The 144179-nt window shown below is 36.2% G+C and overlaps 1 protein-coding gene across 1 annotated transcript; it reads right to left on the reverse strand.

Annotated features, from left to right (window-relative positions):
- Window positions 1-18970: 18970 nt before the first annotated feature.
- Window positions 18971-116702, reverse strand: LOC111718583. Its single transcript, XM_023494503.2, has 17 exons — window positions 116613-116702; window positions 112847-112978; window positions 82467-82553; window positions 72606-72779; window positions 69364-69500; window positions 67766-67936; window positions 63774-64248; window positions 62472-62634; window positions 48603-48714; window positions 39342-39432; window positions 36003-36089; window positions 33933-34085; window positions 31044-31173; window positions 30925-30957; window positions 25943-26046; window positions 24829-24912; window positions 18971-19212 (listed from the first exon to the last, which is right to left on the reverse strand). Exons 1-17 carry the CDS (start codon window positions 116700-116702, stop codon window positions 19096-19098), a joined length of 2340 nt encoding a protein of 779 aa, XP_023350271.1. The 3' UTR covers window positions 18971-19095.
- Between the last annotated feature and the right edge of the window lie 27477 nt (window positions 116703-144179).

Genomic DNA, 144179 nt, shown 5'->3' on the forward strand with positions numbered 1-144179 from the left:
ACTCCCACTTGCCACAATCATACATCTGGTGAAGTTATGGCAATCCAGCTTTTGAGGGTCCCTGACTGAGGGGACCTATGGAAGCTATTCAGCCTACAGGATTCAACAATAGATCCTTCCTCCTAACATCAGCCTGTGGCACTCTGTGATTCAGTTTTTAAAAATCCCTCTCTGCATTTAGAAATGCCAGAGAGGTGCCAATTAGACTGGCCCTGCTAAGTTTTTTTGGACTTACTGCCATTCTCAAGCTCCCTTGAATACAATAACTGACTGTGTCATCTTTGTTAAGCTTTGAGCAGTTTGTCCTTTGATAAGGGGAGCTCAAAAATGGAAATAGAAAGAATCAAAGACAATTTTCTTTTCCTATTTCCCTTTTTGGGTTTCTTAATTAGCTTAATTTCTGACAGCCAAGTGAAATGTCAGCCAGCTTCCAAATGACAAGGCAAGCTCATTTTTAAAAAGTTGAGATTAAGCAATCATAATAGAAATTCAAAATGTTTCCTGAAGACATGATGGGATAGAGAGAGCACCATAGTTGGAATCAGAAGACCCGGATTCTAGCCTGGATCTCCTACTTATTACCTGTATGATATTGGAAAAGTCCCTTAGACCCATATGCCCTTAGTTTTCTCATTAGAGAATGGACTAACGGAGAAGAATGGTTTAAATGACCTTAAAGGCGTTTTCCAGTTCTAAATCTTTGATCCTTTGACATAGGGCCAGGAAGTAGGATTTAATGGCTTAGGAGGTAGCTTGTATCCTTCTTGCGGGTCATTATCATGCTAAGGAGCTCTTGAGTCCAGACACTTTTCACTACCTGACTAATTTTATGTAGCAAGAATTGTGGGATTATTTTGATTTTGTTAATTGTTAATTGGTTTAGCTTCAGATAGAACTACTCATAATTACATTTATATTAACACCTAAGAATTTACAAAGCACTTTCCTCACAACAAGCCTCTGAAGTAGGTAGTATAATCATTTTACAGCTATTTTATGATATACACATTTTATAGACAAGTAGACAAGAACAAAGAAATCAAGGAACTCATACATGACCAAACGGGAAGGAAGATAATTCCATCACTAAGCCCAATATTCTTTCTAGCACATCATAATGTCTCACAGAACAATGTTTTAGGACTTATAAGGCAGCAGATTTCAGTTCAATATATTCTCATTAACCACTAAAGCTCTGTTTGAAAAATAAAAAGGATATGGGTTATCTTGTGAGGTATTAAGTTTTCCCATCCCTGGACACCAAGTTGAAACAAGATGACCATCTTTCAGAAATATTGTAGATGGAATTTCATCAAGGAATTTGAATACAAATAACATGTTGAGAGAATTTCTAGCTAAACTATATGCACAACATTACAACAGGTGTTATAGAGGTGATTTCTACTTTAGGTAGGAATTTAGAGTCAAAAGGAATCTCAGAGGTCACTTAGTCTAAGAAACTCTCAGCCTATGATTTATTTTTCTTTGTCCCTCATGGAAGATGAGGACACCCTCTGGTTTTAATGCCATTCCCACAAATATTAGCAATGTGTCATTTCCAGGTTGAGAGAAAAGGGAATTGAAACATGAGAGGGGGGAGAAAAGATGCTTATAATGAGAAAATTGTACAATGAAAAAAAAGCAATTCTTGAAAAAAATAGAATAAAATTCATTAAATAGTTCCAGTTATTTTTATTTTTTAATAGCATTTGAATATAAAAGTGCTTAGGGTAACAATGATATTTTTATTTTGGTAATAGTTTGGCAAGACATTAACTCAGAAAATAATATCTTTGAGGATTGTCTTTCTGGCCCTGGCTACCTATCTCATTCTGGAGGGAAATACCGTTTGGCCTTTTAAATTTATGAAAAGTGGTCCCATGCATTATTTTTCCCATTGTAAGAACTAAGTGACTATGGAATTCTTTACAAACTGATCTAGGTATAAGTGGAAAACAGAGAGAGGTCAAATATGCTACAGAGAAAGTCTCAGCAAAACATGAACACTTTCTAAACCGTCATCAATAGCCTTCCCCTTTTTAGCAATGATCAGTGAAATTAAAGTCTAGTTTAAAGAAATATCCCTTGGAATTGGTTGTAATTAAATTTTATTTTAATGAGTTTCTGTGCCCCCAAAATTCTTCACCTATGGTGGAGAGCATCCCTGAATTGAACTAGTATGTTCTTTGGATGGCAAACATATGTCCATTTTTGAGTCTGAAATAGAAAATGTTCAAGTCTGATAAAACCTGCCAGAGCCATCAAAAATGGATACCTAGAATGGTATTTTAGCAGGAAGAAAAGAATAGTAGTGATACTTGTGATATCTTTTCTGACAAAATCCTTACAGGAAAAGAAAATATTATTATAACCCCATTTTATAGATAAAGAAGCTGAGACTTAAAAGAGGTTAAGTGGCTAACTAAGTCATGCAGCTAGTCTCAGAGGCAGGATTCAAATCCAGGGCTTTGTTAATTGGTTTAGCTTCAGATAGAACTACTCATAATTACATTTATATTAACACCTAAGAACAAAGGTCCAACACTTTGTTGATCTTCGTTGGAGGACTTAGAGTAAAAAAAAAAATGTATAGAGAGGCTTTAATTTGCATCATCCTTGGATCCCCTTCAGTCCTTTGTTCTGTACTTTGTATCCTTAAATATAATTTATTATATTTAATCTGTGTTGGGTTTTATCCAACTACTAGATTTTAAACTCCATGAAGACAGTAATATAAACTTGCCTAAACTGTGTATCTCCCTCATTGTCAAATCCAGTGCTCTGTAAATACATTTAATAGATGTTTATTTAATGAATAGATGGATTAATCTATGGATGGTGAATAAATTGATGAAATAATCACTTCATATTTATTAAGCTCTCATTTTCTAACAGCTATAGCTGTACACCAAAATATAAAGGTAAAATTAAAATAGTTCTTGTCCTTAAGAAACTCAGGTTCCAATAGTCCATGTGTGTATATATATAAATGTAAACTAACAGAATTGTTCTAGCTCTGATAAACTTTATTAGGTAAAAAGATCTCTATTAAGTCAATCAGAGACATTAAACTAATATACTTCCTGTTATGTCATATATTCTTTATAATAATTCAATTCAAAAACCAGTATTCAAGCATTTAGAAAGTTAGAAAAGAGTATAATTCCAAGCAAATTCCTGAAGGGAATTGTTTAAAGCTGGAGATAAAGAATCTTTTTCTCTTCCTCCTTCTTAACTAAAAAGATCTACTTGAACTTTATGAAGTTCATTGGTATCTCATCAGTATCTATAGAACGCTAGCCAGAAACAAACTAGATACATTGAAGAAAGGCTTCTACAGAACTCTAGGAGAAACCCAATAAAAGCTACAATATGCTTTAAGGGAATTACACGGGAGTCCCATGAAGGGAGTGAAGGAAAAGACAGCCACTAAAAGGATTTCTAGGTGCCTTGTTGCCCATTCTACCACCTAATATAAGCTTCAGCCCACTTTCCCATGGATTCTTTATATACTTATAGGAAAGAATTTCTGTTTTGAGGGATGCTTAGACCAAAGTTGGAAATGTTGGAATGGTTAGAAATGAGTTGGAAATGCCAACTCATTTCTATAATGCCATAGTAAATAACTGTTTCTAAAAGTTAAAGCTGACTGGTTCCATGAAATCCATGATATCCAAGGAAAAACACATTGGGTGGGGGGCTTATGAACTATGGCATTAAAAAAAACCTGAAACTACAAGGTCCCTTAAAATCTTGAGTTTAGCAACTGCTCTCAGAGCATCCAACCTACCATTCAAATAGAGATTAGAAATAGTTATAGTGTATTGCTACATAAATAAAAATATACATATATACACATATATACATATATAATACACATGTAATATGTATGTGTGTATATATATGTATGTGTGTATATACAAAACGCTTTTGTAGCACTATGTGCCAGACATTGTGTACCACCTAGCCATCTATGTCTCACATACATTGTATATATGTATATGCATCTCTGTGTGTACATATAGTCATATGTGTATGTTTACACATATATATATATATATTTTAGAAGATAGTGTGCTAAAAGCTAGAAGGATCAGGAAAGGCTTCATATAGAAGATGAATAAATGAATGAACAAATGACATCTATGGAAATTACACACATGAAATAACATATTTCATAGCATCCTAACTTAGTCTATTTAGGTTGTTTATTACTCATGAGAATAATACATACTTTAGGTCTCTCAGACCTACCTGGTTCCAAATTTAGCTTCCATTCTTAGTGTAGGGACATGATTCATTTCTAAACCTGTATTATTCTTTAGTCTTTGATAATCCTTAATAAGTTTCACCAACAAAGTTCCTTTGGTTCATATCACTCCTTCCTTTTGCGGCTAAATTCTTTGAAAAAGTCAACAAAATTGGTGCTTCTACTTTCTTTCTTCTCATTTTCTTCTTAACTCTCAACATTCTGACTTCCAACTTCATCATTCAAAAATCTCCAAAGTTATCAGTGCTCTCAATTGTCAAAACTAATGATCTTCTCAATGAGTCAATGCCCCTCAGTTGGGGAATGGCTGAATAAGTTATAGTTAGTATATGAATGTGATGGAATATTACTGTCCTAGAAGAAATGATGAACAGGCTGATTTCAGAAAAGCCTGGACTGACATGAACTGATTCTGAGTGAAGTGAGTAGAATGAAGAGAACATTGTACACAGTAATAAGATTATATGATAATCAACTGTGATGGACTTGGCTTTTTTTTTCAACAATGAGATGATTCAAGGCAATTCCAATAGACTTGTGATGGAAAGTGCCATCCACATCCAGAGAAAGAACTATGAAGATTGAATGTGGATCAATTTTTGTTGTTTAAACAGTCAACAACTATAGCAAAACAGTCAACAACTATAGCAACCTAGTCTACAAACCCAAAGACCCCAGCTTTTGGGATAAGAACTTACTGTTTGACAAAAATTGCTGGGAAAATTGGAAACTAATATGGCAGAAGCTAGGCATTGATCCACACTTAACACCGTACACCAAGATAAGGTCAAAATGGGTTCATGACCTAGGCATAAAGAATGAAATTAACAAATTAGAGGAACACAGGATAGTTTACCTCTCAGACCTGTGGAAGGGGAAGGAATTTATGACCAAAGAAGAACTAGAGATCATTACTGATCACAAAATAGAAAATTTTGACTATACCAAACTGAAAAGTTTTTGTACAAACAAAACTAATGCAGACAAGATTAGAAGGGAAGCAACAAACTGGGAAAACATTTTTACAGTCAAAGGTTCTGATAAAGGCTTCATTTCCAAAATATATAGAGAATTAACTCTAATTTATAAAAAATCAAGCCATTCTCCAATTGAAAAATGGTCAAAGGATATGAACAGACAATTCTCAGATGAAGAAATTGAAACTATTTCTAGTCATATGAAAAGATGCTCCAAGTCATTATTAATCAGAGAAATGCAAATTAAGACAACTCTAAGATACCACTACACACCTGTCAGATTGGCTAAGATGACAGGAAAAAATAATGATGATTGTTGGAGGGGATGCGGGAAAACTGGGACATTGATGCATTGTTGGTGGAGTTGTGAACGAATCCAACCATTTTGGAGAGTAGTTTGGAACTATGCTCAAAAAGTTATCAAACTGTGCATACCCTTTGATCCAGCAGTGTTACTACTGGGATTATATCCCCAAAGAGATCATAAAGAAGGGAAAGGGACCTGTATGTGCACGAATGTTTGTGGCAGCCCTTTTGTAGTGGCTAGAAACTGGAAACTGAGTGGATGCCCATCAGTTGGAGAATGGCTGAATAAATTGTGGTATATGAATATTATGGAATATTATTGTTCTGTAAGAAATGACCAAACAGGATGATTTCAGAAAGGCCTGGAGAGACTTACACGAACTGATGCTGAGTGAAATGAGCAGGACCAGGAGATCATTATATACTTCAACAACAATACTATATGATGACCAGTTCTGATGGACCTGGCCATCCTCAGCAACGAGATCAACCAAATCATTTCCAATGGAGCAGTAATGAACTGAACCAGCTCCGCCCAGAGAAAGAACTCTGGGTGATGACTAAAATCCATTACATTGAATTCCCAATCCCTATATTTATGCACGCCTGCATTTTTGATTTCCTTCACAAGCTAATTGTACAATATTTCAGAGTCTGATTCTTTTTGTAGAGCAAAATAACAGTTTGGTCATGTATACTAATTGTGTATCTAATTTATATTTTAATATATTTAACATCTACTGGTCATCCTGCCATCTGGGGGAGGGGGTGGGGGGGTAAGAGGTGAAAAATTGGAACAAGAGGTTTGGCAATTGTTAATGCTGTAAAATTACCCATACATATAACCTGTAAATAAAAGGCTATTAAATAAATTTTTAAAAAATTTTGTTGTTTGCTTGTTTTTTTTTTTTAATTTTCTCATCTTTTTTTCCCTTTTGATCTGATTTTTTTGCGGGCTCAGCATGACAAATATGTAAATATGTTTAGAAGAAATGCATACATTTAACCTATATCAGATTACTTGCTATCTTGAGGAAGGGGAAGAGGAGAGAAGATGAAGAAAAATTTGTCACACTTTTTGCAAAGGTGAATGCTGAAAACTATCTTTGCATGTATTTGGGGAAAAAATATCATAAAAAAATTAATAATGGTCCTCTCTCCGTACTCAAACTTTGTTACCTGTCTGAAGCCTAAGACACTATTGATCACCCTCTTCTCTTTAATTTCTTCTTCCTAGATTTTTGAGTCTTTGATTCTCCTTTAATCTATTGGCCATTCCTCCATCTCTTTCATTTGATCTTTATGTCATCTCCACTAACCTTGAGTGTTCCCCAAGCTTCTGTCCTAGACCCATTTATTTCTCTAAATTATTTCTCTTGGTTATTTCATCAGCTCTCATGGATTTGTTTCATCACTATATTAATGATTCTCAGATCTATATATCCAGACCTAACCTAACTTCCAACCTCTAGATTCTCAAATGCCTATCAATATCTCAAAATGGATATCCCATGAACATTGTAAGCTGTTCAATATATCCAAAACTGAGCACATCTTTCCCCCTAAACCTCCCCTCTTCTTAACTTTCCCATTACTCTCAAGTTACCATAATTTTTGCAATCATTGAGGCTCGCATCCTATGTGTGATACTCATTTCCTCTCTTTCTTTTGCACACTATCTCTATACGATTCTTTACCTACTAGTTCAAACACAAAACCTTCCGTTTGATGTTCATAATCTGGCCCCCTATCCTATCTTTCCAGTTTTCCTCTACCTTAATCCCCTCCACGTAGTTTGTGATTCACTCTGGCTTCCTTTCTGCTCCACACAAAATACTTCATTTGCTGACTCTGATTTTTCACTAGATATACCCCAAGCCTGGATTTTTTTTCCCTTCTCATCTCTGTCCCTTTTCTTTCCCTGGCTTCTTTCAAATCCCAGCTAAAATTCTACATTTTATAGGGAGTCTTTCCCATCATTCTCCATTAATTACCATCAGTTTATCCTGTATATGTCTTATTTGTATCTGGTTATCTGTAAACTGTCTCCTCCTTTAGAATGTGAATTCTTTGAAAGTAGGGGCTGTTTTGTACTTTGCTTTGTATCTTCAGTACTCATCATCTTGCCTGGAACATGACAGAAACTATAAATGCTTGTTGATTGACTGATTGGGATGCACCTATTTTCAAGTCTTGTTACAATAAATAATCTGACAGATAATCCTCCCTTGAATGTAATGAGTTCAGGTCTGCTTGTTAACAAATCAAAGCAATTGCTCCCATTTTCAGGGTTTTGTAAGTATTTGTGGGCTCCCCTTTGTTTTCCTTGTATAGCTCCCAAACTGATTTCAAAAATTATTCCCAGCCTTGATGCTTTGTGGTCACACTTTTTTGTTTGTTTATTTGTTTTATTCAGCACAGATTGGTTCAATTTTCTCAACAACTTTATTCACAGATTTTATTCCTCCAAGCACACAGATTTCCCAGCATTGATAAGAGTTGAATAGTTTTCTATAGGCTCTGAAGACATCTCCAAAAGAGGAGTTCCAAACAATTCCGAGCAATGAAAGCTTCTTTGAGATAAGCATAAAGTCTCCCAAAGGGGCTATTTTGAAGAGGTCAATGCTCCTGTAGAAGTATAAATGTTCAGGCCTACATTTGACGGGATGTGTAAGGGGCCCTGTCTGACACAATGAAGAGAACAAATTTGAAGCAACTTAGTTTAAATGCTCAAAATCATCTGAGAATGTTTATTTTCAAAGCACATTTCCCCATCCTGTACGTGTTCCTAGGCAATGCTATTTTAAGGCACTGAATGTATTTCCTGGCTTCAATAACATGTGCTATGTTTTTTTTTTAAGAGCACCCACAGATCACTGAAGAAATTCATGAATACTAAATATTGCTCGGCTGCATCTCTCTCTTGACAGCTCACTCCTCTGGTGCCACTCACTACAGTCTTTTATTTCTTCACTGAATCGTGTTATTGCATTGTCTTTGACTTCTGTATCTAATTTCACAATGAAGCCATGAATGGGAAATACTTGTAAGACATTCCCCTCTATCTCTGTCCTTCCCTGATGGGGAAAAAAAATCATTCCTCAGCTCTTCACTATATAAATTTTCTGCAGAGCTCAAATCAGTTCAATTAGTCACATTATTTAAGAAATAACTTGTGAAATATAACTTGATCCAAACAACCCCAGAAATGATTTATACACTTTAACTGAAAGGAGCCTTAAGAAACCAAGCCAAAAATTGCTGTCTAAATTGTATGGCCAAATACGTAAATTTTAAAGCTTTGATCATTCAACAAAAGATATTAACAGTATTATCAGAGGAAAAGCCTGAAGGTCTAAAACTTTCAGGAGCTTCTCACCTGCTAGAAAGCTTACCTAAAGTAGATATTTTTTGGAAATATGATGCTTTATGGGACTTTAGAGGTCATAGAATTTAGAAATGGAAGCAATATTAGATATTATGTAATCTAACACCAGTTTCTAGATGCATTTCATGTCTTTGTAGCCAAGCAGGGATTTGAACTCACATCCCTTGGTTTTGAAACTAATAATAAAGTAATTTTATAGTGGAAAAAATACTGAATTTAAAGGCATAAATCTTAGCTCCACTCCTGCCTACAATATTTCCTGGAAAATAATAAGTGCTTAAATGTGCTAGTTGATTGAATAACTGTGGGCAAGTCACTTGACCCAATTTGTAAAGTGACATATTAGTACTTCATACTAAAGTATTATTTGTAAATACTTCAATTCAACTCAAAATAATTCAATTCAGCAAGAAAGAAGCTTCAGCAATTTTAAAAATCAATTACTCCATTTCTGGAAAAAAAAATTCTTCTATGTTATTGTTTGAATGGGGAAAATGCAAATCTAAGTGAACTGAGCAACCATGTTGCTTTCTACTTATTTTGAAATTGGTCAATAGAAAAAGGGGGAAAAAACTACCAAACCATTCAGGGATTGATAGTATTTTTATCAAAGACAGAAGGAACTCTTTCTGAATATTTTTTCCCATTGGATACCTGACATACCTTGGTTTCCCAAAATAGCTTTTAATTTTTTTTTCTAAACTGCTATAATTCAAATTATTCCATTAGATTGTGAACTCCACCATTAAACTGTGAGCTACTTTAGGGCAAGAACTGTTTTTTGTCTCTTTTTATATCCCCCGTGCTTAGCATATAGTGAGTGCTTAATATGTTGATTGATGTTATCACTACTAGAGTGAAAAGCAATGTGCTATAGTGATTAGAAAGCCAACATTGACAACAAAAAAATTGGTGTTCAAGTCTTGTTTTCAACACACATTAATTGTATGACTGTGGGCCAGATACTTCTTTTAACCCAAAAAGATTCTGTAATAGGGATCCTTCATCTGGTGTCTATGAATTTTTTAAAATATATTTTGATAACTATTTCAATGATTCATATCAATCAATGAATCATTGATCATTCAATGAAATGATAACTATTTCAACTATTGAAATGAAATTCATTCATTTATTGATATTTATGATATTCGTTGAATATAATGATTCAATGTAAATGTTTTCTTTACAGTACAATGTATTTTCTACATTTTAAAACATGTTAAAACAATAATTACAGTAACATCCTACAAATGGGCCCATAACCTTCTCTAGATTCTCAAAAGGGACCAAAAAATTGATTGAGTTTCTAAGACCAACTTTTAGTGAGCTGCTAATAAGCATCAGTGAAGGAAGATTCTGGACTAAAAGTTCCTTACCATGATGAAATTAAGCCACTGGAGAACATTATTTCATTTGGAGCTATCATCTATTTGTCTAAAGTTAAAGCAAATAAACAAAAACAAAACAAAACAAAACACCACCATAACATAGCATACCAGTAATGAGGCTTTGGGCTTCATCATGTACTCACAGGAACCTTATCATCCTGAAATTGATCTTCCAAACCTCAAGCTCAAGTGACCCTCTCCTAATATTGGATGAAATACAGAGTTGCCCCAAAACCTTCATTTAAAGAAGATACCTTTTGCCAGCTGGTCTCATTCCTTTAGACATCTTTATCTTTCCTCCAGCTGAGTACCTTCCCACCTACAAGTACCTTTTTTCAGTTTCCTTTTGTGTGTTCACTTTCCCCTTTAGACTGTAAACTCTTCAAGGGCAGGACTTATTTTTTTTTTTCACCAGTACTTATATCCCCAACATTAGTGCAGTGCCTGGCTTTTAGTATATGCTAATTAATGTTCATCGACTGTCTACTTTTTATGATATTCTCAGACAAGTCAGTCAGATACTGGTTCAAGTCTGCCTCTCAAAAAAATAAAATAAAATGCTAAGTCATGCTTTCAAAATGAGATGCACAAAAAAATACATAAAAATTAGTGAAAGTTAAGAGCTAAATGCAAAGACAGCTAAATGTTAGGTTATGAATCCTGAGAGCACCTTAATATAGCCAGATTTCTCTTTGAGATGTTACTTTTTCTTTTTCAAAAACTATAAATTTTTATTTGTTTTATTATTTTTTTTCAATTTATACTCTGCTTTTCCTCTAAGGACCTTCAAGAGACTCACTGTGCAAGGAGTCTTTAAACTGTGAATACTCTTTAAACCTTGCAGCAATAAAAAGTAATAGGGGGAATAAGAAAGAGAAACAGTTTAAATAAATCAAGGTTTTTCTCTCTCCCTAAAAGCCTTTCCAATGGGTATGGAGTTGAGTATATTACATGACTAAATCAGTAACCTCAAATTTCGTATGACTGGACTATTCCTGGACCTATAAATTCCATGAGTACTTTTTTGTATACTTGTACCAGACATCCAGAGACAAAGACAAAAATAAAACAGTCCCTACTTTCAATAAGCTAACATTTTATTGGAATGTTATTTATTCTCAATAGAGACTACAATCATATGGTAGGATTGAATTACCTATTCTTTGATCAATTGGCTATTTTTACCAATTCTACCACTAGTATTAAAGCAACTGATCCAGTCACTCATAGGATATCCAATTCATTGATTAAAACTTTTAGCATAATCAACCAGGAAATATAGTGGTTGGGAATCTCCTGATGCCCCTTTATCAACATTGTCTCCCAACTTGGCACACAGGTGTTTACTTGTACAATATCACACTACCACCATTAGCAAACTATTGAAAAGAGTAACCTTATTGTAATTTACAAATTTCTTGAAGCCATCAAAAAACAATTTTTAAATGTTCCCAATATTGTATATACTGCAGTGCTTCCAATTTTAGCTAAAAAGATTGCAATAAGAGGGGTTTGAATGATGAAGGTGAAGTCAAAGACATCCAAGAGACTCCTAGATGTTGACAAAAAGTGATGGGGAAAATGGAAGGCTGCCTGCACATCAGCTGCAGTAGAAAGCACCAATTTGTTTTCTCTAAAGGTCTTATAAGGCCTCTCCATAAAGGCATCCGATATATAGACTTAGAATGAATGCATAGGAGAATATTAAAAAAATACATAAATATTGACTTCTAAGGTGAAACTTTTTTTCAGCCATCCAAAACATGAAATAATGAAGACCCATTCAAAATTGATAAAGTTTACTCACATACACACATTTTTTGCATACACACATTAAAAACAAAAACTTTCAAAAAATCTCTCTAGCACTGGGAGGTCTTCTACTTTTAACTCAAGTTAAATGAAAGGTAGAAAACAGAAAAATTGTTATGACCAGCACGAGTGCTGTTTGGGGACTCAGGGATCTGGATACCATGGAAATGGCAATTGTGTTCAAGGCTATTTTACATGATCCTCATATCAATGAAGAAGGTTCATATTTGGGGAATTTAATGATCCACAGAAAATTGCTCACATGTTTAAAAAACGGTAGCATTGAGTATTATATTGGATTTCTCCACAGTTCTCAGTTTGATCTCTTCAGGGGAGGCACCAAAGAACCAATGCCTGCTCCAGTGAGGTTTTAAGGCTGTTTAAAGGCAGAATACAAGAATAAGGCCAGCACACTTGGAATTACTCTCTAGGATCCTGATATCCTTCTGTTTTTTTTTCCGAGTTAGCTCATTTTGATTTCATTCCATTCCTTCTTTTTTAAAAAAAAAAATGCATTAAGCTCTTTGTTTTCCACTTCTGGCTGCCCTTACTGCCAGGATTTTCTTTTGGATTATTCAGTTCTAGTCAATTCAACAAATATTTATTAGTGTTTGTTATATGTCAAGCTTAATACTAGAGATACAAAGACAGAAACAAAACCATTCCTTTTTTCATGGAGTTTATATTCTATCAGGGGAGACAATATGTGCTCTGATATTGAAAGTAGTCTTATAGAATTATACATAACTATTCTTAGGAGGAAAAAAAAAGAATACTTCAAATCTATCTCATTGGACCTCTCTCTTTTCCCTGCCACTTTTTTCTCCTAATTATGATCCAGTTCAGTTGTGCTTCATTTGAAAACTAGGACCACAAATTCTACAATCCATGAACTCTATGCATGAAACTGTCATGTAGCAATTGGTTCTGGCAATACTATTTCTCTACATTATTTACCACATCTACCCATGACTGCTAAATCCAACAGTTCCCATTCTGTTTTAATTAGGCAGAAATTATGCAAAAATCTACTATTAAATCAAATAACGGCTCTGGCCTATTACAGTGAGTTATGTTATAAATAAAGCACATTTCTTCCACCAACCTAAAGTAATACTTGAAGTTAAAAGTCAAGTAAGTTGATGCTCCCTAATCTACCATTAGTAGAACAAATGATTTGAGTGTGTTTCTAGGACAAATATGATGACCATAAGGTCTGATTTCCCAGGACAGTTTTGATTTCTAGGAAATATATATTTTAGGAAGATTTTACTAAAGGAATATCCTTATATTAGATGACATGTTCTTAGTTCTAAACATGTGGCTGCTAGTAAATATAGTTGTGTTTTCCATTATTAAATTGAAGTAGAATTGTTTAGAAAATTATGCGATTCTTAACTTTGTCCATTTAAATTTATTGACATACCTTTGAAATAACTAGATTGTGAAAAGATACCCAAGTGTTACAACAATAACCTAGTGTTTGAAGTGCTTGCAGTTGTTTAATTAAAGTGTTTTGTTTTGGTGGGAGTTTTTTTTAATTATATGTGAACCCTAATTTTTGTAAACATATAATGGCAGTCCATAGATGGAAGGGAAAGGAACTAAGGCAGAGACAACTTCAGATTTTTTTTTATTTTCAATACTGCTAAAATTTAAAGTCTAATTTTGCATTCAAAACTAGGAAAAAGAAAAAGTAAAGAGATATTAAATTCATATGCTATAAACAACCTGAAAATATACTATTAAAATGCCTTTATGAAATAAAGAATTTTTGTAGTATAAATAATTATCCTTCCTACATACACAATCTAGCTATTTGTTTATGTCAGACTTTCACTTGTATTTTTTAAAGTAGGATCTACCTCAGTGATAAAGAGTTCCATTCATATCCTTGTGGTTTCCCCTTGTGATCAATGCCAACATCAGTGAGGTTGATTGGTGTTATGGATACAGTCTTTGTCTATTGATAGAATTTTCCTCTGCAGGCCATTAATTAGCCTACATGGGGATCAAATCCATGACCTTGCCCTTATTAGCACTGAGCACAGACTGGGCTAAGTAGACAAAGAATATAATGCAGGAGTGTAGGAAAGCAATATCCAAGGCACTTTGAAAAGGTAATGACTAATGCAGGAAAAAATCATTAGGAGAATAATAAATTGGAATATATTTTGATTGTCCTTACTGCTCCTTCTCCTACTTCAAAGTATATGGATTAATGTAATCTATATTAAGACTTTTACACACTGAATAAATGTAAGCCTGGGATATCTCAAATAGGAAGATGATACACTTGAAGAAAGAAAATTAAAGATTTTTTTATTACTTAAAAACATGTAGCTTGAAAGAATATAGAAAAAAAGTATAATTCAAAATTTAGACTTTTTTCCCTTCAAACCAAAAGGTGATTACAAATAAAACATACTGTCATCTCTTTTCTGAAGATGACAGAAAAGAGACCTATTGGGATGAAAAGGAACCACCACTGTAAGGAGGCTTGACCAGCACCTGCCCACCTCACCCTTTGTCCCATTTCCCTACCACATGATGGGTGGATCTGCCTTTGACTGGTGCTTAGCTGAAACAGGGCAGTCTTTATAACTGACCAGACTGAGATAGTCTTTTCTGGCTGCTCTTAGAGTCACAGTTTAGCCATCATAAACTGAACCATGTGGGCATTATGAACAGAACAGATGAGAGGTGAAGGATTTACTTCCCCTGCTCTCCCTTTTACCCCTTAACTCTGAGATTCTTCTTGGTCTGGGAGTGTCTTGTGTCTGTCATATCTTTTGAACTTAGTTTCTCAGGTACTAGATTGTGATCCCCACAGAACCCAAAAATTTAAGTGATGATTATCTTAAAGCCAAGATTCCAAAGGAATCCTGCAACAAGTGTGCCTGCCTAGCAGGGAAGTCCTGAAAACCTAATTCCCTTCCCAGAAGGAAGGTGATATGTGATAGAGATGGGGTATTTTGTGAATCCTAGATGCTTGGGGAAATAAGTTTGTACATTTGTGATTATACTTTTTGAAGTAAATATTCCTTTAGAAAAGCTCATTTAACTCAATGGTAAAATCAGACTTGGGTTCAGGAACATCCCCCTAGACCTGGAAGAACACAATTGATAGATGCTGAAACCATTGATTGGCAGAGAGCCTCAATCCTCCTTACAGGTAACAAAGAACACCTAGCGGAGAGTCCCAGGATGAAATATAACCTACATAGTCTTCAGGCAGTGGGGGTCAGGGTAGTCAGCTTTACACATAGGGCTTGATCTGAAACAAAATTAAGTCCTATGTTTATGAAGAAACCCCTGGAGAGATGCTTCTAGGAGTTTCAATTCTATATATTCTAGACTATGAGATCCTAAAAAATTTGGCAAAAAAACCTTTTAGTCTATAAATGTGCAGTAGATTTATTTTTACCCAGTACATATTCCCTAACTCTGTTACATTAGTGTAATTTTTAAATTTTTGTACTTGTTGATTACTTAGCTATTTAAATATTAATACTTTTTATATTACTGAGTTCTAAATATTGATACATATTGATACATTTTATGTTATTGCATCTGTATAACTATTGACATTTAAGTTTAATGCAAAAAATCTGTATACTAGGCAGAAATGTTCATATTGTTCTTTGCATCAAACAGACCTAGTCCACTGACTTTTGTGAAAGTAAAATACCCTGCAATTTCTAGAGGTGAGAATGCCTCAGCCTACAAAAATTCACAAAAACTGCCATTCTTTGCTATTTCTCTGAGTCAGCTTGTATTGATCTGATAGGTGAACTTGCAATTCCATTTGTTTTACCCTGTAAATAGCAAGAATCCATGAGAAGATTTTCATGTATCCTTTGTAAAAAGAAAGCAGGACAAATAGGACTTCTTTGGGATCAGTATGGTAGAGAAGGATCCCTACAGAATTTTGAAGTGTCCTGGATAGCCTAATACACTGAAAGAATTATTGGAAAAATTTTTACAGGGGATGTTTTTCTCATCTGAGAAAGGGCTGATGATGAATTAAGTCTACAGGGCAAATCTCTGTAGGAAGAGATCCATGTAGTTTAGAAAGTTCAAATCCTCAAGTTAGTAGTACCCGAGTTCAAATCCAGCCTCAGAAAGTTAATACTTACTAGCTTACTAGTAGTAATACTACTTACTAGCTTACTAGCTGACTAGCAAGTCATTTAATCCCAACTGTGTCACAAAAAAAACAAATAAAAGAAAAAAAGAAATGAAAGAAAGGGAAGAAACAAAAGGAAGGAGGAAAGAAAAGGAAGGGAGGGAAGGAAGGAAAGGAAGAGAGGGAGGGAAAAGAAGAAAGGGAAGGAAAGAAGGGAAGGGAGGGAAGGAAAAGAAGGAAGGGAAAGAAAAAAAGAAGGAAAATAGGGAAGAAGAGAGGGAAAAGAGAAGGGAAGAAAGAAAGGGAAGAAGGAAGGAAGGGAGAAAAGAAGGGAGGAAGGGAGGGAGGAAGGAACTTTCACTTGTATTTTTTTTAAAGTAGGATCTACCTGCTTTAAAAGAAGGAAGAGAGGGAGGAAGGAAGGAAGAAAAGAGGGGAGGAAGGAAGAAAGAAAAGAGGGGAAGAAGGAAGGAAAGAAGGGAGGAAGGAAGGAAGTAAAGAAGGGAGGGAGGAAGGAAGGAAGGAAAGAGGGCAGGGAGGGAGGAAGGAGGGACGGAAGGAGGGACAGAAGGAAGGAAGGTACGAAGGAAGGAGGGGAGAAAGGGAGGGAGGGGAGGAAGGGAAGGAAGGGAGGGAAAGGAGGAAGAGAGGGAAAGAAGGGAGGGAAGTTCAATGTAGATCAAGTTTCCATCCAAGGACAAAGCAAAAGTGAAGTAGCTCAAAAGAAATGCAAGATGTGCACAGTTAGAGATTCCACCCTAAATGTTCATATGCACAATTGTGCCTGACCTAAGATAGAGAATTCTGAACTCTGATTGGTCTGAGCAGCCACATTTGGACACACCGTAACTTGGCTCTAACATAGTGATGCCATTTTGGTCTTCTTCAAAAATGAAAGACAACTGAACACCATGTTTCCACCAAAAATAGAAAGCAGGGTACTTCCACATGAGGTGATCTAAGCTCACTCAGGCCTAGTTTTCTTACACCAGTAACAATCCAATATGAAGTACCTGTCCCTGGAACTTCTGTGGAATTTATACTTTTTACCAACTACATGAACATGCACGAGACAATGAGTCAGGATTAGATCCAATCTATTTACTTAATCTATAGTCAAGAGAAACATATCAGAGGGATCACTTTGAAAACTAAATTTGTGGAATTGACAAGACAAGACTATATTGTGTGGGAGCAAAGAAATAATATTTTGTTATTTGTTCCAAATTGACTTTTTCTTTTCAACTCTACATGTACTGCATGCTGAAATAATTCATAGTAAGCAATCAATCCTGCCTCAGATGCTTACTAGCTGTGTAATACTGAGCAAATCACTTAAGCATTTTTTCTGCCATATTTTCTTCATTTGTAAAATAAATGGTTTGGATTTAAAGGCCTATAAGGTCCCTTTATAGTTCTAAATCTATGACCTATGATAATAAATGATTTTAAACTAAATTGGATAATAGAATGGCAAAGAGAAAAAAAGAGTTTGGGGTGAGGTATAGGATAAAGGAAAGTGGAAAATAATATTTGTAATAGCTAAATTATCCTAATGAACTCATCAGAGAAAGAGCTCCACCCCAAGCCTATTTTTAGCTCAGAAGCTTTGAAAGTTGGAATTATGAGTAAATAACACATTCTGTGTTATAAAGTGACTAGAAGAGTACAAAGGGGAAAAGAACAGGGAATTTAGAACATTGACTCAGTCCTTGAGATTACAAGGGGCTATAGAATATATGAAGGGGATACTTTCCCCCACACTCCCTTCTTGTTTCTGTTCTCTTTCCTTAAAATGACCTAATTCTTTTGAAGGGAAATCCCCAGCTGAATTGACCTTTTCTATTTCTTCAGAGAAGTGTATTAAGGACAAATTGGGTTCCAAAATAACAACTCCTGCCTTTAACATGAATCAACCCAAGAAACTACCATCCAATCTATATTTGAAAGCTATCTCCTAAGGAAAAGGGAAGTGCACATTTATTAAGTACCTACTATGTGCCTGGCATTGTGCTAAACACTTTGTAAATATTTCATTTTTACAAGAAACAATCCCTTGAGATAGATACTATTAGTATCTTTATTTTACAATTGAGGCAGGCAAAAATTAAGGGACTTGTTCTGAGTTACCCACTAATAAGTATCTAAGGCCAATTTTGAACTCAAGTCTTCTTCACTCTAGGCCAAATGCTCTACCCACTACACCACCTGGCTGTTCTTTAAGACAGCCCCTCCAGTAGCTGAGCAGCCCTTCTCATTAAGAATTATTTCCTCATATTGAGCTTAAAGATGCCTTATACCCATTAGGCCTAGTTTGGCCCTCTGGGATCTAGAAGAATTCATCTAGTCCCCCTTCTTTATGATTCCAAAGCCTTTAAAGACTGGAAGACAGTAATTATGTAGTGCTTTCTTCTTGGTCTTTAAGGTGACTTTCTTTAGAGACTAACACAGTGTAAATTGTAAACAGCCACAATTAATTATAAAAACTATCTTAAAGGGGACATTTTGTTGGCATAGTGTATAGAGCACCAGCCTCAGACATTCACTAGCTATGTGATCCTGAGCAAGTCATTTAACTCCAATTGCCACATCCCAAAAATAAAAATAAAAACTACCTCAAACAAGAGAACCTGACTTTTTCTGGCCTGCTGATGCTTTTCATTCCTAGTTCAATGAACACAAGAACATTACTGAGGAGAAATATAATACCATCTTAGCAATATCTTCATAAACAGCTGAGATGAAACAGAAGCACTGATGAATCATCCTATAATCACAGACTCAGAACTGAGGAGGAAAAGGAGGAGGACTTGATATGATGGCTACTTTGGCACATGAAGATTCAGATCTGCTTGGGCTTTTCTAAATTCTCTAACAAAGGCAGATATCCATCCAAAGAGCTCTTGGGAGTCCTGGTCTGGTCGTTCCCCAAACCGCTCCTGTGAATGGTAAAGAACTTTGAGGTTAAGCTTTGGCAAAGATTCCCAGACATGATATTTAGACTTTCTTACAAAGTGATTCACATACCATGCCTCACAGGTAGTCATGAGTGTCAAATGAGAGGGATAAAGTTAATTCTATCAACTTTAAAGTGAAGGGAAGGAAAAGGAAAAGTCAGGGAGGAGAAGGGAAATGTTCTAAGTCATAACTAGTAAGTGGGAAATGGTGGCTTTTAAATTTTTGCCAATTAAACTTTTCATCAAATGTCTGACTATAAACTATAATAAAGCTTCCATTTTATTATTCAGTCTGAATAATAATAAATAGGAAGTGGGAAAGTCAGAATTAGAGGCAGTTCTCCCAACTCTTAATTGTGAGAGAGAGAAAGAGGGAGAGGAAGGTAGAAAGAGAGAAAAGAAAGGAAAAAAGGAGATAAAGCATGCTAGAGATAGATAATGATAAAGATAGAAATAAAATTAGAGGTAGAGATTTCCTTAAACTACAAGGAAATGCAACACAATTCAGGATTCCCCTGGAAAAAGTTTAAGGGCTGTCAGATTCAATTCCATAAAGGTCAAAGGATCAATAGGTTAGGGTCAGGTGTCTTAAGAGAGAGGTCTCTTCAGAAAATTCCAGGGAACCACCAAAGGAATAAGATTCGCTTTCTCCGGCTGTAAGTCTTCCCATTAGAGTTAGAACTTCCTGGCTGCTGCCTTATATTTTAATAGGACTGAATTTACAATTCCCAATAAATAAGAGATTAGACATTTCATCACGAAAAACACTGGATTAGGTATTTTTTAAAGTAGTTTATACCTTAAATTGTACTACTCTATATTTGGTTTTGTTAGTTTTAGGTTTTTGTTAAATTACTTTTAACAAAAAAAGTTACCATATGTACCAATTTCAGGACACCTGGGATTTTGTGAAATATGGCAGACCATACTGTCCACATCTTCAGTTTGTTCTGTACTTTGTTCATATCCCTGTAGATTCTACAGAGTTCAAGAGAAATAGTGACCACATAGGAAGCTCTCTAGCTGATGCTGCCTTAAGTAAAAAGAGGGTTTGGGGTGGAGTGGAGAGAGATAAAGATATAGTCACATGCTTGAAACTCAAATTAGCCCAGGAGAAGCTGGAGTACCACAAAACAAAACTACTTTTGAAAATTCTAATTTGATCTCTTTGTCTGTTTTCTGGAACTGAACATTTGTATATTGAAATTAAAAATTTGAGCTTCAAGAAGCCCTCTCTCAGATGAATTTCTGATTCTGTTTTACTTGCGACAACACCTACTTCTCCAAATCACTAACTTGCCTTTCCAAGACAAGTTTTTAGCTTAGTGTGTCATGTTCTTAACCTCCGCCTATCAACTTATCAACTTATTTCTTATCAACTTATTTCTGGGCTTATCAACTAATTTCTGTTCTGTTCCCCAAATAAAGGGGAGTTTAGTAAACTCCATGGACTTTACTCAGCTATGGTTCTTGCCAGACCCCCCAGTCAGATCTCATCTAGAGTCAAGACCAAATCAACCTCCTCTGTATGGGATAGAAATAAATCTGATATAATGCAATCAACATTGGCTCATTCAAGTAGCCTGGCAAACAGACATTTATACAAGCCAGGGTAAAAATACCTCACTTGGACATTATCAAATAGCTCACAAATTAACCTTTTTTTTTTTTTTTTTTTTTTTTTTTTTTTAGTGTTTTAGGGCAAACCCAGCCTAATGGTCTGACATATTGGGGATTCTGCCTACCAAGAGTAGTTATCCAACTATGATACCCCTGTCCAATGATGCATTGTACATTTCACACATTCTCTTTAAAATAAAAAATATAACTAGCTAACAAGCATCCTCAATTATCTTCCATATTAAAAACAAATCTTAATTTGATCTGCTAACCTTTCAAACTATCTTCTTATATTACTCTTCTCTTTCCCTACTAAACTTCTAGAAAAAACTGACTATGCTAGTTGCCTCCACTTAATATATATTGCATTCACTTCTCAAACCCTAATCTGACTTCCAGCTCTACCACTCTACAGAAACTGCTTCCTCTAAAGTTACCAATAATCTCTCAATTGCTCGATCCATTGGCTTTTGCCAAGTCTTCATCCTTCTTGACTTTTCTTCAACATTTGAAAACATTGACTACTCCATCCTCCTGAAAAGCATATGTTCCCTTCCTATATGAACAGTGCTGCCTCATTTTGTAGATGACCCCTTCTCTCTCAAGTCCAGTATCATAGATATATCATAGGTACATATCCCCAGCTCCAGTCAAGAGTCAGTTCTGTTGTCACCTTCCAAAGAAGGCTTTTCTTGATTCTTACCAGTTGTTAGTGTTCTCATTGAATGAAATTAAGGTAGATATATTTTCTGACCCCTTGTCTACATACTTACTATGTCCCCCTCCCACCGCTGCCCGAAGAATGCTCTTTGAGAATAGTGAGTTTTGATTTTACATGTCCATCATAAGTACTTAGAAGTGTAGAGGAAAAACGGAGAAAGAGAAACAGAAACCAACAGACATGCATAGACAGGCAAACCCAGAAATGGGGAGGGGGAAAACAAAACAGCATACTAGATAGAAATCTGTCTTTAGAATAATAAAGTCTTACCTGTGACATAGACTAAGACCAAATCAAGTGTAATCTTCCATGAATGGAATATTACTGGGCAAACTACTTACCCTCCTTCCCCTTAGAAGACCCTCTATGACAATAAGACTATAAACTGCAGACTATGTATTAATTAATTTGCCTGAGAAGAGAGCATTGCTTCTCTAGAAATTCCCCATGTTAATAATATCGCAATTCACAGGTCTGGCACTTAGTAGGCGCTCCAATCTAAATTAAACTGAGTTCTGCCTCACATTTGCTTAGGGACCTCAGAAAAGTTATCTAATTTAATCTTGTGCTTTAAAACAGATAGAACATCCCTGAAAATGATATCATAGCCTTTGACTAAAACTTCATGACAGGGTACCCATTATCTTCCAATGTAGTTAGTTTGCTACATCTTTGGATTATGAGAAATTATTTTCTTTGTATTCATTTTTTTCATATCACAATTTCCAGTCACTGCTACTAGTTCTGCCCTCTGAGACCAAGAAGAACAAGTCTACTCCCTCTTCCAATGTCTAAAAGAATTGCCATCTTTATTCTTTGCCATTAATATCAGAATACTTGTTTGCAAAAGAAAGCAGTTTGTAGTGGACATAAGGTTAGAGGAGGCCAGGATCTGCTGGGGATTAATAAACCTGATTAAGAGATCCCAAGGCTATGTAAATACAGTAAAGTTCCATTATAATACACTCTGTCATCTCTCAAATTATTCCCCTGACATAGCTATACCTCCATAGGATGAGAGCCAACTAGCTTAGATGGGCCTAATCCCCAATTTTAAATATATTTTTTTAAACGTCTCACTTGAGGAAGAAGGGAGAACTGGTGCTTATTCCAGATTTTCATTATCACAGACCAAGAAGCAAAAGAAACTTAATCTGACTTATTAATATGTAGCAGAAAAAATGAGTAACAGTGAAACTCACAGGTTGGCTCTCTGGGAAAGGAATAAACAGCAAGGTATAAAACGAATTTCACCAGAGGTGTATTGCACTGAATCTCAGAGTATGATCCTGTAGGACTTCTGTAAGATCTCTACTGGGGAGGGGAAGAGAAAAAAGCAGGGGAAGGAAAAGGTCCTTCACAGATTCACAATACTTCGGTCTCACCTCATTGCCTCATCTCCAAGTCTCTTGTATGTACTTACTAAAAGGGCTTCATCCATAGGAATAATTAATATGCCTGTGGCAAATTTTATTCATATTCCATTTATGAAAGCAGTAACCTAGACAGAGGGCTTTTCTTCAAGATTAATGGCTCATTGGGGTCATTAGTGGTACAAAGTCACTTCCAGGGGCTACTGGTTCCATCAAACTGATCATTAGCCCCCAGTTTCCAATATAATATATTCCCTACACTCAAGGTATATCATTAGTTGCCTACAATGTGCATGCAGTGAGAATATTTGTTTTCCTACTCGAACACAATGTTTTGGTTTGTTTTCTCAAATTTACCAATGATCTCTTTATTGCCACATAAAGTAACCTATTATCCAAATTAAGACAGACAAAAAGAATGATATAATAACTCAGTCAACTGAGTTATTATATACATATATAGGGTGTGCCAAAAATCTTATTACAGTTTTGAACTTTAACAATTTCAAAAGTAAAAATGCTGCAAACTTACAATAAACAGCATTTGAAAGTTAATTAGATTTATTTTTTTTTATTATTATTATTATTATTATTATTATTATTATTATTATTATTATAGCTGAGGCAATTGGGGTTAAGTGACTAGCCCAGGATCGCACAGTTGTGTCTGAGACCAGATTTGAACTCGGGTCCTCCTGACTTCAGGGCTAGTGCTGTACCCACTATACCATCTAGCTGCCCCCAATTATTTTTTTTTAAATATTTGGTTGATTGTCATAATTTGGAATTTTTTTTCATTAGCCCAGAACATAATGTTTCCAAAGTAAAAGAAGAAAGTTTTAAAGGTGGAAAAAGAGATTGATTTATACTAAAAATGGCCACAGCTAACAAGTCAGTAGAGTTTGGCTTATAGATTTATAAAATGTGTACACTTTAATATGATTCAGAGGATGAATCTTGAATCATTCATTCGACTCTAGGGGCATTTGGGAAACAGTATAGCTTAATGGAAGAAAAAAAGATACAAAGCTAGAAATCAAAATAGTTGGACTCTAGCCATGCTTGAAATATTACATACACATTCTCTGTTTCTGTCTCTCTTTCTCTCATATTCTATCTTGGATGATGAGATTTCAGATCTTGAAAGTCATTTAATCCAACACCTTCTTTTTAAAGATATGGAAACTAAAATTTCACAAGTTTATGCAAGTAATTTTTCTTCTCTAGGCCTTGGTTTACTCATGTAAAATGAGTGGTTTGGGTCTAGATTGTTTCCAGAGTATTCCAGGTCAAAATCCTAAGAATCTCAGAACATATGATTAAGATATTCTTCCTTATATTAAACCTAAAGCTGTGAAGTGGATAGATTTTTAAGTATATACATAATACTAGGAAGACTTCTGTATTTCATTACAATATTCATATTTTTTTAGTTAAACATTAAATGTTCAGATTGTAAACTCCTTTAAACTCTGGTTTTGTTCAGCCAAGGGTCACTTTAGGTCATCCCAACTACATCAGACTTTGCATTCATTTTAATTGCATCATAAAAAGATACAGATTATCAGAAGTAATCATGTGTAAGCTTTTAATTAGTGAAAAAAAGATGTGGTCTTCCTTTTTTTCACATAGCCTTTTAAGTCTATTTGTTCAAAATAATACCCCATGAGATAATGAAAATGCTAATTGAAAACATTTCATTTCTCATATATTAAAAAAAGTGAGACCTAGAATTTGTCATCTACACTAAAATTCTTTCATTATATTCATATGTTAGAAAGAAACTCTAATATTACAATACTACTTCAGATATGTGATGGTATGAACATTTTATGAATTTTTTAATGTATGATTTATTTGAATTATTTTTAATACACCATTTACCAGAATGTCACCATAGAGTTTCTTCATTTCATCACATCTTTTTGACAGCTGACAAAGGTCCCCTTCATATTTCTGAATTAGATCCTGTAATAAAAGTGCAATCTTGACTTGAGACATATTTATGGCATGACCTCAATATCCAACCATAAGCTTATAATTAAGCAATAACATTAATAGAGGGTGAGCTTGTGCTCCAACAATATTCAAAGATTGGAAAGGATTTGAGTATTGCCTGATAGATGAAATATCATTCCAAAAGCCTTTATTAAATGGAAAATCCCTCTAAGTAAGCACTTGCGGGTACATTTCTGTTCTCCATCCCATTTTCTGCCATGCCCAGGTTTAGTTCTCAAAATAACCACAATGAAGCTCAGCTTTTTCTTTCTAATACATTTTTCATCTTTAGGACTAGTGACAAATACCAAAAAAAAATTTTTAAATCCTGTAAACTCTTGGGTGGCATAGTAATTATTCCCAGCATGCAGCTAGGCAGTCTTTATCCAAAAGGTTATAAAAGCAGAACTGGGACTAGAAAGAACAGAGAAATGCCAAATTTTCAATTCTGGACCCTGCCTTAGATTCCCATGCCTTTCTTTTCTTCCAATCTGTATACTGGACAATAAAAATGTCTTAAGAATTAGAAAAAAAAAATCTGGGCTACATGTTCCTGTTGGTTTTTCTTACCTAAATCTTTCCCTCTCTGGGTCCCATTTCTTCTTCTATGTTTTTCTATCAGTTCTGTTGGTGTTTAGATTTAGGGCAAACTCTGAGCGTGTCTAGTAACTCCCTCTCATTCTAAAGATGAAAAACCTTAGTTATGTGATCTTAGGCAAGTTATTTTTTCTTTCTTTGAACCTCAGTCTTCACATCTATAGAAGGAGAGGGTTGGACTCAGTCACTAAGAGACTTTAGTTCTGTTTTCTATGATCTTATGAATAAGAAGCATTTTATTGTTGTTGTTTAAAGATATACTGATAACAGAGAGTAATTTTTAATAGAAATTTATTCTAACCAGTCAAATAATAAATTCAGTAAATAATGCATGCTGCTGAAAAACAAATGAGTGCTTTGCAGTTTGTATGATTGTTCGACAAAGAATTCATTTAAAACTCACCTTAAGATCTTGATGGAACTGGCTCTCCTGTTCCGAAAGTTGGAGAGTCTTAGGTTGGATAATCTTCTTATAGTGAATAATTTTTTCTAATTCTTTCCTTAAAACTAAAGTCAAAATAAGAATTAGCTAAGTATATGAGTGGAAATATAAAAATAATAAATAAATCCTATAAGTTTCTTTTTTGGTGGCTAGTAGGACCTGAGCCATCTGGTATAGCCCACCTTCATGGGGAAAGACTTTTAAATTCTCTCATGCTGTGAACTCCCTCTTCTTACAAGAGAGCTTCACAAAGGACATCTCCAGAGAACACAATGTAGAACTTAATGTAGGAAACTGGACAGAATTTACCCACATTCTTTGATAAGTTGCTATGTCTCTTGTGACCCTGGGAATATGTGATTATTGTAAAAAATTGTCTTAAGAGACATCACTCAGAGTCCCAAGCTTTTATGAGAGATAGGGCAATATTAATATGATAATAATTCCTCGGACTGGCTTATGATGAGAAAGTATACTTAGATGACAAAAAAATAAAAATTTCCCTTTCTTTAGATAAGCTGAGTAATCATGTAATGTTCTTTGAATGATCTCATTTCAGAGTTACCATATATACCATGGATGAATTACTTGTTTTCAAGGAGCCAAAATCCAATAAAATGTGTGTAAAACTCTATTTGACACAATTTCAGTTTTCTTCAATCTTGCAGTATTTTTGTTTCATTTATATTAAGAACTTCTGATTTCATTGGTAAAGCATTGGAAGATGCAATCCATCAAAATCTTGGGAGATGTCTAAAAATTTTCTGAGGCTCAGGGAAATTGTGAGCCATTGGAATCAATATCAAATAAGTATCCAAGGCAGGATTTTAATCCAGGCCTGACACCAAAGCCAATATTTGCTTGAACTATTCCCCTTCATTTTCACTAAGAATATCAACTTAAGTTTCACTTATCAGTTAGCTAGACAGTTTAGGCTGAAATAAGGACTAATAATACGTTTTTAGTTAAGTAGGTAGTATGCTAAAAGAGGACCTGAAGTCAGAAAGACCTCAATTCAAATCCAGTCTCAGATATTTAATAATTATGTGACCCTGGGCAGTCATTTAAGTTTTCTCAGCCTCTATTTCCTCTTCAATAAAATAAGGATATTAATAGTATTTTCATCATAAGCTTGATGTGAAAACTGAATAAGAGAATATAGGTAAACTACTTTGTAAGTGTCAAATGTTAGATTTTTTTTTTGCCATGCTCCAACTAAGGTCTTATTGGCAATAAAAATTTCAGTGATAAGAATGATGTTTGAAAAGCATTTGGGATTTGCAGAATGTATGTCTAGAGATCACTGGCACCATTGGATTCTCCAGACAAAATTGTAGGCAATGGTATAATCATCTCCCAGAACAACCTGAGCAGATTCCCACCAGGAAGTTTAGAAAGGTCTGAGATCGTTCAATTTCCCCTTTCTCCAACTCATTCCTTAAAAATGGAAGGAAAAAATAAAAATCACTCTCCAGGTCACTGGACAAACCCCGTTTCCCCCAGAACTAGTTCTACTCTGTTTACAATGGTCACCATTTTTTACATCTTTCCTCTCTTGAATATATTCACTACATTTATTCTCCTTATGAATAGCTTTAAAAGTCTGTCTCACTAATCAAACCAAAAGAATATCATTATAGCCACTATTTTAGAGCAAGGATAAAACAAGACAAACTTTTTAAGGAGGAAGAAGAGATTCATGAGAAGATGATGTGCACATGATGAGAGCCTTTTGGGGCTCTGCCGCCATTTTTTTTCCAGAATGAGATTAATAGTGAGAGTGAACCTCTGTTTAGGAACAGTCTCATAAGAAAAGTGATGAAGTAGAAGAGACTGAGCTCAAAGCATGGAGCAGAGCAGCCAGCAGGCAGGATCAGCTGGGAGGGGGAAGAGGAGAGCAATCGGTTTCCAAATCCAGATCGAGATGGTTGCCCTGATGGAGCAGGCAGAGATGAGCCAGCATCCTGAGTCCCTCAACTAATCAGACACCAGCCAAACAGGATACTCTGATTGGACGCCCACAAACACATACACCCCAGATATTAACATCAACAACGAGAATGCTAGCTTTTGGTAAAAGCAGCTGATGGGGACATCTGTATGTGAGCCACATCCTGGAACTCTGGCATTGGGAGGGTGCCCATGGACTGGAAGAGGACAATCTGGGTCCAGGGGCCATACAAATCTAATTTCATAAATCTATACTTGCACACCAAAAAGTCTTTGGACTTTTTTAAATTACTTGGTCCCTTACAGATATTAGGTCCCAGTGTTGGCAATCTCACATTCACCTAAGATTGGATACATTTCACCCAACATTGGAGGGTACACAGAGGAAATATTAAACTCTTGATGGTTATCAAAGAGAGGAAGCCTTCTATCTCTTAGCTCTGGCCTTTCTGGATAGCATTGTTTATTTCATTAGCTTGAGGGAGTATCTATTTAAATGGATTTATCCATTTAGATTTTTAGGACTCATGGCTCCCCTCACTAGGAGACTAGGAACTCTTTTCCCTGTTGCATTTCAATCTACCCCACTCACATGAACATGTCATAATAGAGCTGACTGCATAAACATGACTTGGCTCTGTGTGGCAATTTATGCATTCCCATAGAAGTAAAAGGGATATAACAAAAGGTGTTAGGATACTCACCACAAAGGCAGATGTCTGCAATTTCTCCCCCACACAAATTGCCCTTAATGAATCTAGAGGCATTCCCCAAACCCAAAAAATCCAAGATATAAACCAGGAATTTAGATTCAGATCTGCCTAACAATTCTCTCACCAAGAGTCAATAAATGTCCCAAATGTCTGAATAAACTAACCTCTCCAAGTTGCTTTACCACTCGTAGTCTCCAAAAGTTTGATGTCTAGTCACTTAGTTGTAGGATTCAGGACCAGAATTCTCTCAGCTAGTCTCTATCTCTTTCTCAAGAGCAACCACCAGCAATCTAGATTAAGATATCAATACTTCCTGCAAAATATTTTATCATTTGGTTGCTCTGCTTCAGCCATACTTTCTGCACTACCTCTCATGTCATGATTCTATTCTTGCCAAGGGGAACTATCACAGATATTAATGCAGAAAAACACCTAGAGCTAGGTGCACTGAAACATACCTTTAAAACCTGATGCTGGGCTGGGCTGAAGCTGATAGACTGAGTTGGGGAGTTCTGAGCTTGGGGAATGATGAGGTCCTGAATGCTGTGTTGGGCAGAGAGAAAGAATTGATCCCTGAGGGAGGCAGGGAGAAGGCACTGATAGAAATCATTTTAGCTTCGTGATTCCATACTCTGGGGAGGTTGTCCAGTCTGAAATCCAAGTTACGTCAAACCCCTGAGATTCACCATCTAATAGGGGACTCAAGCAGTCTCATCTTGCCATATCCTGTCAAAAATCCTAGTCATGTCCCTGAGGTTAAATTTTCCCTACAAAATCTACTTATGGGCCATTCCTTGGCTGCTGCCTTCCTTTGAATCAATCTACCACAACATTCTGCCTCATGGTGTCTTTCTCCTTCCCTTTCTCCCATACCACATGGTATCTGTCTCTCCTAACTCTACTATGAGTAGAGTTCTCAATCTCACTTCTCCTTACTGCTAACTCTTTTAGGGCGCTAAGTCCCTTTCAGGATTTAGCCTGCCAGATAAGGGTAGGCCCCAACCTCATGGGCTGCTCCCTTTCCATTGGGTAATTGTGAGTTTCTCTGAGGAACTTGTCTTTTATATGCTCTCTCAGTCTGTTTCATATTTACCATTCCCAGTATCTATCTTATCCTTTCATTTGTCTGTAATCTCTTCCCCAAATTTACCTTTTGCCAAAGAGAATGGCCAATGTGAATTCTTCATGTGACTGAACCCCAACTTTTGGTGCCTAAATCACCCATATCAGTAAAACTAAAGCCAATTAGGTATCCAATTTAATCCAGCACCCATATGGTGAGCTTCCCGAAGCAAGGGGAACACCAAGTACTTAAAGAAGGGCAAACAAGAAGAATCAGAAAAGGACTAGATCAAAGATTCTTTGCTGATCACCAGCGAACCAGGTCCATGAATGGCCACTGCACTTTAACCTGGGTAAAATAGGGAAACTCAATTTCAAGACAAAACTAAATAAAATACTTGGACAAGTGCTCTCCCTTTCTCCTGCCCAGTGAGTGAATAAATAAAAGGTTGGATAGATGGATGAATGGATGAATGAATGGGGAAAAAAGCATTTATACAATACCTATTATGTGCCAGATACTATGCTAAGGGCTTTATAAATATTATTTTATTTGATTCTCACAATAACCCTGTGAAGAAAATAGTTTTATTATCCCCATAATAACTGAGAAAACTGAGGCTAAAAGTAACTTGGTCCAGGCTCACCCACCCGGTAAGTATCTGAGGTTAGTTTTAAACTCAGGTCTTCCTATCTCTAGGTTCATCATTCTATTCACTGCAAAGGGCTAATTGATTAAGGGAAAGGGGGGTATATGGGTATTCTTTGAATTAGCACACTTAATGCTCTTCAAACCATCTTTAAATATAGTATTTCCTTTGGTCTTTATAGAGAAGATATAATTATACCTATTTTGCAGATGAAAAAATTGATGGAGAGGCTGAAAAGAGATTTTAGAGCCACAGGAAGCCAAGTGCTTCAATCTTATCTAAACTGAAAGTTGGAACACTAGAAGAAAGAGACCACAGTGCTGATGCCATCTATAGTATATTCCCAATTATTTATTTCTAAATGATAAGCATCCTTTTAAAAACATATTTCTAAATTCCTCCCTGCCACATGGCAAGTTAAACATTGTCATAACAACACCCTAAAAAAAAACTGTGCTTCAAAACTTTCATTCTCCTCAAAACTCCAGACTGAAAGAAAAAGAAAGGTCCAAATGAGAGCCCAGAGTACAAAAAGGCACACATGATTTTAGAAGGTGTATTTACATACCATCCACTTCAGCAATGAGGCCTTTGATAGAAGCTGGAAAAAATGGAAACAGGCATTATGAAGGTGCATACTTTTTCAAGCCCTTTTTTGAGTAGGATGGGAGTTTCTGATCCTCTTACCTCCAGGAGCATCTTCAAATTCCATTAGTTCCTGAGGAAACTTGGCCAAATGGGGCTGATATAAGAGGATCTGCTCCACAAGGGCATGGACCAAGGTGAACTTCTTCTCCTTGCCTCGAAGCAGAGACAACTACATCAAGCACCATAATGAAAAACTACATGATTTTTTTAAATTGGAACTAGCAGGAACTTGATAGTTGCTGGATTCATCTGATGATGACTGACAACACAACAGCCATCGATCCCTCACAAAGACTGGGCTTTATGTGTTCGTGATAAAATTAATTTTTACAACAGAATCCACCTTCCTAACATCTTCCAGCTTTCATTCTCTCTTTGAAGTTTTCCAAAGCAAGGACAACCTCTTAATGGGTCACAACAGATTGGAATTTTACTCACACCAAAAGAGAATGCTACAGGGCATCCTTCTCCCCTGCCCATTTAAAATTGGTACATTTCAGCATCGTGTGGTATTCATGCAGATAGCAAGTTCTTAATAGAATCTGGAAAGATATTCTTTGGCAGAAAATGATTTCATAGACATTTTTCATTATGATAGATAGGGTATTACAGCCGTTATATAAAAAAAAACTTCAAGCTGTGTCACCCAATTGTCACCAGTGTTATAAATCACTCACTCATATATTAAAGTCTGTAGAAAGCAGTAAGGGGAAAAAAGTTCCGGCATCTCCTATTTACAGACCAGGTATAATTTGATAATATTCTTAAAGGTTCAAGGTAGCTTAAAGAATTTGTATTCAGTGCTTAGACTGGGATCAGGAGATCACATTCCATTACTGTTGAGATGAGGAGGAAAACCCTGCTTAGTGGTAACATTTTCTGCCAGTAAATCCTGATGAGACAGGTAAAGAGGCTACCTTTCAAAAGATGGGATGGCAACACAACTGAGGTACAATTTACAAGGTAAGTGAGTTAAGGAACTGGTTATGAACCAAATAAATTACATATTTGAAAGACAATCCCAAGGCCTAAATATAATTAGTTTTATGTGTGTATGCATACATACATACATGCAGAAGTGACCTTGCACATAGTTGGACTAGGTGATTGCTTGATATTAAAAAAGCTTTCATTAATTTCTACCCTTTTATTTCCCAGGCCCTGAGTTTCTATAAAGCCAATAAATACAGTGACTTATCTTAGTTTGCTCTACTAACAAATAAGTGAAAACAGTTGTCTATCTTGCCTGCCTTAAAAGTGAAGATGGAAAATCTCTCTCAAGGCTATAGCCAAGATAATTCTGACCAAAGACCGTGATCTAAACCTCAAGGCTCCAGCAGGGCACACAAACTCCCACAGGGACATGAGGCAATGGGGAGGACTAGACTCATTACAAAAGGTGAAGAAGGCGAGTTAAAACAGACTGTGATGATCCAACTCACTGCAGAGCCAGGGTTAGGGTAGTACTCCTCAGATTAACCCAGCATGTTAGGGATGGGAGGGCAGCACAGTGACCTGGAGAAAATAACCAGCAGGAAAGAGACTTTGCAGAGAATAATCTCTTTGTAGGCAGGAACTGCTTCTCACTGTTCATTATATTTCCTATAGAATGCAGCTGGTGGTACAGTATGTATACTTGCATTCAGGAAGACCTGATTTCAAATCCTACCCAGTATACTAGTTGTGATGGGAACTCTAAACCACCTTAAGAACTAAACCAGTTTATTCTCAGGAATTGCTAAAATGAGCCTTCTGTTACTATTACTAATCAAAATCAGATCAGTTCTCTTTTTTGCATAGAATGACGTGAAGCCAGAATGCATTGTTCATCCATCCATCCTATGTCCAACCTCTGAGACAGTCTTGATATGTTTAGTCAACCAAACTCCTTCCTGGTTTCTCCCCTAACACCCTAGATCCTGCCCCCACCCCCCAAACTTTAAGTCATTTCTCCTCAAAAGCAAGTTGCTTAATCACCTGATTTGTCTTGTTTAATCATGATTGATTAAGTTTTCAAGCTATATCACATAAATGAATGGCAAATTTTTGTAAACTGTGATGGATATCTATGTCATAATTGTTCTGTGTCACTAACCACTATACTCTCCCAAATCTATTTCATATTTCTACCTCATATTATCACTTCTGGTGTCTTTATTTTCACTTCAGCTATGCGACTCCAGGCAAGTCCCTTGATCTCTCCAAACCTCAATTATATCTTCTGTAATATAGGGATAATAGGGGAGCAGAGCCAAGATGACAGAGAGCAGACAGCCTGAGCTCTTCTCTTCCTGCTTTCCCTCAGAATCAACATCAGATCAAGCCTCTGAACAGGTAAGTGTAATATAGGGATAATAATAGCATCTACTCTCAGGATTGTTATGAGGATTCAGTGGGATAAAATATATACAATGCTTTACAAATCTTAAAGCACTATATAAATGTTAATTATGTGGGGCTTCTTAAATTTTTTCCACTCCCAACCCCTTTTTGTCTGAGAAATATTTATGCAATCCCAGATATATAGATATAGAAAACAGGTTTATAAATCAAACATCTACTAATAATAAATCATAATTTTGTGCACCGACCCCTACAATTTAAGAAGCTTTGAGCTATAGCACCTAGCATATCACTGATCCCCTAGTAGATAGTTCATTTAATACTGATTTTAAATCAGTTAATGATTTTAAAATGATGTCAATTAACCTACAGAGCTGGGAGGGTTCTTGAATGATTCTGCAAGATCCTTTTTGACTAGCTTATTCTAAATAGGTAAATATTAGCCCCTTTCTATCACAGAGGCAAGTTTTTACTATTGGATGCCAGCAGCAAAAAAAGATAAGAGCAGAAAGCTCTTTAAAATAATAATGGATTCTAGGAGATCTACATCAATTTCCTGTCACAAAGGGTGAAATCTTAACTTACTTTAGAAAGAGAAGATAATCGAAATCCTCTGGCTTTCTCTTTCCCAGCCTTCTCATTTAAGTAGTTACCGATGGCTAAGAGATATTCTAATACAGCCACAAACATCTGGCTGGCTTTCAACTGTTGGCAGGCTCGGATTTTCTGGTTTAATAGCTGGAACAAAGAAATTTGGTTAAGTTCTACCATAAGCTGTGAATAAAGTGAAATCTTTTAGTCAAAAAGAAATTTCCCCCAGCTGAAGTCAACAAAGCAGATTTTAAAACATTGGTAGTCTCTTACTAAATTCTCAGGGGGTTGTTTGAAAAGACTGCAGATAGTGAAAATAGTGAAAATAATCTTGTCTTTGGAACTTAATATGCCTCTTTTCTAGAGAAAAGATATAAGGAACAATAAATAAGATCTAATTTCATTAGCACACCTGCATAATTAATCATTGCTTAGCTTCCTTCTTACATTAATATGTGGGCTTCCATGATCTGAAGAACAGACTTACTGATGATGTATTTGGGGTACAGTACCAAATAATGAGATTGATGTTCGGGCACCAAATGTTGGGATTTGGTCATGTGAAGAATTCACAATGGCCATTCTCTGTGGCAAAAAGTAAGTTTATTTAGGAGAAGAGGTTACAGACAAAAAAAAAAAAAAATGAAGAGATACAATAGATACTAGAGTAAGAGTACATATGAAATAGATTTAGGAGAGCAACAGGGTTACCAAGGAGTTTGGAAGAATTCATTAAAGGAATACATGAGGTGGGAATACTCCATTGACTGTCAGGCTAAAACCAAAGAGTTAGTTATGAGAAGGAGAAAAGCATAATGAGCCATAGGGGAAGGGGGAGGAGAAAGATACCACAAGAGTCCTGTGGTGGCTTGACCCAAAAGGGGTTCAGCAAAAATGGTGTGAGCCATGGACAGATTTTTAGGGGAAATTAAATCTCAAGGGTTTGACATAACTTGGATTTCTGACTAGCCACCACAAGGTGGGACTACCCACAATCTCCACAGTCAATGAACTATAAGGTTGAACTAATCCCCATCAGTGCCCTTGCTTGCTTGTCTTGGAGAATAATTTTATCAGTACTTCAGGGTCTCTGCAAAACCCACCTAGTAACTGAGGACATCATCACTGAGAAGTAGCAGAGGAAGGTATGTGCATCTAAGGCAAGAAATCTGGCTTTTTTCTCCCTCAAGTAAAGACCACTGAATTAGACCCAGCCAGTCCCTTAAGTGCAATCATTCTGCACTGACTTCAGTAACAAAGGATTGTAGATCCTGAGCAAGAATGGGTAGTGAGGTGATGCTGTGGAAAAGAGCTGGGCTTATAAAGAACTTGACACAATATTTGGTCCATAGTAGGTTCCTTTAAAATGCTTTCCCCCGCCCCTTTTTGTTTCCCCTCAGGATCCATCTACTCTAAATTCCTCGTTTTAGGAGGAATTTCAGGTCTGAGGGCTTAATGAAGGGGTTTATCCAAGGTTACAGTGTCAGGGATTTAAATCCAGGTTCTCTGTCTACAGAGCTAGATTTCATTATGCTGAATAATGCTGCTTCTACAACATAAGAGAGGTACAGTGACATCCTATAAAACGGGCAGGAAGGTAACTTTGGCTCAGTAAGAGATCTCCTGATTGGTAGGGAGAGTATGTCACCATGCCAGAAAGCATTTCCTTGAAGTGCTTGAGGACAAACAACATCAGCATAAGGCTTTGCTCTGGGGTATTTAAAACCTAGTGGCGGATAGCCTGGGCACAATATTTCAAATCCATCCCTTCTCTAAGTTGGTTTTCTACTTCTTAGGAATCCCCTGGCTATAAAAGCTATAAACTGGAGATCAAAACCCTTTTTCACATTGCTTCTGAATAATGCAACAAAATGGCATCTGGAAGATAGGGCTGGATCATTATTGTGTGAACTGGTAATATTCAGGTTGAGGAATTTTTTTCCAAGGAAGAGGCTAATTTCCTTTACAAAGTTTAGGATTTGAATAGGCTCTGTCTGGTGCTTTAATAGAACCTAATTGATGTATTTCAATTACAAAGGAACCAAAGAAAGCCCTTCTACTTACAGGCTGAAGATCTTTCACATACCCTGGAAGTTCTCTTATCATAAGCAAGAGCTCCAACCTTTGGTCTAAATGAGGAATTTTACACATCTGTTCAGAAGATGATTAAAAAGAAATCAGCAAAATAAAGAGAAAAATGCAGCAGCAAGCACCGATTACTTTTAAATAAATCGTGAATTATTCTGGGACAAAAAGAGAGGGTTATTCACTCTTCAACAAAAGGGGACAGCAAATGGGGAACATAAGGAATACAATGCCTATCTCCAAAAATCAATGTTCATTTTCTCTACTGGGGAAACTTAGCAATATTCAAAGAAATCATATGACCTCAGGAAAAAAAAAAAAAAACCCAACTTCAGAAACCATGTAGTCCAACCCATACCTAAGAATATCCTGTGCAACATTTACTTCCCACACTCCCAGTCTAAGAACAACAGTTTGTCTGATTCTGAATAGACCATTCCTCAATTCATTGCTGACTGTCAGATAATCTGTTGGTCAGTGATAACCGACTACTCCTCTGGGCCATAGAATTAACATGTCAATGATAGAAAGCTGGATAAAGGGTTCTTCTCTTTCAAGACTTTGCTAGTTTCTTTTGTAATGGCATTACAAACCTTGACTAGAAAATAGGTTCATGCCCAAACTTTTGAGGTCCCCTTTCCAACCTCAACAATTCTGTTTAATGTGACTAGTGATGGAAAATAGATTACCTTTTAAAAGCAGCCAATTTGACCTTTGGATAGCTCATATTGTTAGAAAGTTTTTCTTCACATGAAGACAAAATCTGATTCTCTGCAACTTCCATCTAAAATGGACCTGGAGTCACAAAGACCCAATTTCAAATTGGGCCTCAGATTCTTTGTAATTAGGTGACTCTGGGCAAATCACTTAACTTTGATCTCAGTGTCTTCAACTGAAAACTGGGAATAGCAATAGCATCTATCTCATTGTTGCTCTGGGATCAAATGAGTATTTGTAAAAGATCTCAGCACAGTGCCAAGCACATTGCTTAATAAATGCTTTTCCCTTCTCTTCCACGTGAAAGCTCTGAAAATACTTGAAGATAGCCATCAAATGTTCTCAAGTCTTTTCTTCTTCACACTGAACATCCCCAATATTTTCAATATTCATTGCCTCATATGTAGATGACTGGTGGCAGGCTCTGAGCAGATTTGCCCCGTTTATACCAGATAAAGACAAGCTTGGACACAGACAACCCCCCCCCAAAAAAAGGATAAAGTATAAAGGCTTAAGAAGCTCCCCTTTTCCTTGCCCCACACTGTTTCTTTGTTCCTTATTTTTTAATCTTAAGCAACATCTGTTTAAATATGTGCTGCTTTGCCCAAAGTTTATCCCTTACCTCAGAACCCCTCCCCACAAATAATAATAAGTACTCATATGCTTTCTAGTCAAATTAAGAACATTTTGGACATTTAAAATACACAATTTTTAAAATCACTTTTTCCCATTAACTCCAACTTGTAGCTGTTACCTTGGGTATTTAAACATCTATGAAATGGGAGGGCGAGATTAGATCATCTATAACTAATGATCTTATAAGCCTGAGACCTAAATGAAGTTGCCAATTTCTCTCCTTATCATGAATATCTTAAGAGGGAAGACTTGTAAGTTTCTGGTATTGATGACACTAGGCATCTGAGTAGAATGGTGGATAGAGTACTAAATTTGGAGTCAGGAAGATCTGAGTTTAAATTTAGTCTTAAATAATAGTGTTGTGCCACAGTTCTCTTTTATTGTCCTGCCTCAATTTCCCTAAATTGTTCTGCCTCAATCCCCTTAGTTGTAATTCCCCCTCCAGTTCATTAAGACTGGTATAACTCAGAGGTTATAAATTGTCAATGTGTGAACTAAAAAAGGGGGAGTCCAGACTTTCTGTCTCCAGCCAGACACTTTCTTAACTCCCAACTTGTTAGAATTTATGGTCCTACCCCCCAACCTGTCAGAACCGGATTGATGGTGCCTACCTGGAGATTCCCGCTCACCAGAGTTTGGATTCCAACCCCCTGCCTTTGTTTAGCTACTATGTATAAATACGTCATTGAGAACTCACATTGACTGCTGGATTCTGGCTTCTTGGAGACAATAGTCTCATTCAGCCCTGGGACCAAACCATGGATCCATTTGGTCCCAGTAAATCTCTCTCTTTCAAATAAATATTAAAAACTCTCTAATCTCTATCTTGCCTCATTTCTCCAGCATTACATTAGCTCTGTGAACCCAAGCCAGTCAGCTTTATCAGCCTCTGTTGTCCTTTTTGTAAAAAGGTAATAATAGCACTTATCTCCCAAAGTTCTTATAAGGAATAAGATAATATTTATAAAGCTTTGCAAATTGTAAAGCACTTCTATAAATGCTAACTTCTATTATTATAATACACCCTACTCTACTACCACAAGGGTAAAACATGTAATTATATCTGGATTCCCTGCTTCAGCCACATTCAGGGGCAGGATTCACCTGAAGATCTCTGATCTTTTTGTGGCCAATCAACACCTTTAAGCCTCCAAAGTATAAAAACAGTCCATAGAAGAAATATCCATTGACTTAAGAACAGAGGTCACAATCTTGCTCACTAAGACTACTCTGTCTAGTTACTTATCTAGACCTACCTGCCTAGGATACTTAGCATTTCCATTTCTCTCTCTATTTTAATTTATGTCTTCAGTTTTTACTCCTTTAATTGCCTACATCTGAAGCTTGTGACATGTCTTTTACATTTGTCTGAACGTCTGATTAGTGATCCATCTGTCCAGTCAGCCATGGACTGCCATAACAAATTATGTTTTAATTCATATCTTGAGCCAAGCAAATACTGAGTCATGTCATTAAGTTGTTCTAGAGAGTAACTACCAGTTCAGAAATATCAGAATATTCCCATGCAGAACTGACTGCAAGTGAATGAGTCACACATTAACTTCTACCAGCCCCTCTTAAACATTCCATTTTGTACTCTCCCTTCTTTCCCCCCGCCCCCCAAAATCATATTCTTTCATTAAAAAAAGCTCACACAGGCAGCACTGTTACTCAACAAAAGTTCAAATGGATCAATTGATCATTCCTTCCTTGATGAAATTGACAATGAAGTTACTCCCAGCCTCCAAAATAAGAAAAAGGAAAAAAAAAGTTCAATTAAAGATGGGACTTTTTAACACCTCATAAACTTGGTACATGAAATTTCCTTGAGATGATAAGCTCTCATTCTTAGGTACTCCAACTCCACTGGTAAGGCTAACCTTTGAAGAAAAGTGAATGACAGAACACAGGTGACCTACGGCTTGAGGGCCCATTAACACATACTACAGAAATACCATAACTTACCTCTAACATAAACTGGTCAACAAGGTGTAGTTCTGAAGAGGATCCCTGATAAGAATGGTACCTTTCAATGTCTTTAATTGTTGGAACATATCTGTGTGTTAAAAAAAAAAAAAACACAAATGGTCTTACCAATTGTGAGCAAAGTAGTATTTGTTTTTTTCTTCCAGAAACTGAAGAAAAGACTTTGGCTCCAGCTGGGAAAGCAGTATGAGACTTGGCAATGTGAACCAAAAACTATTACTTTATCTGACTCCTGTCTGCATGAGAAGCTACATTAGTAAGATGCTGATTTGAATTTAAACATGTATTTTTACTAGGATATTCAGTGAGATTGGGCAAGTTAAATGTTTTATCTGTCTCAGCTCTCTCTATATCTCTCCTGTCTGTCTGTCTTTGTCTCTCTGTTTCTCTCTCTCTCCCTCTCTCTTTTATCGTCCTCTCCTTTACCTGTCCCTTTCTGTCCATATCTCTATCTTTCATTCTCTCTCCTTTATTGTGTAGAAATGACCTCTCACCCCAACCAGTGTTTCTTTCCAAAATAAAAAGACATCCATCCCCATTGTGGATTGTACTCTTCAGGCTGACCCAGTCTTCTCTTTATCTGAGGACAAATTAAAGTCAGAAAAGGTCTTAGGCAGCCTAAAAAACTTCTCCAATGCTATTCTCAGAGAAATTACCACCTTGATTTCCATAGAAATCCAGAAACAGTTAAAACTTTTTTTAGAAAATGTTCATTTTACTTTAAGAAATCTCAAAACTAGAAAGGAGACCATTAATCTATTTCCCCACCTACTCCATTCATTTTATAGGGGGAAAATTGAGATCCAGTAAAGGAAAAATGATTTACCCAATTTCACATAGTAAGGAGTTGACCTGGGATTAGAACTCAAGTTTTCTGATTCCCAACTTGATTTTTCCATTACACAATTCTGCCTTGTATGTCTAGTGAGTAGACAGTAGAGTCAAGTAGAAAGACCACTGATTCTAGCAGTCTCTGATACTAACTAGGATGACACTGGATTATTCATTCTTTTCCTAAGCCTAAATTTTTCAACCATGAAAAGGGGATAATAATGCTTGCACTATCTATCTCCACCTGGTTTTGTGAAAAGCACTTTGTAAACCTCATTATGCTAGAGAAAGGTGAGCTGCTATTGTGACGTCAATTATTTTAAACATTACCACTATTTTCCTAAACCAAATCATCCCCTGGGAATCTGAGATCCCACCAGATCATCTAATGAGAACTAATAATAGAACTAAATCTATAACTCATCTCCAGCTAATGAAAACAGTATTTTCTTTTTATGACAAAATAAAATTCTACATTGTCTGGTCTTGTTTAATACTCTGGGGTTTTTTTGCAATAAATTTTAACTATTGGTGATTCACCTAATTCAATTGAATTCAACAAATACTTATTAGGCACTTAGGTGTGAGGTTAGGTTAGAGTTAAAAGCTAAAATGAGCTATAATCCCAGGGCTCTTAGAAGTTCTAGTCAACAAGGGGGATATGACTTATTTGTATATAACTAGAATATATAATAATACATAAATTCACTAAGTTGGTGCTAGGCAAAGTAATAGAAAGAGCCTGAGAGAAGGTCAGCATTGAGGAAGGCTTCTTAGAGAAGATGGCAAGTTGGATGGGGTTTTAAACGACGGATAACAATTCAATAGACAAAGAACACAGTTCAACAGGAATAAACACAAGCAAAGGCCAGAGTATTCAGGAAAATACTGAATTTTTGCCAATAACTTGCAAAAAATACAGGAAAATATGAAAGACAGAGTAGTACAGGTTGCCCAAAGGTTAAAGTATGTTGGTGGTGGTGATGTGGTGATGATAATGGTGGTAGTGATGATAATGGTGGTGATAGTAATGTTATTGCTTTGTCATATTTATGTAGTACTTAAAAGTTTTCCTAAGTATTTTATATTTTTTATTTCATATGGTATTTGGAGGAATAATAGGAGATAAGGCTAAAAAAGTAGAGTAGTGACTTAAAGAGATGACAAGGACTAGACAAAGCAGTTTTAATGGGGGCAGAGAAATAGTGAAGATTTTTTTGAGCAAAGTATTGAAAAATTTACATGTAATGGAAGATTAATCATACAGCAATATGATAGTATAATAGAGTAGGATCAGCAGGTGATAAAGACTTAAGGATTTTATTTTCCTTTTACCCAAATGACTAAAACAAAACAATCTTTGATTTCAGGACAATTATGGAAAGTCCCAATGAGTCCATGAGTTTGAACGAATATGTTATTCAGGTAATTTCAGAAATGTGACCAGATTTCTTTTCCCAATACCACTAAAAAAATCCCCTAAATCTAATAATCTAAATCTGGAAAATTTCACTCCTAGTGTTGTCTGGTCAACAAAAATGAATACTGATATGTGTCTCAACCCAAACCCTTTCAGAAATTCCCCCAAAAGCCTTCATTTCCTGATATTCAACCAGGGAACCATGGTAACCTTGAGGCTACAATAGATCAGGCCTTGCAACTTTTCCTGCCTATTACAATGAGGAGTTTCTGGCTATGTCCATAAGACTGCCAGGATGATATTAGGTTCAAATGAACCAAATCAGTCCCTGATGACCACCAAAAGGGTTCCAGAATTCTATAATCCATAGAATCAGAAACGTGTCAGCCACACAAGTGAGCCACAATACATTCCTAAATGAATCCTTAAAGTGTACCTGTATGTTTTCCTATTTAAGACTATTTTGAGAAATGCATTCTTGGATTTACTCCTTGATTCCCAACAACAAAAAATGTCCAATGATATAAATTTTATTTCCATTAAGTGGAACCCATGGATCTCTAGGGGAAACAAGAAGATAACAGAGCCAATAAAAAAATAAAACAAACAAAAAACAGCTTCAAAGGTCATTTAAGCAGGGCTATACTTGAATAATTCAAATCAAAATGATTATATTTCCTACTCTGAAAAACCTCCAAGACTGTGAAGGAAGTCTCACAGTTGACTTAGTATTTAGTAGTCTTTTCTATCAAGGATTTCTTTTTTGTCTAACTGCAATTCTTTTTGCTATAATCTAAGCCCATTGGTTCTAGTGTCAGTCTTTGTGAGAAGATGGACACTGTGACTAAAACACTTATTCCCCAATGGGAAATAAGAAAGGGTTATTATTTTCTCTGCCAAACATTTCTGAACTTCCCAGAAGTCTCTGAACTTTGAGTTCTACCATAGCCCAGGCAAGGAGTTTTAATTCCTGTGTGAGGAGTAGTGTTTTGAATCCTTAACAAGATACAACATTTAACATTCTCTCATTTTTTTTCTCTAGCAACAGCTTATTTGACTTGCATCTAATGTGATTAAGCATTCATGATGATGGGTGTACATTTTTATTAGGAATATGACAAGTGATTCAGCAATAATTAAAAAATGGAATGTTTCACAGAATGCCCATTCCACTTAAAGAATAAACCATATATTTTGTAGGAGGATACAGCATTCAGATAAGAGGGGGGAAAAAAAAGGAATGTTTGTAGGGAGAATCAACAGCTATAATAAGCAGCCACCCAAGTTCATTAGCTGTTAGTACACAAATTCAAGTCAAAAACAATTAGGGACCCAAGTGCAGAAGAGAATACCTTGATTACTGGGGAATACTTGACTAAAGAGCCAACTCCACTGGGTTTATGTTCCCTCCTGGCCTGCTCTCCCCTAAAACTGCCCCTCACCTCATTACTACCCTGATCTCTATTTTCCCACAATTAAATAGAAGTTTGACTTGGGTTTTTAACCAAGGCATTTCCTTGTGATGGGCTGGTTATTGGTCATATAAAAAGCCTTGGGTGTCCAAAAGAAGCCTGACTTTGTCAGGGCATTAGCTCTGCCTCTAGCCTAAAAATTTTCTAAATCTGATTCATCTGGGGTAGACTCGATAAGAAGAGGAAATATTGGATAAGGCACATGTAAAGTCCGAGCTAGCTCCCTGGAGGCCTCAGAATCAACCAGAGTCAGGATAAGTAAAAGTCCTTGGTCTTTGGGGGGGGGAGGGGGGGGGGGAGGGAAGAGTGAAGGAGATGGACAAACTGCCAGGAGTTTAGCCAAATATCTCTTCTAGATTCCAAAGCCCAGAATCTCCTCATTTCTCCTCCTTATCCTGACACCAAGTGAGTCTCCTTTGTCTCACCCCACCCTCTAATCCTTGCCTACGATTATCTGTATACACCAAACATTGAGCCCGCCCCGAACAGTGAGAAGTACCATTTTTCCAAACATATGCTAATAGTCATTGTTGAATAAGTAATTAGCCTTAAGTGCTCAGTTGTCTGATTCTAGCACACCTTTTAAGAGTTTCAGCCCATTACATCTCCTGCTTTCTTTTGTTTTAGAACACAGGTCGTCTCCCCCCCTCCCCGACTTCTCAGGGAGCTGAGAACTCCAAAAAGGAGGTGATCACGTCCCCCTGACTTCTCAGGAAAGGAGGTTAGAACACCAAAAAGGAGATTATCTCACACACACACACACACACACACACACACACACACACACAAAACTTCTTAGGAAAAGAGGTGAAAAACACCAAAGGGAAGTGGGGAGTCAAGCCAGATATTGTTAGTGGGTTTCTGGCCTGAAGAGTCTTACTAGAAACAGGTATACACAAACCCATCAGCATGGGAGGTATTACACAAACACAAAACAATAACACAGAGGCTATTAATAGTGACTCTCCCCACAGTCAGTGCAGGCTCGATGTGGTGTAACAAACATGAATTGTACATGTGAATAGTGATATAACAAACAAAATAAATCAACATGGTATTGTAAAAGATTTCCAAAAATCCTAGAAGGAAGGTATGTAAACAACAGTCACGCATATGCCTTCTTCAGCAGCCAAGAGATAGTCTAGAACCAATCTATTGTCCATTACTTTATGTGTCAGGGAATCCAATGATCCCCGCAAGTTTTTGAAGTCCTGCACCAGTCTTTTTATGTGTTAGGGAATCCAGTGATTCCTGCAGATTTTGAAGTCCTGCAACAGTCTTTTCATGCCTCAGAGAATCCAATGATTCCTGAGGGTTTTGAAGTCCAACAATTTTTGATGTCCATGAGTCAAACGCTATAACTGCCACACTCTTTCAGTGGTGGGCACAGTCAGCGATGAAACCATCTGATGTTTCTTGGGTCTTCTTCGTTTCAAGGGTCTGCTCTGTCTCTCACCAATAGACAAGGCAAATACAGCTTGTTGGCACCCATCTGATTCCTTCTTCATCTGTAGAGAGATACAAGCAAACCTTCTCCCCCAAGCAGTTAGCCTATCTGGTCCCTTCCATTCACCACTTTCTGGGTCTCTCTACATCACCTGGCGATTATCTAAAGATAGTGGAGTTGCTCGTACCGGACACTGCCCTTCCAGTGGGTTATAAAACCTGTCTGCCAGAGCCAGTGCATCTTTGTCAAAAATCAAAAAGTTAATAGTATAAAGAGCAATATTTAGAAGTTCTCTAGGGTTACCTATGGCTCCCCCTTTCTTTTGTTTTTGGAGGAGTGTCTTGATGTCTCTGATTCTCCTCTACAATTGCCTGTCCTTGAAGATTAAAGGATATGCCAGTAGTGTGTAAAATCTGATACTGTGCACAAAAGTGTGCAAAATGTTTAGAAGTAGATGGAGGTCCATTTTTATTTCTTGTGGCACACCCATAATTGCAAATGCTTGGATAAGGAATTCAGTGACCACTCATGCTGTGTCTTTGGCTGCTGCTATTGCAAAAGTGAATCCTGAAAAGGTGTCTACCACAATGTGGATAAAAGACAGGCAACAGCCCTTTACAGGCACAACTTCTACTGGGTCACTTACAATTAATAATCAAATACAATGAACTACATTAACACTCTACAGTCAAAATGCTGGTGGAGCTTCACCATGTCGTCAGCATTTTGAAACAACTGCAAAACAATGTTAGGGAATTCTGGGCCAACTCACAGCTGGAAACCTAAACTCTTTGGGTTTTTTGTTGTTGTTGTTTTGTTTTTTGCTTTTAAGAAAGGGGATTGTCATCTTCTGAACATAATCTTCATACTTAAGCAAAATAGAACACTGCAACCTTATTTGATTCTTGGCATAATAAAGGTAATCTAATCTTCAGGTGTCTCAGAATGCAAGAATCATCAAGGAAAAAATCTACCCAGGAAGGAAATTCCCAAATGAAAATTTAAAGTACACACAGCTTTGAGCAGGATTAGTTCCATATCCATGAAAGCTGCTGAGCCCCCAGTGGCACGATCTGCATGCCAAACATGTGGATCTTCCAGCCTTACTTGGACTATATAGACACTTGGTTAAGAAATACCAATCACTTATTAGTGACTAGCTATTGCTCCAATTTGCAGCTACAAAAATTGCTGCATTTATACATGGTACAGCTTAGTTGTGATGCCGTATTACACTCATCTCTTTCACAAACGATATTCATTTTTCAGTCAGTGAAACTTCACTAGTGGTGAGGGCCGAGGTGAAAAAGCACAGTCTCAACTGTGCAGTTTACTAGATGTGGTAGATAGCAACTGTGGCTTGTATGGAGTGGATTCAGAAGACCTCCCGATATGTCAGTCCTATGGAAGTAAATGAATTTAGGAAAAAAGGAAACTCTCCAGGAATTCAATGGAACCTGAAGGATGAAACCCAGTTATATGCATCAGAACTTAAACTCAATGCTATAAGATGGCAAACTGGGTAAACTGAAATTTTTTTTACCTAGTTCAACACCATGCTGTTGTCTATCTGTACCCAACTGTATATTCTTAATTCTGGATTTCAACTCTTGCTAATTTCTCTAAAGTTAGTAATACTCCTGGATTTAAGCTACCTTTTTAGACATCAGATCACTAGCATTCAATCCTATTCTTAGTTATTCTAGTTACTGATCTCAGCAGTATTGCAAGTGAAAACTACTTTCTGGTCCTTTGTTTCATTTCCAAGACCAGTGACATCAGTTAGCTGAAATCTGCTTAGTCAAATTATAGCTCTGCTCCCATTCTTTTCTCATTGTCTGTCCTAGGACATCAGAGCTAAAACCTCTCCCCTTTTTTCCTTCAGCTCAAGAAAGCTTCAGTTAACATCTTGGGATTTCAGTAATGGAACCTAAACAAGCCACTGTCTCCCTAGCATATTCCAAAGTAACAGTATATTTGATTAACAAATAGATAAAAATGACTTATAATTAGCATATTAAGTTTTTGTTTTCAATACCTATAGAAACCCCTGCTTCTATTTTTTTGTTTATTAAAGGTTTAAATCTTATTAACATTATCAATATGCTTTGTAAACCTCATGTTAATAGGTAATTCAAACATCAATCCCGGTCCTTGTCTATGCTCTCATCAATTTCAGCTTATTAGGGTTCAAATTACTAGTTTTACTGAACTTGCCTAGAAAGTCCTAGCTAACAAGTAGCCATATGATGAGCAGGTTAAATATAGGTCCTGCAGATCCCTGAAATCAAACCACTGAGCTCAGGTCTTCAATTTTACTCTACTTGGTATTTTCTGTTAGAGCAGAAATAGGAGCAGAATTAGTGGAGCTTGGTTCTAAGGTACAAAGATTTGGAAGGGTGAGGAAAGCACTTTCAGTCATTCACCAGCAGAGAAATCATTGATTTTAGGCCTCAAGTTAGCACAAATAATTTGTTTTGTTTTGTTTTAAATCTTTCATACTGCTTTTCCTCCTTCAGCAGTAGTTTAGGGATAGCCAAGGATTTCTGCTTTTTCTCCATTGAACTGGGGGCGCATTTCTATTACTTCTTATAGTTGCATTTTGTGCTATCCTTCCTAAATACAAATACTGCTAGAGTTCCAATAGCTGTCCCTTAATTAGCCCTCTAGTAATGCAGCAAGTGGGAAACAAATATCATGTGTGCAGAGTGCCTAAGTGGCTAAGGATAAGCTCTGTAGAAGGAAATAAGTTTAAAGGCACTCGGCAATGGAAGGGAATGCTTTCCCTGCCAAACCTAATTCTTAGGCTCTGGTTTAGAAATTCTGTGCACTCATCTACACTGGCTCCCAGCTATGACTACAAACACCAATTTACATTCCTCATAATCCAGTTGTCTGATCCCAGAAGTCAGCGGTGAGTTAATAAATGTTAACAGCTGGTTCTCCAGAGAAAGACAAAAAAAGAGACATGACACAATTAAGTTTAATATACATTGTTAACATTTTCTTCATGTTAAGTTTAAACAATCAACAAAAGATCCAATCAAGCCTGGATGTGTCGTGTTTGCAGATTTTTAAACACTGAAAATTTAACAATTGCCTCTCACTAGACTCCAACACACCCATGTCCAGTAAAGTCAAGAAGTGTTTATTAATTAAAATAAAGGGGGCACTCAACTAACCACTGGGGACACAAAGAAAATAAAAATCACAAATCCTGACCTCAAGGAACTTATAGTCTAATGGAAGAGAAGAAAGAGGGGGAGAAATATTAAGATATAAATTAGTTAAACACAAGAAATGTAGTATGTAGATAAAAGGTATTAGCATAGGGGTTGGAATGGGAAAAGATCAGAGACCTGTAAGGATTTTGAAGCGCCCAACCCAAAAGGCAAAGTACAGAATGCCTCCTATACATGATGAAGGGGCTGGCTCCTTCCTGCCCTCAGATTCCCCACAGTTTTACTTCTCAGCCAGTAATAGTTTGGGGTTTCTCCCTTTCTGATGTAGCAATTCCTAGTTCCAAATGATGTGTAAGGAGTTTGGCAGCAAATGTTGGGGTTCAGTCATGTGAAGAATTCACAGTGGCCATTCTCTTTGGCAAAAGGAAGATTTATTTAGGAGAAGAGGTCACAGGCAAAATGAAGAGATACAATAGACACCAGGAGTGGTAAATATAAAATAGAGTTGGGAGAGCATATAATTAGCAAGGAAAGGGGTATTAAAAAGTAACAGTGGAAGGAGGCAGAGTCTGTGATAGGTTTAACCCAAAAGGAGTCATCAAAGATGGCATGGACGGGGACAGATTTATAGAGGAAATTTAACCTCTGGGGTTTGACATCACTTGGATTTATGGCTGGACACAAGGTGAAGCTACCCATGACCTCCTGAGAGGGTTAGGACATCCTCCTCAGAGCCCTTCACTGTTTGCCTCAGGGAGAAATCCCATCAATATTTCAGTCTCTCTCTACCAACCCCACCTAGTTACACAGGACCTCATCAAAGAAAACGAACAACTTCAGGAAGAAAAGGAAATATTCATCTAGGATATTTAAACATATAAAGCTTACCTTCTGAGTGTTGTAATATGTTCATAGGCAAGCCCACCAGCTTCTTCATGAAGAATATAGAGTCTTCCCTGTAGTTCTTTAGGTTTTAGGTGAAAATTTCTGAGAAAGATACCTGAGGAAGAAAGTGGGAGATGACACTTTGTATACTCAAAACTTAGATGAAGGCCTGAGAATACTAAAGACCACGTCACAATTGCTTCCCAATTAAGCATCACTGTAAGAACTTTGGACTCAAGAGTCAGCAAGACCTAATTTCAAAACCTGCTTTAGACATTTAACTATGTAACTCTCTAGGCAAGTCCCTAAATTCTCTCAGTCTTAGTTTCCCTATTTGTGAAATGGAAATAATGATGATGCCTGCATTCAAGATGCTAAAATCCTACGAGAACAGCATTCTACAAAACTTAAAGCTTTACACAAATGCTAGCAATTAATAATAATAATTCATATGTCTGGGACTATTCCACATTCTGACAAGACATTCCAGAATATCCAGAAAGCTCCTAGAGCCTTCCCCAAGAGCAGTGGTTTGACCTGTATTAGAACTAGGGGCAAAGTAAAATAGTACTGCAAAATATGTAATAATAAAAATGATAATTTCCACTTGGGATCCTCTAAAAGCTAAGTGAAATACTACAGTGTGTTTTAGTCCACTGTTCTTAATTTTTTTATTGTAAAGATAAAATGGGCGGTCTACTTAGCGTCTATAAAATATACAGCATATTGGATAGGCCTTCTTGGGAACATTAATGGAAAAACCTGTGCAAAAACTCCATAAAGGATGAGATATGAATGGAGACATCCATTGTGATCCATATTCTCAGTGGTCAGGGCAAAAATGAGGGAAGTGGTACAAGATCATTTTCAATACCAACAGATCTACAGAATCATTGCCTCATTTCTTTTTAGATTTGCTCAAGTACAAGATAACAATCACATTAGATTTTTTCCTTCCTGTATACTCACAGTATTGGTTTCTCAGAAATCAAACACAAGAACTCAATAGATTTCACCAGGAAAGTGGATGGTTGGGGTAGGAGGTGGGTAGGGAAGAGCAGGACGTGACAGGCCCAGTCTCATCAGACAGGAATAAAGCTGTTCAAAAAGAACTCTTTGCAACCCAACTGAATGACATCTGATCTGTATAATGGGGAACAAATCCCTAAACATTCTAAGCATCAGGTTTTTCAATTATAAAATGAGATGATAATAATTCTGGGACTATCTTTTTCTTAAGGTTAAGACAACAAAATAAAATAACATCTAGGAAAAATGGTTTGTAACCATAATTGGCTATAATAATAATATAAAATTGTAATAATCATTACATAAGATTTTAAAACACGCAAATGATTTTCTGGGATAAAAGGTAGAAGTTTGGGATATGGAAAAGTACAGAGTCAATGATAATCTGTCTTATTTATCACTAACCTACAAAATTCCCCAATAGGAAAGTGAATATAAAATAATCCTGAAACTGTAGCACTGATGTTTGGATTACAAAAGTTGAGCTCCAGGACTGTCTTGTTCAGATCTGGTACACTTTTTCATAAGACTAAGGAAGAAGAGTTGGGCAGCTCATGCTTCACTAGACAGGGCAGAGAAAAATTGGGTACCTTTTAAAAAACAACTTTTCAACATTGAGAACTGGCTAAGAGCTACTGTCTTATTATTTCTTACTCTTTTAACTAACTCTGTGGCTTTGAAGCTCCAAAAAAAATATCCCAAGAGTCCTACAATGTTGAAGTAACGAATGATGGTAATATACTCAGAGAGTTAAATATCCTTTGGGTTCAGATTAGGGTTTCTCCACTGATGGTTCATCTTTGTCCTCCAGACTCCAGCCAGACATTTCCCAAGGCTCAGCCCACTTCTTATCTCTATTATCTCTCTTTCAGAATTAAGGAATTCATCCATTTATACAGTCTTAATAGCAACCTCTAACAGCTCCCAAATCCTTACTTCCAAACCTGTTTTCAAGTCAGTAACTAGCTTATCTATCTCCAACTGTTTACTGGGTATTTCCATACAAATGTTTTGCTTGCTTCAAAGTGAGCTAGGTTCCAAGCTAAGCTAATGCTGTAACATACACACACACACACACACACACACACACACACACACACACACAAACATTAATAAATAAGATCCTTAGAATTTTGAATTTGTCTTTTATTTTAATGGAACCATTGCCCCAGTCGCTCAAGCATGCAAGATTGGAGTTATCTTTGATTCATTTTTCTCTTTTATCTATTACATTATACTGCACAGTTTATAAACCACTTTATAGACATTTTCTCTTAAGGTCCTTACAACCATATTGAGGTAGGTTAAGAAGCAAATTATCATCACCATTTCACATGTTTCAAAGTATTCTTTAGAATTATCTGTTCAAACTATACACTTGATCCCCACCTATATATCTCTATGTCAAATTCAAACAAACAAGCAAATAACAAAAAAGAAAAATAAACTCAATTTCAAAAGCAAAAGGCATTAAGTTCAAAGAACACAGCTAAGTAAATAAGAAAGAATTGAATCAAATTAGTAAATATTCTGACCATACACATACAAAGTGATGATATCTCCCACACCTTTATGGACATGATCCCCAAATTCCCTTTGATCCCTATACTTTCAGAACCGCAATTCATTCAGTACAAGCTCACCACATAAATGGCAAAGCTTCTTGAATTTTTTCCTCCTATTTTCATCAAAGTAGACTAAAGAGTACTAACTCCACAGGGCTGCTGATGCCTCTTATCATGGCTCTGGAGTCACCATAAAATTGGAAGGTATTAGATTGATGAGGTAGCAGGTTAGCAGAGAAACTTTGAAGCAATAATAGAATTTATAATACTCCCTGGGGAAAGCAGGGAAGGGCTTGGATCTAATCTTCTCAACCTTAAATAGGCCTTTTGTTCTTAAATAGACCTTTTGTTCAAGGGGACTTTTGATTACAGTCTCACCTCAAGTCTTTAGAAACCCCATCTTTACCCGATCAGAAAGCCAAGTTTTTATTTAATTTAAATTTAATTTAATTTAAATTGGCTCTTTTATTATAATTCCCCTATAAAAGATATGCTTATACTGTTGATCTTGGCTAACTTTTCCATGAATTTAGCTCTCTAGTTAATAGCATGTTTCTTGTTGTAGCTAAACTCCTTTTTAGGGTTAACCCTCCATGGTATACTCCCACCTCATGGTGTCTTCTCCTTAATGATGTCTTCTTCCTGGTTACTGCTAGAAAATTTGCTTCCCCCTTGTTAATTGCTAAAAAACCCTTTTCCTTGCTAAAAACTGTTATAGATTTAGCCTGCTCTTGGCAACATAATAAAATCTTTGTCCTTTGATTTGGAGGTCTAAGCTTATAAATTCACTTGAGTTGACTTGGTAAGCTCAACACTTTGGTGGCCTGGTACAGGGAAAGTCTGACTGCACCCCATAACTCAACAACTTCATCATGTGGCTTTTCCTGTTACCCACCATGCTTACAGACCCACTGACGAGTCCCACGTTTCCTTGGTTCTCTCTGTTTCTCCACATGCTTCTTCCCAGTCCTTTCCTCCTCTCCCCCATTACCAATCACTGTTTGATACCACTGTGCCCTTCTTGCTTTCTCCTTAAACATCTAATATTTCCCCTTTACTTCTCATGTGCCTGAGACTATTCTACATTCAATTACAAGTGATGAGATCTAGATTTTGGGATTCTGGGTCAGGGAACCAAATGAGGAGATTAGGGTTCCTGTGGTCAGGGAGTTAAATGAGGAGGCTAGTGGCAGATTTGGGGTTCAGGGAATCAAATGAAGAGGTTTGGCTCCTCTAAATCCCCTTGGGATTCAGCACAAAGTAGAGAGTTTGGGGGAAGCCCCTTCTGGCACCACAGAGGTCCTTAGTAAAGGAATTTATGAACCTGAAAAGCTAGACTGATGAAAAGAGGTTTATTATTGGCATTGGGAAGTCAGCCTTTCCTATGCATGAATAGAAAAGCTGAATTCCTTAGTGGCAAAGTCCCAACAGAGAGATATAAGGTCTTATTAGGGAAATAAGTGAGGGAGATAAAGAGAGGGTAACGTTGGAAGAGAATATTATTTCAGTGGGCAGAGGTCTCCTTGGCATGGCATGTTAGGTCCTCTGTGAGGAGTGAGTTTAAAATTGGCTCTTTTTATAATAGAAGCCTTAGCTATAAGCCGAGGCCTGTTCCCGATGGGGGCTGGTCAGCTTGAGCTGGAATTTGAATAGAATTGAATGGGTTTCTTCAATTCAATGGGAAGCTTATTCAGTAGTGAGTGTTATCAATGGGGGTGGTGCCTGTCTCTTGGGATCTTTTACAGAGTCTAGGATTGAGAGAATCTGTCCTTCAAGGGGCTTTAGAGAGAGGTTCGGGGCTCCCCTTGTCACAAGATACTCCAGAATCCTCACTCCTAGAGCTTTCTCCGTTGATTGGCAGGGGAGCTACAAGCAACATGAAAACATATGGAAAAAAACACATTTAAAAGCAACTGCTTCTACTTTTAAAATTTCATCTTGTGGGATGAGGACGAGTGTGGGTGTGCACATGCAAGGGTATATGCTTTCTTTTTCAACATGGCTAATGTAGAAATGTTTTACATGACTTCATTGTTGTTCATCTTTAGAGGATCAGTAAAGATCACAAAGGTGAGATCTTGACTTGTGACTGAAAGTCATCAGCCTCTCTCTTCCAGAGAGGAGTGGAAAAAGAAAAGACAAGATGACTGGTGATAATCTCAGATGCAGCCTTTCTAAATTAGTCTTTCCCAGTCTGTTTGTCTGAGGCAACGTCCATTCAGGGACTAAGGACTAGGTAGGAGTTGAAACAAAGAGGGCCTAATTCACCATTTCAAAACTACCAGTTTAGGAGGAAAAAACCCTCAAAGTTTTTGGCCAGAACAGAAAACAATTGCTATTTACAATTATTCTATGCCATCAGTGAGCCCTAAAGGTTTGGTTTGGGGACTGTGACTATTCAATGAAAGCAGAGTGATTTGAATTTAAAGTCATAATCAAGTAGCTCTATTTGAAACACAATAAGCTGGTCTAGAGATTCATTGCACTTCCTTAGAACCTTTTTTTTTTTTTAAACCTGTTTTTTTCAGAACTACGTTTCAAGAAATCATAAATGAAAACTGCACAGGGCAAAAGTAAAGTGCTCCAACTTTTAAGGAAAAAAATAAACTAGCCCTCAAGTAGCTCAGTATAATGGGGGAGATAACATGCAAACAAATGTAATGAGACATTGGAGACAAATAAGAAAGAATGAACAGAGAGAAGGCACTAGAATTAAGAGAGACTGGGAAATGCTTTTAGTAAAACATGGGATTCTAGTTGGGATTTAAAGAAAGCCAAAGAGGCAAATAATCAAAACATAACAGAAAGAATATTCCAGACATGGGGAACAGCCTGAGAAAATGCCTAGAGTCAAGAGAAGAGATGGAGTGTCATGCTCATAGAACAGCCAGGAGGTATCTTTGGCAAGGAACAAGGTTTAAGAAGACTGGAAAGGTAGGAGCCGGCTAGGTTATTAAAGACTTTAAGGGCCAAATAGAGTATTTTATTTCTAAGAAACATAAGGAATTGGTTTAATTTACTAAAATAAATATCATATTGCTTGCTTTCCCAGTAGAGGGAAGAGAAGAGAATTTAGAACTCAAAAAAAATTTTAATGAATGTCAAAAAATTTACATGTATTTGGGAAATATTTAGGTATGACCCATTCTCTTGAAGGAAAAACAAATACTATTGGACAATGAAAGGTATAAAAGTTCAGAAATCACTCCCATCTGTTACATTCAGAGTACAGATTTGATTGTCCATCCCTCACCCCTGTTACTTTCTTAGTGTCTGCGCTTGATCCTCCTTTCTCTCTCAACAAATCACTTTTCCAAATTCCCAATATTAAATTGATAGCTGAACTTTAATTCACAGCATCTTTCTGTATTCCTAACTCTCTAACTTTCTTCCTAGTAGCACCTTTCTTCTGAGGACAATTCTTATTTATCTTGTATTCTAGTTTGTTCTTATATACTTTGTCCCTTTTATAAGAAGTCTTGCAATCTTTTGAATTTTTGATCAAAGTAAGCAAATCTTGTTGGTGAAGTTTGGGGTTTTTTTTCCTGCAAAACTACATTTAACCTTGCTATCTGTATTAAAGAAAAGAAACAACTTGACATGTCAAAGACCTTGATGATTTGGTGACTGTCCTATATTATTTATTTTTAGGAATTGTTCTCATTGTTGCTAACTTTTATTAATAAGGGAAAGTGTGAATAAAGTCAGGGTAAAGTTTTGCTTTTGACAAAAGCCCAAAGTAGAAAAATTTTGCTAAACAACTCGCTACGTTAACAAAAGATAATTCCCTGTCTTAACAAAAAATAGCTTCAACAGAAATAGCTTCATTTTTCAACTAAAGTAGCTCAAAATGAGTAGTCCTATTTTCAAACAAAGGCAGCATGATTTGCTAATGGAAATCATCTTGATCTAGATGAAGAGAGGAAGAGAGGAAAAACCCCATGCTTTTAACTTCCTTTATTAATATTAACATTTACCAGAGGGCTTATACACTTACATGCAGTTGTGATGTAGTGGAAAGAATGATGGGCTTGAAATTTGAAGATCTGGTTTCAAGTTCCAGCTCTCTCATTTAACCTTCTGTGTAACATTGGACAAATCACTTCACCATTGTGCTTCATAACCCATGCTTCATAGATAAAGAAACTAGTACTGTACTCCCTATCTCTTTGTAATTAATCTCATTTTATTGACTGACTCCTTCATTGCCCCTTCATATATGTCCATGTCTCTATAAATGTACTCATGGTATCCATGAAAAAATTTTAAAAAAATAAAAACTTACTTAATTGGACCATTCCCATCAGCTAGTCTAGAATTCTACATTTCTTCTCCACTTCTCATTCAGTAGATCAATAAACATTTATTAAATGCCTACTGTGTATTACACATAGTACCAAGTGCTGGGGATACAAAAAGAAGCAAAAGAACAAGTACCCTCAAGGAGCTTACAATTTAAAGCAGGAAACAACATGCAAACACATATATGAAAAGCAAGATATATATATACATATATATATATATATATATATATATATATATATATATATATATGATGAACAAGAAATAATTAAAAAAGGGAAAACACTGGATTTTAAAAGGCATGGGAAAGCTTTACTATATAAGGTGGAGTTGTAGTTGGGACTTAAAGGAAGTCAATGAGGTCAGTAATCAGATCAAAAAAAGGAAAACACTCCAGGCAGGGCAGAAAGCCAGAGGAAATGCCCAGAATTGAGGGATGAAACCTCTCTCAGGCAAATTCTTAAGAAAGCTGTTTATCAAAAAATTGGACATTGAGGGAATTTCCACCATTTGGAAATGGCTGACCAACTTGTGGGATATGATTGTGATAGAATATCATTGTACTATAAGAAATGACAAGCAAGATAGTTTCACAGAAACCTGGCAAGATTTATACAAATTGATGGAAAATGAAGTGATCAGAATCAAAACATTGTACACAGTTGCAGCCACATCGTAAGGATGGTCAACTGTGAATGACTTAGCTATTCTCAGCAATACAGTGAATCAAGATAATTTCAAAAGGCTCATGATGAAAAATGCTATCCACCTCCAGAGAAAGAATTGATGGAGTGTGAACACAGATCAAAGAATATTTTTTTTAAACTTTATTTTTTCTTGGGTTGGCTGTTTGTTTTTGGTCTGTGCTGTATTTTGCAACATAGATAATACAAAAATATGATTTGCATGTCTGCATGTGTATAATCTGTATCAAATTATTTTCCTTCTCAAGAAGGGGAAAAAGAGGGAGAGAGGGAGAGAATTTGAGACTCAATTTTATATACTTATATACAACTTTATATATTATAAACCAATTTTATAGATAATTGAAAAATATTAAAAAATTGTTATTTTTTTTTAAAGCTATCTACTCTTGGTGTCTTTTCTTCTCAATCTCTTTTAAATACTCTGTAGTCTGGATTCTAGATTTATCATTCAGCTAAAACATTTCTTTCCAAAGTTACCTGTGATCCTTTAAGTTGCCAAATCTAACAGCCTTTCCTCAATCTGCAGTCTGTGTCAATCAATCTCTTCTCTAGAATACTACTGTCTCCTCTCTTGACTTTCCTAACAGTACTCTCTCTTGGCTCTCCTGCTGCCTCTATGACAGCTCCTTCTCAGTCTCCTTTGGTTCTTCCTCAAAGTCACATCCACCAATCACGGGTGTCTCCCAAAGCTCTGTTCAGGTTCCTCTTCTCTTCTTCTTCTACACTCTTTTACTTGGAACTCACATCAGACTCCATGGATATTAATGATCATTTCTAAAGATGATTCACAGGTATAGAAACTAAGCCTTAATTTTTCCTCTGAGCTTCATTCTCATATCACCAACTACCTTTTGGATGTCTCAAATTAGTGGCTCCCTATTCCTCTAAAACTTAATGTGTCATCATTTTCTCTTAAGCCTTTCCTTCTTCCCAATATTCCCATTACGTGGAAAACACCACTGTCCTTCCAGTCATCCTCTCAAGCTCCCACCGAGGCAACAAGCTCAGTGTCTCTCAGCTTTTCCCCCACACATCCAATATGTTGTCAATTCTTATTTCTGTTTTCATGACATCTCCCACATTCTTCCCCTTCTCTCAGTTTATATACCTGCACTCTGATATTCACTTCACATTGGGCTTCTGGTTGCAGTCCTAGTCCCTGCCTGCAGTCTTTCCCCATATAGTCTATCCTCCAATCAGCCATAAAATCTTCGCTTTGGCTTTTAAAGCCATACACAATCAAGCCCCTTTCTTGGTTTTGTAATTCTTTATTATCTTCCACTTTATAGTTCAATGACAGTTGCCCTGCTATTTCCTATGTACATCTTTACTCCTTGCCTTTTCACTGATTCTCCCACATACCTAAAATGTTCCCCATGCTCACCTCCACCTATGGGTTCCCCTACTCTCTTTAAAATCTCAAATCCAACCTTCTACAAGAGGCCCTTCTAGTCTTCCCACCACTGCCACCATCTCTATATCTAGAGCTTTTTCTCTGATGCTACTTCCTCTTTACATTGTAAATACCTTTGTCCACGTTGTCTTTCCCAATAGAATTTGAGTTCCTTGAGAGCAGAAACCATGCATTTGTCTTTCTTTGTATCCCTAGTTATTAGCACAATGCCTGGCACATAGAAAATGCTTAATAAATGCCTACTGATTGGCAATTGACTCATTGATCTATTTCCAACCTTCATCATGGTTAGAATAAAAATCAAAAGATATAATGTAAAGTCACAAGGATAAAAAGACAAAGTTTGCAACCTGACTGCCATTTCATTAGCTATTATTATTATTGACATATCTTCTCTTTTTCAAATTTTCAAATTTCAATCAATGCATAAGAGCAGAACTAAAGCTTCTAGATTGGCCCTTTCCATCCAAATATTTCAATTAAAACTTTTTATAAGCTTTTCATGTGCATGGGCTCATCAATATTCATAAAGGTGAGGTCATCACATCTTTAAGCATCTAATTACCCAAAATGAATTGTTCAGTTAACATCTTTAAAGGCCTGGGTATTCTGTCTTTGTGGCAAAGCCTTGCTGATAGAGAAATTAACACCAATTTTGAACATGGATTTATTTCTTACCCTTTAAGAACCACTCTTGAAATAAATGTATGAGCTTCTCATCATCAAATTAGTCAGTTCAAGGTGAAACTATTGGTCCATTTAATTAACTAGGAGACTTCATGCTAGCTCAACTTTCTATTTGTGCTCAAGTGAAAAAAAAAAGCCCCCTCATGTAGCAGATTAGAAGTGGGATGATTTGGAAAATTTGGATCCTAACCCTGCTACTTGCTATCTGTGTGACCTTGAGTAAGTAGTATCACATCTCAGTTTCCTTATCTGGAATTAACACTGTCTATGTTCTTTGTGGACTGGGATTAGACTTGACATTCTCTATGTTCTTTTTCATCTCTAAATCCTATGGTCCTATACTCAATCAAATTTTCACCAATAGTATTCACTCAAGCACATAACTTATTCCTAACCTATGAGAAGTAGATGTTAGATCTATTTGTTAAAAAAAAAAAAAACTAGAAACAAACAGGTCTCTATTTGAAGAATGACTAACAAATCATGAAATATAAATATAATATATTAGTCTCTAATAAATATTGAACATGAAGAATTCAGAGAAATAGCAGAAGATATACAATGACTACCATGATCTAAACAATAAGAACACTAAATAGTAGTAGAACTATGATGAACTATTGTATACAATATGGGTCTTGGAGAAGTGATAATGAAACATACCTCCTTAGCAATGCTGGGTAATATAAGCCAACCATTTTTAAATCCTTTTACTTGACTCCATTCCATTAGAAGCACAATTGTTCAGAAAGAAGTAGGGGATTTTGGATAGGAAATGGGTTTTATGCAGTCAGATCTGATCAACATTTTGGCTAGCTTTGCTTCAATATTTTTCTGTTATAAAAAAGGAAACTACGATGGGGGAAGAGGAAGAAAAGAAAGGAAGAGAAAGAGATTACTATGTAAAAGCAAAAGGCGTTTAAAGATTAAAATAAAACCTACCTAGACCTAGATAATCAGCTCTTCCTACAATCTGTGATCCAGATGGAAAAGTAATTAGAGGTAGAATAATTACATTAGTCTTATTCACTGATTGTTTGGTGCCAAGGGTAAGGAAAAAAATAAACTATTAATAATTGATCCTGCTTTGCAATGACATACCTTTAACTAAGTACCCCTAGCTCTTCCTGAACAGTTTCAATTACATGGAAAAAGACAGTCTGTAGCCCAGTGAGATGAGTCACATCTCAGATCTATGGCAAAAAGAGCTCTGGTTCGCAGGCACTGAGAGGATTCAACTTTTAATAATATCACATAGATGTTCAAGGAGTAGCCATCAGCTGCTGTGCATTGTGATATGTTAAAGCTCCTATCTGCTCTTTCCAGAAAGACTGAATTCCACACTGTCTAGTAGGGAAGTGCCATTACTCTACAGCAAAGCTTCTTAAACTGTGGGTCACAGCCCCTTGGGGTTGTGCAACTGCACGTGAGGGTCATGAAATTAAGATTTATTATTAGTAAATGTTTGATTTATATATTTATTTATATATCTACATATATCTCAGGCAAAAAGTGGAAAGTTTAAGAAGCCTTGCTCTATAGAACAAATATGTGATTCTAATGCAACATAGCTTTGAAAGGGACCACGTTTCAATGGAAAATTTGTTCCAAATCCCAGCTAAGAGACCTTGATGTTGGATGGGACCCCAAAAGCATAAATATTGAAAGGAACAGATGGATTGTTGGTCCCAAGTCAGAATGCATTCAGGCCTTTAAAAATCATAGCATTTATAACAAGAAGGAAATTTAGAGATCTAAGCCAACACCCTCATTTAACAGTAGTAGAGGGAGGATTTGAACCTACTCATAAAGATCAGCAAACCAGACCAAATTGGGTCTTCTTCGACCTTTCTCTTTACAGATTGAGTTTGTTCACCTGTACTTATTAGGGATTATTAACATTTAAAAAAATAATGAGATAGGAGAAGGAACATTCATCTTGGAGTCAGAGGACTTGGGATTGAATCCTAGCTCTAGTGCTTCCACACTTCACTGTGGTCCTACCCAACCTATTTAACCTTTAGGAACTTCAGTTTCCTCATCTGTAAAACAGAAATGTAAGGGAGCATAACATAGTGGTTAGAGAGCTAACATAGTTGAAAGAGAGAGAGGAAGAGTTGGCTATATTTGAGTCCTATCTCTGCCACATAATGGCTACATAACTTGTCAAATCACTTAACCTCCCAGTGCCCCAAACAAATCTGACATAAATTGCAGAATAGTTTTCCCTTCCATATAGCAACTTTCCCCATTGTAGTGAGCATAGAAAATTAAATGGGAATTTTGGGGCAGTTTTGTAGAAGCTAGAGATGAAATGAGAAGACCAATAGACAACACACAGCCTATGACCAAATACTTAACCCAAATTTTACAATAAGATACTGTAAACATCTCCATAAAAGAAAAAAAAATGTTCAGATTTCTTCTCTGGTATGAAGGGAGGATCAAAAAAATTTTACCCAGATTTCCCAGATTGCTGGGGGTAGAGAGGGAAGAAGGGAAGGAATACATAACCCTAATCCCTGCAACATAGAAGGGGTAACTGTTGTTCCCATTGTCCATTGGTAGAGGTAATTTCTTACCTCTATCTACATTTGGAGTTGCTTACACTAATGAAATCATAGGCCCGGAATCCTACATCCTCATCTACCCTAAAAACACAATAATTAAATTACCTTTTAAGGATGCTCTGAGGAACATATTTATATTTATAAAATGATATAAAAATGCAAGCTACTATTATGTCTTCATCTTCAATGATCTGTGATTGTGTCACTGTGTACCTTTCTCCTACAATTTAGGAAACAATCTATGAGAGTTACTGTGACCAAAAATAAAATTTTTAATCATTTTTTAGTGATGAGTCTCTCTTAACTTAGGCTAAACTAATCAATCAATTCATTTTTCAATCATATCTGATTCATTGTGGCTCCATTTGGGACTTTCTTAGCAAAATACTGGAATGGCTTGCCATTTCCTATTCCAGCTCAGTTTACAGATGAGGAAACTTAGGTAAACAGGGTTAAATGACTTACCTATGGTCACATAGCTAGTAAGTGTCTGAGGTCAGATTTGAACTTACACAGATGAATCTTTCTGATTCCAAGCCCAGTACTCTATCCACTTTATTTACCACCTAGCTGCCCTGTCAATCTGTGAACATTAATTAAGCACCCATTATGTGCTAAGCTCTGTGCTAGGTGATGAATGTATACAAAAATGAAATAATGCCTCCCTAAAGAGCTTACTTTTTTTTCCAGGAGAAACAACATATACAAAGATATATCCAAAATATTTACATAATAAATAAAAGGTAATTTGGGAAAAGAAGAGCCAGGGAATGGGGTTGGAGAGAGGGAGTGGACTTTATGTAAAAGTCTGTGCTTAAGTTAAGCTTTGAAGTAATCTAGTTTATAAAAGGCAGAAGTGTACTTTTCAGATACAGGACAGCCTGTGCAAAGACACTAAGATTGAAAATAGAGTATCATATGTGAGCAACAGCAGGGAAAAAAAACCAATTTTACTGAACCATAGAGAAGTGATATATAACACAACTTGGAGAGTAGATTGTAGCCAGTCTGTAAAGGCATTCAAAATCTATACAAAGGAGTTTATAAATGATAAAATTTTATTCTAAAGGCAGTAAGGATCCACCAAAGGTTTTCTGAGTAAGAGAACAACCTGTATAAGAAAAAAAATTTTGGAAGTTGTGGGGCGAGTGAATGGATGAGAAAAGATACTTGAGTTAAGACAGGTCTCTGGATAAAAGACATTCATTCTATCATTGGACTTATACTTGAAGATTTTCCAGCATTGTGGAAAATTCCCAAGTTTGTACTCTATTGTCCTAACCTTCTAGGGCTCATGGACTTCTCTGCACCATGAGGAGCCCCAAGAAGAAGAGAAGTTTAGTAGAGAGAGCTATCTTGATGATTTATTGATTTGTTTCCTTAATAAACAGAAAGAATAAATATAAAGGAGACATCTCTTTTTGTCCAACCAAGGGCTAGATATAGTCAGAACCCAAACAAGGAAAGTGCCACATCTATCTAAAAGAGAAATGATAAGTCACTGGAATCATCACCACAGGTACAATCTGCCAATTGTTGATGAGTCTTAGCAATGAAAATTAGGATATGGGAGGTCAAGCAAATAATTTTTCACTCACTGAAGTTGTGGGCAACTTTGTGATCTAAAAGAAGATGTTGGCTCCCTAATAAATTACTGTTCAACATCACAGGGGTATTCAGAGTGTGGAACTGGTCATAGAGTCTTGTCACATCGATTTTTCTCTTCTGGGGGTCACATGTTGACCAGATGGATTTTTGAATCTGAAAAACATGAGGAAAGGAAAGAAGAAAAGTGAAATCTGCACACAGTGACATTACCAGAAACATGTTCTGACTTCAGATTTTCATTCTCAGAAAGGGCAGCTCTGTCTTCCAAATTCACAGAGCCATTCCAACTCATGTTTTAATGAATCCCTGAATAGTGACAGCAGAAGCATTCAAACCTAAATAACTGGGGCACAGTACTTTCCCAAGGGTCTCTAGAACTAGATTCACTAGGGGGAAGCTGGCTGGGGGTGGGGGTGGGAAGTCAGGGCAGAATTTATCCAGGCCCTTTCCATGCACACCCTGATCCAAAGACATAGGAAAAAGAGATTGGCTGGTAACAGATGTGAGAAAGCCCGAGGCAGAGACTGTCACAAGGAATGGCAGACCCCAATTCAAATATCTGAGATGACTTATTTGAAGAGATATTCCAGCCCAAAGCAGTTTTTTGGTGATAGATTCTCATCTGTCTCTGAGATATGTGGGGCATTTTAGTTCTGAACACAAAACATTTCCCTTGAAAAATTTCTCTTTTTTTCCGATTATACTTCAGAAAATCTCTGAGCTGGGAGGGACCTCAAAAGTCATCTAGCTCAATCCTTATATGAACAAGAATTTCCTTTACTGTGTCCCTAAGCAGTGATCATTCAGTCTTTGTTTCAAGACCTCTAGGGAGGGCAAAGTCAGTACCTCCTGTGGCAGCCCATTCTGGTTTTAGATAACTGTAATTTTTTAAAAATTTACATTGAACCAAAATATTCCTCTTAGTGATTTCTAATGTATCAGTGACTCCAATAAAAAGAACAGGCATGAGTTTAATAAGTAAATCATTAGGCTAACAGAAATAATAAAAAAGACTCAATATCTCTAGGCACTGAATTTTAGAACTGAATAATAGAACTCCCTTTGTGAACTTTGATTCTACTGCTTTATTTACTTAGCAAACCTGTGTCATCTCTGCATCAACCTAGAGCTATGCAATAATTCTTCAGCATCTCCTCAGTCAATAAATAAAAGTGATATCAAGAAAATTTTCTCAAAGATGTAAAGTGAACTGGAAAAAGCATCTCTATTCACTACATCTTTATTTTTATAGTGTAACCCTTGGGTTGAATTAAAGAAGGGGAAAGACTTACCTTGTCATGAGGAACAATATCCCAGTGAAAAGCTTTTGTTCTTTCAGTGGCTGGAATGGGGTTAACAGATGGAAGGCTGGCAGGAAGAGGTGGACCTCCCTGGACTATGGAGAGACACGGTTGGAGATGGAGTAGATCTGAAATATCCTGTGCTATTGAGGTTCTCCTTTGGGATCCCGACACATAATTGAAAGTTGGAACTACATTCAGTGAAGTTGTGGAGGAATCTGCAACCAGCAAAGATACTGATTCTTTCTCCTTTCCTCCTGGAAATATGCCAGGGCCATCTTTACTGATCTCATGTTTGGAGGCCAGGCTGGTCTCTGCACATGAACTTCCATCCTGAAATTTAGACTGATGGTCTGGATAAGTCAGAGAGTATGCACAATACTGGCTGATGAGGGTGACCCATCTGTCCCTCATCTCAGTGACATCCTCCATTTTTCTAATCAGGGTTGTGGCAGGAATTCGGAATCTAAAAATAAAAATACGTGTCTATTTTTCTATGGGTGTAGAGTTAGAACAAAGGGACTATAACAAGAGAGGCTATAGCATTCATTAGGCACATGACTAAATAGGATCCAAATCTGTGAAGTTGGGATAATGATTTGCTTCTTAACCTACCTCAATAGGGTTGTTGAAAGGGTCACATGAGAAAATGTCTATAAAAGCTTTGTAAATCATTAAATAAAATATAAACATGAATCATCATCATCATCATCATGATTATTTGTACAAAGAACATGTTGATACCAAATAAAGAGGCAGTATGGTGAAATAATTAGGGTTTTTGGAGTCGGGAAGAAATGAATTCAAATCTCACCTAAGATACTTAGTAAGCTGTGTGACATTGGGCAAATCATTTAATTTTTTCTAGATCTGTTTTCTCATTTAAAATCTCACCCTTTTTTCTGGTTGAATTTCAGAAAATCTCTGAGCTAGGAGGGACCTCAGAAATCATTTAGCTCAACCCATACATGAACAAGAATTTCCTCTACCTGTGTCCCTAACCAGTCTTTGCTTCAGGACCTTTGGGGGAGTGGGAGGAGAAGTCACTACTTCTTGTGGCAGTCCATTCTGGTTAAAAGAGGAATAGTATCATGGATTCGGCACAATAGTTAAGACCAGAAGTGTAAATTCTGTCTCAGGCACTTCCTTTTTGTATTACCCTGGGCAAGCCACTTAATTTCTCTGTGCCTCAGTTCCTTAGTTTCCTCACTTCCCAGGGTTGTTCTGAGATCAAATGAGTTGACATACATAAAATAATTTGTAAAGCTTAAATTGCTATGTAATTGCTAGCTATTATTGTCATTATTATTAGAAGAAGAAAGAAGAAGAAGAAGGATTCAATAATCTCCAAAGTCTTCCCTAGCTCTTAATATGTGATCATTACATGTATGTATGTATGATTAAATCTCTTCACAGTGATAAGGGAGAGAAAAATATTCTTCCATAGTAGATTCTATTCTGTCTCCCCTCTTCCTCCAGCTTCCATAAACTCCTAAAAAATCCCAGAGCTTAATCAGGCTATGGATCATGTCAGTCCCCTGTTCAGAAGTCTTTGATTGCTTCTTTGTCCTCCAGGATATAATACAAACCTCTCAGCTTGACATTTAAAGTCCTTCCCAATCTGTCTTGGTTCTATCTACCTTTTCAAACTTATAACACATTATTTGCCTTCATATCCTTTTCCATTCTGGCTAAATTGACTTATTTGATATTTCCAAAATCAGGGCTTCCATCTTTCTCCACCATACCTAGCTACAAGCTGGTCCCCTACACGTGGAAGGTTCTGCCTTCTCACCTCTACCTTAGAATTCTTAGTTTTTGAGGTTCAACTCAGGCACTTCCTCCAGGCAGAAGCCTTTTCTGGTCCCTTTAGGAATCATGCTCTTTCACCATCCCCAACTATCACACATATTCTTATCTTTTACAGGTTGTTTCCCCTACTAAAATAAAGAAAATTGAGAGCAAGGATTGTTTCACTTTTTTCTTGTTATCCTCAAAGTCTACCACAGTACCTATAGTACATAGTAGGTGCTTGATAAATGTTGGTAGGATTGATCACATTACTTACTAAATAAATATCTGAGGTACTTTTATCAGGGCTGACAGAACACAAGGAAATTAAGAACTCATGAAACATTTTTAAACCAACCTCCTGCCTTTCACAGCCCCCTATTAGATGTTGAGGAAGATACAAGGTTTATTAAGACAGTTTTCTCATAGAATGTACTGTCTAGCACATATAACAGAAAAATATTCTATAAAATAGCATTTAAGTGTAGAAAAATACAAAAAAAAACAAAACTGGGTGGGATAGAAAGGAGAAAACACTAGTAATGACCCAGATAGAAATCTTCCCAGAGGATAGCTCATTTGAGCTAGGCTTTATAAAGAAAAAGAAATGATTCAGAAAGCAAGGAAAGTATGACTTCATCAAATTATAAAAGGGAAAAGCACTGACTGGAGTGAAAGAATCTGCATTCAAAATCTGCCTCTTATGCTTTATTCTCTGGAAAATCTTAAGAAAGCCACTTAACTTCCTTAGACCTTGATTTCCTCATCTGTAAAATAAGAGGACTAAGTTAGATAGTATCCCAATTCCTTTTCAGTTCTATATCTGTGATTCTGTGTCTCTAAGTCCAAGATGGAAGGAAGAAATGGACACAGCAGAGGATTAACTAGTAAGTAAATGGCTTTTTTTGATCTAGATTTCTTTTCTCCTTCTCTATGTCTATGTCCCTGACAAGGCTTAGAATACGTTGGTGTTGGGTTTAATGATATTTGAAAGGAATATAAATCTAGCTGGAGTTGGGGAGGAAGGAGAGAAAGAGCTGTAAAGATCTCAAAGGAAGAAATCAAGGAAAAAAATGGCTTCAGAGTAAGAAGGTCAAACTTTTCATCTGGGATCCAAAATACCCTAGTTCACATTTTTTGCTATTTTTGGACTCATTAGTCATGAGTTGAGTTTGCATTGAGTTTGGTGGATGCTTTAATGTAGAAAGCATTAAGACATATTCTCAATGTGTAGCATGTCAACAAACCATCTCCTCTGTTTCAATGAAGCAATCCATTACATTTGGAAGATATCTAAAAAATGCAATGGTATAAATAACATCCTGATTAACTTTGCCAAAGATAATTCTAATTTAAACAGAGTTGTTGAATGGCCTAACTTGTCAAGGGAGAATAGCACAGGCTGCTCTGACCTTTTCAAACAAAGTTAATTGCTTAGGTTTTTAAGGTTACAGAGTTGAAATTTTGCCATATATTGATTCAGAAGTACAAATTTTTTCACATCATTCCTCTTTTCCCTTGGGGGGTTGATAAGAAAATTTTCTGATGTTTCCTTCTTACCAATGGGAGAAATAGTCAGAAACCCTTGAGTTTGGGTCAACTTCATTAACTACACAGTCTTCTATGGTAGAGATCATCCAGATCATCTTGTCTCTCAGTTGACCCAAATATGTTTAAGGCATTTTTATTTCATAGACTTTTAGAACTGGATGGTAAATGAAAGTTGATCTAGTCCAATCACCTCATTTAACAGATAGGAAAACTGAGGGCCAGACATGGTAAAACACTTGCCCAAGATCACACAGGAAGCAAATCTCTTCATCATACAACTTCGCTTAAACTTCAATGCTTCAAGGATGCCCGAGTCCATTAAGTTGGATTTTCCTTCCACCAATGCAGACCACAGCCCTTCTATTTCATTAATAAATGGTCTTCATGAATAACTTTGTCCAAAAACTATTCCTCACCAGAAAATGAGGATTCTTCTTGAATTTAACTAGATGGGACCTCGGATAAGATAGCCCCATGGTTACCTCTCAATGATACAGTGGCATTAGAGTAAATCTTGAATTTAGGATAAAGTTTTAAGTCTGTTAAAATGATTATAAATAAAATAACTCTGAAGATGAAGAAAAGAGCCTTTAGTTATTCTCGTGGTGATATCTCAAGATAGAATATATGAATCTACTCACAAATAATTGTCTTTTTTAGCCTGGATTGAAAATTCATCATATTGGTTTTCTTTATGGACTCTCACATCCAACAACTGTACTATTTTTGCCTCCAGATCAGTTTTCTCATTCTCTTCATTGAGGTCAAGAGGATACAGTATGAGTTGTCTTTTATGGAGCTGTACCAAACACCTGAGATAGAAAAGGAACAGCTGAGGTGAAAAATATTTTTTTTCTTTCCACATTTTACTTTTTCCAACCCCAATGATTCTCACTATCCCAGGATGTTTCCAGTAGCTGCTTGGTGGATATTGCCAAAGATACTAGGGCGAAGTTGTCAGAAGAGCCAATTTCCACTCTCACTGTGGAATTGGTGAAACACATTGCAAAAATAAAGCATTAGTTCAGGGAAAAACTGAAGGCTTTTGCCAGAATCTCTTGGATAATAACCAAACTCTCAACTTGACCGATGGACACAATCTCAGAGCATCCCTCAAAGTGGTGGTTGCTTGCTGAGTGTTCAGGTCTGTGCCTGAACACCTTTCTAATGAAGACTTTCACCACTTAACAATGTTGATAAGTAATTCCACATTCAGACAAAGGTGTATCTGTCAGAAGATGAAGGATATGATTATTCCACAGATGTTAATTATATATAGAACACTTTACAAATCCAAGAGAGCCCTGAAGCATAGGATGTGACCAACAACTGACTGGCATCCACCTAGTTAGCGCCAACCTTCCTTTTAAGACTTGCCTGGTCTCCTCCATATCTTGAATTGTCAGTACCTCCCCCAACAGAGAAATAAAACTTAGGAGAAATTAAAACAGACCCTTCTTTGAAAATGATCCACAACCTGGCTTAACCCAATTATATTAATTTAAGACTGAGAATTTATTCCCTCTACCTACCATGAGTCTTTTATTCCAGCAAGAGAAATAGGTGCCGGGCAGCTATACAAAGACTGTGATGATTCTAATTTGAAAGAAAATATTGCAGGCATACACTTCACAGAAAGTTATATCAAAGCATTCCCTCTATGGATTTTAATGGCAACAAGAATGCAACCTTTGTTCCATGGGCATAAAAGATATCATCCAGAAAATGTATGATCCAAAAGGGAAATGGGTTGGTCATGGATCCAGAGAGAGGGATGACAGATGGAGAGCCACAGTGTTTTGTTGTTATCCAAAGAATATTAAGAGGATTTAGAGAAGACTTCCAGGACATTGAATAGTTGCTCAATGTAGGATTTCAAGGAGGACAGAGACAAGAATCACACATGTTTAAGAGGGTATTAATGGTTTGCAATCTATACTAGTACCCCACAGGGATGTGATCACAGATGCGCTGATGTACTGGAATACAGTACAACTTACCCAGTGAATTGGCAGGTAGCAGGATAATGTTAATTGTTCATTTTTATAGTTGATGGATATATTAAGAATGTACATAGACTATTAGCATTCAAGCTTCTCACAAATAGGAATTATTTCATTCATTGTATTTGTATTTCCAGCACAGTGTCTGCCAAAGAATAGGCACTTAAATATTTGCCAGTTGATTGATTATGTGATTGAAGAATTCAACTTTGGTAAAAATTCTAATGCTTTCATACTTGACCCATTTAGCAGCTTCCAGACCATTTTGCTCCAGTTCTAGCAAGCCTTCATGCACAGCTCCATCATGCTGGTCAATCTGTCCCAAAGGGGATTCTGCAGATTTCCATAGGATCTTATCCAAAAGATGCATCAGCTGTACATGAGCAAGAGAAGAGGAAAACAAACTTTGTCAGATGCAAAGATGTTAAGATGCAAAATTCCACATTTAGTAGGAAAAAAATACTTTTTTATTTGCCCTCAAAGCAGACTTCAATGAAAAGGACATGTCAGAAAGTCTAAACAGCATTAAATTTTTTGAAAGAGCCAGGAATCAACTTGCTGATTATATGAAGGGAAGAGTTTCTCTCTGTCTTATGTTTTTAGGTGCAGTCTTGCAGGAAGATTATTGTCACTCGGTCATGGTTAATTTCTTTAAAAAGGCCACTTGCTGTCTGTGTTTAATATCATGCAGGAATTGATATTCAGGTTTAGATAAGCAATTAACTTATAGTCTCAAACTTCTATGATCTGTACATTTGAGCTAACATCTCAGATCAGATAAGAAGTTCTATAATAGCCTCCAGTTATCTATGCAGGATTAGGATTTACAAGGATCTGGGCTCTAATTAAGTGTTCAATGAACCTGGTTGAAGAGAATCAAAAGATGGTTTGGAGAGAGTGATGGATAACACAAAGAGTGGTGAATTTGTAAACTTAATTTTAAACATCAGCTTTGCCTTTTATAAGCTCTAGTCCTCAATTCCTCAATTTATAAAATTAGATGTTTCCTTCTGACTCTTAAGTCTATGATGTTAAAGTCAGGTACATTTTATAACATATTAAAGGAGGACAGATTCTATATCTAATCGAATTATTCTTAGATGTGTGGGCAACTGATATCTTTTATGTATTTTTTAAAATTATTTCCCCCCTCCACTTCATTAGATTGTGAATTTCTTGAGGTTAAGGACTAGAATTTGCTTCTTTTTGCATCCCCAGTAATTGGCATGGTACCTAACACATTGTAAGTGCTTTTTAAAGGCTTACTGACTGACTGACTTCAAGAGGAGAGAAGGGGGACAGCTATTTAGTCAGCTAACTATTGACTAAGTAAGAATATGAATAGCAAATCAAAATCTACCCAGCAAACAAAAGTTTCTTGATCAGCTGAGACCGAGTTTAGGATTGCACAAAAGGAAAATGAGCTACATTCAGAGCATTCAGGTGGGCAAAATCTGGAATGGAGCTATACTGCAGAGAAAGATAATATTCTCAAGTAGACCAGAAGAAAAACAGAGAGTCTACACCCAGTCTATGTCATTCATAATATAGACCTTGTAAAACTTTAGTCAGAAAATAGACAGGTAAGTTTAGATGGCTATCCAATTCATGATGGTTAGTATTGTCTATCCAGTTCATAATGGGTAATGTTTGTTCTGTATATTTATTTATTTATAATAATTATTATTATTTATTCCTTATAATACCTGAAATTTTATTTTTGCTATTTTTACATATTATTCTTTTTTCTCTGTGAATAAATGACAGGAAAGATACTCTTTGGTGTTGAAATATATAGAGATAAGAAGAGAAATTCAATTTAACACTTATTAAGTACTTCTGATATATAGGATACTACTAGGTTAAAAAAAAACAGTTAAGTAATCCCTACCCTCAAAGTATGGTCTAATAAGAGTGACCATACTATATATAAATACAAAGAAATATGATATAAGATAGAATGTGATAGTGATAGAAAGATCCAAGCAAACTCTTCTAAGATATCTGAAGAGGAGAAAAAATGCTTTCATCTGAGATGTTCAAGGAAAGTTTTGTGGGTTAAGCCTTGAAACAAAGGAGGTACTTCCAACAGATGTGATGGGTGATGGGAGGGACAGTCTCTTTCAAGTATGCGTAAAACCATGAGCAAAAGAACAGACAAGGAAGAGGGCACAATTAAAATGGGAGATAGAGAATGGTCCAGTTTAACTGATACATCCTACATGTGAAGATGAATCATGTGAGATAAGTCTATAAAGAGAGTCTAGAGACAGATTGTATAAGACCTCAGAGCCAGGGTCAAGAGTTTAAACTGTATTCTATAGAAAATGAGGAGTCATTGAGGAAAGATGACATAACCAGAGCAGTCAGTATGGCAGAGAGATTATTTAGGCAACAGAATGAAGAATGACTTCCCAAGGTAATAGATTCAAGACAGGAAGAGGAGTTAAGGAGATTCTTAGAATAACTTAGGAATGGAGGGAAAGAACTCCAGCAAGAATTTTGTAGAAGTAAAAATATTTGGCAACTTCATGAGACAGATAAATGGATTAGAATCAAGCATTAAGATACAGAAGCAGCAGAAGGCAGACACAGGTATAGCTATAAGTATAACTAAGGTAAAATGACCAGGACTTAGCCTTAGAGTACTGGATTAGAAAGCGTAAAATTAAATTAGTATTAAAAGCATATGTAGTCCTTTAGGTAGAAACCATATAGCTTAGCTTCTAGGGAGAAAAAAATAATCAGCTAAAATAAGAGGTTACCAAATAGTAAGCTATTCTCTCTACTCTTCCATTCTCCCCCATGTATACTTCCTACCGGTTTCCATGGATGTGGTTTCTAGTTATAGCTCTGTATATAACAACTCTTTGACCCCCAAAGAATCAAAACTGTCCAAGAACATGAAGCTCAAAAGGCTCAAAACTTCAAGTTAGGTTTTTGTGGTTGTTGTTCAGTCATGTCTGACAAGTTGGGATTTAGAAATAATCAAAGTTTTGAGTGGAGTCCAGTGGATGAATTCTTAGTTGAGTCCCTGGGAGGCTGATGTGATAAGGGAAGACCATAGCTTAGAGTTTCTGCCTTCACCATGCTGAGGAAAAACAAAAGAGCAACTTCTTTCAAGCCCAACAAGCATTTTGCTTTAGTTGTGTAGCATTGATTGGTGTTCCATTTGAGTCCTGGGCAAAGGTGCTACTTGACTCTGAACATTTTCAAAACCAATCTTCTCTATCTTTAATTGAAGTGTGAAAAAAAATATCTTTTTCTCCATTTGCCATAATGAGACTAGACAGAAACATACAGTTTCATCCCGGGATAAAACTAATTATTCTTTTTTAATTTCCATACCCAAAGGTAACAGAACTTGAGGGGTCAATAGACTCTAGAATTCTAGGATTTTAAAAAATATTGTAAGATAGTCCTAAGCACATGAAATAATTCATATGATGTACTTCGCCAGAACATATGCAAAACTTACTTTCCTTTTGTCTTCTAGGGAAGTTGCCTCTAGTTCATAATCTTGGCGTCCGTGAAATGCAATGTTAAACCGGGTCCCCTCTCCATCTTCCCAGGACTTGATTTGAGAAAATGGGAACTGTTTTCTGATGATACCATTCTCAATGTTAAAAATTGTCTTGGTGTTTAAATCAATCTGAAAAATAAAGCATTACTATTGTTAGTTCCACATCTATGCTCTTTGCTGCTGTGTATATCACTATTATTAAAATAGTACTCTTGCTAGATCCTGATTAAGGAGTTTCTTCTGTTAGGGTAAAAGATTAAAATCAGGGAATATAACCATTTTCATTATGGGCCTACTTGGCTGTGATGATTTTAGTCATGGTTCCCAGTGGATAGAGTTAAAGCTTCCCTTATACATGGTTTGATAAATGTGTATCCATTTTTCATTTTGAAGTGTTATTTCCTATTTTTGCAATTTGCCTTGTGTCTTTTTATCCCCTATTGAAAAATGTCCCATCAATAAAATCTGCAGGGGATAGTAATTCTGTGTAACCTTAGGAGAATAATAAAACCTCCCTGGGCCTTAGTTGCCTCATCTTGAAAATGGGAATCATATAATACTGGAGCTTGACTAAACATATTTGTTATAAAGATTTTGTTTTGAGAGTGAGAGGGAAAGAAAATTTAGTTTTGTTCATTGAAAAAATAAATTTAAAAATAAAATAGCAGACAGAGGAGTATAGTGGAAAAAGCATTAGCTTTAGAATAAGATAATCTGAGTTCAAATCTTGCCTATTATCCCTTAACATACTTCATCCTCAATTTCCTCATTTGTAAAATGATAGATTGAACTAGATAGTCTATAATCATGAAGTCTATGATCCTATGATATCTTACTTGTCTAATGCAATAGACTAGGATGAACTTGGTAAGTGAGGAGAAAAATATACTGAGAGTCATAAGATATGGGTTCAAATCAATTTCTGTCATAAATCAGATTTGTTACTTTAGGCAAGTCACTAGCACTCTCTGGGCCTCAGTTTCTTTATCTGTAAAATGAGGGGAATGGACAACATATCTTAAGAAGAAATCTAGAAATAGAATCAGATATTCAGAACTAGAAGAAACCATATGGATTACCAAGTTCAATCGCCTTATTTTAAAGAAGAAACAAAGGTGCATTGATTTATATAAGATCACAAAAGAAGTTCAATGGAAAAGCCATTAGGGCTTTAGCTCCAAATTCTCTGCTCTTTGCATTATACCATATTCACATTCCAGTTCTAATATTCTATAAACCTTTAAAAGTCTCTTCCAGTTTTAACATTATTTTATGTATACTTAGAAGATGTAAAAATGACCCGTCTTTACAGAAAAGTAAATGACCAAAGAGTGAATAAGAAAAATACTATTAATATCTTCATTCCCTACCACTCTGTGGAAAACTGAAGGATGTGCTATTTATGGGTCTTCCTTTGACTTTATTTCAGTAAGACATCAACAGAATCCAAGAAGCATATGTACTTTTACTCTGAGTGTTGAGTAAAGCTGACACTGGGAAGAATTTGAAAATAGCCTGTATTTACATAGAAATGGAGGAGTTTGCTTTCCCTTGACAATCTATGATGTAACTAGGATACATATTCTTATTTTTATGGATAAGGAAACTAATTCTCACAAAAATCACTGTCTTCATCTCATTCAGGACTTCAAGAAAAGACTGGATGACGATTTCTCAAAATGTTGTAGAAACTATTCTTGCTCAGATGTGGGTTGGAATTGATTATATTTAAGATATCCTTCCACCCAGAGACTCTATGATTCTATGATTTGTTCACAAACACATAGCTAAGTTTTTTTTATTCATGTATTTTGAGCTGTTTTTTTTTTTTAATCACCATTATTTTCCCCAATGTCTTTCCCCTTCTTCTTTCCCCTCCCAGAGCCTTTTCATGTAACAAATAGTATTTTTTAAAAACAAGAAAAATGAAACATAAAGTGATCACCATAATTGATCGATACATTGACAAAGACTACATATTTATGCTATGTACAACATTTATAGCTCTCTCACCTCTACACTGGTAGAATGGGGAGAGAGGTACAGAAGAGAAGTTATCTTCTCATATCTATTCTTTCAATCCTTGCTTGTTCTTTGTAATTTGCCTTACTCAGTTTTGATTGCTTTGTCATTGATCTTTCCACTTACATTATATTAGTCACTATATATACTTTCTTAACTCTGTTTACTTCACTCTGCATCAGGTCCTGTAGATCTTTCCATGCTTCTCTGTATTCATCCTAGTCATCACCTCTTTTACAGAACAGTAATATCTCATTACACTTATGTTCCCCGATTTGTTTAGCAATTCTTTAATCAATGAACATCTACTTTGTTTAGGATTCATTTTATAACCCATTTCTTCCAACTCCAAGTCTGGTATTCTTTCCATTACCCCATACCGACTCATTTTAGTCTTGTTTTTGTTAGTAAGACACTCAAGATAGTTCTATATCACACCACTGCTGGGAGAATTTTTCTGCTGAGCTTTAATTAAATACACTGTTCTGAAGTTAAATTAATTTTCCTAGGCAATTTCTTTTTCTTTAAGTATACATTTGTGGTATGTTGTAAAATTTCTAGCCTTCTAAAAGCATGTTCTTTTTCATCATCCAATTATTAAGGGATCAATTTGAAGGGAAACTGAGACAACACAGTTCTCTCATTAAAATAATTAGTTTACTATAAGGCCTTACAGAAGACAGGAAAAAAAAAAAGAAAAGGGTAGATGAGTTCTTTTCATTATGTATTTAAGCATTCAAGCTGCAGGATATGCAGTCTAGTTTAAATTTTAGGGGAGGAAAGTAAACATTAAAAGGGCCAAATTTTTTATTAATTTATTGCTTATTTATTTAATGCCGCTGATGTGTATTGAGCTGTGCACGAGGTAAAATGAATAAAAAATAGGTCTTGATTTAGAAGAACTGACAACCTCAAAATCAATTACCTACATATATCTATATATCTATATGCAAATGGGAGGCTTATCTTACTCTGCTGTAAAAAATCCATTATTCCATCTCCATGGTATTCCTTTGGACAACAGATAGAAACCCTTCATGCCTTTATAGCTATTCTACAAAAAAGTTTCTGTGTCCAATTTAGCTACACTACTCTGAATGGTCAAAAGTCTCTCACTGAGCTTTTGCTTCTAGCTTAAGCCAAATTGAAATAATTAATAAAATGCTGGATGTAGAGAAAGGAAGATCAGGATTCAAATCTTTCCTTAGAAACTGGCTGTCTGATGTTGGGCAAATCAGTTAACATCTTTGGGCCTCAGCTTCCTCATTTGTAAGATGAAGAAATTGTCCTTGATGACTTCTAAAATTCCTCCTAGCTCTAAATTTCTGATCTTCTGATCCTATGATCTTATGACCTTTCAAATATAAGTAGAAGTCATACCTTTATATCTCAATTTATTCCCCTCATGAGATTGAATTTTGGTTAAAGTACCAATGTTTCTCCTGAGCAAGACTTATATTATGTGCTTAATCCTGTATTAGAAATTGTGTAGAATAGAGAAGGAATATCAATGAGGCAGCATGGCCAGACTAATCTCTTCCCCTAGGTTTGAAAAGTAGAAGATAGAAAGTAGGGGACAAGGAGGGAAGGCATAGGTTAGTGGGGGACATCTCAATAAATGGCTAATAGGAATAAGAAATCCATAAGGATGAGGGCAGCTAGATTGTGTAGCAAATAAAACACTGGCCCTGGAATCAGGAGGACCTGATTCAAATTTGACCTCAGACATTTAACACTTATTAGCTGTGAAACTAGGCAAGTCACTTAACCTCAACTACCTAGCCAAAAGAGAGAGGAAGAGGGAGAGAGGAAGAGAGAGGAAGGGGGGGGTACGGAAAGGGAGGGAGAGAGGGAGAGAGAAGGGAGAGAGAAGGGAAAGAGGGGGAGAGGAGGAGAAGGAGGGAGAGGGACATAGAGAGGGACATAGAGAGAAAGGGAGAGGGAAAGAGAGGGAGGGGGGAGGGACAGAAGGACAGAGGGGAAGTGAGAGAAGAAGGGGGGAGGGAGAGAGGAACAGAGGAGGGAGGGAGAAAGGGAGAGGAGGAAGGGAGGGGAAGAGGGAGGGAAAGAAGGAGAAAGAGGGGGAGGCAGAGAGAAGGGAGTCATTAACGGAAGATTTCTAGTGTACTAACTTCAAGATTTGTCCTAGGCACTCTGTATATATTCAGAGTTCTTGAATATTATTTTGTTTTTTCCACTAACTTACATATATATTTTAGACAGTGCTTATCAAATTTGCAGCTGGCATGAAATTCTGAAGGAGAGTAAACACAATCAATTATAGAGTCAGGGTCTAAAAAAGGGTATGTGTCTTCCCTTCTAAGATGACTTTGTATCTACTCTATATATGCTTTATAAGTACCTCACTATTTATTTGTTATCTCTCGTGAGAGTATGAGTTTCTTGAAGGCAGGTAGCATTTTTGACTTTCTCTGTATGCCTCATATTTAATGTAGTACCAGGCATAAAGTAAACATTTAATAAGCACTTGTTAGCTTGACAAGGAATTAAATCAAAGTCTTTTTCAGCTTTAAATCCATGGCCTAATAAGATGAACTATATAGGGATAAAAAATATAGTTTTACACTAGGGTTCAAAAAATCATTTGCACAAGTTCTTCTGAACAAAGATCTTGGAATTTTAGAAAATTGAAATCCTAATTTAAAACAATGTTTGTAACATGACAGGCCTCCAAAAATGATCTTAGGCTGAATTTAAGAGAGACTGAACTCTGAATGAGAAAGGTAAGGTGTGAGCTCTAATGTACTGGGCCTGACTTGATCACATCTGGGGTATTCTGTTCACTTCTGGGCCATTTTAAAAAGGACACTAGATAGTAGAAAGATGAGACGCCATGTTAAAGAAGGATTGGCTGAAAAACAAAGAATACCTGTCCTGGAGAAGAAAACTTAGGGAGGACAAATTAGGTGTCTTCAAGAGCTGAAAAGATTGCCATATAAAAAGGGAGACCCTAACAAGAGAAAACTAGAAGCAACAAAAGAAAGTTATAGAGAGGCAGATATAGGTTTGAAATAAGGAAAAACTTCCTTATCATTGAAATTGTTAAAGATAGAATCAGCTGCCTGAAAAAAGAAAGCTTCTTTTCAACTAGCAATCTTCATGGGGAGACCATGATTACTTGTCTGGTGGATTCTTGGTAAGGAAAAGATAAAACCAAGGGAGCACCTAAGGTGCCCTTTAACTCTGAAATTCTGTGATTCTTCTTTTACTACTAATTTCTTTGCCAAATAGGACAGGCAGCTGGTAGACACCAAAATCAGAGTCCATCATATGGACTGTCTTACTTCATTGCTCACAACCAATTTTTAATCATGCAGAGCCCAGTCTAGGTGGAGTTCTAGAGAGAATCTCCACCTTGACAAGGTAGCATGAAGAGAATCACCAGACCTGAAAGCAATTTGTAAACTGTGAATTGTTATAGCCCCAGTGATTAAATGTGACTACTTACAAAGTGCCTAGTTGATAGCACTAGGATTTGGGTTTATTGGGGTAGAACATATAGGGAATCATTTTGCATGAATGGGAGTCAATGGAATGCAGAGAAGCAAGTGGAATAATGGAAAGAACATAAGTTTTCAGGCAGGAAGTCTAGTTTTTTTAATCCTAACTCTGTTACTTTAGATATTACCTGGAACAAGAACCTTCACTGGCCCTTAGCTTTTTCATCTGCAAAATAAATGGGATAGACTATATGAACTTTTAAGTACTCTTGCCCCAAATCTTATTAGCTATGCCACGACCTAATTCCCGAAATGACCTGAATCCTGATTAATTATTCAACTGAACATCATATCTGCTGTTTGCTAACACAAAGCTAGGCACCGTGGAGGACTTAATCCTATAAGGTACATTCCCAACCATGGAAAAGTTTCTAATCTGCTTGAGGAGGCAAAGTGTGTAGGCAGGAAAGAATAATAGTAAATTTTTTTATTTATATATATATATTTTATAATTTTTTTCCTTTTTCTTTTTTTTTTATTATTATCGTAACTTTTTATTGACAGAATCCATGCCAGGATAATTTTTTTTTTACAACATTATCCCTTGAACTCACTTCTGTTCCGATTTTTCCCTCCTACCCTCCACCCCCTCCCCTAGATGGCAAGCAGTCCTATATATTTGAATATGTCCTAGTATATCCTAGATACAATGTATGTGTGCCGATCCAAACAGTTTTCTTGTTGCACAGAGAGAATTGGATTAAAAATAACCCGGGAAGAAAAACAAAAATGCAAACAGTTTACATTCATTTCCCACTGTTTTTTTCTTTGGGTGTAGCTGCTTCTGTCCATCATTGATCAATTGAAACTGAATTAGGTCTCTTTGTCAAAGAAATCCACTTCCATCAGATTACATCTTCATACAGTATCATTGTTGACGTATATAATGATCTCTTGGTTCTGCTCATTTCACTTAGCATCAGTTCATGTAATTCTCTCCAAGCTTCTCTGTATTCATCTTGCTGGTCATTTCTTACAGAACAATAATATTCCATAACATTCATATACCACAATTTACCCAACCATTCTCCAATTGATGGACATCCATTCATTTTCCAGCTTCTAGCCACTACAAACAGGGCTGCCACAAACATTTTGGCATATACTGGTCCCTTTCCCTTCTTTAGTATCTCCTTGGGGTATAAGCCCAGTAGAAACACTGCTGGATCAAAGGGTATGCACAGTTTGATAACTTTTTGGGCATAATTCCAGATTGCTCTCCAGAATGGTTGGATTCGTTCACAACTCCACCAACAATGTATCAGTGTCCCAGTTTTCCCACATCCCTCCAACAATCATCATTATTTTTTCCTGTCATCTTAGCCAATCTAACAGGTGTGTAGTGGTATCTCAGAGTTGTCTTAATTTGCATTTCTCTGATTAATAATGATTTGGAACACTCTTTCATATGAGTGATAATAGTTTCAATTTCATCATCTGAAAATTGTCTGTTCATATCCTTTGACCATTTATCAATTGGAGAATGGCTTGGTTTCTTATAAATTAGAGTCAGTTCTCTATATATTTTGGAAATGAGGCCTTTATCAGAACCTTTAACTGTGAAGATGTTTTCCCAGTTTGTTGCTTCCCTTCTAATCTTGTTTACATTAGTTTTGTTTGTACAAAAGCTTTTTAATTTGATGTAATCAAAATTTTTTATTTTGTGATCAATAATGGTCTCTAGTTCGTCTTTAGTCACAAATTTCTTCCTCTAACAGTAATTTTCAAATACTAATTGTATAATCTGTCCAAATTTATACATCCAACCCGGTGTAGTAGAAAGAACTGTTAGTCTTGAAATCAGGAGAACTGATCTGAGATTCTAGTTCTGACAGTTATAAGCTGTGTGAGCACTTCATTGACCCTTTCTAAGACTCGCTCTTCTTATCTGAAAAATGAACACAAATGAGCACAACTCATATAGTCTTTATAAAGAAAATGTCTTGCACATCTTAAAGTGCCTAAATATAGTTATCAATTGTTTATAACAATAATAATCCTTGTCTCCTTGTTCCCCCAACTACACTAACCCACATTGATCATGTCCTTCCCTAATCTCCATCATATTTATAGTCTACATCAGAGCTTTTCCACTTGCAACCCTCTTTTGCTTGAGAAATTTTTACATGACCCCAGGTATGCCTGTATACAGGCATACAAAATAGGTATACAAGTTAAACATTTACTGATAATAAATCATAATTTCACAACCTCCACATTCACTTACAAGATTCCATATAGGGTCATGACCCACAGTTTAGGAAGATTTTGGTCATACAACTCACTTACTGATTCTGACTTACGTCGTCTAACTATTCCATGCAAACTAACTAGTCTTGCCTCAACTAAATGAGTTTCTTGTCTTTATTTGTTCTATATCCTTCATTGCATTTAGCAGAGTATTAGACTCAGGTTATGAATGTTTAAGATTAAGTGTGAGTAGAATTTCCTTATGAAATAATTGATTTTGTACTACTCCATGGCCACAGACTTTGAAACTCTCTCACAAATGCTTGTCTTTGACCATTAAAGGGACTAGGTTGTGGAGTTCAGATATTTCAGGACAACACATTGTAACAATTGCAAAAAACAATTCAAAACTCATCTCTGATTAGGAACCTCATCTGCATTGATGGGGTACAGTCTATCAATTAAACCTATTCTGGTAATATCAGTAGCTGCTACCCTGAACCACTGATACTTTATGCTATTCTAATAATGAAAGGAAAAAAATATGATCCTAGAATCTCAGAGCTGGAAAGGAACATGGAGGGCATCTACTTTAATATGATACACAAATCCTCTCTAAAATATCTCCCCAAGACATTGATGCATTGTTGGTGGAGTTGTGAACGAATCCAACCATTTTGGAGAGTAGTTTGGAACTATGCTCAAAAAGTTATCAAACTGTGCATACCCTTTGATCCAGCAGTGTTACTACTGGGATTATATCCCAAAGAGATTATAAAGAAGGGAAAGGGACCTGTATGTGCACGAATGTTTGTGGCAGCCCTTTTTGTAGTGGCTAGAAACTGGAAACTGAATGGATGTCCATCAGTTGGAGAATGGCTGAATAAATTGTGGTATATGAAAATTATGGAATATTACTGTTCTGTAAGAAATGACCAACAGGATGATTTCAGAAAGGCCTGGAGAGACTTACACGAACTGATGCTGAGTGAAATGAGCAGGACCAGGAGATCATTATATACTTCAACAACAATACTAGATGATGACCAGTTCTGATGGATCAGGCCATCCTCAGCAACGAGATCAACCAAATCATTTCTAATGGAGCAGTAATGAACTGAACTAGCTATGCCCAGAAAAAGAACTCTGGGAGATGACTAAAAACCATTACATTGAATTCCCAATCCCTATATTTATGCACACATGCATTTTTGATTTCCTTCACAAGCTAATTGTACAATAATTCAGAGTCTGATTCTTTTTGTACAGCAAAATAATGTTTTGGTCATGTATACTTATTGTGTATCTAAGTTATATTTTAATATATTTAACATCTACTGGTCATCCTGCCATCTAGGGGAGGGGGTGGGGGGGTAAGAGGTGAAAAATTGGAACAAGAGGTTTGGCAATTGTTAATCCTGTAAAGTTACCCATGTATATATCCTGTAAATAAAAGGCTATTAAATTAAAAAAAATAAAAATAAAAATAAAATAAAATATCTCCCCCAAATGATCATTCATTCTCTTTAACAGGTTGGTAAAACCTTTCAATGGGTTAATGAGTTGGAGGGACTTAACTTTAAGGCTGAATTAAATATGACTGTGGCAGTGAGATGGCATAGTAGATAAACCATGGGATCTGAAGTGAGGAAGACTTGTGTTCAAATCTAGCTTCAGACACTAGCTGTGTGACACTGTGAAGTCATTTAACCCTGTTTGCCTCCGTTTCCTTATCTGTAAAATGAATTGGAGAAAGAAATGGAAAGTCATTCTAATAACTCTATCAAGAAAACCCCAAATGGGATCACAAAGAGTCAGTCAGACATAACTGAAATAAATGATTGAACAACAACAAAAAAAAAAAAAAAAAAAAGAAGAAGACAGGCTGATAAAACTTTCAATGAGCTAATAAATTGGAGGAATTTATATTTAAGGCTGAGTTAAATATAATGAATCCAAAATGAATACTTCTATGGACCCTGATCTCTTTCTACCTGGTCCTGTTTATATCATTCACTGGCAAATATAATCCGTCACATTCTTGGCCAGTCGAGAAGGTGGAAAAGAAAAGACAGCCTCTTACCTGTAAAATCCGTTTCTGCCATCTGTATCTTTTGTATTTCCGGATGATGAAGTTGAATTGGGTGGCAGTCAAGAAATCCTGGGAAGCCTGAAAGACAATGATAGACTCAGCCCTTAAAGCCTTTCAATCTCTTGATAGCTCCTAATTCATTAAGATCACTGTGTAGAATAAATGGCTAGAGTACTTTTTCATCTAGAGATACCAAACTACTTTCCGGAGAATGTACAGTTGTAATGTGGGAGAAACTGAGGCAAGATAGAGGTTAGAGAGTTTTTAATATTTTATTTGGATTTCTGAGAGGAAGAGATTGTGCTGGGGACATGCTGCCCCCAGGGCTGATGTCAAAGCATCCAGCAGCAACTGTGAGTTCTCAGTGACATATATATGGCTCTAAGCTCCGGTAGACAGACAAAGGTGGGGAGTGGGGAGGTGGAGTCCAAACTCTGGTGAGCTGGAATCTTCAGGCAGGGACCATCAATCCAGTTCTGACAGGATGGGGATAGGACCATAAATTCTTGATGACTTAGGAGAAGTTAGGTACCAGGAAGTCTGAACTCCCCTTATTCTTAGTTTACACATTTACAATTTATAACCTTAGAATAACTAGCCCTAAGTTATATCAGTACTAATGTTGTGTTGTAAACCAGAGGGATTAGACAGAACAATTTAGGGAAACTGAGGCAGGATAATAAAAGGGAACTATGGCACAACACAGTGAGCTCACAATTACCTGAAGTTAGATAGACAAAAAAAGAGTTTTATATAAAGGGCATGGATTACAGGCTTTCAAGTTAGAGACTTATATTCTAATCTTTGCTCTACCATTACTTTGTTTGTAATCCTGTGAATCACATAATTTTCTGGGACTCATTCTGCAAATGAAAATTGGATAATCTCTGAAAATGCCCCTTCCAGGGCAGTGAGATAGCATAGTTGATAGGGTGCCAGCCCTAAAATCAGGAGAATCTGAGTTCAAGTTAGACCTCAAACACATTATAACTGTGTGAAAATCGCTTAACCTTATTTGCCTCCATTTCCTCATGTGTGAAATGAGCTGGAGAAGGAAATGGTAAGGCACTGCAGTATTTTTGCCAAGAAAACCCCAAGAGGTCACAAAGAATTGAACATGACTGAAAAGTGTCTCAATGACAATTAAAGATTATATCCAGCTGTAAATCTAGATTTGGACCTATTTTGTATAATGTCCACAGCAACAAAAGGCTTTTTATATCCTCTACTGCCGAAAAGAGTCTTAGAGTTTTAAGGAGAGCGACAATGATGAGCAAACAGTATGAGTTAACATTTACAAGCAATAAGCATCTTAAAATGATTCAAGGGGTAAAAAATGGGATTTAGAAATTGGAAGGTTTTCCTGGGAGAAGAGGAGTCAGAGTAGCTTCAAAATTACTATCTTTAACCACTTAAGAACAGTTCCCATCTACAGTATCCCTGTCTCTATGAAAGGTTTTTATGATAAGGATACTACTTGGTTATAGAAAAGACTGAAAGAGAGGCCCTAGCAACAATAATTACATTTGTATGATACTTTAACATTTACAAAATACTTTTTCAGAAATCGTCTCATTTGGATCACATGGCAACTCTGTGAAAGAGGCAGGGTCAATATAATTATTGTTGATATAGAAAGAACAGAAAAAAAAAAAAAAAGAAACCAGAAAGCTTGGTTTCAAATCTCAATTGTGCCCATGGGACTTTGGATACATTGCTTAACTTCTCTGGGGCTCAGTTTTCTCATCTTAAAATGACATGATTAAACTAAATGAAAATTACAATTCCATATATATATGTATTATATGTAATATATATTGTCCTCATTTTAAAGTTGGAGGAATATCTAACTTTAAACAGGACCTAAGTAAGATCATATCAAATAGAAAAAGAGTTGGAATAAAATTAAAACATTCCTCCTAAAAACTCACAAATACATGAAAATAAGTTCTGTTCTCTTTGTCACTAAAAAACAATTGTTTCTTATACACCAGCACTCCTTCTCCAAGAAAATGGATTCACAACACAGAAAAAGAAGTCAGATGCAAAATGGTATTAACAGGGCAGGTTTCCTTAGTACTTTCAGTCAAATGATAGCTTTGTATGCTTTCAAACGCTTCAAAAACTTTACAACTTATTTTACAAAAACTTTAAAAAAAAAAACTTTCAAATGCTTTACAAAATTCAGTGCATAAACATTAAACTATAATTATGAGTCTCACTGTTATCTCCTTTTTATCATCTTTTTGATAGGATTTAAATTTTAAAAGTCCTGGGGCAAGTCTTATTATTATTGTATATTTAGGGTTCTTCAGATTATAGTGGAATGGATAAAATGACTACTTTAATAGAATAAGAGTACTGGAAGGCAAACTCATTTGTAAAAATCATTGAAAGTATCTTTGGGAAAACTCCAACAATAACAGGAGGCTTAACAATCATAAAAGAGTTCACAAATACTACCTCTTTTTATTTTCACAATAACTCTGGGAAGTTAGTGCTATTTTTATCCCCATTTTACAGAAGAAGAAACTGAGGCAAGCAGTTAAGTGCTTGTCCAGGGTCACACTGCTAGTATGTGCCTGAGATCACCTGTGCACTTAGATAGTTGAAACTGGATTCAGAAAGTCCTATCTACTGCATCACTTAGCATATCAGTAGCAGACAGCATAACAGAAATGACATCTTCTGTTCCCATATGGTTTAAGTTTCTTCTGCTAGGTCTTTATTTGGAAGCTTTTCATCCCATGTATTTTAGAAATAGTGAATATTTGGCATGATGATACCTATTAAAAACATTGTTGTTAAGTTTTTAGAAAGTCAACTTTTCTATTTAGCTCTTTTTCCCCTTAAGAATCATATTCAATTTTGGTAGGTAGGGGATTCTTGATTGTAATCCTAACTTTTTTACCTTCTGGAATATCATACTACAAACCATCCAATCTTTTAATGTAGAAGTTGCTAAATCTTGTTTTATCCTAACTGTGCCTCCACCATACTTGAATTCTTTCTGGCAGCTTTCAGTATTTTCTCCTTGATCTAAAAACTTAGATTTGGCTATAATATTTCTAGAAGTTTTAATTTTAAGATCTCTTTCAAGAGGTGATCAGTGGGTTCTCTTAATTTCTATTTTCCCCTCTGGTTCTAGAATATCAGGGCAATGTTCCTTAATAATTTCTTAAAAGATTATATCTAGGCTCTTTCTTTTATCATGCCTTTCAAATATTTGAATTCTCTCTCCTGGACCTATTTTCCACGTTATATGTTTTTCCAAAGAGATATTTACATTGCCCTCTATTTTTTTCATTCTTTTGTTTTTGTTTTATTCTTATGTCTCATATAGTCATTAGTTCCATTTCTTCAATTTTAATCTTGAAGGAATTATTTTCTTAAATGAACGTTGGTACCTTCTTTTACATTTGGACAATTTTGCTTTTTAAGGCATTTTTCTCCTCTTTAGCTTTTTGTATTCCCTTTACCATTTGGCTTAGTCTACTTTTTAAAGTGTAATTTTCTTCAAATTTTTTTTTTATTAAAGTTTTTTATTTTTCAAAACATATGCATGGACAATTTTTCAACATTAGCCCTTGCAATATCTTGTGTTCCAATTTTCCCCTCTCTCACCCCCTCCCCTAGATGATAAGTAGTCTAATATATGTTAAATCCAATATATGCATAGATATTTATATAATTATCTTACTCAGAATTTTTTTTAGTCTCCTTTACCAAGCTGTTGACTTGTTTTTCATGATTTTCTTACAACACTTTCATTTCTCTTCCCAGTTTTCCCTCTACCTCTCTTGATTTTCAAAATCCTTTTTGAACTCTTCTATGACCCGAGACCAATTCCTATTTTTCTTGTACGTTTTAGATGCAGGTGCTTTGATAGTTATCTTCCGAGTATGTGTTTTGATCTTCTTTGTCACTGTATAATCTATGATCAGAATTTTTTTCCTGTTTGATCATTTTCCCAGACCATTACTTGACTTTTAATACTTTGTTAAAATAAGACTCTGCTTCCAGGGCAGAGTGTGCACTGTCCTAAGTTTCAGGAGTTTTATGCCTCTGTATTCAGAAATACTTCTAGAAACCCATAAGTTTTCAGTTCTTCCTATCAGTGTGCTTTAAGGAGAGGTGTGTTTACTACTCTCCTGGCCTATGCTCTGGTCTGTGAATAAGCACAAGAACTCTTTTCCACTCTGGAACTGTGAGGAGGGGTTGGTTCCCTTTCCACTGAGGCTCCAGGATCTGGTGCTTCCCCTCGCTCTTAGACAGTCACTTAGGACTATACCCGGATTTGAGTATGGGTAAAGCAAAAGAGTCCTGCCTCAGTGCTTGTAGAGACACAGAGTAACCTCCTTCTGACTAGTCATTTGACCTCCTTATTATCTGTGGACTGAGAGCTCCAGAAGTAGTCTGCTGCTAATTCACTGACTCCCAAAGCCTGATCCTGGTTTGCTGGGCCCAGAGCTGTGCTGGACTGTATTCCACTCTTATTCTGTTACAACAGACATTTTCTGCTGACCTTCTAAGTTGTCTTGGGCTGGAAAATAGTTTGAATTCATCTTTTTGTGGGTTCTGACTCCCTCGAATTTGTTTAAAGTCATTATTTTAAAGTATCTGGAGAAGTTTGAGGAAGAGCTCAGTTAAGTTCCTGCTTTTATTCTGCCTATTCTTATATTTTTATGGATCAGATTTATATCCATATACTTGGGGAAATTAATTCTGTTTTAATAGTTTATCTGATAAATTCTTAGAAATATTTTTAGGATTTGTATTAATATGGTTATTATTGTTTCATTCTTATTTTTTTATTGGTTTCAGATGGAAACACCTAACATAATCATCATCAATCACCACCACAATAACTAGGGCAGGATCACTGGAGCTTTTTCCCTGGTTGCTGACATTTAGAGGGTACTGCCAGTATTTGCCATCCCTCAGTAGCTAGAAACTAAGCTAGACTTCTAATCAATAAGGATAATTTGCTTATTAAAATGGAAGCTATCAAATAATACCTTTATATCAATTCTCCTAGTGACAATACTGAGGTAAAATACCCAGGCTTTACCCTACCCCATAATTTCACTGCAAATTGTATGTATAGCATCTAACCAATTTCTAAGGGGTGTCTTTTTTTTGCAATTCTATAAACATTTCCATATTAATCATTTTGTACAAGAAGACTCAAATAAAAGAAAAAAATGAAAGAGTGAAAAATAGCATGTTTTATCCTTAATCACATAATATCCACTCTTTCTTAGGAAGTAGATAGCATGCTTCATCATTAGTCCTTTGGTAATGTCTTAGATCTTGCTGAGAATAGCTAAGTCATTTATAATTCTTCTTTGAATACTACTGCTATTACTGTATACAACATTCTTCTGGTTCTGTTCATTTCATTAAGTTTATGTTTAGGTCAGTCTTTCCAGGTTTTTCTGAAATCATTTCTTATCACTTCTTATAGCAAAATAATATAATACTGCAATCTTTTGATTGTGGTATATTATTTAGCATTTCCCAAGTGATGGGCATCTCTTTGATTTCCAATTCATAACCACCACAAAAAGATGTTAAAAGAATTAAGTCTTTTCCTCTTTTTTGGATGTGTGTAGGATTTAGTATTAGTGGTATTTCTAGGTTAAAGGGTATGCTCAGTTTTATAGCCCTACGGATACACTTCCAAATTCTCAGAATGATTGGATCAGTTCAAAACTTCACCAACAGTGCATTAGTGTCCCAGTTTTCCCACATCCCCTCCAACTTCCGACCTTTTCCTTTTTTGTCATATTATCCACTCCACTGTGTGTGAGGTAGTAGCTCAGAATTGTTGTAATTTGCATTTCTCTGATCAATAGTGATTTAGAGCATTTTTACATGATTATAGATAGCTTTGATTTCTTTGTCTGAACACTACCTGTTTATATCCTGTGACCATTTATCAATTGGAGAATGACTTGTATTTTTTTTTTTTACAAATATGACTCAGTCCTCTACATATTTGAAAAATGAGATCTTTAACAGACATACTTGTTGCAAAAATTTCCTCAGTTTTCTGCTTTCCTTATAATTTTAGTTTTTTTGTGTGTGAAAAAAACTTAATTTTATATAATCAAAATTACCTAATTTATATTTTGTAATGCTCTCTAATATCTTCTTTGGCCCTAAGTTCTTCCTTTATCCATAAATCTGGCAGATAAATTATTTTTCTCTCTTAATTTGCTTAAGATATAACCCTTTATATGTAAATCATGTACCATTTTGACTTTGTCTTGGCATATGATATGAATGTTGGTCTCTACTAGAAAGCACCATGGCAAAACCTAGGCAATCTCAAATAATGAGATTTTGTTACAAAAGCTTAGATCTTGTGGTTTATCATATCCTAGATTAGTATTGTCATTAAGGGATATCTTTTGTCCTATATCAGGGATTTTGTAAGCTTTTTTGCATGAAGGATTTCTTTTTTAGACTCTTCAGATTGGGGTTCATTGATAGAATAATGTTGTTAAATAATTGAAGACAACTAAATTTCAGTCAGAGATTAGTAAAAGTATTTTTTCCCTTCATCCAAGTTTATAGACCTCTTGCAATGTCTGTGGACCCCATTTTAAGAACCACTGTTCTATATCATTGGTGAATATGACCCTTGTCATCAAAACCAAATTCCTCTGCTTGTACCCCTGATTCTCTCACTTCCTGTTTCCTCCAGCAGATTTTCATTCTCCTAATCATCCTCTCCATTCTTTTCTCTCTCTCTCTCATCTTTAATCACTTCTGAATTATTGGCTACAAACATGCCCAGATCTCCCCCCCCCCCTTTTAAAATTCTTACTGGGACTACCAACCTCACAAGTCTATCGCTTTCACAATCAAACTCCTAGGAGAGACAAAAAACCAATTGCACTCACTGCTTCCATTTCATCTCCTTTCACTCCTCCGTCCCTTCCTATCTGGTTTCTTACCTCATCATTTAAATTAAATGGCTTTCTCCAAAGTTAACAATAATCTCTTCCTTCCTTGCCAAATACGATAGTGGCCTTTTCTCCATTCCTATCCGTCTTAGTTTCCTGAGGCATTTGACACTACTGATCATTCTCTACTCTTAAATACTCTCACTTCTATTTTTTTTTAAATAATATTCTCTCAGTTCTTTTATGTAATTGACCTCTTAATCTCATAAAATCATAAATATAGAGCAATAAGGGGCCTCATAAATCATCAAGATAGGTAAACAATGGCTCATGGAGGCTAGATGACTTGCCCAAGATCACACAGTCAGAAGTGGATTGTGAGCCCCTGGCTTCTGATTTAAGATTAAGTACTCTCATTAGCTGAACCATCTTCTATATGCTACCTCTTATTTTGGGATACACCAAGATTACATCCTGAACTCTCTTCTCATCAGCTTACATGCATTTATTTATCCTCTATAAGCAGATGACAGCCAGCTTTAGTCTCCCTTCTGTATTTCAGTCCAACATTACCTTCTACCTTCTCAAAATTTTAAACTAATATCTATTAGGGGATACCCGTAGGCACTTTTATTTAAGACACACACTAAAAAAAACAATTATTTTCCCCCCCAAAAAAGCCATCTCTTTTCTTTACTTTATTGGAGGTAACATCATCCTCCTAATCACCCTAATTTATAACCTTAGGGTCATCCCTGACTTTTTACTCTGCCTTACTTTCATATATCCACTCCAATGTCAAGTCTTATTGCTTCTATCCCAATAACATCTTTTTAATCTTCTCTTCACTTACATGGCCATTGCCACATAATCATAAGATTCTTGTCATCTTTCAGCTGGACTATTAAAATTGCCTACTTATTGTTGGAGGAGTTCTATAAAAATAGTTTAAAAATAATGCATTATAGCTAGAACTGTGATTTAGTACAACTTTTTGAGGGGAAACAATTCAGAATTATGCAAATAAAGTAGCTAAAATATCCACATCTTCTGACCTAGGGATTCTATGGATAGACATTTATTCCAAAGAAGTCTTTGATTTTAAAAAATGTCCATATATATCAAAATATTGAGATATATATATATATATATATATATATAAAATATGATGGTGAAGAACTAGAAACAAAGAACAGTCATAAAGTAGTGAATAAATAAATTATGGTTACAATACTTACTATATTGTAAGAAATTATAAATACAATAATACAGAGAAGTATAAAAAGATTAAATTAAAGTAAGGTATGCAGAGCATAGAAAATGATACATAACTAAACTGAGATACAAGCAAAAGGGAATTTGAAAAATTACAAACAGCAAACATGGCCTCAAAGAAGAGATAAGAGAAGATACTTCTACTCCTTTTTAGAAGGATATGTCCACAGATGTAAAGCTTCACTTTTAATTTAATATTTTTCTCATCATATTGATCAGTTTTGCTGATTTTTTTCTTTTTTTTCTCTTTAAAAATATCTGTTATACAAAATAGGTCTCTGGAAGGAGAACTACCAGAGAAAATTTAAGAGATATAAAAACAAATGATATCAAAATTCATTTAAAATAATTAAATACTTATTGATGATTAATGGCAACTGATTGTCATTTGTTGATAATTGATTGATCAGAAGTCCATGGATCAGTGCTTCCTAAAGACATATTACAAATCAAAAAAGGTCCTGCTTTCAGCAATATATAGAGAATACCAAAGAGGAATCATAGCATCTCATTGATCAAAAGCCCTCAGGGTTCATCTTGCTCAATACCAGTACTTTTGTAGAATGTATGTATTTTAAAATAATTTGCTCTTAAACAGATTAAGCAGAAATCCAGAAATTATGTTTACACTATTAATTTATTTAACCAATTTTTTTGAAGATGATAGATAAACTTTAGTCTAGGTCAAATGATCATAAATCCTGATTTTATAGAATTTAAATTATTGAAATTTTACTTAAGCTAGTAGAATATCAAACAAATATCAATCCACAAATGACTTAAAACTAACATTAAATTGTAATATGTGTATACATATATACACACACATATATGTATATGTATGTATATATGTGTGTGTATACACACATATACATATAGACACAGATGTATATGTATATATATATATAGTTCTACAATCTTGCTCAATTCTTCCCAGATACCTTATCTGAGAGATCCCTATGACTCAGTAAAATGCATAGTAGAACTAATTAGTATGTATGGATGAAGCCAGTAGAGTAAGAAAAGGAAAAAGACAGGTGGGGAAATAGCAATCTTCTCCCCTAAGCTATCCACTGATAATTACCTAGAAAGTAATTTCAAATCTGTATGTTCTAAACAAGTCATAGATGACACCAAGTGATTATCAGCTCTAATTCTCCTTTGATCATCACCTGATGTATAAATTTTCTTTGAAGTATTATTTTACATCTTCAAATAGTTCACCATGCCTGTTTCTAGCCTATCTAGCACAATGTCTTGCCCAGAGCAGGCAGCCAGATACCCATTCAAAAAACAAGATATTTAATCAACTAATCCAAATCCCTCATTTTACAGAAATGGAAACTGAGGCCCAAAGAATAAATTGGCTTATCTAAGGTCACACAAGTAGTAAAGTCAAGATTTGAACTTAGTCTTCTATGTTCTTGCTACTCTATCACATGAATTAATTAATCTGATTATTATTCATTGATGAAGTAAAATAGAGAAGCGCCTTGATGGATCTGATGACATTTAGTAACTCCTTCATTTTACAGATAAGGAACTGAGACAGAAGAAATTCATTAAATTACTCGAAGTCAAATAGGCAGTGTCAAAAGTGGGATTTAAATCATATCCTCTTACTTCAGAGCTGAGGCTTTTCCTATGATTTCACATTGTCTTCCCATCAGAACTAGGCTTACGTTGTTTGACCCTAGGCAAGTCATTTACTTTTTCTGTACCAGTTTTCTCTTGTTAAAAAAAAAAAAAAAAAAAAAATTAAAGCATACTAATACTTCATGAATCATCATGGTTTAGTGGATAAGAGACCAGTCTTGGAGTTTAGAAAAGCTGAGTTTAAATCCTATTTCTGATATATATTAACTATATAACTCTGGTCAAGGCATTTAACTTCTCAGTCATCCCAGGCAGTTTCCTAAGACTATAAGTTGAACATTTCTATCACTAGAAATTCCATATATAGATGAAATTCATAAGTCTGGGGGGCAGGGGGATACTTAGTTCATAGAATTGTTATAAGGAAAACATTTTGTAAATTTTACAGTTTAAAGAAATAGAATATACTATATATTAAAAATGCTTATTTTTTGTTTAAATTATAAATAAAATAAATAAATCGAAAAGAAAGGAATAGGAAATAGTATTAGAGTGAGTATAAATGCTATTTGACTTTAATTTTTTTTTTTAAGGTAGAACTCATGTCCTCTGTTAAGAAGGCATAAAACTGGGGGCAGCTAGATGGCACAGTGGATAGAGCATCCACCCTAGTCTCAGACACTTAATACTTTCTAGCTGTGTGATCATGGGTAAGTTATTTAATTCCAATTGCTTCAGGAGAGAGAGAAAGAGAGAGAGAGAGAGAGAGAGAGAGAGAGAGAGAGAAGAAATAAAGCATAAAACTGAGTCAGCACCTATTAGGTCAATTGATTATTACACCTTAATTCAAGTACTCAACATCCCTTGCCTGGAATATTTCAATAGACTCCTAATGAGTCTCCCCCCTCTCCAACTTGTATTATGCATATCTCACAAACTGATTTTACTAAAGATCTGATTATACTATTCCTCTGTTCAAAAACAAAACAAACAAAAAAAAGTACCCAACTTCGATTATTCCTTATTACTGCTAAAACCAAATATAAAACTCTTTGTCCATTCACAATCTAACTCTAACCTTTCTTTTCACACTAATTATATATTACTTCTCCTCACCCATTCTACATTTCACAATAGGTCCACAATAAGTCGCAAGATATTCCCTCTATGCTTCTTTCCGTCTTCCATTTTAATGCCAGAGGCACCCTCCCTTCTAAAAATGCTCTCCATTCTCATCTCCTTGAGAACCTCTAGCTCTCTTCAAGACTCAGTTCAAGTAGTTCCTAAAGAAGGCCTTTCTAGATTCTCCCAAATATTAGCCATCTGAAATTACTTTGATAAAATTTTTTGTATATATTTATATATGTGCATATTGTCTTACCACATACCCAATCCTCCCCCATGCACTCACCCACCCATACTTACCAAAAATATTTAAGTGGAATTGAAAATATGCAAAGTATCACATAATATCCAACTCCTGGTTAGCTAAATTTTTTTAAGCATTAGAGAACACTCTTATTCAAATATTTAGAATTTGAGCTTTTGCAATAAGAAGCAGTAAAAAAAAATCTGTATTATATTCTTTAGTTCTACATCCATATTTCATATAGACAGTTTCCTTAACCCTAGTAACAGAGAAGAGAGAGATACTAGAAAAGGGAGTGGGTAGCCTTAGTAAGTATGGGTGGGACAAGAGCAAATTCATCTGGCTGCATTTTGTGGGTGTAATGATTTTTTTTTAAATATATTTGCAAGTCAGAATTTTTTAAATGACTTCACCGGAGCCTAGCCATATTTCCCAGGAGGAAAAATTCCTTTTCCTCCCACTGACAAGATCCCATCTGATTTGAGGCCTATTTAAGCTATGTGAAGATTTCAACATCACAAAATCTATCCCTATAAGCCAATAGAGTGGGTTACCCTTCAAAGTTGGCTGTTCCAAATTGCTTATATAACAACACAAATAAAGCTACACTATTTATGTGTACATACTATGTATGTATGTATTTTCTTTTTCAACCTGAGCCAGAACAGGAAGAAGGGGTTCCTGTATTACGGTAGATTAAATGAAGTGGGTGAGCTAAGGAAGAGGAATGACAAGAACTCAGTATCTCCACTGGGAGGGACTTTGAAAGATCATTTGTAGTCCATCCTGAACAAAAACTCCCAGTTACCTGATAAGGGGTCACTTGGCCATTAAGAATTTTAGTGAGAGGGAGAAAAATCAATAGGCAAATGGTTACTAATCAACTACTATGTGCCAGACACCATTGGATACAATTACAAGAAAGCAAACAATCTCTCCTTATATTTTTATTAAGAGTGATAGAGGTATAAAAATATCTCAACATAAATACAAAAGAATAAATAGAAATAAATGCAAAATTGTTTAGAAGGGAAGACACTGTTGATGGGGGGGGGGGGGGGAGATGAGGAAAGACTTTATACAGTAGGTGATATTTGAGCTGTATTGTAAAAGAAGGAAGGTACTCCATAAGGCAGTGGGTAAAGGATGGGGAATGGAGAAGATAGATATGCAGAAAAGGCTTTACAAAAGAAGGAGCCTTTGAGTTATGCTTTGAAGGAAACTAGGGAAGTCAGGGGCTATTGGGTGATTCAGTGGAAGATTGCAGGACCTGTAGTAAAGAAGACCTAAGTTCCAATATGGCCTCAGACACCAGTGGTGTGACTCTGTACAAGTCACTTAACCCTGTTTGCCTCAGTTGCCTTATATGTAAAATGAGCTAAAGAAGGAAAGGCAATATCTTTGCCAAGAAAACCTCAAAAGGTCATGAAGAATCAAACACGACTGAAGCAAATGAACAAAAAGAGGGATTCTAAGAAGTAGAGATGGATAGGAAATGCATTCTAAGCATGGAGAGATAGGAATGTGAAGACAGAGAGAATGTGAGATTTCACGTGTGAAGAAAAACAAGAAGGACATCTGAACTGAACCAAAGAGCAAATAAAGGGGAATGATGTATAATAAGCATTGAAAGATAAGCCAAAGTCCACTGTAAAGGCTACAGTGAGGATTTTGTATTTGAACCTAGAAGAATTAAGAAGCCATTGTGGGTCTAAAGACAGTGATGAGATCAGAACTGTGCTTTAGGAAAAACACTTTGGCAGCCATGTGGAGGGTGGATTGGGGAAGGGCTAGACTTAAGGAGAGACATCCATTAGAATGACAACACTCCTTTGAGAGTAGAAAGAAGGCCACCAGTATGAGAGGTGCCATGAAGGCAGAAACAGCAAGATTGAATATGTGGAATCAGAAAGAATGAGAATTAAGGAAAACTCTAAGATAGTAAATTAAGGTAAATGGAAGAATCACAGTTTTCTCAACCAAAAATGCTAAGTAAAGAAGAGGAAGCCAGATATTCTTGGGGGAAATGATAATGAGTTCAGTTTTGGACATGGTACATTTGATATGCTGAGAACATCAGGCAATTAATGCTGTAAGACAGGACTCGGAAGAAAGGCTAGGAGTTGATATATAGATGTAGGGGTCATCTGAATAGAAATAAGTGAATCCACAAGGTGACATCAGCAGGAAAGATAATTTAGAGAGAGATTAGAAGAGAGTCCAGGATAAAGTCTTGGACAGGCCCCAATTAGGGGCAGAATATGGATAATGATCAAGCAAAGGACATTGAGAGGGAGTGGTCAGATGTGTATTTCCCAAGACAATCCATTTCCCTTTGGACAAATCTAATTGTTAGGAAATTTCCCTTATATCAAACTTAATTTTTTCTTTTTATAACTTCTCCCCTCTATTCCTATTTATCTCCTCTGGGACCAAGTAGAACAAGTCTAATCTTTTCCACATAGAACTCTACCCCATACCCTTGCCCTATGATTTCTCTATTAAAATAAATGAATTGATTTGCATACAATATAACACAACAACAACAGCCATCATTTATCTAGCACTTTAAAGTTCACCAAATATTTTACAAATATCATCACATTTGATATGTAATATAATCAATGGAGACAGGTAGATGGCACCACAGATAAAGCACTGGACTTGAAATCAGGAAAATTCATTTTCATGAGTTCAAACTAGCCTCTGACACGTAGTAGTTGTATAACCCTAGTCAAGTCCCTTAACCCTATTTGCCTCAGTTCCTCCTCTGTAATATGAGCTAGAGAAGGACATGGCAAGACACTCTAGAATCTTTGTCAAGAAAACCCTGAAATGGAATCACAAAAAGTTGGACACACTGAAATGACCAAACAACCTTAACAACAAAAACATAATTAATATAATATGATCACAAGGCATTCTGCTTGCCTGCCTATAGATGTTTTCCGGATTATCAATATGATTTCTAATGGTAATACTATTAAATAACATTTAACTTATAGACTTGCTGAATGCAAATAAGATTATTTACTCAGGTGACAGGGAAGACAGTGGTAACCTCAAAGATTTAAGAAAATTTGGAGCAGAGATGGGGTTTTCATGGGGGAAGAAGAGTGGGTTTAGGGATATGATGAGTTCTATTTTAGATATGCTGGGTTTGAAATGCTTAGAAGATATTCATGTGGAGATTTCCGGCAGACATTTGGTAACGCAGGATTTAAGTTCAAGAAAGAAATAGAGATCTGGAAGTCATTTACCTAGAGATGATAATGGAAACTCTGAGAGTTACTTAAATTATCCAAAGAAAAAGGATAGAGAAAAAAGTCTAAGGAAATGCCTACCCTTAGTAGTGGAGGGTTTATATGACCTCCTTAGTAGGTGATTCAGCACAGAAAACCGAGTAGTGCTTAGACAAATAGAAGAACCAAGCAACAGCAGTATCACAGAAGCTAAAAGACAGAAAGCATTTGGAAGAAGGGGGTAGTCCAGAGTTGCAGTGAGGTCAAGGAGCATGATGACTAACATTGTACTTACAGTTTGGAGATCTTTAGTAAATTGGAGAGAGCAGTTTCAGCTGCCTTTGAAAGGCAGAGAGGCAACTAGGTGGTGCAGTGGGTAGAACACCAGCCCTGGAGTCAGAAGGACCCGAGTTCAAATCTGGTTTCAGACACTTAACACTTCCTAGCTGTGTGACCCTGGGCAAGTCATTTAACCCCCAATTACCTCAGCAAAAAAAAAAAAAAAAAAAAAGAAGGAGAAGAAAGGCAGAGGTAGCCTACACAGGACTGCATTGCCAAACTAGATTAAAATGTAACTAGAAAATTAAATGTAATTTAAATTAATTTAAAAATTAAAAATGCAACAGAACATAGATAATGCTAATGTAGGATTCTCTAAGATAATACATGGCCTTCAGGATTCTAAGGTCTAGTTTAATGGTCCTGATTCTATTTGAGTTTAATACCATTACTTTAGGACTGAAACATGAGGGAGAGATGAAGAAAAGCAAAGGATAGAGATATATTCTTAAGTAAAATATAAAGCAATTTTATTTTGAGTCTTTCATGTCTCTAAATATTGGTGAGGATGCCATTGCTACCTCCAAAAGTGTTAGGATGATTTCTGGAAATTTCACTCCCATCTTTCACAATAAGCAAGATACTTTAAAGAGGCAGTGTGGTACAGTGTGGTCCACTATCTTTAGAGTAAGAAGACTTGAGCTGAAATGCTATTTCTGACAAACACTACCTGTGTGGTCTTGAGCAATTCACACAACTTCCCTGGACCTCAGTTTCTTCATCTATAAAATGAAAAGATTAGACAGAATGACTCTTGTGTCATTTTAGTTCTACCTCTGTGACCCCTTGACTTGTCTGAGTCTCAGTTTCCTCCTCTGTTGAGTAAAAGTGTTAGGTCTTGGACTCTATTATCCTCTACAGCTCTAAAACTTCAAAAAAATATCCCAGGAGAGTCTCTTTTCATTCAGTGTGGAAAAACATTACAGTTCCAATTCCAGTTGCAATTTTCTTTGTGTAGTTTTAAGTTGTTTTTGACCTCCAAGATATGTATTGGGGTCATTCCATCATCTAAACAATGTGGCAGATTGGAAATTGGGAAAAGAGAGCAGTGTCTAGTGGTATTGCCTATAGGTACTTTTATTGATGTGGAATGTTATGACCTGATTTTTGTTTGTTGTTGTTGTTTTAAAGATGATAGGATCAAAAGAAAGAAAAGACTTACACTTAAAGATATTTATAGCAGCTCTTTTGTAGTGGCAAAGAACTGGAAATTGAGGAAATGCCCATCAATTGAGGAATAATTGATAAACAAGTTGCATCATATCATTGTGATGGAATATTGTTATGCTATAATAAATGATGATGGTTTTAGAAAAATCTGGGAAGACTTATATTAACTAATGCAAAATGAAGTGAACAGAACCAGGAAAACAACGTACACAGTAACAGCAATATTGTAATGATGGATCAACTATGAAAATCTTAATTGCTATGATTAATAACAATTATCCAAGATAATTGCAAAGGACCCATGATATTAACTGCTATTCATTCCCAGAGAGAGAACTAATGAACTCAGAGAGCTGATTGAAGCATACTTTTTTCACTTTATTTTTCTTGCTGCTTTTGTTTTTGTTTTTTCCATTATGGAAAATGAAGAAATATGTTTTGCATGACTTCACATGTATAATTCATATCACATTGTTTGTCTTCAATGGCTAGGAGAGGGGTGGGAGGGAAGTTAATTTGGAATTCAACAATTTTTTTTTAAGGATGATATGATCAAAGATCTAGATCTGGAAGCTGTTTTAAAAATCTAGTCCAAAATATATTTTACAGATGAGGAAACTGAGAATCAAAGAGATTAAATGACGCTTCTAGTCTCACAAGTAGTAATTAGCAGAGTGGAGAATCAAATCCAGGACTCTGATTTGAAATGTGATATTCTTTCCAATGAATAATGCTTTTGCTGTTCTTTCCCATGAATAATGATTTTGATAATTGAGCTTGAATATTGTCTATCTTCAAATTGTTCTTAGTGCATGCTACAGAAAATACCCTGTACACAGTAGGAACTTCATACTTAATAGCTGTGTTGGATTTCTTCATTTGTCTCTGCAGATGTACAGTAGCCCACATTCCAGCAAAGTGCTTGCAGCTATTCTCAGCAAACTGTTTAAAATTAATGGGTGGTTGTTGTTGTTTTTTCTCTCTTCTTTCCAGTGCTAGAGGTCTATGATGCTATAAATGAGACTTATCTAAACAGCACCCTTAATAAAGCAGTGTTTGAACAGGATAAAGGAGCAAACAGAAAAGATATTTAGACAAAGCACCCAGTAGCCCCTGGGGCGAACGCCCTTCTCCTAAACCCACTAACAGCTTCTCCTGCGTGAAAGATTTTTAGATTTTGTGGTTAGCACATTTGCAGTTTTTTAATATTGCCCATACTGTACTGACTGAGGAGCCAGACTTTTTTTCCCTTTTAGTAGAAAAATAAAACCAAGAAAAGGAGCTTAACGTTCCTCCAAAAATATGCAGCTCAGAAGAGTCTTGTGTTATTGAAACATGTCTCTAGGACTAAGCATACTTAGATGCTATTACTAGAAGCCATCCAAGATTATAGATTTAAAGCTGGGAGAACTTTTAGGGCTCATCAAATCTAAATCCCTTTTTCATGATACAGATGTGGTATAGAGTAATTGTCAAGGTGACATAGGTAGTAAGAAGAAGAGTTAGGATCTGAACCCAGGGCCTCAGATTCCAAATTCATAATTCTATTGCTAATTTTTTCAGTTAGAAAAATATGCAACTGCAAATTACAATTGTAAACCTGAATTAATTCAGCGTCTTATTTTTTAAGTTAATGCTTTTGTTTTTATGTCATATCCATTTTGTAGGATATTCCTCTTACTCAACAAATCCTCCCTTATAACAAAGAACAAAATAGAGGCAGAGCAGGTGGCAATTCGGCAAAACCAGCTTACATATATTGACCATGTCTGACAATGTATGGGAAGTTCCCCACTTAGGCACTGGAGAGAGGGAGATGCATTTTCTCACCTCTCCTCCTAGCAGCTACATTATGCAATGAACAGAGGGCTGGGCTTATGGTTAGGAAGACCCAAGTTCAAATCCTGCCCCTGATATTTACTAATGCCCATGGTTATGGGCATGTCACTAGCCCCTTATTTGCCTCTGTTCCCTCAAATGTAAATTAGGGATAATTGTAGCATCTTTTCCCTAGAGTTGTTGTAAGTGTTAAATAGTTGTGAGATAGTATTTCTAAAACAGGACAATGTCTGGCACATAGTAGATGCTTAATAAATGTTTGATTCCTTCCTTCCTCTAAGTCCAAGCTTAGTCATTACAATTATGTAGCATTGTTTCCTTTTATTGTTCTTTCCATTTACGTTGTGGTTCCTATGTATTCTGTTTTCTTAGGTCTGCTTATTTCATTCTCTCTGCATCTTAGAATTCTTCATTATAATTGTTTCTTAGAACACAATAATACCCGCTACATTCGTGTACCATAATTTGTCTAGTACTTGTCCAATCTATGGGAACCCACTCTGTTTTCATTTCTTTGCTACCACAAAAAGGGCTGCTATGAATATTTCCTGCTGTGCTCCTTAGAGCAGATAATTCAGTATCATTAACAAAGTCATGTGTATATTGATGTCCTACAATGTATAAGGCACTAGAGTATGGACTTCAAAGTCGTTAAAGATAATAAGGAAAAATCCTGCCCCCAAGAAGCTTAAAAAGCTGGGCTGATGAGGCATGGACATGCCCTACGGTCTGTCATTTCCCTTCAGCTATTCTATTTGACTTCAACTCCAGGGAATACCACTCCTTCCCCACCAGGATGAGCTGAAGACCAAGAATCTCAATTACAATGAATTACAATTGTACAATTACAATTACAAACTCAGATTGGTTGTTCAGTTCTATCTGATTCTTCAAACCAAGGGGTTTCCTTGGCAAAGAAACTGGTGTCATTTGCCATTTCTTTCTTCATTGGATTAAGATGAATAGAAGTCAAATGATTTACTCAGAGTCACAGAGGGAGTAAATGTCTGAAGCTGGATTCAAAGTAAGGTCTTTTCACCCCCAGACTCAGAGCTCTGACCACTGACTGAGCAGTCTCCACCTCCCTCTAGCTGTATCTCAGTCCACCTTCAGTTGCCTCTCTCTCCCTTGATTGGAGGGTTGGAAGGAGAGCCCTAAATTTCCTCCAGACTCCATTCTTCAGCAGCAGCTCTGCTTGGCTTCCATTCCATGGTGGGACAACATGCACCCCACCCCATGTCTCCCCACTTTTCACCTCCCTAGTATGTGTTGCTTCCTCCCTTCATATTGTAAGTTCCTTGAGAACAGAGCCTGGCATTTTTTAAGGTGCGTAGTAAATGTTTGTTCGCTTGAATTGAATTGGCTGGCATGGTTTTCCATGCACTGATACAGAAGGCAATCTTTAGCATACAGTTTTTTATTATTGCTGAGCTGTCCAAATTTATCTCCTTTCAGCAGGCCTAATGGTGATGAGCTTCTCAGCACTTAGGAGAGTCCTCAGATAACAGACCCATCATTCTTCAGCTCAAGGTCTTTCCATCTTGGTAGAGATTGAAATAGCTAATGCCTGTCAGAGCTGATGCCCCACAGTCATGGCCTTCAAGAACTTAGGGTCACTATGAGCTACTGTGACATGACAAGGTATATATATGTAGAGCTCTGGTGAAGAGTAACGAATCCAAATGGAAAAAATAGCTGCAAAGTGAAGTAGTAAGGGCTTGATGAATGCTCTAGAAAATGTAGGACCACTTTCAATTGGTGAAGATATAGCACTGGGCAAAGCTTCCCAGGTGAGATGAGATTTGGACAATATGTATAACCAATATAAAACCACATGTATAACCAATATAAAAGTACTTACCATTTTAGGGAGGGGGTGGTAGAGGAGGAAGGAGATAATTTTTTTTTAATGAATGTTAAAAATTATCTTTACATATAATTGGAAAAATAAAAGACTATTAAAAGAGTAGTACATAGATATAAAAGACATTTATTCAGTCTACACAAGATATGGTTGATTACTTTTTCAACTGAATAATACTATATATTTTTGCTGGAGTCAAAATGTGCTCTGCATAAGGTTAGGGATGCACAATCTCTGGGCTGGGAACCATTCTTCTAGTATAATTATCATTTCTATACAAATGACTCCAAGATCTAAATATCTAGCCTGAGCTTTTCTCCAGAGCTCTAGTCCTGCATCACCAACTAACTATAGAAATTTTCTAATTGCATAGTCTATAGGAATCTCACAAGCAATATTTCCAAAATAGATATTATTAACTTTTCCCCAAAACCCCTCCCCCTCCCCTGATTTTGTTAAAGGTACCACCATCTTTCCAAGAATCTAGGTTCTCAATCTCAGCCATCCACTATTTCTTTTTTCACTTTATAACAACTTTATTATAACTAATACAATGCTTGGCATATAGTAAGTGCTTAATAAATACTTAATGATTGAATAATTGAGTAAATATCTTTAGCTCCTGCCTTCTGGAGCTTATAGCCTATTTAACTTGTATGGTACCCAGCCTAGTAATTCTGGTTTTGCCACTTAATAACTATGTGCTTGAGAAGGTCATTTCCCCCTCTTTATGACCCAATTTCCTCATCTGTAAAGTGAGGGAATCGTAATAAAAGCTATTTAAGTTTCAATCCTTCTTTAAATCTATGATCCTAAGTGCAGCTAAGTGGTAGCTAAGCTCGGTTTCTGGGCTTGATTAAGTCACAGCCTCCTGTTTATTTTTGAAAGCACCATCTAAACATGCTTTTTGACCTGCAGACCCACAGACATTTGGAATGAGGCATAATCCTCCCACCTTCAACAGATACAGTTAGTGTAAAGTCACAAGTAAAAGTATTACAACTCAGTTGCTGTTCCACTTATGGTAATTGCTATGAAATGCTACCACGCTTCTCAAAATATAGGTGTTGTCTCGGGGCATGTGATGAGAGAGCGAGGTTCGTCTCATTTTTCTCTTCATTTTGGACTCTGCACCTAACAAAAGGATCCCAACAACTAACAATTGTTTTTTGTTTTTTCTATTTTATTTCAAGTGAAAGGCTCTTGAAAGCAGAGACTTCATAGTCTAATCTCTCTAAAATTTCTAATGTAATAGTTATCATCATCAATTTTAAACCGAAGCATACTTTTACCCCAAGTTTGTCTGTGAAAACACTTCTCCCTAATCCCCTTCTTTTTTCTTGTGCCTGCTAGCTTCTGGCAAAGACAGACCATGACAGAGTTGATACAAAGCTGCAGAGTACTCCCTTTCCACTGGAGAATTACATGTGTGCCGCACCAGCAGCTGGTTTGATAATTCTCCTATTGCCCATCACCCACAAACACTTGGGAGCCCCCTCCATGACTCTGCCATCCCTCGCTCGCATGCTTGCCCTTTTCTGTACTGTAGTCTCCACCCATATAATACACAGACTAACCTGTGCATTCAGTAACAGACCTTTCAGAAAACCGGCTTTCTGTAATCTGACATTCCTAATTAGTCTGAGCATCTAACCCTCTGCTACATGGTGATCAAAGGTAAGGAAGAAGGTGAGCCTGGTGGGACTGATGGGGGCTTCCCTCATGAAAGCCGGAGTATAGCACCCTTCAGAATGAGAACATTCCCTCCTCTATTCCATAACAATGAAAGACAGGAGGCTGAGAGATTTTGTAAACCCAACATCCACGTTTCATTACCCCTTTCTCAATACTTTGAGAGAACCATAATCTCATTCTCCCTTGACCTACATAAACAGAAACTTTTCCATACCGTCTGATCCTTGATGATTCATCTGAGGAAAGCTGCTTTGTTGACACAGCGGTGCCATGAGTGAGAAGGTAGCAGTTTCCAGGTGGTCCAAACCACCGCTAGACCATGCTGATCACTACCTTCTCTGATAGCCGAGAAGAGGCAGGCTAAGGTCCTACATCCAAGAGACAAGAAGAGCAGTCCTTCCGACATCTACTATCCACCAGAATAGACCCACAGCCAAACCAAGAAAATGACAAGAAATTCAGGAAATTAAAGTTCTCCTCCCTACCAAAGTCCTCAGTACTGTCAAATGTCTCAATGTCAGAAAATGTCCAGTTTTATATATGCAAATAACATTTAAAAATATATATTATCTTGCCAGAGTAACATGCAACAAGACTATCACCTTCCTAATTGTAGATACTATGTTTATGTGGGTTTTCCCTCCCACGCATTCTACATTACATTATTATTTTTGGCTTCCATGATAGATTTAGTCAATTGATGTTGAGGTTGCATTCTCTAAAATCGCAAGAGCTTTTTCAGGGAAACTTATCAAGCCATATATTCCCCCATGCTGCATTTATGGCATTGATTTTTTTAAACCTAAGTATAAGACTTACATTGATTCCTACAAAATTTCATCATATGAAGATAGAGTCAAGGTAGCAGAGTAGCAAAAAAAAAAAAAAAAAGTATAGCCAATTTGGTCCCCTCTACTTCTCTAAACATAATCTAGAATTCACACTAGATCAGATCTTGATAGGGAAATCCAAGAAAATGTCATAGTAATATATGATAGAAAATAATATTTCTAGCCTAAGACAGCATAGTGAGATAAACAGAGAAGTCTAGAGGCATGGGGGACAGGATCTAACCAGAAATGGCCATGCAAAGCACAAGGGGTACAGGAAGATTATATGTCTCAGGGTAAGAATAGCTCTGAAGTCTAGTACAGAGAATTAAGCTTGTGCAGGATGAGGGAAAAGGTGTCAAAAGGCAGCTCAACTACTCACTATCTAATTTCAGATAATAGATTCAGAGGTGGAATGAGAAGGGGATCTATGTTTAGAAGTAGCGATCTGTAATGAGGATGGTTATGAGCCAAACTATTTACTGAGCAAACAGTAAGTTCAAAGCCATGCAGCAGCAATGTGACTCTAGTCCCAGGAAGGGGGCAGGTCTCAGTTTCAGGTTCCAATTCAATATGAAGCCTGCAGCAGAATAACTAGAGCAAGAATCCTAGACCAAAAAACCTTTGCAATTCAGTCAATCTGAACCACCAGATCTTTCCAGCTGACTGATAGAAGCTGAGACAGCAGCACTCTAATCTAATCTTAACTGGAGCATGCCCACAGGTGAATTGCTTTACCCAAATCCAGATTATAAATTTGCAGATCATAGAACAAGAAGGCAGACTTTGTCCTGGGTATGCCACTTTGGAAGCATTAAAAGTTTTCAGGTTTCCAGTTTGAGCTATCCCTCAAATCCTAGAATAACAAAACACCCAAAACTCTAAGAAAGTAGCAGCAAGACCATAGAGGACACAGGTTTAACCCAGTCATTCCTTGTGCAAGAAGCAGTTGGCCCTAACATCAAGTCCAAAATCAAGAAATAGATTGGAAAAATGAGCAGATTTTTAAAAGAAGCCCACCATTAAAAAACTTATAGTGATAGAAATGTCCAAAACATAATGCCAAAAGAAGAAAATGGTCCCAAAACATCCACAAGAAAAGCCTCAGAGAAAAATACTGATAGGGTACAAGTTCAACCAGAGTTTCTGGAAGAGTTTAAGGAAGAATTTTTTTTTATTTTTAAAATTTTAATAGTATTTGCATCTATTTGAAAAGAATGAAAGATAGTTTTCAACATTCACCTTTGCAAAACTTTGGATTCCGCATTTTTCTCCCTCTTTCCTCTTTTCTCTTCTCCTCAAAATATCGAACAATCTGATATAGATTAAACATGTGCAATTAAGAAGAATTTTTTTAAGAGTTTTGAAATGTTTTATAAATTAAATGAGTGCAAGAGAGAAAAAATAGAAAAGAAGTGAGAGATATGGAAGAAAGAATTAAAGAAATAATTAATTAAGAGCTTAACTCAAAAGGTAAAAAACCTTATCCAAACAATGATGTAAAAAGTTTAGGGGGAAAAAAAGGAAGAATATAAGATAGCTCACAGCAAAAACAAAAACAAAAAAAAAAAATAACTGACCTGGAAAATAAGTAGAAAACATAAAATTGAAGAATTACTAAACTAATTTAATGTGATGATAAAAAAGGGAGAAAGAACTTCCACATCATAGTTCAAGAAATTATAAAATAAAACTATCCAGATCTCTTAGAACAAAAGCAGAAAATGGAAATAGAAAGGATCCACTGATCTTCCTTGTAACTCCAAAATGAAAATTCCCAAGAACATTATAGCAAAAACTCAGAATATTCAGATCAAAGGAAAAAAAATCTCATACAGCCAGAAAGAAATAATCCAAATGCCAAGGAAACATAGTCATCAAACATAACTTAGTAGCCACTACTATAAAGAAGCAAAGAGTTTGGAATACAATATTCCAGGAGGCATAATTCTTCAGCAGAAAGAATGGGTCTTTCATATAACAGATGTCTCCCAAGCATTCCTAATAAAAAGACCAGAACTGCATAGAATTTAAGTGTACAAAAAGCAGTCAAGAAAAACATAAAAGTAAAAGAATCTTAAGGAACTAAACAAAGATAAATTGCTTACATTTTAATAATCCCTGATTACAGAGAGCTTACAACAAAGTGTTCTACCTACCTCCTGACAGAGAGGTAATGCCTCATTGATATATACATTTCGAAGAATGACCAATGTGGGAATTTATTTTGATTATATTTGTTACCAAGATCTTCTTTCCTTTTTTAGTGGGGAGAGTAGAAGGGAAAGAAAATAAATGGCTATTGATTGAAAAAATAATTTGGTTCAACTAAAGAACATGTCAAACCCAAAATTCCTAAAACTAAACAAAATAAAAAAGATGTCTTCTTTAAAGATAATTTTAAAGACACTACTTTTGTGCTACTGAGTAAAACATGTTCTTTTTTGTAATCAACATAAAACCTAATTAAGTTATCCATCCTCCATATCTTTGTATCAATTGTGTGACTCTGAAGATATGTTCCAATAATCTGATGGTAAACCTGTCTGCCCTACATTTCTCCCATTCCAGTTCATCCTACAGTCAGCTATTAAAGTGATTTTCCTAAAGCATAGTCCAATTGTCCCATCTCACTTTCCTACTTAATGAACTCCAGTGATTTCCTGTTTCCTAAAGGAACAATACAGAATGCCCTATTTGGCATTCAAAGCCCTTCATAATTTAGTCCCCTCCAACCTTCCTAATCTCCTTACACCTTATTCCCTTACACATAGTCTTCAGTTTACTACCCTGGCTTCTTAACTGGTCTGTGATCAGCCATTTATGGGTCCTAAGAATTTCATAGGAATGTTCCCCATGCCTGGGGATGATCTCCCTCCTCACTTATTTCCCTGGTTTCCCTTAAGTCTCATCGAATATCCCATCTTTTACTGGAAACCTTTCCCAGCCCCTCTTACTTCTAGAATTTCCCTCCATTATTAACTTACTATTGATCCTGTATAAAGTTTATTTTGTATATATTTGTTTGTACGCCATCTCCATAAGCTCTTGAGGGAAGGGGTTATCTTTTGTCTCTTCTTGTAACCCCATGGTACCTGACACATAGTAGGTGATTAATAAACATTTATTGAATAATGAAAATGGATCAGTGACATGCAAGATTTTTTCTGCTCCATATCCATATTTCATACGCAAATGAATCACAAAATTTGAAGGTTAGAAAGAACACCAATGGCCATGTGGCCCATTCCATAAATGAAAGATATATCCCCAAATAACATTCCTAGCAAGCAATCAGCTAATCTCTGCCTGAAGACCTCCAAGGAAGAGACTGACTACTTCTCAGAGTAATATATTCCCCTTTGGGGATGTTTGTAGAGTGACCTGCCATAGCAGGGTCTCATACTTAGCCCTCTACACCTTTATTTTCCTTCATATAGTACTTTTTTATAAGTCAATATCACTTATAAACATGTTGCTGAAAAAAATTCCCCTTTAAAAATATTCCTCTGGAGATGCTGTATGACTATGACTTATGGCATACCATGGACCCAGAAGAATCCAAGTTAAGGGTCACCCAAAGGAGAATGATAAAGTACATAGTAATTATCAGTAGGCTGCAACACATTACCAACAAAGAAGAGAGATGAATGAGCAGAAAAAAAGGTGAGCCAGTCATGTGGCAAAGGTGAGGAATAACAAATGGACAGCCTGAATGTTCCACTGGGATCCATTCAATGTCAAAAAAAAAAAAAAAAAAAAATCCTGGAAAAAGCCCCAGCACATTGAGTAAACCCAATGTGGAAGATTTATATGAGTACATGGACAAGAGTCATGTAAAAGGGTACGGCTAGGTAGTCATCTGAATCAACGGAAAGAATGGTCAAATGGACCCAACCACATGATTATTGGGCAGCTAGGTAACACAATAAGTAGAATGCCAGGCTTAACATAAGAAATATTTATCTGACCTCAGAGACTTACTAACTGTGTGACCCTAGGGAAGTTACTAAAACCTGTTTGCCTTTATTTCCTCATCTGTAAAAGAGCTGATGAAGAAAACAGCAAATCACTCCAGCATCTTTGCCAAGAAAACCCCAAACGGGGTCATAAAGAATCAGACAACTGAAAAACTATTGAACAAAAACATTACCATTAAAATTTCATACTATTTCTTCTAATCTAATTAATCCTCCTCTGTTATTCAGCAAATGAGATCATATTCTAAACTAATACTTCTCTAGGTTGTCATATCTCATCACTTGACTCATCTCGACTCCTATATACTAAAATAGTCAAAATGAAATAAAAGTAGCCATCCTTAATCTTTAAGGTTTGGAGATAAATACTTGGTAGTGGTGATGCAAGTTAGAGCACTCTTTCAGAAAGCTATATTTTAACAGGAGAATTAAAAACTGTTGATAGCTTTGGTCATCTCAGTACTGAAATTAATCCAGAGCAATTATTTTTAAAATTTTATATGGAGAGATGTTTATTGAAAACTATACATAACATGTGTAAACCATAGGCCATTAGTCAAAACATGTTTATGTGGAACAAATTCAATCTTGGAGGCTGCCCCACCCTCAAGTTATATATCTTTGGCTTATTTCAGAGAGAGGAAGAAAGAGCCGGGGGAGAAAGAGAAAGAGGAAAAATAGAAAGAGGAAAGGGGAAGGGAAAATGGGGAAGGGGGAGGGAGAGAGGTAGTTTTCTATGGAAATCTAAAATATAGCTCATTTCAACATTTAATTCATAGATGTGGGCAAAAATATCCTACTTCCCACATAATCATTCAAGCTAAGAATACCAGGTAGAGAATATTCTTTTTCCCCCCTAGACTCAAGAGAAAGATAACATAAAGGACTCCCAGGAGCCTCCCTCTTCAAGGAAAAAAGCTTAAAACAATTTCAATGTCCAGTAGCTAAACAGATGATAACATGGCAGTACAATGATACCTTGAGAGGCACAGAGCAGACACAGAGCTTGGAATCAGAAAACCTATCTCAAGGAGGCCTTCTGTCACTTCTTAGCTGTGAGACCTGGATAACTTACTTCAACTCTCTGAACTTCAATACCTTCATCTATAAAATGATACTTGCCCTACCTCCCTCACTTATATGGAAAGTAATTTATAAATGTGAACTATTTTAATTGTACTTTGACCACTGTTTTTCAAAAAGAAAATCCTAACTCTATGCAAAAATATGGAAATGTCTGTGTGAAATAATATAAAGTGAAAAAATCAGAATTAATAAGCAGTAGTAGACATGCACTATTACCATTATAGAACCACATATTCGAAACTGAGAATTAATCTGGGATTTAACTGGTAGAGCTAATACCCTAGGCGAAGATACAACTACCAGTGCAAGGCAACACTTTTTTTTTTTGCAACTTATTGTATTAGCAAGGGAATGAGAAGAAATGGAAACAAGCACTTTAAAACAACTTCTATGAGCTACCAACTTTATTAAATACTTTACAAACACTAATTCACTTGATCCTTACAACAACCCTGGGAGATAGGTGCCCATTTTACAGGAAATTGAGGCAGAAATTAAATGACTTGTTCATGGTCATATAACAAGTAAATACCTATAGCCAGATTTGAACTGAGGTCTACAACTCCATGCCTCCATCCCATCTGCTGCACCATTTAGCCACCTAATCAGGTACCTAGAACACTAAAGAGTTAACTTCACTCAGGGTAATACAGCCAGTAAGTGTAAAGGGGGAGATTCAAACCCAAGTATTCTTAGCTTCAAGGTGGGCTTTCTATCCCTTCCACCTTGCTGTATCTCAGCTACAATTATATATTTGTATTGTGATAGATATATATATATATATATATATATATATATATATATATATATATATATATATATACACACACACCCAGTTGGATGGATATTACATGTATTCACACATACACTTACATTTTTTTTTTTCTGTATGTAGCCAACAGTAATGCTGATAGCTATTCACACAAATGTTAACTGCTAACCCTGATTGTTAGTATATGTCCCATCAAGGCAAAAGTGCTCAGTAAATACAGTGTTCTGGTTATCAGAATTTAAATCTTCTTATCACTTGATTTTTGACTAATACCACTCATTGTCTAAGGGTATGTGAACCTGTGTAATAACCCAATCAGAACTTAATTCCAAACCTCACTCCACCCACATTGTCAAACTTTCCTCCTTTCCAAATATGCTATATTTCAATTAAAGACAGTCATGTGGCCTTAGTCACAATGACTTCAGGTCTCCATGAAAGTAGACAAACAAAAAGAATCCTCTGGGGACAGCTGGGTGGTGCAGTGGATAGAGCACCAGCCCTGGAGTCAGACAGACCTGAGTGCAAATCTGACCTTAGACACTTAACACTTCCTGGCTGTGTGATCCTGGGCAAGTCACTTAACCCCAGTTGCCTTAGGGGGAAAATGCTTTGTACAATATCTTTCCGTTTTGCATAAAATCAATAAATAAATGAATAGTATTTAATTTAAAATGATAATAGACAATAAATATCTACTCAGTGATCATATGCCTACAGTTTTCTTAGGTCCTGGAATTCCCCCAAATATAGGATTGATTTGGAATCCGAAGTTCTAAGAAATACATCATTTGACTCTCCCAGGAGTTTTGACACATACTTCTCTCAGTCCTTTAATCAGATACAAGGACAGAAGCTTTCTTCTGTCACTTAGGACATGAAACATGGGATCCAGTGTGAACTGGAAGCCTGGGAAGGGTGCTGGTTTGTCTGTTCATTGTAAAGGACCTGTTTAACCCATCCTGGAGCAGGATTGGTGGAGGAGCCTATGAGAGGAGCAATTCCAGTACTGCCCTTCCTTCTCTCTTTGAATTGGGCTCCTTCCCATCTCCTTCCCTTTCCCCTCTGCCTCCTCCCCATCTCTCCCCATCTCCCTTCCCCTTCCCTGTCCCCCCACACACACACCTTTCTCGGTCTCTCTCTGCCTCTCCTTCTCCCTATTTCTCAGTCTCCTGCTACTGCATTTCCTTACTTTGCCCAATAACAATTGCTTTCTCAAGACCCAATTCTCACTAGTAATTCACAAAAGTGGGAAAGAAACTTAATGAATGATAGGATGCAATATATACATTGCAGCTAAATAGCATAATGGATAGAGCACCAGGTCTGCAGTCAAGAAGATCTGCAGTCAAGAAGACCTGGATTCAGATTCAAATCCAGTTCCAGATATTCATAAGCTGTATGACCCGGAGCAAATCATTTCATTCCATTTGCCTCAGTTTCTTCATCCATGAAATGAGGTTAATAATAGCATCTGTCATCCCCCAAGATTATATGAGGACCAGAGATAATAATTTTAAAGCACTTATAGTGTCTGACACATAGTAAAAACTATATAAATGTTAACTATTATTATTAATATTTCATTATTATATGCAAGGTACTCCCAAAGTCTTAGTAAAGTTTTAAGCTTTAATAGTCCAAAATTGTATGGAAGTTTTGGAGAATAATGATTAATAGCTCACATGTATTTAGTGTCTTAAAGTTTTCAAAGTCCTTAACGAGCATTTTGTTTGATCCTCACAACAAACTTGAGATGTAGGTGCTATTATTATCCCCATTTTATAGACAAAGAAACTGTAACAGACAAAAAGATAACTGATTGGACCATCATTTCCTATCTGGCTGCTTTCCTAGATTTCCTCATCTCCAGATATTCATCACTTTGTAAGATGAAATCAGCTCAGAAACTTAGATCTCCTTAGATCATTTCCCAGTTTTGCTTCAAGACTTCATCATGCTCTGTTCTCAGTTAATCTTCTCCCTCCTTTTCAACTCTTTTTGTATGTTTTCTCCCCCATTAGATTGCGAGAGTTTCTTGAGGACGGGGATTGTCTATGGTCTTTCTTTTTAGTCTTTTCCCACCTTAGCATAGTGATTAATACATAGAAGAACTTAATAAATACAAAGATGTGCTTAATAAATATTTGTTCTTCTGACTTAGTATCACATTGCTAATGTCAGATTGCTAGTGTCAGATTGGATTTGAACTCAGGTCTAGTTCCCCATACACTGTAGCATATCACTGTATATCTAAATGTGTTAATAAAATGATCAAAGGATTATTGACATCCCTATCAATGTTCATATAAGTTTAATTTTATTATAATGTGGATTAAAAACAAAATTCCATATTAAGTATTATATTCAATTAGGCCAGTCCCCAACACACAATCTTACCAATGGGTCATGCAATTCCATCCCTTCCTCTTCAGGGCCCTTCTCTTTTTCTGCCAATTCCAAGGCTCCTTGGATGCTCAATTCTTTATTTTTTACCATGTTCATAATTTTCTTGAGTTTTTCTTGGCTGAGCTGGAACAAAAAAAGACAAGGCTTGCATTGACATAGATCTGCTCACCCACTTCTTCCAGGTGTGACACAGCTCTGTTGAGATATAGTTACATATCCAAAAACCACCACAAAATTTCAATTTCATTCATATTTTATGTTCTATCGACAACCTGTCTGGTGAGTTTAATCTACCTTTGAAACCTACTGAGAGGCTACAAGAGATCAAATATACAAGGCTTTGTACAATTTCCAAATACAGGGTGCTTTGCAGTGGAACTGAAATTGCCAGGAGAAATCTTTCTTAGCTCCCCAGCTGGGCATGAGGTAAGAATACCAAGTGTGTGTGTGTGTGTGTGTGTGTGTGTGTGTGTGTGTGTGGTAACAGAGGGAAATCTGGCCTACAGACAACATGAAAGCACAATCAGGAATATAACACAAGACCAAGCAAATTGAAAATGGAAGAAACTTGAACCCTGGTTAAAATGCCATCTCAGCTTCTGAATAGCAGCTCTGACAAAACTCATAATTCTCTTTGCTGTTTATAAACAAAACTAAAATTTGTCCATCAGTTCAAAGGCACATCCTCCTCCTACTTTGCTTCCCTAAGCTATGTGCCACTAAAGCAGTCCTTAGATTTGTTCTACGACAATAAACAAGCCTGTCTATGGTCTCCCAGGCAGTGAAATATAAATGCACATGTGGGTATTCATTCATTCTATAGCCTAAAGACCCAGGCTTGAGGGATCACTAGCAGGAAGTCAATTCAACCTAAAAGGGGTCACTATCACATCATGTCAGCTCAAAACCAGAGCTGCCTCTCTCTTCTCTCTCCTGAAACAGCCACTACAATCAATATAATGGAAGAAATATTTATTAAGCTTCCACTAATACAAGTCTCTGAGATAGGCAGTGAGGAAAAAAACAAATATGAGCAAAACAAAATTTCAGTCTTGAAAGAGCTTCCCATCTTCACTTACTACCTGTGTGTCCTTGGATAAATCACTTAACCTGAACCCAGTTCTGGGTTTCAATTTTCTTATCTGTAAACTAAGGAGATAGAATTAGATTATCTCTAAGGTTCCCAGTCAACCACAAAATTCTACGGTCTCTTTTTAACACCAGGTTAAAGTGTGGCTCAGAGTCAAGGTTGTCATGAAGATGATACTTTCCTTAGTATTCCACCGCATGCTGAGATCACGAACTATGTAAACTTTATGAAAAGTTTATGTAAAGTTTTGAAATTGCTAACAGAAAAAAAAAAATTTTTTTTAAAAAAAGGGAAAAAAAAAGAAATTGTTCACAGAATGATCTGAGAGGAAGATCCTAGGTGAAGGAGGAGTAAGAGTAAGGGCTAGATATGCATCCATCCTCCATCTTGGCAGCATGTAGGGAGATGCTAATCCCCAAATGCCTGGTTCTTTCATTCAGAAAGCCTATGATGATGAGGCTCTACAATGTTGAATGGAGACTGTCCCTCAGAGACATCCCTTCCTAGCACCTCTGGGCCTTGGAGAAAACTGCTGTGTTAATTGCCTCCCATCAAATGTCTAAAGAGGAAAAAAAAAATCATTTCCTATCATTGAAATCATAATTGTTTAACATTGGCTCAGGTTATTCCAATAAACTACACTTGTCAACACTCCCTGCTTCCCTAGTTCTTCTTTTATTGTCTTTCATTCCATCAGATAGCTCTTCACTAAATGAAAGATTTTTTACCTTGATAACCTTTATTTGTGTATTATTATTTGAGAAATTGGAAGGCTGGAAAAGCAAAGAGCAATGGATAGGTACATGGTGAGTGTAACCAGATCGTTGTATAAAAACATATATCCTTTTGTAGGTATGTTGTTGCTGTTCAGTAAGACACTGGAGTAGTTTGCCATTTACTTCTCTAGCTCATTTTGTAGTTGAGAAACTAAGGTATAGAGAGTTAAGTCATTTAAGCTAATACGTGTCAGAAGGCAGATTTGAACTTAGATTTTCCTGACTCCAGGCCTGAAGTTCTATCCACATGCCTCCGGCTGTTCCATATCGATAAAGTTAATATATACACATATATGTATATATATATATATATATATATATATACACATATACACACACAAATACATATATAGAGAGAGTAAGTATATGTATGTATGTGTGTGTAAAATATATTTGTACACATGCATGAATATATGCATAGCATCCTGGTTATAGCCATCATGTATCTCTCTCCATATAAATACATACATATGTATATATGTATGTATGTATATAATCTACACAGATTTCAAATGAGTAGTTGCACAAGGGCAACAGCATAAAAGATCATTAGAGAGATAGATGATTGGGATAAATTAGTCAAACAGCAAAAGTGAGGAATATAAGCTCCTTGAGAGAAGGGAATGATTCATTGTTGCTTTTAAATGCTCAGAACTTAGCACAACATTTGTCACCCAGTAGAAATTTGGGAAATGCTTGCTAGTTTGACCATTGATAGCAAGAACCTAATAAATGCTATAAGCACCCTCTACATTGTGGCTTCTTCCTCTTGTCTACTCCCTCCCAGAACTTCCATCCAAAGGAGAATGTTTAAGCCAGGCATGTTTTTATTCCTGTCCAAGTTATTCTCCTGACTCTTCAGACTTTATCATGTCCTCATGTAGATAACTTATCCCCTTAGCCCCCTTCTATTGTGATTTGTTTTTCTCCATTAGAATATAAGCTCTGATGAAAGGGGCTATCTTTCTTTCTGTTTGTATCTGTATGGCCAATGCATAGTATAGTTCCTGGGGCATAATAAGTGCCTAGTAAGTAACTGATGACTCCTTGATTAACTGATACTTTGTGCTCTCGGTCAAAGACACTCTTGAGTCCCTTTGATGTCCATTTAATGGCAAGAAATCTAGAAGGAAAAAATGCTCAGCATACTGGGAGAACTCGATACAGAGGATTTCCAGGAGGATTTGGACTGGAGGTATGTCCACACAGGAATAAATGGATACTTGTGAGCTGTATTCTTGGAGGGAGAACTCACTCACATCACCAAAATATGAAAGAATGAAATAATCAGATATAGGTAAATAAGTACTCCATTTATGACCACTGAGACATAGATGATTTGCCCTCTATGAAAGGAAATTTGGAAGCAAGACATGTGAATGTTCAATTGCATCATTGATTTATTCTAAGTGTGAATGGTTTGATCTTGGCCCTTTCAAACAAAGCAGTTTTCTTATTTAGTTTTTTCCCCCTAGTAACACTGGTCATACTAAACAAAACATAGTAATATTAAACAAAAGATAGTAGCATTGAACTAGCCACACACAGAGAACATGGCATGGTTGAAACAGCAAGGAGTCCAGTGTTTTGGTCCTGAGTCAATAAGTATACAGACTTCACTGTACTGAGATAGCTGTGTGATGTTGAGCAATTTATTTCCCCTTTGGAGCCTTTGATTCCACATCTATAACACGAGGGGGTTAGACTAGATGGCCTCTAAGATCTCCCTTATTTCTAGTTTTAAGACCCTATGATCCCTTTCAGCTTTGAAGTTCTATGATTCATGTGGGAATTTCTAGAACAATGACATGTCCAGTGGGGGAGAAGGAACTTTCCCAGTGCCCCTAAATCATTCCCCATGCCGTTGTGTTGAAGTCGGTCACATAAGTACAGCCACATAAGCAGGACTCAGAGGCATCTGTTCCAATTGAAGATCCATAGGTTTTTCTAAACTGTCTGTGCTCATCCACAGCACATTCATCTAGCGACAAATCTTGGCAGCAGAGAATGGCCAGAGAGGTGGAGTGAGAAAGAGTGAGCCCTAGGAGGGACTTTCTCCGAGTTTGTCCCTCTGGACTTGTCTAGGTTGTATGAAGCGTTCGAAAACCTTTTCACACTGTGTGGGATTTCACTGAAGATGAGTTCTTTATTGATGGATAAAACTGATTTGTTCTCTCTTTCCCCACACCACAGCCTCACTGAATCGGTGCCACACAACTGCAAGGTACTCAGGATTACATGAATTTACAACAGCATATCCATCCCAGCAAGCATGTGCTTAGAATTTTTCTGTCCTGCTGAGATTGAAGCAAAGCATGGCTGAACCTAAACCCTAGTGTTCTTACAAAATGTCCTAGTGTGGCCCTAACAAAATGGGTTGGTTAGAACAACTCCTCTGTATAGGGCACTTTTGTTAAGTATTAAGATCTTTGAAACTCAGTTTTCAAATCAATTAAAACATGTATAAATGATTGCCAAAGGTTAGAGAGAGAGTAAATGACAGAGCCATAACTGAATCCAAATACTATGTTTCAGAACCAGTACTAATTCCAAATTAGGGTTGGAAGAGACTTCAATGGCCAACCCACACAGCAAATGAAATCCTAATATAATGTACAGTGGTTGATAACTGATCATTCAAGATTTAAGATTTATTCTAATGAGAGTGAATTCATAACATCTTGAAACAGTCTATTTGATTTTTGTATATGGTTCTGGGTTCAGGGTACATCCTAAGAAAGCTATAAACAAGACAACTTGAGGAAATTGGGGACAGGGGAAAGGAAGAACACTGGCAGGGCACATATGCAGTGTTCATATCTCTAAAAGACTGCCGTATGGACTTCTTGGGTAAAAACTAGGACCAGTGGGTAGAAATTAGAGAGAGAACTCTATCATATATAATTTCAACTCTAGCTTCACATGACTAGAGGTCTTCTGAGGGTGGAAGACCACTTGTTAGGGATGCTATAAGAGGGGACACCATTTAAGTATGAACTAGATGGCATCTGAAGCCCCTTGCAACTCTGATATTCTAGAATTCCATGGATTCAAATTGTGAAATGAAAATGAAAATATCAACATACTCCCCCAAGAGATTTATATTTGCCCAAGATCCTAAACCACTCAGTTAATACATATTTCTTAAGTTCTTACTATATACCAGAAATCATGCTAAGTATGAGGATACAGAGAAAGGCAAAAAAAAAAAAAAAAAAAAAAAAAAAAAAAAATTTATTTAAAAACAAAAAAAAAAAAAAAAAAAAAAAGAAAAAAAAAAAAAAAAAAAAAAAAAAAAAAAAACAAAAAAAAAAAAAAAAAAAAAAAAAGTTTCTCTACCCTCAAGAAACCTACAGTCTAATGGGGGAGACAACAAGCAAGTGACTATATGCAAACAAGCTATATACAGGGTCAATTGAAGGCAATCTCAAAGGGAAGGCACTAGATGCTGGGTCTGGATTTTAAGCTGTCATTCTATGTACAATTAATTCTCTGTACACAATTACATCTTAACAAGATAAAATCCTCTATGAACAGTTTTTATGTAAACAGCAAGTGATTTTGATATATTTGAATTAAAAGAAATTTCCTTAAGGCCAGATTCTGCCATGTTTTCAGAAATATGTCCCAGTTGTCCCAGAAATGATTTTACTTCAGGGACCCAATTAAAGCTATCAAAACTGCTAGGCTCTTCTGGATAAAAAGGACGCATCAGCCTTTGCACAGAAATGTACAGCTTATAATTTTTCAGTAGTTTCATTTTACAGGTAAAAAACATTTCTTCAACCAAGGGGCTGGGTTATTGAGAGATCATGGAATTGCTGAATTGCTTGCAAAATCACAGAGGCTCAGTAATAATGTAGGCAAGAAAATGCCTGCAATAAAAGCATAAGCAAATTTATTCTTGGACAGTTGAAAGAAATCACCAAAAGAGGCTTATATATGAGATCCTGTCATTTTCAATGCTTTGAAGCCTAAAAGTTGGTACACAGTTCACAAGAGGAAATCAAGCAGAGATTATTTTGGTTCCATTGCTCCCAAATTATGGAGTATCTTGTACCAGTCGGCCTCTTATGCTTTTGAATATATGGTAATCACAATGCCCAGAATAATGTCATCTCATCTATCCTCTAGGAATAAAGGAAAAACAATACCTGTCTGCACTGATTCTAGGTTAGCTGATACTTCCATCCTCTTGGTTACAGATGTGGGGATAGCGAGACTAAGAATCAACTGGGAGAAAGTGTTCCATGTGAACTAAAACAGGTAAATAACAAAGATTCGATTTGTGAGCTCTGTCAAAATATTTGTCAGCAAGATTGCTTGATGAAATTTCTGACATATTCTAGTTAGCAAGGTATTTTACTTGCAAACAAGGTTTGAGTAACAGGACCTGACCTTTATCATTCTGTAACTGGTGAAGGAATTCTCTTGTCACACCACAATTTCTGTAACTTTTTTTTTTTTTTATAAAGAAAACAGTCTTTGTCAAATTTCCCAGCTGAAATGTCACCAACTCTTTTCAAGTTACACAGTCTAATGGAATGCATCCAATACCACCAAGAAATAATAGCTGCCTGAAACCTTTATAGAATATTGGGGAAATAATATGGTCTCCACAACCCAAGGTTATATAATTTGACATGCTAGGATGGGAGATGAGGGGTGAATTGTTAAAGATCTATTCAGAAATTGGTACTTTCTTTTTTTCCATCATTTAATTTTCTTTTATTTCAATTAACAAGAATTTGTTTTCCTTCCCACCTCCCTCAACTGAAAAAAAAAAAAAAAGGGAAAACTAAAACCTTTGTAACAAATGTGCATAGTCGAGCAAAATAAATTCCTGTATTTGACCACATCTAAAAACTCTGCATTTTAAGTCAATCATCTCTCTGTCGGAAGAGAAATAACATTTTTCATTGGTAAATCTCTGGAATCATCATTGGCCATTATATTGGTTATAAGGTTCTTAAGTCTTTCAAAGTTGGTTTATTTACAATATTTTTAATATTGTATAAATTGTTCTTATATAAATTGTATTTATATAAATTGTTTCTTCTCATTTTACTCTGTATTATTTCATGTAAGTCTTCCCAGGTTTCTCTAAAACCATACTATTTTTCATTATTTTTTATATCACAATAGTAGTCTAGAAGAGGGCAACAAGATTGCCCAGTGAATAGAGCCTCTGGCTTGAAATCAGAAAGACCTGAATTCAAAACTGGTCTTAGATTCTTACTAGTGACATGAACCTGAGCAAGTCATTTAACCCTGATTGTCTCAATTTCCTCATCTGTAAAATGAACTAGATAAGGAAATGGAAAACCACCAATATCTTTACCAAGAAAACCCCCAATGGTTTCACGAAGAATTGGTCACAATTGAAAATGACTAAACAACAGCAACTGTATTCTATAATGGGTTTTTTCTTTGTATTATTGTTTGAATTGTCAAAATCACAGAATGAACCAATTATAATTAGTAGGAACATTAAGACATGAAGCAAAAACTTTCATTAATGTGTGTATTGTCAGCAGTCTAGTCTACATAACTTCTCATTTCTGTTTGCTATCAGCTTAGATAAATGACTTTATTTGCTATTCATTATTTGTAATGGTCTTTGTGTAACTGACATTTCACGGGAAGAGAGTCAAGCTTTCAAATATAGCTGGGGACACTCTTTTCCCCATTAAGAGATAGCAACTAGAAAAGTATATTGAACCTAAAAATCATTTTGCCTGAACTAGCAATATTTAGGAGGGCAGATAGCTATAATTCTCATCCATTAACCCCTCTCTGAGGAGAGCTTAGTGGTCTAGCTTTACGTATCTAATTTCATACTCTCTTTTAGGCAGGAACCAAATTCTCCCTTGGAGAGTAATGAGCAAAATTCCAGAGATGTCTGTACATACTTCCTAACAATTTGAATTCATTTATACATGTGAATGTATACATTACACATATGTGTACATATGTGAACATACAGAGCAATGTTCATTCTACGTGAGGAAATAGGAAATGGAAAAATTCCTCTTGGTATAGTAAATAAGTAATGGCACATGAAGATGAATAGATAGACATATATGCAGACATTGAAAGGAAGAAACAGAGAGAGATAGAGGGAAAGAAAAGAGGGAAGGGAGGGAGAGAAGAAGAGAAAGGGAAGAAGAGAGAAAGATAACTGTGAAGAAGAAAGGAGAGCCTTTAAAGCCATCAGTAGTTTGGAACCTAAGATTTCTAAGAATTGGTCAAAAGAGTAACTTGATAATCCATGGACATAATAACAGTTCCTTCTATGTGTTTTGATATTTATGAAGTACTTTCAGTGATACATCATTTGTACCTTATAAGAACTTTGAGGTTCACAGGACAAAGATTAGGATCACAGATTGAGAACTGAAACTGATTTGGAGAAACTTATTTTAAAATAAGAAATCTGAAGTCAGAGAGATTAAGTTATTTGTCCAAGATCACCTGGCAAAAATAAGTTCTAAAGCCAAACCTTCCTAACTCTAAATTCAGCATTCTCTTCATTGCAGCAGGTTATCATTCATTAGGTTCTTCATCTATAAAACATGGATCACAATATCCAGAGATATTATATCATTAGGCCAAAGTCATACCACTTATAAGTGGCAGTACTGGTATTAGACTCAAAGTCCTCTGGCTCCTAAACCCAAAGTCTATCCCCTACATCAGTTGGCCGTTTCCAAAAATCAAATCCAATATTTTAAGGATTAAAATTTGTGACCTGGGTTTAAGTCCCAGTTCTTTCACTTCTTAGCAGTATAAAAATAAGCAAGTCACTTAAGCTTTTTCTGAACCTCAATTTTCTTATGTATAAAATGGAAGTGAGGTAGGGGTGTTGAACTAGGTGATCACTAAAGCTCTAACCTAAGGAAAATTTTGTTGAATGGATGAATGGACATCACTGAGGAATTGCTTGAAGGAGTGTCTCCATACATTCTGAAAACTATTCCAGAAGAACTCAAGCATACTTGGAATGGATAATTCCAACATACTTGGAATAATTATAAGGATTACAGGATCCTAGATTTAGAGCCAGAAAGAACCCTTGGACACTTAAAAAGGAGGCAGCATTCATTTGGATGGAGAATTATATCGCATATCTCTACAGAACTCAAAGCAATTCAGATAGAAAAATGCTTCTCTCAAGACTAAAACTCAGAAGTTGCCTCCTATGGGAAGCCCCAGTCATTAGTATTCTCCCCCTACTACTTTACCTCAATGGGTCTCATTTTTCATGAATGTTAAAAGAAGAGATGGGACTAGATGGCGTTTAAGATGCTTTTTAACACTGTATCTTTGATTCCATGATTCTCTTAAATATTGTAGCCCCTCAATAATCATATTAATATTGGTGATAGTGGTGATGATGATGATGATGACGACGACAACGACGATGACAACAACTAGCATTTATGTAACATTTTAATTATCTCATTTTATCCTCAGATGTGTGGGAGATATATGCTATTATTATCCCATTTTTCAGATGAAGAAACTGAGATAACCAAAAAAGTAAATGATTCATCCAGAGACACAGAGCAAATGAATATGTGAGAACACATTTGAACTCAGGACTTACTGACTCCAAACTTAGTGCTGTGTATCCAGAATCATCTAGGCGCAAGCTCCTGTATGGCAGGAACCTTGTTTCATTTCAATTGAATTTTCAGACACTTAAGTTCTAGATACTTAATCAGTAACATGCTGGAGGCAACTCTAACCTACTTGTAACAATCAATTGTTAAATTTTCAGTGTGAGTGTTGTGCTGAACTCTGAACAATAACCCATAGCGAATAAAAAAAATCATAGCCACCCCCACCGCTTCCTTGCCATTAGGACTGGAAGAATTGAGCCAGGAAAAACCTTGACGCTCTGACCACTTTACATTCCATTGTATCATAAGCTCCAGGTGCATTATCTCTGATAATTCCCCCTCTGTTTGTGTATTGCCCCTCAGTCACTGTCTCCTACCCTCAACTTTCTTTCTTATCTTGACCCCTATCATGTCAGGGTTAAGTTATGGTCCTTTCCTGGAATTATGGCTTACCCCTCTTATCCACTTTTGCCTTCTCAGCTTCTGTATCCTGCTTGCAAACCCTAGAACCCTATATAAGTTCCCTACCTCAGTTCCTCAGGCTGAGTGATTTTGGACATGAGTACAGTCAGCTAGTCTAAACTCTCCACATTAAAGATTAAAAACCAGTGTCTGTCTTGCCTCAGTTTCTCTGGTATTACATAAGTATTCATACTTCAGAAATTAGCAGATAGCTACAGGGCTTAATTTTTTGTTTTATTGATTTCCCTACTTAAGAAAGGGTAGTTAGTAGTAGTAGATAGAGCAACAGCTGGAGTTCAGATCCCATTTCAGACATTTGGATATGACCCAAGGCAAGTCACTTAATCCTATTTGCCTCAGTTTCCTCATCTACAAAATGAGCTAGAAGAGGAAATAGCAAAGCACTCCAGGATCTTTGCCAAGAAAACCTCAGAGTCACAGAGAATAGGATACAACGGTAAAAAAAACAAAACAACAACAAATAAAAACCTGAACAAAGCAGACCTATGATTTAAACAAGTCACTCATACATTTTTTTAAAAACAGAAAACCTGTTTTTAAACATTTACCAACTCACCTTTGCCCTTAATAACTATTTTGAACTGAATTAAACTGAAAATCAACTATTTTTATGCAGTGCTTCACCATTGGTCCACTGAATTGAATTACTGCCCCCTTTCTACTTCAGTCCCTGAATGGAAAATCCTAAACTTTCACATTTGGAGGTAAAGTGGTGTAGTAGGAGTTCTTTGTGGTGTCAGCACACCTGGTGTGCCCTTCCACTCTGACCAAGTTCCCTCATTTCTCAGAACTTCAGTTCTCAAAATAAGGATGCTCTCTTCACCCTAGTTCTTGTGAGAAAAGCCTTTGTCAACCATAAAGCATCACATAAATGTGAGATAGCCGGGAAACCGTTGAGACCCCATCTCCACTTTTGTTTTCTACTTGAGGCTTGTCAATCAAACTCAAGAATGGAAGCCGAGGAGATTTGGCCCACAAAATTCCCAGCTTCCAATGGCAGGGCATTTGAGGTGAGCAGGGAGGGGCACATTCTGCCAAAGCTGCAGATAGAAAAGGCTTTTATTCCTTGTGGCAGGTGAAGGATTTTAAAAGACTAAAGGCCTGCTTCTTAGGCCTGGGGAGCAATTTAAATAACAAGGGTCAGGATTAATCCTTTCCTTAGCTAAGTTGGAAAGAAATCTGTGAAGGAGCTGGAATGAGGACAATAGATCTGTTTCCAATCTTGCTGAGCACAGGCTGCCGTAATTATATTGCCTTCCTCAGACTGCATACACACTTCCTCTCTTGCTATCAACGCAGCCGTGCCTCTCCATGAAAGCCTATTTTAATATAGAAACCCTTATATATATATAATTCATGCACTTTAGCCTTTACATATTTATTTTGCATTTTAATTAAGGCCAAAATCTGAATACTTTAGATGGATGGTTTCTTTATTCTTCTATGCATAGCTTATAGGCAAATTACCTGGCAGAAACCCAAATGTTAAGCAAACACAATACAACTGGTGACTATAGTAAGCTATTATCATGGTACAAAGGACCACAGGAGTGCTTCTAAAACCCTGTCCTTTCAAAGAGACCCTCTTGGGACTGATGGCATTTCCCTACTCTGCAGCCTCAGCAGAATGAAGTGATGGAACACCAAAGTCCCAGGACCACTGGGAGGGAAGAGCTCTTCAGGAAACAGCTGCCATCCTTTTTCCTCACACCAACTGGAGGGTTCACAGGGGGTGGACACTTGATAAACCCCCTGAAGTTAATAAGGAAACCTTGGTCTAGGCACAGAGGTGTAGTTTTAAGAGCTTGACATCAATGGGCCAAGTTGTTTGAATTAGCCAAAAGAACAGCTCTAAACTGAGAAAATAATGATGGTTTGCATTAGGAAAAGACTAAAGTTTGCAGAGTCGGAGTATATTCACTACCTTTCATCAATTTAGTCATGCATTAAACAAACATCCATGATTTCTCGTAAACAGAAGGCTATGTTGGCCCTGAGGGAGATAATTTCATAATAATAGTTAATTTATATTACAGCTATACACATAATATATAGACATCTACCTCTCTCTCTGTCTCTTCTTCTTCTCCCCCCCCCCCCTTTCTCCCTCTCTCTCTCCTTTCCTACTTGGTCATCTATCCATCTATCTCCTGAGAGAAAGCATCTCCCATGATTCAGTCACTGTGCTAAGCAGCAGGATGACATCAGCCCTGGACACACATTTACCCTACAGGTGTGCCTTCCACATGCACGCCTTGGCCACAAGAGTCCCTGGCAAATCCTTCTTCACAATTCCTTGTCATGTAAATTCTATGTGCAAGTGCACTCTCCCATCAACCAATAAGCATGTATTAAGTTCCACTATATACCAAACACAATGCTAAAAACTAATAAAATGAAAAGGAAACCCAGAGCTCATGTAAATGAACCTTTCCCTGAAGGTTTATAATGACAAGTAATCAAACAATCCTATTCTCAAAGAGCTTATGCTCTTTCAGTGGAGATACTGTTGGTATAATAACCTGTAGGAATATGTATCCTGTGTGTTTACTGAAGATCTTCCTTATCATTTTATTTGTTCTGCTTTTTTAATAAATAAGTTTTTGTTTGGAAATTATATGTCCTCTGGATGGATGGTAAAAATAAATACATTAATGGGGCTTTTGGTCTATGATTTTTCAGTAGATAGCAACCCACAGAATACCTTGATTCTTGGGTAGTTTTGGGATTTAGGGGGTTTTTTTTGGTCTAAGGGTCCATTTGTAAAAGGACATTCCTGGTACTATATATTATTACCCCATTTTACAGACGGAGAAACAGGTTTAGAGAAATTGTGACTTCTTAAACATCAGGCACTAGAAAGAGAACAGAATTTGAAGTCAAAAGATCTGGATTCAAATTAAGTGGTTTTAAGATGCTACTTAGACCATGTGTACCTCTGAGTGTCTTAATTTTTTTGAGCCTCAGTTGCCTGATATGTAAAATGAAAAGGTGGGACTAAATAATTTATAAAGTCCCTTCTATCTCTAAATTATGTGAAATTTTTTGAAAAGTAAAAAACTTTAATAAAAAAATAAATAAATTATGTGGAAAAAGTCAATCAACAAACATTTAATAAGAGTCTACTATGTATCAGGTACTGGAGATACAAAGGCAAAAATGAAACCGTCCCTGCTCTCAAGGATCTTACATTCTATCAGGCCTGATATTCTATATCATTCTAATATGTCTATAATGTGCATGTATATGTGTATATATATATATGTATTGTACATATATAATTATAAGTATATATGTGTATTTGTATGTCTATGTATTGTAGACATGTGCACATATATGTATGCACATGAACACATATGTATTAAGTATATATTCATCTATATAAACACTTCCACATACAGAGACAGTAAACACATGGTAGTTTGGTGAAGAGGAGATGCTCACAGCTAGAGGCATTAGGAAGGAAAAGTGGGCAGGATATATATCCAGCGTCATTCATCTAATAAGTAAAGAGCCAGCATTCAAACACAATGCTCCTAGCTTCAGGCCATTTCAGGCTTTCCACTATATTACTGCTACTTCTGAAAATCAGATTTGGAGGAACATCCAGATTTTTCAATGATATAATATGCAGTGCTGTGATATATTATTTATGAAGAAACCACCAAGCATTTCAAAGCAGCTGATCTTTAAAATGTTATGCTCCACCTTAACCATGTTCAGGGAAAGAAGAACAAGATGGTAAAGCAGATTTTATTTCTAGTTGAGTGCCTCTATCCTCTTGCCACCCAACTCTGTCCTTAGAGAAGAGTCTGAGGGTCAGCCAGGTGAGAAACATTCTGAATCTCCAAATCCCGGGTAGGTCACTCATCATTTCATGATCTTGGATCACACTATAGGATTTCAACCTGGAGGGGAGATTTTTGTTTTTTTCATTTATATCTGACTCTTTGTGACCCCATTTGGGATTTTCTTGGCAAGGATACTGGAGTGGTGGGCCATTTCCTTCTCCAGTCCATTTTACAGATGAAGTACTAGAAAATCTCTAGTTCAACCTCCTCATTTAAAGGTATGAGATGTTGAGAGACTTGCCCAATCTCATACTAGCTAAACTAGCTGAGTTTAGATTTTTAAATTGTATTCTTACCCTTACTGACAAAAATCTCATAGTATCCTTGGTTTCTGTGTTATAAATCTCAGTTAAGGACCAAAATAAATTTTGAAATCCTCATAACATTCAAGTGCTCCATAGATGCAACAAATTTTAAAAAGTGGTTTGGGGATAATTTTTAGCCCTATAGTCTAGACAAGTAAATATTTTTTATTAATTTTAAGTCCTGTTGGCCTATATTTCTAAAATGAAAAAATGATGATTGTGAAATAAAGATGAAGGTGAAGAAGCTGATCATCATCATCGCTCAGATTTATATAGTGTTTGACATGCATTATCTCATGGGATCCTTGCAACAAGTCTGCAATGCAGATGCTATTATTATCACCCCATTTTATAAGTGAGGGAGCTAAGGCTCAGGGATGTTAAATGATTTACCCAAGCTCACACACCTAGTAGGTGTCTGAGTAGAATACAAAGTCACACTCCAAGTTTATCTCCTATACCACTGTTTCAACAAAATCAAAATCATAGCATCTGAAGACTGTGCTTAAAACTATGCTTATAGTTTTTGTGTACTTTTTTCTATCCCCCCCACCAATGAATGGAAAGGTGAAAGGGAAAAAAAATGAATGCTTCATCATTTGGGGGAGACAGAGAAACAGAGAGAGGATGACAGGGATGGAAACAGAAAAGTGCCTCTACCAATGCAGATCTGTGCCTGTTCTACAATTTAGAGTGTTAGAGAGTTGACAAGGATGTGGTAATTTGGCTTGCCTATGGTCACAGTCAATGTGTATCAGAATCGGGACTTGATCCCAGGTTTTTTTTTATTCTGAGAATACTTTTATATCCACACCAACACTTTGCTTCTGGTGCCATTTAATATAAATGTTATATATTTAATATATATTTATGTGTTATTTGTAAATATATAAATTCTATAATCAAATAGTTAATAAAATATTTTCTACATATTTATTTAACAAAAAAGTTGAAAGAATCAAAAAAATAGACAACTTCTACCAGAAGCATTAACCTTGTCTAGAAAATAGCTGAATGGTAGCTTTTCAGCTTTCATTTAAACAAGCTCCTCAATGTCTACCTTCCAAGGGAGGCAATTTTTATGCTGAATAGTTCTAATTGTTAGGAAATTCTTCTTTATATTGAGTCAAAATTTGGCTTTCTTCAGCTACCACCAATACTTCTATGTTTTGCTTTTGGGGGCTCTAATTCTGCTTCCTGCAAGACCTTTAAAAACATATGAAGATACTTCCTTCTGGGTTTTGGCAGAAGTGGACATTCAATCCGTTGCCTGTCCAAATTCACTCAAGAAGAGTGAAATACTGCAGTTAGTAGCTATGGTTACTTAAACCAATTTTCAGGCATCAGCCCTGGCTGATCAGAGGGTGTTAAAAGAATTGAGCTGCTCTCTATCTACCAGCCTCCAACTTCATCAGTTCTCCAGAACATCTACTGGTCTTCCTTTCTCATTACTAGAGGCTTCTACATTGATTTGAGCCGGTGTTTTAACAATTCACCAACAAAAAGCATAAGTAAAGAAACAAGGAAAAAGGAAAAGAAGACAGTAAATTGACTGCATTTAAAGTTGTTCGTTAATCCTAGCATCTGGGTTTGAGAGGTGTTTTTCATTGTCGTTTTGTTCGTTTTCTGAAACTCTCAAACCCTAGCTTAATCTGCCGGAATCCCTCCAAGACACATTTTACCACACATTTTTCAAAATACCTGTAATCTATTCATTCACTCTGGATGCCCTCTTAAATAAAATACAACTCCTCTATTTGGTTTTAAAGTCCTTCCTAATCTGACTCCACTGTGCCTTTCTATGTTTATTGCATATTTCTCTTCTTCAGAGACTTTAGTTGCCTCAACATAGCTTTCCATCTCTGGTCTACATGCTTTTACACGGATATCTATGATTTTGCATAGATACATAAGACAGATAGATAGACAGATAAAGCAGACAAAGATATGAAGGATTTGTATTCCCCAAATGAAATGCACTAGTTTTTTGCAGCTGAAAAACAGCTCAACTAAAATGGTTTGCTTTTGCCTCAGAAAAAGAGGCATGATTAGAAATTGATCAACATATATTCAGTGAAAATAAAATCTTTGAATAATAATCTATTAATATTTGTCAGAAAAATTCAATGTGCTGATGTGTGGTTATGTCTGTGAGTGTGCGACTATGTGTATGTGTGCATGTGTGTCTGTGTGTGTATATACCCACAAGCTCTCAAAGGTTTTCTTACCTTGGTTCAGAAATCTTTTGAAGACTATATCAATAAATACAGTATATATCTCTGCAGTGAATTGAGTGTCTAACTATGTTTCTTGAGGGCTCAATGCATGTTTACTAACCTCATATGTATGCAGAATGCTCTGGACTAGAATTGGTTTTCCCCAGAGCATACACAAATCCTGTCTTATATATACTCCTTGCTGTAAAGGATGATTTTTTTTATGAAGGCAATCCAAATTGCCAATAAGGGTGCACCTCTTTATATTATATACTCATGTATTTTTTAATGTATGTGTGTGCTATACTTACATCATATATGTATACATATCACATTACATGCTCGCATTTTGCCTTATCACTTCATCTTGGCCATGTTTCTCTTGCATTCCCACCTCTATTCTGGAATAAAATATAACTACTGTCCAAACAATATCTATAATCTATGGCTTGATGGGCACAAAAGGAATCGTTTTCTAAATTAAAAAATCTAAGAATTAGAAAATCTTTTAAATAAGAAAGGATAAAGATACAGGACATGGAAGTTATTTTGGGCAAGTCATTTACTGTTTATGGAGCACTGAACAGTGTTAGGCTTAAAGTCAGGTATACACCCTAATACACCTTAGCTGTGTGACCATGAGTCAGTCAAGTAATCTGTAAGAGTCTTTGGAAATGAAGATGTTAAATTAGAAAAGAGTTATTCATCTTCATTGGTGGGTTGTTTCCTACCCCAGTGAAACCACAGTTAAGAACTAAATTTAAAAAAAAAAAAAACAGGAAAAAAAGGGTATTTGAGAATTTCTTCTTCTGAGCCCAGAATTCAAACTTAGAATGGTGGATTTTATTAGCATATGTGTAGATGGGATGAAGATTACATTACACTTCTGTGATTTCATTGGTGAGAAGATTTCTTTCATAACTTTTTTTTCCCCCTGAGGCAAATGGGGTTAAGTGACTTGCCCAGGGTCACACAGCTAGCACGTGTTTAGTTTCTGAGGCCAGATTTGAACTCAGATCCTCCTGACTTCAGGGCTGGTGCTCTATCCACCGTGCCACCTAGCTGCCCCCCTTCGTAGACTTTTAAAGCCTTAGGAGATGGTGTTTTAGAGTTGTTCTGGCAGAAAAATCCATGCCTTTATATTCAACCTGATGATGAACCTCTCTGACTTAAAGTGAGCATGGATGAGAGATCCAGTTCATCTCTGTACCCACAAAATGTTACTATTACTTGGACTAAAGTCCCTCTTCATTAAGCATGAAACTCCAGCAGGTCCTCCCAAGTTTCAAGTATGGACCTAGTGATAGGTTATATGTAATCCAACCAAACTGGCCTCTTGCTGTCCCTCCCATAAAACACTCTCACTCTCTTTCATCTCCACAGCTGTATTGACTAATCCCTTATTCCTGGAATGATTTATCTTTTTGTCTCTACCTCTTAGAATCCCTGATTTTCTTCTAGACTCAACTTAAAAACCACCTTCTTCTAAAGGAGGCCTTTTTTGCTCCCAACTACCCCATCTCTTAATGTCGTCACACTGCAGATGCAAGGGTACCTTGAATCTATACAATGTGTGTTTTTATATATCTGTATGTTTATATGGAGCAACTAGGTGGTTCAATGGATAAAGTGCTGGTTCTGGAATCAGGAAAACCCAAGTTTAAATCCAGCTTCAGATACTAGCTACATGACTCCAGCCAAGTCACTTAACCCTATTTACCTCAGTTTTCTCATATGCAAACTGACTTGGGGGAGGAAATGGCAAACCATTCCAGTATCTTTTCCAAGAAAACCCCAAACAGGGTTACAGAGTCAAACACAACTAAACAAAATTTAAAAAAAAATGTATGTTTTCTCTTCTATTACACTATAAGCACCTAAATGAATCAACAATCTAGTAGATACTTGATAAATAGCACAGACTGATTTACATGCCTCTTATCCAAAAAACAACTTTCCTAAATAGAGAGAGATTTGTGATTATGTTAGACAGGAGGAGACAAATGTTTTAAGACATTGAAGTTCCTAAATACCATCTTCTAAGAAACTGTGATCTGATTCAGTAGAGGGACCTCTGTCTTAGATGGAAAAAAACAACCCTCAAAATGCTCAAATTAAATCACTTCTCTCCATTAGTTGGGAATCAATTTCTTTTCCTTCAAGCAAACTCCAGGATAACAATGTTTCCCAATATTTCGCTTTCATTTCAGCTTGGAGATACCCACTGTGAAAATGAAAGTTATGTCCAGGAACTCAAGACTCCCCCCAAAAAAAGCATCTCATTGATTAACTGCTTATTTCTGGAGAATAGGCAGCATTCTAGTTAGTGAAATCCTACAGCATTGGCAACCGTGCAGATTCAAAGAATTCCCTGCCAAGAACTACAGAATTGGGCCTCTAACATATGGGAGAACCACAGTATGGGTTTAGAGAGTTCTCATTAAAGAATCATTTTCCTCTGTATTGTCCTTCACCATAGACACATGCCATCAATAGTAGTCCAACAGAGGGCCTGAAGCCTTATTCAAAAAAAAATTAAGAAACTCACAACTCTCAGGAATAAATAAGAGTATAAACAAGATAGTGAGAAAGAAAAAGAAAAATCCTTCAGAATAAATGCATTGATTCTGGGAAGAGCTCTGGTCTCTAAAACTTTATAGGTCTGGATCTCAGGCAAGTCACTGTACCTTCCTAAGTCCATTTCCTCATTTGTAAAACAGAGATCATATTACTTGTACAACCTACTTTAAAAAGTTATTGTGAAGAAAGTTTTGCAAGCTTCAAAATACTACATAAACATAAAACAGGTATTACTCTTCTATAAATGAAGTTTTCTGATGTTAGAGGAAACTATACAATTCAATAAATTTTGACAAAAATCCATTTATTTACCTACTGTGTGCTGGAAATTCAAAAGCAAAAATGAAAAAAAAAAACCTATTCTTTCAAGAAGCTTATATTCTACTAAAGAAAACAATATGTCTGCATGTAAATAAATACAAAATACATGCAAAAAACTGATAGCTAGAATGATTTATCAATAATGTATATGCAGGGGTCCTCAAACTACAGCCCGCAGGCCAGATGCAGCAGCTGAAGACGATTATCCCCCCTCACCCAGGGCTATGAAGTTTATTTATTTAAGGGACCACAAAACAAAGTTTTTGTTTTTACTATAGTCCGGCCCTCCAACAGTCTGAGGGACAGTGTACTGGCCCCCTATTTAAAAAGCTTGAGGACCCCTGAATTATAGAGAGTATCCCCAAAGCTTTAGTGCAATTTTAAGTATTAATATATTTGAGAGTCACTTGGAGACACCTTCACAAAAGCTTCATTATGTTGGTTCCTTTTTCCTTTGTGCACATGATAAAATGTCCTGGACTTGGAGTCAGAAGACCAGGGTTTAAACTCCAGATGAGACTCAGGAAATTGTTTTACCTCTAGAGGTCTCCGTTTCCATGTCCGCAATTGATTTGATGACCTATAAAGTCTCCATGATTGTATGAAATGATTCTCTAGTTTGCTCAACCTTATGATAAAGAAAATAAAATTTGTATGACTTATTAATTTTGACCCACAATGGTTCCAATTTATTTCTACATGTTCATAAGCCATTTATTTAATAATCCATTTTAGAAATATAACAACCATCAACATTAAGCATATCAGACTATTGATGAGCATAATATACATTTTCCCCCTTTCTGGTAAACCAAGACATTTCTACATTCTTTCTAGCATCTCCCAATTTCCATGAGTCTTCATAAAATATCAATACTAATTCACCAAGCACACTAGCAAGGGATTCATCTGGACTTCCAGAAATAGGCTAAGCTAAAACTGCTACCTGATCCCTCACTATCTTCTCTCAAAGTTGGGACTTTCATTCTTTCTCAACTACCATTTTTACTACTAGTTTATTTTCTGAGCCACATCTCAATTTTTAAAATGCCCCTGCCGTATTTCTGGCACCTTTATGTTTGCTTTCATTATTTCTGCTGTTTGCAATTGCTCTGAAGTAAGTCGACTCTGCAGTTTCATTAACATGCTGATTACTCTGTCTTACAGATCAAAAAGTCAAAAGCATTTAATGATTTCTTTTTATCTACATCTTCACAATAAAGGTGATCTGTGAGCTGGGAACAAGAGTAGACAATGTTTAGAGGCTGTCAGAGAAGACTTGGTCAAAGACTATTCCAAGAGGTTGAATTATCAAAAATTCTAGGCCTTGTAGATTTCTAGCCCCAGCAATAAAAACAATTAGCCAAAATCATCATAGGACCATTAGCTGACACTTTAAAGAGCTCAGAAAGAACTGGAGAGGTATGAAAAAGTAGAAAAAATTATCTAGGACCTAATTATATTCTTTATAGAATATGATATAACAGAAATGACACAAAGTGAAGTAAGCAAAACCAAGGAAATAATACACACAATGAATGTAACAATGGAACCACATGATTATAATGATCAAATTTGTACCAAGGAAGGATCTGAGAAGATACACCTTCCTCCCCCCTTTGGCAGAGATGGAGGACTCTGCGTGTACAATATTTAATGCACATGGTTGCAGTATTAGTTGATTTTGCTATATGTTTTTCTTTTTTCTTTTCTTTTTTTTTTTTTTTTTTTTTTTGAAGTGGGTTTTTAAAGGAATTCAACATGGAAAAAATACATTTCAGGCATAAGGAATAGCATGAACAATGCCACAGAATTAGGTAAGTATATATTCTAGATACAGAAAATGACCAATGTGGATAGAATAAAGACTGATAAAATGAAATAAGGCTGATTGGGGTAAGGTGATTTAAGATTTTAGAAGTCCTTCAATTCCAGGCAAAGGAAGGAAGTTTTCCCTCAAGAAACAGTGGAAAGCCACTGCTGTTTGATTGGACTGACTCAAAGTTGTTTGTTTGTTTTGACATCAGTAAAAAGTACAATTTTAAAGGGAAGAGGGTGGCTGAAGAATAGCCTGTTTGAAAACTATTACAGTCATAATGTTAGTTCTCTTCTCATCTTCAGGTACCTTTCCAGTCTTCCCTAGGAGATTATAAAATAGTAAGTGTAACTTCTATAAATAGAAAAAATTATTAGTACAAATAAAAGTTATGTCCTTCTAGAAATACAATCCTAATGAATAATTCTCAGTTATTTCCCATGGCTAGAAGGGCTTCATCATGCTTATACATCCCACTCTGGGATCAGTCTACCTTGTGACAATGGGCTACATTCAGACAAAGTTAACTAGTCTCTATGCCAATCAATCAATAAGTATTTATTGAGTATTTCCTATATTCCAAGTACTCTAGGGGGCTGCTGTGATAAAGGCAAATATGAACTAGTTCCTGACTTTATCTATCTACTTTATAGTTTAGCTGGGGAAACGTGTACAAGTAAAATTATGTACATAATACATGAAACTTTAGTCTCATTCGTTTTATACCACTTGATCAATTGAACTGACAAAATAAATACAATAGAAAAAAAAGTTACTTCTAGATTAATTTGCAAACCTTTTGAAAAAATAGCCAATGGAATCAACATGTTCAACTAAATTAATGACCCACAATAGGCATTCCTCTAAGTTTTAAGATTTTTCATTTTTAAGATTTTAAGTTTTAAAATTAAAAATTAAATATCTTCTTAACCACCAAGCATCATGTCATTTTTTTTTTCTTACTGTATTCAGAATAAGCCTCACCCAGTTCTCTTGGTGATGGTCAAAGCCAAAAGTTGAAATGAGACAGATGACTCAAAACATCCTCCACCTCAAATTTTCACTGAACCATTGAAATTAAATTCATAGAAGAGAATCCTACATTTTCCAAAAACATCTACCTAGGTAAAACCAAGATGCATTTTTTCACCTCAATAACCCATAAAATCTAGTCACATCAATCCGGTATAAGATATCTAGGTGACAATAGAAGAAAATGTGGTTGTGGACAGGAAAGAAACAAAAATAGAAAAATATGAATTTAGGAAATAAGATAAAAAGAAGGAATGGAAGGCGAGAGGAATTTATAGAGGAAAAAAGAAGAGGAAGAGGAGAAGAGAACAGAGAGAAGAGGAAAAAGGAGAGAGGAGGAGAGCATTCTCCCATGCAACATCATGTTTACAATGTATATTTACATGGTTCAAAACCTGACAAGTTCACTGAACAAATTTATCTAAGTATACATATCAAACCCCTATGTAGGTGTACCTCTCACCCAGCTGGGGTAGTATTGAGCTCTTTCAAAAAGGACACATTCCTTTACTCAAGAATTGACAAATGTTTCAGTTTTGCTTCCTCCACCAAGTTTTGGAGTAGTGATGATATTAATGGTGTTTGCACTTCCCAGGGAACAGGTGATTTTTCTAGTCCAGGGCTGGGTCACCTAAGTGTGAGTGAGACTCTAATTTATGGTGACCAGTTAGTACATTTCCCAAAACTTCATCTCCAAGGCTTATAGTCATTTGCTCAATAACTGCCAACAATAGCCTTGGGGTTCAGGGTTCCTCAGTTGTAGTTGGTTTTTTTTTTCTTTTTTTGTATTATGTTGGGTTTTTCTCCTGTTGATATTAAATGAAGTAGTAACTAAGAAACACAATCCTGAAATAAATTCATTGCCTCTACTGCTTTCTCAGCTGTACAAATCTACTGTTCAAAGTCTAACATTGTATCTAACAATCTATGAGTTTGCCAAAATCTGAAAGAGGCATTGTGTATATGAATAATTTTCTAAGTGCAGAGCTAAATGACTTAATATTTCTGTGACCAATTACATTGCTCATCACTAATCCTCCCAAATACTAAGCCCTTGCTACTCCCCGGAGCTTCACCAGATTACTGAGGAAAGTTTAGTTTTACCTTGTAGTTTGTTATTAATCATTTTTGGATGGTATCAATTCTCATAAATTGTCTAAAATTATCTCCTTTCTCAATCCCAGATCTGGTTTCCCCCTTTTCCAGACCAAAAGAGGAAATAGAGATAACATATCCTGAAATAAACTAAATATAGTGTTGTCTAATACTATGGAAAATATATTACCAAGGATACAATTTTTTTTGCACAATTTCTCTCTAATACATGACCAGAAAATGCACATGTCACCCATATTAGATCAGTGAATCTTACAAGAGGGTACCCTAAGGTTGAAAAACTCTGGGAACTGATCAAAAAGCAGAGAAGTAAAGCATAAACAATACTGGTTTTGCTCACTGAGTCGTAGGTTCGATTCTCAGCTCTGAGACTAACATCCAAAGAGATTGAATGAATTAATTACACAAGATCATACTGTTAATTAGTTGTAAAGCCAGGGCTAGAATCCTGTTCTCCATCGTGTTCAATATTCTTTCTACTATACTATGATGAACTCAACTCATAGCTTTGGTTTCTTCACCTATAAAGTGATGCAGAGGTAAGTTTATATAATGCAACGAGCAATTGATTTGGAGTGGGGAAACTTGATATGTAACCTTCAGGGAGACCTTTCTGAGCCTCATAGTAATATAAATTGATTTCTAAGGTTTTCTCATATTCTAGATCCAAAGATCTTAGAGCCCACTTCAAATCTCTATATATTCTAAAGCATTTTTCCTACAATAATTTTATGAAAGGCATAGAGAAGTTTGTAAGAAATCCAATTTAATGAACATTAATTAAGTGCATACTCTATACTTGACACAGCTTCTAAAAAGACAAAAGCAAAATCAATCCTGCTTTCAAGGAGCTTACATTCTGTGGATTAGGGAAGGATAGGGGATATAACATACTCACAGAGAGGTTGAAGAAGGAGAGAATATCCATAATGGAGGGAATTGGGGGAGGCACCTAAATTGGAGAAGTGGCTCTTATGTGAATTTTATTTTGGAAAACAAACAGAAGCTTACCTGACGTACGGCATTGCTCTGCATCCTGGAATTATCCTCCATAGCTGCAGCGTGGGAATCTGCTAGGAGGGCCCTTTTAAAAGTAATGAGTTAATGTGGTACAACTCATTCACGAACTGCCCCTATTTTTACAGCAGCCTCACTCTTTCTTGCTCTCTAGTGAAATCAAACAGCTGGCAGTATTTATTAGCTGCTACTTCTCTTTTATGAGACAGCTGGGGGGAAAAATTAGTTCCTCCTTCCTTACAGGGCAGGATAAGAGAGAGAAAGAAAAAAAAAGGTTAAGGTTGTGTTTACTTTACTTAGTGCTGTGTTTTCCATACTTCCTCAAAATAAAAAACAAACAGCTATTGACTAGCATATGATTAACCAAAAAAAAAAAAAAAAATACTAAGCAATGTCCTACACTGCAAAAATAGGAATTCTGAGTACACAGAAAAAGATTCTAATAGAAGAAAGTAATTGCCATCCAGTCAATTCAATTCATTACCCCCAAACTCCTCTACTCCAAAGTTACCATTGACCTCTTAGTAGCCAAATCCATAGGCCTTTTCACTACCTTCATTCTTCTTAACCTCTCTCTAGCCTTTGCACCCTCTTCTCCTTAATACCCTTTTCAGTTTCAGTTTTTGGGGCATCCCTCTTTCCTATTTCTCCTTCATCTCATTTGCTGGATCCTTCTCCACATGATTCCTTCTAGCCCATAAATGTTACTCAGGGTTCCATTCTTGGTCTTCTTTTCTTTTCCCTCCACACTAATTCACTTGGTGGCCTCATCAATTCCCTGGGATCTAATTACAATCTCTGTTCTATAGATTCTCAAATCTGCCTATCCTGCCCTCAAGCTTTCTTCTGTCTTCAAGCTCATATCTGCTGCTTTCTCAGACATCTCCAATTGAATATCCAATCTTAAATTCAAGATGGCCAAAATTGAAATCATTATCAGTTTCCCTAAAAAATTCCCCCCCTTCTACCTTCTATACTACTGTATGAGATCTAAGCATTCCTCACAACCATCCAGCTTCCCTGGAGTAAGGAAAGAGAGCATTTCTCTGAGGTCAGCCTGATCTTTACATTAAATTTTTTGGTTTAGACAATTTTCTAGACATATAAAGCTAGATTCAAACAATATTAATAAATGATAAATAATAATCTACAAAGACAGGGTTGAAAATAACAGGGAACTAGAAGTGAAAGGGCCAAACTTTTCATTTTATCCTAATGAAACTTCCATCTCAATGATTCTGGGAAAGTTTGTGGCCTTTGATAGAAAATTAGATGTAAAGGACTCTTTTAATCTTCGATACAGAAAGTAGATTGAAGTCACTTCACCTGGGTCTAGAACTAGATACTATTTCCCGGTATTAACTAAAAAGTTAGGAAGAGGGAGGAGGAGAACTAGATAACCTCTTCCAACTCAAATTCCTATGACATATGTAGGCCCTAACTTATTAGACTCAGCTTTGGTGCGTAGCTACCTCTGTGATCTTGGATATGTTTCAACTGCTGGAGCCTTCTGGTTTGGTTTTGTTGGTGAAAGATAAGGACCTTTCTGGCTCTGTCATGCTGTGACATTCCATGCATTTAATCACATCCTTCAAAGAGGAAGTGAGTTGTTCCTGCATAAATGGATCACCTTTGGACTTTCTTGTTAAAATCAATGACAAGAATAGCCAGCTATTAAAGAATGAGACAGAGGGAGAAAGGAAAAAAAAAAAAAAGAGAGGGGATGAGGAGAGGGAGGGAGGAAGAGAAAGAGGAAGGGAGGGAAGGAGGGAGGAAAAGAGGAAGACATAACGAGAGAGAGAGAGAGAGAGAGATCCAGATTAAAAAGTTTTGAAGAAAGTTAGGGAGGAGCTTTAGTCCACCTCCTGCCAGGCAAAAATATAACCAAACACATTCAGATATAGGACAAAAGACAGAAACTGGCTCCCAACTCCAATGTTTTCTGCTTTACTGGTTTACTATTGAATAGTCTCTCAAAACACTGCTTTACATCTTCAGCTGGTCTTGTGATGTTCCTCACATATGATGTCCCATGTCCTTTCTGACTGTCTTTATACTTTCTTCTTGACTGAAAGGTTCTCCTCCTCTCCACTAGCTCCTGTAATCCCTGATTTCCTCACAATTCAATTCAAGCACCACTTTCTCCATGAGGCCTTTTTCTGATCTCTCCACCTGTGAGCCTCCCCACAACCAGGTTAACTTGTATTTGTTTTATAAATGTGTATATATATGTTTTCTCCCCTGTCAGAATATTAGTACCTGGGGTGGGGGGGCAGTATTTTTTACTTCTGTCTTTGTATCCCCAGTATCTAGCACAATACCTGGCACATAGTAGGTACCTAATAAATACAAACTGACCGATTTCTTCCCCAAGCTCCTTACTCTCTTATGCTTCCTAGAATCGCTTCTAAACATCCTTTAACTCCTCTCTTCTCCTTTGGGAAGTAGAAGGTAGTTTATCTAGACACCCCATCAAGGTGGCGAGATATGAAGTTCCTCCATTAGGAGGTTGCCCATCCCTTCCCTGTCCAGACTCTGGGGATAGTTTTTTGCAGGAAAAGCATTGTGGATACTCACATTACTCAGACGAATTGGAAATCTAAACTACAACTCTTATGGTGAGATGCCAAATCACTGGACCTTTTTATCCCCTGTGTAATAAGGTCCTGCAGGCCTGCCTCTATTTAATGAAAATCTCCAATCATGACCATTTTACTTGCCAATGAACCTTAAATAAAGACCGTATCATCTACCCCATCCTCCAGCCACACCTTAGGATTTCCAGATCTTTCCATCTGTCCTACATCTAAATCTTGCAGCTAAACTCTCTTTCATGTGTGTTTGATTGCTTTTCAGTCATGTCTGATTTTTCATTGACCCCATTTGGGGTTTTCTTGACAAATACTAGAGTGGTTTCTCCATTTCCTTCTCCAGTGCATTTTACAGATGTAGAAACAAAGCGATACAGGATTAAATGATTTTCCCAGGATCACACAGCTAATAAGTATCTGAGACTAAATTTTAACTCAGGTCTTCCTAACCCCAGGTCTAGCATTATACCCTAAGTCACCTAATTGTCCCTCAAAAGTGTAGTCACCTCCAGTTAGAGTGGGTCTCCTTGAGAGAAGATTTTTTTTCGTTTAGTCTTAATTTTTCTATTAGTATCCTCAGAACTTAGCACTATACTCAGTATATAATAAGTACTTAAGAAATAATTTTTATTCATTCATAGTTTGCCTGCAGGACTCAGGCTTAAAACTTAATTTACCTAGCATTCATTTAAAATCTTATATGTCAACCAGCTGTTCTTTAAGCTAATATTTTGTGGGATTGTTTGTTTGTTTTAGAACCGAAAAGATTACATCTGTTACAACCTGAGCCTTTTAAAGATGCAACCTAGAGTCAGGGGGTAGATTGCTCAAAAGGACCTAGCCAGAATTCTCACTTAATTTTCTGTTTCTAAATTCAGAGCTCTTTCCAATCATTCTTCTTTCCCTCTGCTACCCTTCTCTAAAGCTACCTGATTCCACAAAATCCCTGTAATCACTCCTTCACTCATTGAAAGAGACAGCTGTTCAATCTCTCCCATCCTCATCCCTGGCTCACTATCTTCTTCATCAGTCCTCCATAGCTTATCCATATTCTGCTTTCTTCATCACTGACTCAATCAGTGGACAAAAATATATTATCACTTATTTCTTTCTCCAGCCTTCTCACAGCTCTTCCTATTCTGAGTACCACCTTGATGATGGCTGCTAATTCTAGCCAGCTCTATGGAATAGTCTGAGAGAGAGAAAAAAAAATGATTTGATTCTTTGTAAAAATTTAGCAGCAACCTCAGAGGTACTGAATCTGTGGATGCACATTAAAGAACCTTTTCATGAGAGTTATTTTATGTGAGAAAGCAGTTAAGCAGAAAGGCACTTGGCTGTTCCTTCTAAATGAAAATTTTCAATTAGTCTGAAGAAGTTAATTACACTATCCTTTAATAACTGCACTTGTAATTCTGCAAGTCCTCTGTTAATTGATTCAACCGTATGCCCCAAACCAACCATCTAAAAGCAGGTAGGAAAGACAATGAAATTTAACTATGAGAAATGTCCTCTTCTTTCTTTGAGGATGTGCTATTACAGGCGTGGGAGACACATATGGAAGAGTTATAGAGAAATTTAGTTGATAACATTCAGTTGGTTGGGAGACATGAGAAATTCACACTATACATCAAACCAGCTTTCACAAAAGCCTTGTGACTAATACAATTGCTAGCAAAATGCATCTTCTACAGCAGGTTTTGGGGGCTAAATGTAATTCTGTGGAGACTTTACAGACAATGAAAAAGGGACAACCAAATCTACTTCCCCCCCCTTCTTTATGAAGTGTAGGTTTGAGTGAAATTCTGCAAACAGCTTTCCTGATTCATAAAACAAATTGGTAAACAGTGAATCCAGTTTCTCTGGACAGCAAGACTCATAGCCACAGTAATAAATATAGTAATTTAAGATTTATGAAGCATTGTACTCCCAAAAACTCAGTGAGGTGAGGAGTGTCAATTTTATTTATTTTTTTATACTAATAGCTTTTTATTTTTCAAAATACATGCAAAGATAGTTTTCAACATTTACCCTTGCCAAACCTTGTGCTCCAAATTTTTCTCCCTTTCTCCTCTCCTCCTCCCTCTCCTGGATTGCTAGTAATCCAATATAGATTAAACATGGACAATTCTTCTAAACATTTATCATGCTGTACAAAAATAATCAAATCAAAAGGGGAAAAAATAAGAAAGACAATAAGCAAGCAGACAATAACAACCAAAAAAGGTGAAAATACTATGTTGTGATCCACATTCAATCCCCATAGTCCTCTCTCTAAATGCAGATGAGCCTCTCCTTTACAAGTCTATTAGATTTGGCCAGAATCATCTTCTTGTTGAAAAGAGCAATCATAATTGATCATCACATAATCGTTGTTGTTGCTATATACAATATTCTCTTGGTTCTATTTACTTCACTTATATCAGTTCATGTAAATTTCTCCAACCCTCTGAAATCATCCTGTTGGTGAATAATAATATTCCATAACATTCATATACCATAACTTATTCAGCCATTCTCCAACTAGTAGGCATCCACTTAGTTTCCAGTTTCTTGACACTACAAAAAGGCCTGCTACAAACATTTTTGCCCATGTAGGTCCTTTTTTCTTTTTTATGATCTCTCTGGAATACAGACCCAGTAGAGTCTCCCTTTTATTCTCCCCATTTTATAGGAGAGGAAACCGAAGCTCAGAAAGTTGAAAGTATTATTCATGGTTACATACCTAGAAAATGATTAATATGAAATTCAAATCTTGGAGTCCAGTGCTGCTTCAAATAGCAAACACTATCCCTGTAGCTAACCCTCCCTCCTTCCCATGAGGTTCTACAATAAATATTCCACCAGGACTTATCATTATATAATGCTAGACTTTCTAATTTTAATCCAGAACTGCAATGATAACTAAAACTGTATTTCATAGAGGAACCCAGAATTTACCTTTCACTGTTGCTCCCATTAGTATAAGCTGGTCCAAAAGACAAATATAATAGTCAGAAAGACAAAAAATAATTATAGTTATTTCGATGAGGAGAACAAGTCACTGTGTAGCTTTATTTAAAGTCATAGTTTGTTAAGACTCTTTTTTTATGCAGTTATTCACATAGAGGATTAACTAGTTGGTAAAATAAACCTGGAATCAGGAGGACTTCAGTTCAAATTCAATCTCAGGCACTTACCAGCAAAATGCATCTTCTACAGCAGCTTTTGGGGGCAAAATGTAATTCCACGGAAGCTTTACAGACAATGGAAAAAAAGGGCAACCAAATCCACCCCATGCCCTCTTCTTTATGAAGTATAGGTAGTTTGAGTGAGATTCTGTAAACAACAGTTTGGGCAAGTCACTTAATCCTATATGCCTCGGAAGAGTTGGATACAACTGAAATGACTGAACAAAGAAATCCATACAGAAAAGTTCCATGGACCAAGTGTCCATATACAGATATTAACATTGTTCATCATTTTATGTTTGTACTTATCCAGTGGAAAATAAGAATAACATCGCTAATAACTGGCATAGAATCAGAGCTGAAAAACACCCTAAAATAGAACCCATAGAGGGTCAAAGCTGGAAGGAAAAAAAATGGCTTAGAGATTATCTAGTCTACCTCCCTTAACAGGTTCCCCTGGGAGGTGAAGTAAATTTATTCAACAGTCATCCAAAACTCAAACAGACCCAGATCCTCAGACTAAGTTTTGTTTGTTTTATTTTCACTTTCTAAAAAAAAAGGATAATAATTTTCCTCAAAAGTTGTTGTAGAGCCATTTCTTTTTGTGGCAAGATTTCCTCATGTAAATCCCATCAGTGATGCTGTTGATGAATAAGAAAAAAGATGAGGAATCGGATGATGTCAGAATTACATTCTCATAGTGGGTTCTTCTCTACTGGGAAGGGGAGGGCCAAACTTGAAGTTGGCAGTTTGAAAACCAATCAAGTGAAAACCTTTCTTTTTATTTCTTGCTTTTCCCATACCACAAAGAGAAGCTTTTCAGACCAGCCCCGGGCTATGCAGTCTCTTTGTAGATTGGAGCAGTCTCTGCCAGCTTTGCATAAACATAATTTGACTGGTAAAAACAAATAGCTTTCTGATTGCTGACCAATTTCTCACAAAATTAAATAATTTCCCCCACCATAAAATCAGTGATATTTGTAGGGCTGCTCCCAAACTGAACAAGTCAACTAATTGAGGACAAGAATTCTTTTCCTGCATAGTTTAATGGATAATGTTAAATGCTAAATAAGAAAAGTCTTGCTATGAACCCCACTTCTCCCATATACTATCTGTTTAGCCCTGTACAAACTATTTAACCTCAATCACCCTGTTTCCTTATCTGTAAAGTAAGCATAACAATATTACCGGTTAACTTCACAAGGTTGTAAGAATTCATTGAGATTTAAAGCACTTTGTAAATTTTAAAATGCTATCTACCAGTGAGCAATTATTAATTTCTGACACTAGCCTCAGACACCAGCTGTGTATGATCCCCTTCACTTTACTCCCTTT

Source organism: Sarcophilus harrisii, chromosome 2 (assembly GCF_902635505.1).
Source record: "Sarcophilus harrisii chromosome 2, mSarHar1.11, whole genome shotgun sequence".
Lineage (NCBI taxonomy): Eukaryota > Metazoa > Chordata > Mammalia > Dasyuromorphia > Dasyuridae > Sarcophilus > Sarcophilus harrisii.

Excerpts from the sequence above, each read along its gene's own strand:
- LOC111718583 (XM_023494503.2), bottom strand. The coding sequence starts at position 116,702 with ATGAATGTGCTGTGGATGAGCACAGACAGTTTAGAAAAACCTATGGAT. Across the intron at positions 82,554-112,846 it reads TGGAATTGCATGACCCATTG|GCTTCCCAGGATTTCTTGAC; the intron begins GTAAGATTGTGT and ends ATTGTCTTTCAG. Across the intron at positions 30,958-31,043 it reads ATTTGAAGATGCTCCTGGAG|CTTCTATCAAAGGCCTCATT; the intron begins GTAAGAGGATCA and ends CATTTTTTCCAG.